The sequence below is a fragment of the Corapipo altera genome, unplaced genomic scaffold (assembly GCF_003945725.1).
Source record: "Corapipo altera isolate COAL_440 unplaced genomic scaffold, ASM394572v1 61411, whole genome shotgun sequence".
Lineage (NCBI taxonomy): Eukaryota > Metazoa > Chordata > Aves > Passeriformes > Pipridae > Corapipo > Corapipo altera.
In genome coordinates, this window is record NW_020884875.1 from 642025 (window position 1) to 786203 (window position 144179).

At 40.6% G+C, this 144179-nt stretch overlaps 2 protein-coding genes and 1 non-coding gene across 6 annotated transcripts; 1 reads left to right on the forward strand and 2 right to left on the reverse strand.

Moving 5' to 3' along the window:
• Positions 1–10922: 10922 nt before the first annotated feature.
• ZFR (zinc finger RNA binding protein) lies at positions 10923–53907 on the reverse strand. 3 transcript variants are annotated; one of them, XM_027634796.1, is made up of 20 exons: positions 53793–53907; positions 53483–53567; positions 38740–39022; positions 37191–37335; positions 36236–36454; positions 34840–35090; positions 33247–33438; positions 30863–31151; positions 29786–29979; positions 29011–29130; positions 28360–28505; positions 27807–27969; positions 26049–26254; positions 25680–25830; positions 24120–24261; positions 19102–19199; positions 18190–18285; positions 14192–14303; positions 13986–14083; positions 10923–13272 (listed from the first exon to the last, which is right to left on the reverse strand). In XM_027634796.1, the coding sequence occupies exons 1-20, from the start codon at positions 53827–53829 to the stop codon at positions 13093–13095; spliced, it is 3207 nt and encodes a 1068-aa protein (XP_027490597.1). In that variant the 5' UTR covers positions 53830–53907; the 3' UTR covers positions 10923–13092. The 3 variants fall into 3 exon arrangements, with proteins under 3 accessions (XP_027490597.1, XP_027490596.1, XP_027490598.1); XM_027634795.1 differs by having other exon boundaries at positions 30851–31151; XM_027634797.1 differs by lacking the exons at positions 10923–13272; positions 13986–14083; positions 14192–14303; positions 19102–19199 and having other exon boundaries at positions 30851–31151.
• LOC113943537 lies at positions 41829–41964 on the reverse strand. Its single transcript, XR_003526373.1, has one exon. It is a non-coding gene; the product is annotated as a small nucleolar RNA SNORA66 (small nucleolar RNA).
• Positions 53908–68494: 14587 nt separating the features above from the next.
• On the forward strand, positions 68495–83913 carry SUB1 (SUB1 homolog, transcriptional regulator). 2 transcript variants are annotated; one of them, XM_027634735.1, is made up of 6 exons: positions 68501–68560; positions 69319–69425; positions 70390–70462; positions 72094–72213; positions 77974–78082; positions 80824–83913. In XM_027634735.1, exons 3-6 carry the CDS (start codon positions 70391–70393, stop codon positions 80901–80903), a joined length of 381 nt encoding a protein of 126 aa, XP_027490536.1. In that variant the 5' UTR covers positions 68501–68560; positions 69319–69425; position 70390; the 3' UTR covers positions 80904–83913. The 2 variants fall into 2 exon arrangements, with proteins under 2 accessions (XP_027490535.1, XP_027490536.1); XM_027634734.1 differs by lacking the exon at positions 69319–69425 and having other exon boundaries at positions 68495–68560.
• The last annotated feature ends 60266 nt before the right edge of the window (positions 83914–144179 follow it).

The following is a 144179-nucleotide window of genomic DNA, read 5'->3' on the forward strand; positions in this document are numbered from 1 at the left end:
TAAAATCTAATCAAAGCACTGAGGCGTAGAGTTTTAGTTATGGCAGGAGAAGTGCAAGGAAAATGACATAAAATTAGCTCTCCATGAAATAATCCTCTAAATGCTCTAAACCCCGACTGCTAATAGACCCCGAGAAGTCCTCTGCCCAATGTCTGTTCGTGTGTTACAACCACAGCCTCCCTGGAATGTCGTCTTTGGACGCTGTGAACGAACATCAGGTTTACCTGGTATCTAGGTTACTTTTAAAAGCTCCACTTTTATACGGATACAGAACAATGCAAATATTGTAAGTGGCCTGTGGCAATGCAGCAAGACAACACAGCAATTCAAATGATGAATGGTAACCCAGGCGACAATTTGCACACAGAGTAGAGCTTATGGAAATATTTTTACAAAAATAAAACATACTTTACAAACTTCGGTAGACCATAAGATGTGAACATCAATAGCTACTTAAATAATAATAATAAGTACTTCTGATATCATTCTCTCCCTTTTTATTGCAATACTCTTTATTTACCTTGCTCCAAACCCAGACCTAGGAAAACTAAAAGAGGAAGAAAAAGGTTTACATGTGTAAGACAGCCTTTATAAAAATAAAATAGAGTGACTGTTTTAATTCAGAAATAGAACAATTTCCCTATTTTCAAATTCAAGGAAAAAGAAGTCTTTGGATTTAATCACCTTCAAGAAAATTGTCAGAAAAAAAAAGAAAATTCAGAGATTAGGTTTCACTAGCAGTTTCACAACAAAGGTTATTCTGGTATGGGATCCCACGCAGAAGAGCTCTCTTGTTTCACTCCACAGCTGCTTCCTTGTCATTCCTTACATTGCAGCTGACCTCAGCTGCATAGGTCAAAAGTACACCCCATGGGATTAAATTGGTGTAAGTCCAGGGAGAGGGGAAATGTAGGACTGCATTTCTGTGCTCTCTAGTGTATTAAAATACACAAAGAAAGAGAACAGCACTATAAAAAAAAAGTTTTAAAGTATCTGAATTTACAGTGGGAATAGCATGAATACCTTAGAATGCCATGAAGTTTATAGCATGCTAAGGCAAAAATCAGCTACTTACTGACATAACACATTTCAAAGAGGAAGGATGTTTTGACACTAGGCCAGAGTCTTAACTTGGATGGGAAGTGCAAAAGGAGGTTTAATTCCCACATAGCACATGGGAATTCATTCTTCAACATCTCATAAAAAAAAAAGCCCTACATCCAAAAAAATTGGAATGTAACTGCTAATATCCACAGCAAAAAATCTGTGTCCTGTCCCTGGTAATGAACAGGAAGTGTTCCTTCCTGGGGTTTGCTCTCCAGGCTGCCAAATGTGCAGGGCTCAACCAATCACAGAAGGAATTTGAAGTCTTTTGCCTGGAATTTAAGGGTGGGATTCAGATCCCCTTCATCAGTCAGTGTGTTCACCTTTTCTGGAATGAATGAAATAAACTATCACACATGCAGGTTAGCTGACCTCAGAAAATACACTGGCATCTGAAAGGGCCAGCTGCAACCCACAGTGACCCAAAAGATTACAGAGCCCTGAGGGCTTTGAGGATCTTCCCTTTCCTCAGAAAGGCCTCTGTCTTCTCCTTTTCTCTTCTAAAATCTGGAGTCTGTGGGGAGTACTCACAAAAGCCAACTTCAACCCAGCCACCTGATCTCTGTAGATTCCTCCTGCAGACGGAGAGAAATAGGCTCCTTGTGAAGGCACCCAAATATAGTCTTTGGTAAGAAACAGCCTCAAGAGAGTGCCCAGTGCTCTCTCAGAGTACCTCGGGAAATCAGCTTGGTCAGACTGAAGCTGGTCTTCTGAAGTGCCCTACTTCCCCTCCTTGTCTTTACACCATAGTAGTCTACTGCCTCTTATTTATGTATTTATTTATTTACTTTTCTGTCACTTTCATGTGCTCCCTCCCTGTACATTTTCACTCTGTAGTGTTGTTCCAGATTACCCTCTGTAATTTTCTCCCTGTGAGGAAATAAGGCAGTTCAATCCTGCATCATTTGGGATTATTCTCTTCACCAGTGAAGACTTTTTAAGACATAATTTTGCAACAAATTGAAATTCCTGGGATGGTGTATTAACAGGATATGTCTTCCCACGTTACTACTAAATGGGAAGTGTTGTTTCATTCTGCCAATGACTTCCAGTATATTAAAAAAAAAGTGTGTAAAATTATGTAATTTAGTTTTGTTCAGTTTTACATTTCTCAGTTATATCAATGACAGTCATAAAAATGTAGAAGAGTAAAGCTTTTTAAAAGTCAAGTTCTAGTTTATCTGTGGTGGGTGAGGAACATACGGCATTTTACTGCCCCTATTTTATCCTGATACTTTGAACTCTCTAAAAACATAATCACAGTATTCACCTTTAAAAGAGGGAAACTCACAGACCAGCTCTGCTCTTCCCCTGAACAGAGATTGCTTTGTTTAAAAAATTTACGTGCCATTACTTTGAGTAATTCTTTGGGCTGAATTCTCAGCTGTGCCCAGGCTGGGTGAGAACAGCTGACGGAGGGGAGACACAAAGGAGCCACTTGCAGCTTTTCTATCAATTTTTTTTCAAGGATCCTCTCAACTTCAAAGTTGTGTCTCCTATTTTCCTTCGTGGCAGTACTCCTCGTCAGCATTGCCTTGGCCATGGGGAGTGAGTAGCCTGGACAAGGCGTTATCCAAGGCCGTATCTGGAGCGCAGTTGGCAAAGATCACTGAACACAGCTTTGTACCGCATTCCAGCTTTTCTGAGCCTGGGACTTTGTAAATTGCGGTGCCTTGGGGAGTCCAAAGAGTGCTTGGATGCACTGTGGTGTACTCGGGTGGGATGCAGGTCAGTGTGTGTTGTTGTGGATGCTTTGGTATAGGTTGCACAGGTGTCACGAATTTTTAAAGCCATTTCTGGGTGTTCAGCAAACTTGTGTGACTACTGAATTTCTACTCCCGATTTCCTCTTGCTGAAGAAAATAGTAGGAGCCTTTGCCCTGCTATAGACCTGCAAAGTCACAGGTGGGCAGAGCTTCCATTCCAGAGGGGTGAATCACTGGCAGGACTCCGTGGCTGTGCACCGCTTTGACCTCCCATCATGGCTACATCCAGGTGTGGACACTACTTTTAGTAAGTGCATCTCCAGTGGTGGCATAGGTAAAGATTTTGATACAGCAGCTGGAAAGAGAATCTCACAAAGTTACCCTTTGTCAAGGTTTCACAATCCTCCTCTTCTATCCAGAAAAGCTACCTGGACAGAATTTGAAGATTTTTCTTTTTTTCACACTTATCTGAGCATTACCAGAAGAACTGCACAAACCTGGGTATTTCTGTCATACATGCAGAGTTACTCTTGACACTTCCCAGAGCATCACACATGGTCACACGTGCTAAGAAGGGAGGAGGTGTCCCCAAAGTGTTGGATTTACCCTGAGTATAAACAGATCTGCGTGCTGAGTCTGATACTCCCTATTTCTACTGTTCAATTAAGTGACTCACTTTAGAGCTTAATATATTAAGCACATTAAAGTGGCTGAGATCAGTATGCAAGAAATATAGGAGAATTAAGATGAAGATGGCAGTCAGATTACTGGGAACAATCAGAGAAAAAATCATAAATGAGGAATATACTGTGATGTCCCCTATGAAAAGGCCAGCAAATCAGTCTATAGCTATCTCTGCTTTACACAGGTTAAGATAATTTCCTATGAAAAGTCATGAATGTTAGCTTTATGCAAATTAAGACAATTCTAAAAAAAAGGAAAAAGAAAAGAAAAGCTCTACTCTAAGATGTTGCTTTTAGCACTGGATTCACACTGACATTTTCATCTGTCAGTACTTCCAGCGTCCTTTGGGAATTAGTTTCCAAACTTGGTTCAGATTACAGTCTGTCACCTTCGAGGTGAACTCCAAGGTAATACTGGAGCTGTGGAGTATAACCATTTGTTTCCATCCTCATTTATGAAGTATATGGTCAGAGATTGTGTAATGGTGTCTTACATGAACTCTTTATCTCTCATCTTTGTTACAGTGATCTTTCTCTACTGACTGTATTGTGTGTTTCAATTTTGTATGTAGCGTTTTCTATTCATTGTTGTGAGAACCTAATTTCTTTGGGGAGGTTTTGTGTGAGTCTCCCCTAGTAGAGGGAAAGTGGATCTATTCTAGCTTTCATCAGCTGAAAACTCTGGCTCTGACTCCTAATCCATCCCATGTCTCAATCTATGGACACCACATGCCCAGTTCCTCCCTGAAGGTGGTTGAAGAGATGCATTTTATTTCTTAAGTAAAGCCATCTGGGATGTCCCACATGGCCACATCATGACTCAGATGGCAAACAGCAGTTCCTTCAGCAGCAGCAATACAGACCATTGCAATTTTGTATCCATCCCCTAATTATTGGATATTTTTGTTCTACAAGGGCCTTCCAGAGCTAAAATTTGGAGTCTTGGTTAAGTAACAATCTAGATGGTAAAAGGCCATAGAGAGGGGCCATGGGAACATCTGACCAATGACCAGGAAGGTTCATCCACCATTTGGAGCATATAGGGCATATAGTGCCAAAACATGCATGTAGAAGAGTGCAGGTCCAAATTAACAACTATGCAATGAGACACAGGCATTAACTGCTGGGAACACACCCTGGAACAGAGTGTTTAGTCATAGAGACGGAGCTGGGAATTACACGTTTTAAACTTGAGGATGGAAAACAAGGTATTGCTATGAGACTTGTGAAAATTGAAGGAACACAGCACCTCACATCTAATAGCAAAATCACCTTCTTTTATTAGCTACAAGTGGGAGAAGAGGAAGTGAGTAACTACTAACTCTACTCACCCAGGAAAGCATGGGTGTCACAAACAAGAATACAAGAGCTAGAAAAGTTCCTCATTTTTTTTTGATCTCTTGAAAGCAAACACAATTCCTTTTTCATGGGCACACAGAGACTTCTTTGTTTGTGTAGTGAACCTCTTTCTTTCATTCTTCAAAAAGCTGTGAATCCAAATCACTTCAGGCTGGAGACTTCTTACCCTTAACAGTACCCAAAGAGTGAGCCAAAGCCCATCTGTATCAGGAGACAAGCCTATGCCATGTCTGGATGTCAGGAAAAGTTAAATCAGGGATCACCTCTCACCCTCGGTTCTTCTAAACCTGCAGACCAAAGGGACGTCTTAAGGATCTCTTAGAAAACAAGAATGATAAATAGCTATGTGGTCCTCATGATATCTAAGGGTGTGAATTGACTCTTCTGTCTTGGAATGAACCCAAGAAACCAAAGAGCAACATTCAGCTCCCAATTTGATGCTGGTCCTTGAGCTGAGTGGTAGAAAAATCTGCCAAGGTATCCTTGGCCAGCCCCGATTCTTTCTGCCCAAGTAACTTCTCCAAAATATGGTTGGAAAGTCCTTAGGAAAGATTTTCAGCTCTCCGTCACCAGCTAGGAATCTGGTCCATCTAGTTAAATAGCTCTTCCTGTGCAGGACTCTTCCTACCAGGCATGAGGACTTCTGCTATGGGAGAAGAGGAGCTATTGAGAACCATCCAGCATCCAAATCACAGGGTACTGGACAGGCAGGTTCCAGAGTATCCTTAGGGAGAAATACAAGGCCTATACAGTAGCCTCTTCTCTTTGTGAAGGGCACATACAGACTTAAAGCTTGCGGTAGCTTCACACGTTCTTTCCTTGTGTGACAACTGTATCTAGTGCATAACTGCAGTAAAAAAATGTGCTTGTTTTACTTTGCCTACCAGGCCCTCGACATACTCTTGGCTTTGATTTCTTAATGGAAAAGGCACTTGTGTGTCACTGATCATGGATGTTGGGTAAGAGAGAAGCCATCCAGCTAAATAAATGCTCACGCTGTCGTCCTCACCTCCCATACAGCTGCTGCAACTCAAAAATTTAGCCCAGCTAATTTAAGAAACAGGCACAAACCCACCCCTTCAGAAAAGCGACACACTCTTCAGTGGGAACTAAAACCACAAACTTAAGTCTAGAGGCTGGCTCTAACTTCCCATTTTTGTCCCTGACTCCAAAAAGGCCTTTGTGTAAGCAAGGTAAGCCTTTATTTGGCTAAGACAAACGAGTCTTTGAAGCAGCAAACTTTATAGAAGCAGCAAATCTTGTAAAAGATATCTCATAAACTCATATATTCTACCCTGTTAGCAACTGTCTTCGATTTGCTAGAATATTTTTCTCTGGAATTGCTGTGGTTTTCAGCTTCAGGCCTTTGGAAAGTTTTTTGATCAAACTTTCTACAATTAAGACATATTTGTGCTAGAATTAAAACATATTCATGCTGATGTCTATAGGGGAATTTGGCATGTCTGAACGCAGATGGGTATTTGGAAGTATCTTTCTTGATAACTCTAAAACTCACCTGCCCTTATAGAACTCCAGAATGTTTTTCCAAGGAAATAAGTTATTTTAATTCTTCTATTTTTTCTGATACGTGGGTGAAATTTGTAGAGGTACTTTTCCTCAGGGAGAATATATAAACCAGCAGAGGATTGGTAGAAGTTTATTGTGTGGACTTTGTCCCAAACCTTTGACCCAAACAGGTCTGTTTTCTCTGTATCACTGCTTCTTGGGAAACACTTCAGGCCTGGCTACTCCTGTAACTGGAGCTCTGAACTGGTCACACAGCTTGTAAACTGGCACATCTTATGCCTTTGGATATGCTGGAGAACGTGCTGGGGACATTAGTTACAGCATCCAGAACCTTCATTTATGATTTACAACTGACATATGAGGAATGCTTATCCTGAATATATTGCCCTGAAATCAACCCCGGTAGTAGCCTGCAAGAAACTTCTTAAGAAATGTATGTAAGAAAGCAAAACCACACAGCACCTCCTCACAGGAGAATTAGATCTGAAATGTCCCTCTCCTCCTGTTATCAGTGATTTGCCAGATACAGTGTTCTGACACACTTTTATGAAGTCTTCCTTTATAACCTTTCTCAGGTCATCTTCCTCAGTGGGAATCTATCCTTACCTTGCAGAACTTCCACAGTTCATTTCTTCTTTGCAGCTTCCCAGTGACTCTGGACAAATTGAATCTCTCTTCTCCCTTCTGCCTGCTCTGAATTGTTTAATTTCTTTATCTCCGTATTTATTTCTAATTTATTCACAAGATATTCCTGATTGTGTTTGTAACCACTGCTCTCTTCTAATGCACCAAGAGATTTTATTTCAGGTTTTGCTGCCATGGTGACTTAAAGAAAACTTATTTAAAATGCTTTTAAAATGCATTCCTCAGCAATAGAGAGGAACTGTAGTAGCTGAAACTGATCAGTTTTCCCTTCCTGCTTGTCACAGAAAGGTGAGAATGAACTTTGTCTTTCCAGTGGGAGCTGCTGCTGAGGACACAGCGCTCTCTGCTGCTGGGAGCACATAGGGACAAATACAGACCTGTTGATTTGCTGCATAAAAGTGCACTTTCTTTTTCGGCTGTTAAGCATTCACTTGGGTTTCCAAGTGTTTGGAGAAGCGTCTTCACACACTTTTTAACACCCTTCATTCACGTGTAAGGGAGCAGTGTGTGGACACTACATGTTCAGTTTTGTATGTGAGGTAGGACAGATGCATGAAAGGTCAGTATTCCAGTCGCTTCTGTTCAAATTTCCCTTCACCTTTTCCCCCAGCTCACTTGCAGTGACATGACATGTAACATTTATTAAAACCTTAACTCAGCTGGCCTATATTATTTTAATCTCAACTTCCTCAATCATCTGGAACTTCTTTTTTAGTTCTGTTTTTGTAGGGCACTCCAACTGATGCATGGGTGGCAAACCATGCACTAGTCTTCTTTCTGCATGAAACAAAGCCTTTCTTTTTAATTTTCCACACTATTTTTGGAGTTGACTATTGTACTACTTGATCTTTTTCCCCCCCTTTTTAATTTAGCTTTGATTTGTAGCTCTCTAATGGTGAAGGTTTGGAGTGTGTCCTGAGGAGGGAAACAAAGCTGCTGAGAGGGCTGGAAGAGACTTCCTGTGAGAAGCAGCTGAGGACTTTGGGTTTGTCCAGTTCAGAGAAAAGGATGCTGAGGTGTGACCTCGTTGCCCTCTGCAACTTCCTGAGGAGGGTAAGGGGAGAGGAGGTGCTGAGCTCTTTTCCCTGGTATCCAGGGACAGGACATGTAGGAATGGTTCACAGCTACACCTAGAGATTTAAACTGGACATTAGGAAGCATTTCTTTGCTGAGAGGGTGGTCAAACTAGAACAGGCTTCCTAGAGAAAGGGTCAATGCCCCCCCAGCCTGTCAGTGTTCAAAAGTATTTGGATAGTGCCCTTAAAAGCATCCTCGAACTTAGTCAGCCCTGTAGTGGTCAGGCAGTTGGACTGGACAGTGACTGCAGATCCTTTCCAACTGGAGTCTGTTCTATTGTATTCTACTTTAATCCATTTCCGCTACTTATATCCCTTTCCCTTTCCACTATTTACACATTAAGATAAACTATTTAAGTTATTGGTAGAAATCAGGATGACAATTATCACAGACACTTTCCTGTGACAAACACACTCTGCTGCTGGTACCACAATGCTTCCTTCATGGTTATCCCACCTTCCCGAGTCTGCAGTTTTGCATGACTACATTGGCAACATTCTGGACCACTCTGGCTCCCAGTTCTTAAACTTACTGCACTTTTCTCTCATGTGTGTAAATATAGGGTAGTTACCTAAGCCATGACATTCTTGACATCCTATGACAACAAGGTATCCATGTGGGACTGGCAGCCCTGGGCCTGAAACTCTGATAAACCCACCCTCTTTTGGAGCAGCACATATTCTAGGGAGTGTGTAAAACATGACAGTAAACTCCTGTATTCAGGCACCTTCATCTCTCCCATGTTGTCCCTTAACTTGGATAACTGGATAATTACTGGCAAATGTAAATGTGTGCCAGAAGTGAAGCCTGTGATAAGGCTGCTTTACATATTCTGGACAGAACTTCCTGATTAATAGTATGCATACTATTAATACAAGCACGATGCAGCATGCAGAAAAGGAAAGAAAAGAGCTTATGTAAGGAGCTAGGTTTGTGATTCTCTTGTAGAAATAAAAGGCTTTTTGTCACCTTTTTAATGTTAAAGTAACCTTTTTCTGTAGAAAAAGCCATTCATTCTCTCTTGGCCACCTATTCCACTCTGCAATCTTAGATTTTTATGTACAGGAAACTTAAAAAATCCACAGAGGTTTCTTGATGCCATTCCATGTTTCTTTCAATCTAGAAAATCAGCCTCAGGTGGGACTGATGCAGAGTATATGGGAAAGTATTTATAGAGGCTAAGCCTCTAAAAGGTGATAGGCTTCAAACTACCCTGCAATAAATAAATACTAACAGCCATGGCCTTGCAAAATAGTTGAAGAAAACACATGTATTAAAGAAGATGACTCTTAATGATGACCCTTACTAAGAGAAGTGTGTAAGGGCCATGTTATATGGGAAAGTGTGCTCTGTGCAGGGTGAAGATCCCCAGCAAGAGCTGCAAGTCATGTACCCCTGAGAAACAGTGACCTTTATTCTGGCAGGAACTCTACACTTGTAAAGTATTATTAGAGCAGCATTTCTTAAAATGCAAACTGTAAACGATCGGAAAGCAGTTCAATAAACAGCAAACTTCTCTCAGATTTTTGTAAGCCAAATGAAAAAGTGGAACAAAATGGGAGAATAACAATTAACAGATATTTACAGAATGAAGCCTGATTTTTATTTGCATATAAATAAAAATCATCACGATAAGTCTATAGACACACTCCTTGGATTTTTTTTCCTTCTCAAAAAGACCAAGTATCTGTTTCATTATTAAAAGCCTGAGAAATACCACACTGAAGGAAAAAAAGATCTTCTGAGAAGATCTATAAAAGAATCTCTCAAAAGAAATTTAATTTGCTAGTCTTTTTGGCTAGAAAACTCTCTGGCTTACAGCTGTCATTGAAAAAAAAACCCCAACAAACGGAAGAAAAACAGATGTTTTTGTTGAATCTGTCACTGTACTTTGTAAACTTACCATAAAAGTAGAAAAAAACATTGCCAACTGTGTCTACTCCCCCCCACTATTAATGCTGTGCTATTCAAATCCACTTGGACAGTCCTAATTGGACAGTCTTAATTGTTTCATAAAGAAAAGAATTAAGCATTGTGTGAATACTTAGACTAATGATCAGCAGATACTCAAACAGCAACTAGAATGTTAAATATGCATACAAATTGTCATAGGAATGTTTAAAGTTGATTCCAACTCTCAGAAATTTTCTAGGTAGAACAATTTTAAGTACTTCTTTAAATCACTTCTGCGTAGGGAAATAGGTCTAAAAACAGAAGTTGCAAATGAATACATTACATTCAATAGCTCTGGAACTTTAACTTTCATCTAGAATTTCATAGAAGGGCAAGAAGTTGATGGACTATGTCCAACAGACTTTAATTTCCAGCAATGCCTTTATGCAAGAATCCATGTGAAACCACACTGCTCACAGACAGGACATACTTATTAACTAGGCAGACAAGTCAAAGGCTGAAAAAGCTTCAAAAGAGAAGAGCTCACATTCTCACAAACTGTTCCTCTAAGGTGAGCATGGAGGGGAGTATCCTTCCTTCGTGCATTTCTCTTTTGTGTGTAAGGACTACAGTGTCTGTGATTCCGAGATTTAACGCCCAGTACTGCTGGATAAAAAAGGCAAATGCTACTTACTAGTCAACTGCCAGCATTGCCAAAATACAGGATATTAAAATGCTTACTTGGTTACAGTTCTGTCTTCCTAAGTGCACAGTGTAATATTTAAAGTAAAAGCTAGCTCTGTACTTTTTAAAACCTCATTTTTCCATTCTTCTTAGGCTTGTTAACCAGAGTCAGAAGTTATCCATTCAAACGGCCAGGAAAACCGAAAACAAACTGCAAATTCACCCTTCACCACACAGCACGAAAATAATGGTCACAGCTTCATATTTAATGTGGAATCACTTTAAGTATACAATATTTCAAAAGATCCAGAAACTGGTTAGGAGCTATAAGCCAGTAGAACAAAAATACAGAAAATCCAAAATACATCTTTGACCTTTTTAATCCTGTATTTTAGGGTCACATTCCTGAATAGACAAGTTTGTTTTATGAGGAAAGAAACTTTGGTATGGAGTTGAACTAGCCACATGAATAGCACCTGTAGCTTCCAAAATAAATAGTAATGGCTAACTAGACATGATGGCAGCAAGATATCCCCTAAGAACAAGCATATGCTTGGAGCTATGCATGAAGGCTGGACAACAGAACTAGTGTAATTTCTTTAAAGTAATATTAAAGCATTTCTGCTTTTTTGTATTTCTGACATGGAAATTATTTAGAAAGCTAGTCACTCCCTTGAAAATTGCACTATGGTGCTTGAAGAACACTATTATTACATGTTTTTCTTTTAAGTCTTTAGACTCCCCTCTGTTTTTTTAAAATATTGTATTTTTATTCCACAGGCCCAGGCTGTTTAGCAGTAAATGTTGTGAACAGAAACATCCCCTTTACTCCAAGAGTGACTTATTAAAAAGGTCAAAGATAAATTCGACCTTGAAATGGAACAAAAGCTGGGTTTTCCTTAATAAATAGTACCAGAATTAACAAATTATCTTTGTCATGTGTGATACTCTCATACAGCCATTGATAAAGTAGTTACTGGAATGTTAGTCTATGTTAACCTGTGTTTTATGGGTTTGCAACAAAGCATAATACACATTTAACAGAGTGAAATTTCACTTTCCAGTATATAATGAATTTTAGCCATTTAATACATTTTAATTTTTATTTGTGTATTCCACTGTAGTGCTGTGACAACATATCACACCGGTGTACCAGAGCATACATTAACAGTATGATGTAACTTTACTTACACCACTGCTATATTTAGATTTTCGAAAGAGACATAAGCATACACTATGGCCACAGCAAATAATTTTCTGGGTTTTTTCTTTGATAACCTTCACTTTTTCAGTAATACTTCACTTTTAAATTTTGAATTAATGAAAAAGTCACAGAAAGTTTATACAGGAACAGATATAAGGATAACCTCACAGGCACTGATATGACAAACATTTATTTTAAGGGCTGAAAGGCATTAATACCATATTGACAAAGTTGATTGAAAAGAATGACTAACTTTGTCTAAATGGGAAATGCCCACTTTTGCTTGTTAAGAAATTCAGAAAGTTATTTTTTGGCCTTGCTATGTCACAAAGTCAATCATACAAAGATCTACGCATTTAACCTAAGGTAATAGTTTTAAAAGCCCTTCTATAAAAAAAAAAACCATCATGCAAATCTTTGATCAATTATGCAGCGCTTTAAAACTGTTGCAAGACCATACTGTATATATTAGCTTTTATACTGCTAATGCACAACTAACAGCAAACTCGATTAGATTAACACAAATTTGTCTTAATTACACCGTTATATCACACTAAGGAGACAAATGCCACAAGATTGGCAAAAACATTGAATTCTGAGCACTCAAATGGCAGGACAATTATGTGTTGTAATCCCTTCACATTTAGAATAAAACATGATCCTGCAGTCTCACTTTACAAAAGAACCCAACCAACTTCTGCAAAATATTATTTGGGAGGGGAACAATTCTACTACCTAACACAAAGTAACTCATACAACTAGTGTCAAAGACAAATAAAAATACTTCTAAATAAAAAGTCAAAATACACAAAGCAACAGAAGCACAAATGCTGCATTAAATATAGTTAAGATAGGAAGACAATGCACTTGTTAATAAAAAAAAACATAATAAAAAGAAGTTACTAAAGTTAGCAAAACATTAAAAGAAAACAAAATGAAGAAAAACTATTTTTTCCTATGACAACAGAGTTTCCATTTGCAGTCTTTCCATCCATAATTTGTCTGGTACAGTACATCCAACTGAAATATTCAGAATCTCATAGAAGAGCTAGGTTGTTAAAAAACTAATCAAACTTCAAAATCTAATTCCCAAGTTGGAACCAGATCCATGTTTTGGATGTTTTAAGCAGACATTATTATGAATGAAGTAAAAGCAAGGCAACAAATGGACTTTTCATTACCTTCAATCTTACAAATGATGACAAACATTTTTAAAAGTTATCATAATCTTTTTTGTCTTTCTTTCCCTCTGCTTCAAATCCATCAACCCCATCACTGTCTCTTCTCCTTTTACGATTATTATGGATGTTGAAGCGTTGATTCATCTGTGGTAATGGATCCATTCCTAGAACTTTGTGTATTTGACGGAATGCAAGGAGTCTCAGTGCGAACTAGAAAAAGGGTAGAAAGAAGTTATTTCTGTTAGGAACAAATGTCAATTCTGATACTTCATCAAACAACTATGGAAGAACATTGGTGGTGCATGATATTATCCTTAGCTCTAATTATCCCTTCTTTATTTCCCTAAACAAAGTCAACATAAGAAAATGTGTATGTTGCATCTGCTGCTTCTGTAAGTACACCATCTTAGCTCAAAAATAATGTACATGTGTCTTACTGCTGGACTTGCACTGAAGCAGGGAAGGCTTGTCACGTGTCCCATTAAGCATTAGTAAACTTTAGCAAAAGGATCAAATGAAGAGGCAGTAACCTCTTAACCCGCAGGCATGAATGGTCACTACTGTCATATTAAAAATTAAAATTACACAGATTTATTTATAAAATATTAAATGTCATTGTAATGTCCAATCTAGTAGCATGCTGGTGCAGAGTGAGCCTATTTACAGAGAGATAGATATATGTATGAGAATGCTACTAACCTTTCAGGACAATACTTTAATTTTAGTGCAAAACTGAGCACTATTCTACATCTTCTAATGGGACATGTTTAATGCCTAACTTAGGACTGGTAAGATCCAACTACATTCTGAGGAAGAAAAATTCATGTCCAATATATAGCTCCATTGAAAAAAAACAAACCCAAAATTAAACCTAACCAAAAAGCATCCATCAATTTTAGTTACTTTACACATCCTTTCCTTACCTGCGCACTTGAAGTAATATCCTCTCGTTGCTGATCTGTCATTACAGCAAGTGTATCGAAAGGATCTTTTTCACAAGGGTCCAGAAGGCCAGGACCACCTACAATAATCAGGCTATTAGTAGCTCATCTTTTCCAGATTTCAACCAAAATTACAGATTTTACATTAGTTAAGCATAATACACATACGCTGATCAAATGCAACTTGCCTTTAAGGATGATTCCAGAAGATATACACTCAAAAACTCTTCTCAGGGCATCTCCAGGACTCTGTGGTCCAGTAGCACTGCTAATTGCTTTTTCCACAAGTAACTCCATAGCCTAGACCAAAAATAAGAGAATTCAGTCAAATCAGAATATGGATTAAGACAGAAAAAAGCTGCTCCTGTTGCTCAATATAGAACTTTTGAATCTGGAATTTTGAACACCACACATCATACAACACTTTCAGCTAAAAAGGAAAAAAAATTCCTGTTATTTTATAAAAATAAATAAAAAGAAAGGTGGTGCAAGATTAACACTGAGTACTGATAATGATAATGATACTGGTGGCCAATCACTATTCTCCAGAGCTCAGTATCAGGCCCACTCCTGTTTAATATCTTTACTGATGACCTGGACAAGGGGATCAAGTGCACCCTCAGTCAGTTCACAGATGACACCAAGCTGGGTGGAAGTGTTGATCTACTGGAGGGTAGGAACACTCTGCAGTCGGATCTGGACAGGCTGGATCGATGGGCTGAGGCCAATTCTGTGAGGTTCAGCAGGGCCAAGTGCTGGGTCCTGCCCTTGGGTCACAACAACCCCACGCAGACCTACAGGCCTGGGACACAGTGGCTGGAAAGTGTCCCAGTGCTGGTCAACCGTGGCTGAACATGAGCCAGAGTGTGGCCAGGTGACCAAGGCAGCCAATGGCACCTGGTCTGTGTCAGGAGCAGTGGTGTGGCCAGCAGGACCAGGGCAGGGATTGTCCCCCTGTACTGGGCAATGGTGAGGCCATGCCTCGAATCCTGTGATCAGTTTTGGGCTACTCACTCCAAGAAAGACACTGAGGTGCTGGAGCATATCCAGAGAAGGACAATGGAGTTGGGGAAGGGTGTGGGACCCAAGTCCTGTGAGGAGCAGCTGAGGGAGCTGGCTGGGCTCAGTCTGGAGAAAAGGATGCTCAGGGTGGACCTTATCACTCTCTATAACCACCCGAAAACGAGGTTGTAGCAAGGTGGGAGTCAGCCTCTTCTTCCAGAGAACAAAGTGACAGGACAAGGAAATGGCCTCAAGCTGAAGCAGGGAAGATTTATATTGTATATAAGCAGAAAATTTTTCACTGAATGGGTTGTAAGGCATTGGAACAGGCTGCTTATGGAGGTGGTGGAGTCACCATCCCTGGAAGTGTTCATGAAACAGGAATAGGGCACTTAAGGACACGGATTAGTGGTCATGGTCCTGGGTTAACAGTTGGACTTTAGGATCTTAAAGGTCTTTCCCAAGCTTAACAATTCTCTGATGCTATGACATCATTGTTCTCATCACAAGTTGCTCAATAATTTTGTAGAAATTTACAAACTTGTAGCCTACATATGCAGGTAGACAACTAGTGCAGCCTTTTTCTACAAGAGTATAGAAAACATAAAAAAATTAATGTTCTTAAAATGTGTAAGTGGTTAATAGATCTTCAGTTTAGCAAAACTGAAATTCATAGCAAGTTTTCTCCTGGTTGTTGCCTAACACTAACTCAGATGTTAAACAAGGGTAAAAGAACACCCTGTAATAAACATGTTTTCTAAATTTTACACATTATTTGATACTAGTTAAAATGGTTTAAATCATCAGCTGTATTTTAAACACTGGTGTTTTTACTGTGACTATTTCCACTGTTTACTTTTGTAAGACACTGGTTTTTTCCAGAAAAATCTATAAAAGATATTTGTAAAAGTAAAGACTAGATTTTCTTAGTTTTCTTTCCAAGCATTAAACGGATGTTTCATTACCACCTCTTTGGCAAGTTTAATTCTCAAACAATGTGTCTCTCTTAGGTAGGATTTTTGGACACATTTGTTGTTTGGTCCTTGTCCTTCTCACTGCCTTTACAGTGCTGCCTTTGATTTTTCCTTTCCACATGTAAATGCTTATTCTCAGGTATGCAAGTTAACTACAGGCAGTGCTGATCCCAATCCTTCACCAAGGGTGCCAATTCTTTTCTATTTTAGCTCCATTTAACTGACATATTTCAATTCTTGAGCATGTTATTTCCATACTCACACTGTATCACTTAGGATTTGGCAACAGTTATGTCGTGGTTTTTGAGTAGGAAGCAAAATGCATCAGTGAAGAACAAAGCAGAATAAATGGTTCTGCGTTTATTCAAGTCTAGTTCATTTGAATCCTCATACAATAAACTGAAGTCTAGAACTCAATTCTACGAAAATATGAATTATGATTGATGCCCTGGCATTTATGTCCACAAAAGGCTGGATTTGAAGTTTGAAACACCAAACTTGACTAATAGTTTCTTCTAACTTGTAGGAATCTGACAACACTTTTTAATTTTATTTTTACTTTTAGACACATAAAATGCTACTAATATCAATATTTTAGACTTCCTAATATCTTCTATTTTTACAACTAGTTATGCTGGTTTTTTTTTTAAACTCTGGCATCTCTTTTGTTTGTAAGAGGTTTCTGGTATATCAGTTAGACCTGTATTGAGAAAACTATGTTTCTCCAGTCTATGAAATTCCATCTGTGACTGGCAGAAATCACCAATTTCATTTAGCCATTGTTTTAATCAGTAAGATTTTTCCGATGGGACAAAAGAACTGCTGACTACACTTCAATGCTGATACATGTCACTGACAATGCATCAGGTGCCAGGAGCAAGTCAGGAATCACTTTTGGAGAGAATTGAGACACAGATAGGTCTGACATGCTGCTCCCTACCTCTCTTCCCTTTTGGATTGTATTAGAACAGGTAATGTGAGCGTTAAGGAACTACATTCCTTGTTCTTCACCCATGTGCAGCCTGCTGTGTGTTGCAGTAGTTCTAAGGAAGCTCTTCTAAAAGGATGCTCTTCTAAAAGGATGCCAGGGTTTATTCTTTGGCAACTCAGTTATCATCATTAGGAGGGCACTTACTTCTTAGTGTCTTTTAAGCCCTATTTGTTCAATGTACTTTTCATCAAATGTAGCACAGAAACAAACAGTACTTTTTTCCCTTTAGATATTTAAAAACCAGACGTAACCGCTCCACTTCTTTCCAGAAGCAGTAACTACTATTAGAAGTAATTTAATAAAATTGTCTGCAAACTTAGTAGAGTTGTAAAACATTTCTCATTGAAATAAAGCCAACTGCTGAAACTTCCTTGACAATGACTGCGCCCTTCCTGCCAAATCTGAATAGGAAGGAGCACATTGCAATTGGATTTGGTCTGTGAAACGAAACAGTCAGAGCTAAGTTTATTTCCTCACAATACAAGTTTCAGAGACTTGTTTCAGACAAACTTTGTCCGGTCCACAGATTAAACATCTGTTAATATCTGGAGCACATGCTGCACTCCTGGAGAGGTAATTTAATAGTCAATGCAAAAGGACACTTAGGTCAATGCTCCAAGAACACTCAGATGCAAGAATTTAGAGAGTTGACCCTATACAACCCAGAGATTTAAGTGAGACTGATTAAAATCGGACGGTGACACAACCACAGACTGTACTGAAGTACTGTGGCATTTCACCCTGTGGGAGGGCCATATTAATGATCACAGGAATTACTGTGATTTATTCTTTCAAGCAGCCTTTCTGTTATCATGGAACTCTCTGGGCACAGCTAACATTATTTTAAATAAGCTTCAGCCAACTCCAAGCATTTTAGAGTAGATGGTTAGAAAAAAATATATTCTTTTATACAGAGTAAAGGGAAAAAATGCTAAAACCTACAACAAGAATATACCCACAGAGGATACAAAAGAACCAGAAAATTCCTTTTGGAAAAAATAATTACTTCCAGCTTTAAATGACAAAACCTCAGAAAATTATACTTTAAGAGGGAATCTGGAGCATTTGTTAGCAAAAAATGCTCCAAAAAATGCTCCAAACAAACCCCTACATTACTTGTTGAAAAAATCTAAATTGAAAAATTATAGTAACACTTCCCTACACTTTACATGCAGTACCACATTTATTAAAAACACTCATTCAAAAGGACATTACTTACCCAGCTTGGAAAATCAGACCAAGTAGGGACCCGCTGACAGAGGTCACGAAGAATACGTATGATAATCACACAGGACTGCAGACCATTAGCTCTAGCCTTGAGAGCAATACAAAATCAAATTAATTAATCCCTGCACCTGCAGCAAATAGGACTTGCTGAACGACTAAAACACCGCTGTTCAATGGAAGCTCAGATACAAGATTGAAACAAATCATTCTACAACTTTATTCCATGAGCTGCCATTTACAGCAGTATTTTATGTAGGGTTAGTAATTTAAGGTGGTAGAAGTCAAAGTGCACAGGTTATACAAGAATAACATTTCTTGATCCCCTGTACACTTTGACCTATGTTCATTTGTAACAATAAATACAGTATCTTTCTATATTAGAAAAAAAGAATAAAGTAAAGATCTAAGAAATAGGTATAGAGACTGAAAGGTCAAGGGAATCTGTTTGGTTTCTTTATTGTGCCTTTGCCAGCAGGCAAAGTCACTAAACCAAACAGTTGCTTCTCACCTTTCATTCCCTACACTTAATGCACTTAAAGAAATAGAAAAAAAAAAGGTCTTAAAATCTAAACACAAAGCTTTAAACACATATTCCATTATTTAAAGCGAAGTTACTCTGCAGCCTTATGGAATATATAACAAATATACACCGTATGATCACCCCAAGCGAGTCAAGCTTTCAACATCGCCTTCTCCATGACCAGAAAAAAAAATGACGTCAAATGAGCAACCACTGCATAAAGCAGCTCCTCCATACTCAACCTTCTACAGTTAAATTTAGGGACCAGAAAAAGTATTATTAGCATGAACAACGCTGAGTTTTTTCACACAATTAAACATTTATATTGTAACTGAACTAATCTCTCATAAGGCTACAAGAAGAAAGTAAAATGATGTTCCGAACCTGGAACCACTTAGCGTGGCGTAGAGCAGCCAGAGCGTCAAGGCATTTTTGCCTGTCCAAGACGTCCGGTGGGTCTTTCACCATACCCGAGGTTACATCTAAAATGGATTGAATTGGCAAAATGCAGTGAGGAATGGGTGTTTGACCAGGTGAGCAAGACACTTCCTTAAACAGCTTCAATGTCACACATGCCATTTAAAGTTTAAAACCCTTGAGCAACAAATGTAAATGTTCAACGGAAGTCGTTCAATTCGGATGAGGGCATCAACCCAGTCGGAAGATCAAGAGCATGTTGTGCTTCAGCTCTGAGGTTATTTTCCAATGCATTGCAGATCATGCAATGCGCAGCATTTCTTTATTTAAGCTAACACTGGAAAAACACATATCCCCTAAAATTAAATTCCGAAGGAAGGATGGTTGGACACAGTGCACCAGCACAGAGAACACAAGACAGAAGGAACACAAAAATCCACTTTAACCAAGCAGAAACATTCAAACTTAGTTTCTTGTAAATTTTAATGGTCACGTGTTATTTGGGACCTATTCTTAAAAGAAAAACTAAATATAACAAATCTTAACAGCACTAGATGTTTAGTAATGATGTTATTTTTATCATACCTTAAACTTGAAATTATTTTGCTTTAAAAACCTGACTAAAGGAATGTGAAATGTTCTTCAATATTACAGAGTTCCATTGCTTTCTAGTATCCTCTCTTACTCATGTGAATAAAATTCCTCAGTGATAATACACATGATGTGTTCCAGCAACACTTGGATCTGAAAAGGGTCTGCTTTATGTAAGATTCAGCAGGAAAGAGAAAAGCAAGGAATAGTCTAAAAAACAAAGCAGAATGCCTGAAAGATAAAAAAATACAGTAGACCTTGTGTATTTAAATATTCAGAAAGGGACTTTATTACCAAACTGACTGCTTTGCTACCAAAAAGGAAGGGACCACAGAAGTGATTTCATCAGCGAAACTGGAACCACTGAACAATGTGAAAGGGTATCCACAGGCTGAAAATTATATTGGTATAATCAGATCAGTGATCACCTTTAGAAGTTTTTTTTTGGTAGTTGTGAAAATGGCTATTGGGACTACTAACAAAGTATATTGGCAGCATAACTGGTGATACACCAGTTAAAATGAACAAAAAGCCCTCACTCAATGGCACTCATTTCACAGGAGCTGGCTGTATGGAGCAATATAGTTTACTCAGAAAGATACAAATTTAGCTAAGCCAGAGAATAAAATTTAAAAACAGAGACTTATCAAACATGCCTGCAACAAGAAGTTTTTAGGGATGTTGCAGAAATAATACTCTGAAACCACAAATGTAAAATAAATAGTATCATGGCTAGGCTTCACGAACGAAGATTTGGGAATAAATAGTAGGATACTTTACTATACAGCAGTGAAAAGCCATGAATTAATAGGGTGGTATAGCTTTGCAATACAGTAATTAAATTTAATGTGAAGTACTACATTCAGATTTGAGCATTTTGATAAGGCAATCCCATTGCACAGGGATAAAAGGGGAAGGACTTCATAAGAACAAAGTTGAGAAGAACATAGGTATCTCCTCACACAGATATTCCAACTTACATACTGTATGTTGAAGTGGAAAGATGAAAATCTGCACTAACAAGGCAATTACAGAGAAAATGGTGACATCTAAAGTGGTGTTTCTTTTAAAAAAAACAAAACGAATTAAAAAAACCCCAGCAAAATAATCCCCTCAAAACCTAAACAAGAGGGTGCCAGGTAAGGTAACAGATGGAAGGAGTACAACCCAGATATAAGAGACAAGGAGAACATCTTGAGAAAACCCACACCAGGAAAAAGTGGGAAAGTAAGGCTGAGAATTAGAAATAAAAATATGTGTTGTTGGGCCTACTAGCCTAATCAGTCAATTATTTACTTTCTTCTAAAACTAATATGCAAATAGGTGACACTGTGCAAACTTTTAGCACAACAAATCATTCAATAATTTTAAACTTTACTTCTACCTCTGAAAAACTTTAATTTGGAAAATAATTTTATTTATAATTGCAGTTTAAATGCACAGTGCTGGAAACGCCCATCTAAAATGGACTACTAATAGCTATTGTAAGAACATTCTTGAAACTTAAGACTGAAAGTTAGAAGTTGCTGAGGCATGTATTGCACATTGACTGAAAAGATATATCAAGGGAACTCTTGTAATATTTAATCTGTGGATTTTTGCATATGTTTCACATTTCAGGATTAACCCCTTAAAGACTATTTAACTAAAATCAGATGCCTAACCTACCACCCTATTAAACTAAGACAAAACCTGAATTAATTTACAAAATATGGGCACGAATTCTTACCCTGTATAACTTATTACTAGGCTAAACATAAGGGGTTAATCTTCAGTTAGACATGCTGTGTCCACACTACCTCTTCATTAAAAGTTAACAGGTGTATCAATTTAGGTAAGTTTTATTAAGTGAAATACATTTTATCCAGTCAACTATTTCAAGACTAGTGTGAACACTGCTTAATTCTAGGAGAGAGACAAAGACGAAAAGAAAAAAAAAACAAAACAAACACAAAGTAACAGTAGATGCTAGGACTATGCATCCAAACCCCTCCTTTGTAAAGTATGGCAGGTGTGACACTGAGCTTTAGAAAACCTTGGTCAAAAATCCTTCCGATGTCTTGGCAGCCACCCCTGACAGGAATCAAGTCCCTCTGCTAGAAGGCTTTGGACCGGGGCTGTTAGCTAAGGATAAAAAAGACACACGCGCACACACAGATGTCTTTGTAAGTATGTACACTTTGTTTGCTGAAGGAAGACTCCACAGCAGGGGTTAGAGCTCTTGGAATATCAGATTCGGGAAACTGTCAAACGCACAATACTGTGAGAAACAGTAGCTATGCGGTTAACAATTTTATTTCACTGTTTTGGTGGGGTTTTTTTTTAGCCTTTCATCATGTAATTACACATCAAACATGATTCTACTCCACGTGCAAGACAGTCTCATCTTTACTCGAACTGGTTCTTCCGGTAAAGCCTTCCTTAACACCTGAACTAGCTCCCCAAGCGGGCTAAAAAAAAAATGAAAACTTCAAACCAATGTAAGACACAGAGCATGAGAAGCTGCAGTAAGAAAAACACAAACACATACTGTTACTCTGCAGCAAATAAGCAGCAGTCTTCGCAACAAGGAACTCCTTTGCTGCAATAATTGGCAATTCAGTCTTCTATTTGCTCCAGTTTCAAAAGTGAACTTTTCTGCACATCCATTTTATACTGCTCAGTGTCTTGAAGAGAAATTTAACTTGACTTTGTTTGCCTAGAGGCAGTACTGCATTCAGCAGTGAATAAACTCACAAAGATAATTTAACTCAAGTGTGGGTCAGACAAAAATACAGATTTGTTTCCTTTTGGTGGCATAAATTAAGGGACTGATGACAGTAATTTGAAAATTCTTTTATTTTTAGTCCACATCATGGAATTTTAGGCCAGAAATCACTTATTTGAAATTAAGTGTTGTAGCAGGAATCAATATTGCACTTTTGCACAGCACATTGAGAAATAAGCATGGTGTTTAAGGATAATTTCACTTAATAGTTAGTCTAATTTAAGAATAAAATCTTTTAAGTGAACATATTCTTTATAAACTTAAATAATATGGGAAGTCAGGTTCAGGCCAATCACGTTACCCTTAGATTGTTAAAAAACAAGTAAAATTGGTTGGGTGTGACAGTACATGTTACAAAGCCTTTATAGCTAGGAATAATATGCACAGCTTAAAAATTATGTACAAAGCACTCTAAGACTCTTTGGAAGTCATCCAAACCACAGAATGCATCTTGAAATTTTTCTTTCTGAGTATGCAGGATGACTGTGTTAACACAGCTTGCTTATAATGCACTAGGCACAGCTACAGGACATTTACTAATGCAATATAAAAACCTCAAGTATTTTAGAGGACATGTAATGATGAGATGAAATAAAAAAACCTCCGTGGCTTATATAAATACGTATATACACAAGCACATGTATACATACACACATACAGTTTCTTTCAACCTGCATATGAGATGTGTTAAGACCGCCTCAGATTTCCTATTAGTAGGTTCACTGTCAAACACCAGAACCCTGTCTGCTATGATCACTTTCAACTATGAAAATACAGGATTAAAAGGAAACAAAAGTTAATTTTATCTGACCCGTAAATAAAAGGAACCAATGTACTGCAGACATTAATCATGCTTGTTCGCTTAAAAGCTTTTGGAGCTCTGAAAGTGTTACAGAATAGACCCTAAAGCAACACTGCTGGCACCAGAGAAACTGTGGACTTCAGAAATGCAAATTGATTTACAAGCTCCACCTTCTGCTTCAGCTCAACGACAAAGCCATTTCTTATTGTATTAGTCTGGGTTTGCCAGTTGGATAGAAGACTGATAGTAATACCAGGAGCCTAAATATACTCAAAAAACACTTCAGACCAAAAAACAACCTCAGAGAGCTGGAAAAAATCGCATTGTCTTTTAAAGTTAGAAGCACTGTTACCATCAAAAGTATTATTGAAAGTGCATTTTAAATGTGCTGCTATTTGGAATGACTAAGTGATGGTAATACTGATCCAGTTTAAACCCAAAACCCTGTCATTTGATTTTCTAAAACCATAAAATCTTTCTCTTAAGGCAAGACTGATCTAGGAAGCTAGTTGATAGCCACTTGGTATAAAATACTTAGTTTTCCACATAATTTTAAAAGAGGGGAAAAAAGTCAAGTTTGTACCTTTTCCAGAAAGCTGAGGTTGGACATAAAGTTAAAAATTTTAAAAATTAAATAAAAGCATCATATACGCATTTATTTTAACCAACTGTTATCTATCAAGACTGGTTGTTCTAAAACAAGGTTTTGACCAAATATATGTGCCAGCATGTTGCCTTCCAGGACCTTAATGCCATCTTAAGCAGAATAGATAAACATTAAAAAAACGGGTGAGAAAAAAGTAACATCTTTAACAACTTCCCAACCTCCATCCCTCATGTTCTCTTCCCGAATGACTGGAGATGTCAGTGTGATTGTAACTTGCATTTTGGGTTCCACACATGAATTTAAAATTATTGCTGCTTCTGGGACTGCACACTTGATATCGTATTTCTCAGGACTTATTACCTAAATATCGAGAAACAGAAATTTCTGTTAGCATGTGGTCAATAAAAGTGTGGGGAAGAAAATGGACTCCAACATAGCGGTTTTTTTAACAGAAAGACAGAAATGCAACATAATTTTATGAAGCAGATACCTGTATAGTCATAGAAACCAAAATACACACTATAAAGACATAGATATCTGGACTTGCATACTGTTTCCAAATTGTTAATGAAAATACACAACAGTAATCAAGCACTCAAAAGAAAGAAAACTACCCAGAAAGGAAATTCAGATACAATTACATAACGAGAATCTTGACGGTGTTTGAGATAAAGAAAAGCCTCAGTGCCACTTAGAACGTCAGCAGGGTGTTTCTCACTGGAGCACAGAAGCCTTTAAAAAGCAAAGATGCAGTGGTTGGTTTTCAAGCTCACAGTTTCAGGATGGGTACTGCTAGGGACATCCTATGCTTGGCTGTCACAACATGCTAAGAACTAAGGGCAAGATAAACACCAGGGGAAAAAAAATGTAAGAGTAACTGAACAAGGCTGTTTTTAAAAATTGCTTCTTGCAAACTTTATTTAATAATTCTATATAGCCCCAAAAAGAAGCTGTCAGCACCTTTGTGACATTCTTCCACAAACTACATAGACAAGTGACATCTCCACAAAGACAGCCCAAGATGTGCATTTTTTTAAACTGACTTCTGTTCTGTTACTTCAAACAAGAGCAAACCTGAGACTATTTTCTAATTAATCTGATCCTGCTAAAGCTTCTACCATGCCAGTGATATTCTGTCAAGCAGTTTATACTAGACTGCAGTGAAATACTAATGCTGTGACTCTAGGGTGACACTGGACAGGCTTCATTCAGCAGAGAGAAGGGAGAGACTTTATTTTTAACTTTCCTTCCTTGTGGAAATACCACAAATGGTTTATATTAATTTCACTGAATGGTCTAAGACTGCATGTTTGTTTTTTTAAAGATCCAAATCACACAAAACACCCGACAAGACTAAGCTAACTGTGGACCAACAAAGCACTGACACAAATGGGAAACAAGATATAACTACAAAAAGACTGGCATTAATGGAGAACCTGACCTTCAGGCAGCAAGCTTTCTGTAACACCGCACAAATTACCCCTATTGCTGCTGATAACTGAATAACAGTCTTTCTTGTGCTCATTTCTATTTCCCATTTAAATAAAATCTATAAAACGATGACTGGTACTACACCGCTAGAGTGCACCCTTGTATGGACACAATACAGAGAAAGCAGAATTTGCAGCAGTCTCTGAATTCAGATGAAAATACTCAGAAAATGGAAAGAAACTGAACCAGAGCTATGAAATGTAGCACAGTGAGCCCTGCTGATATGTGACTTGACTTTTACAGCACTTCTACAAAAATTCCAATCCAAACCCCAAAATTCTACTTACTGCAAGTTGCTTAGGAAGACTTTCAGCAATACGACTGAGTAATGACTTAGAAGGTTTCTCAGCACATAACAAAACAAGATTGACGTTTCGGTCTCCACGGAGCAGCAATCCTTTAGCCAAAACGCCTACCCGTAAAACTCCCTTCAAAGCTCTGTGAATTACAGTTAAAAGTCGTATTTAAAACAACAATGTAAAAACCTTGAAAATAATCCTGAACATAGAGAAGTGAAACAAAATAGTATTCCATGTACTTCTAGGACCACAGTGGCATATACTGTATAAAAACCCAAAGAGAAGAGAATCCCTCAAGCACTGATAACTGGGTAAGGAAAAACAATGACATTCATAAAAACTAATTTAAAAAAATACCTGTCTTTACTGCCATCCTTTTTGTCATCTGCCTCTTTGTTCTTGCTTTTTTCCAGATCAGTCATGCTGTCAGAAACAAGTTTCAAAGCACGCTCAGTAATAGAAACAATTTTTTGGACTGCCTGAAGCTCCTCCTCCGTTGGATATATAGCAGCATGCTTGGTCATCACGTAGCGGTCGTCGGAGGAGTCAGGGCGGCGCAAAGGCTACGCAGACAAAAAAGTGTATTTCTGAAACTTGAGTGCACTTCCAAGTTGTGATCAAAGCCCAAACATGTGGCTAAACAACATATTCAACCCTGACATCACTGAAATGTAACAAAACATGAAGTGAAGTATCCTTAACAATCTACACTGGTCACATGTCTGAAAAGACATGAAATGTGTCAAAATTAAACAAATTACAAATCCCAGGATCAGAGGGACCTCTGCCAAAAAAATACCTCTTGTCTTTCTGTCAACTGGGAAATACTTGCATATTGATGCAAAATAAAGTATCCATGATTACATTCATACAATATGGGATCTCATAAAGTTGTACAGTCCAACGTCCTGTGCAAAACATGGTCAGCTGTTAGACCTCGTCATGTTGCTCAGGGCTTTAGCCTGTTGGTTTTTGAAAACCATCAAAGATGTAGGCTGCACGCCATTTGCATGAAAAAACATGATTTCCTGTTTTCAATCTGAACCTCTTTTGACTTGGTTCAAGTTGCATGTGTCTCACCCTCTCATGGCTGTAAAAGCCTGGCTCCATTGTCTTTATAATACACAGGTAACAGAAGGCTATTATGTCCCACAGAAGCTCTTGCTTCTCCAGACTGATTAAGCCCAGATCCCTGTCTCTCAGGGCATGCATTCCAGACCCCTGACCATCCTGGTAGCCCCACACTGAACCTGCTACAGTTTATTGTATCTTTCTTCTACTGGCAAGGCCCAAACTAAATGTACTATATCAGTTTGTTTCTCACTAAAGTGATCACTTCCTTTCACCTCTTCATTATGCTCCTGTTACCAAAGCCCAGGGTGCTGCTGGCCTGCTGCCAGGGCACACTGCTGACTTATACTCAGCTTGCTGTTTGCCAAGACCTCCAGATCCCTTTCAGCAAAGCTGCTACCCAGCCTGTACCAAGGCATGGGGTTATTCCTCTCTGAGTGCAGTATTAGATATCTGTCCTTGCACAATTCCATAAAGTTCCATTCCTCCAGCCTGCCTAAGTCCCTCAGGATGGCAGCCTTGCCCTCAAAGGTATCAGCCATCCTCCCCATCCCAGATTGGTTCAGTTTCATGCCAGTTGCAAACCACAGGAGTGTGCACTCACCCCATCACCTTTCAGATCATCCATAAGGTCCTTTTCAGACTACCCTCAGGATAAAACTATGTGGTACTGCACTCCACACAGGTAGAGTGTGATCCACCACTAAGCACTACCCTTTGAGACTGATGATCCAACCACTTTTTATCCAAGTATTTGTCCACAAATTGTGTAATGCAGTCAAATAAAATAAAAGCTACAGAAATGCAATGTGACTTGTATTTCAGAAGAAACAATATTTAAGGCATCCTCTTGTCATTTCAGTGGACTTATTTTGGAAGACAGGTCCACCTACACCATTTCATTGCCATAAAATTTTTCACTTTTCCAAATCCTTTATTAACAAACACTGGAGACAAATGAAATAGCACTGAATAATTCGTAATTCTTAACTGGGTCTCCTGGTAAGTATGATTTAATTTTTTTTCTCAATTTAAGAAACTCACAGCTGGTCCTTGAGGCTGAGGAGGCATTCCTGGTCTAACTCCCAGCAGGCCTAGAGGTCCTGGAGGACCATGAGGATATCCTCCATCTGGTATTCTGCGTCGGTCATCCCAGTGGTGCTGCTCTTCCTCCATTCTCCTCCAGTACATGTCCTCTTCATACCGCCTGAAGTGCATCAATCAAAGTGTTCTCTTTATATACCAGTTAATACCTGCAGCCATTCTAAAGAGATTCTCGTATGTCCTCACCAACCACTTTTTAGCGGTCATAAGCAAATACCAGTGAACTCCAGAGGGCAACTAAAATGAATTATTATTTTAAAAGGAGGTCTGAATTTACAGCAAAGTAATTCTAACAACTCTACATTCCTCAGAGGGAGTGAACAATAACAAACAAAAACCCCAGAGAGATAATGACAACCGAATTTAAAACAAGACAGTACAGAGTTCCTCAAAGAAGTATTCAAAATAAGTAACTACTGAATTTAGTTTCAGATAATCTGACTGCATCTTTGTCTCATTCATTCATTCATTCATTCATAAAACAATGCATTACCTCATTTCCATCCTCCAGCGTTCCTCCTCTTCTCGCCTTCTCCAGTATTCTTCTTTCTGCATCTGTTTCCTCATCTTCTCTTCTTGAATTTTTCTTGCTCGAATACTGGGCTTTACTTCTACTTGTAAGTCTGGGTTTACTTTTTTCTAGTTCAAAAACATAATTAATTAAATGTTGATTTCCTCTTCTCATCACAAGATTACAGAGCTGTTGTGACATATTTAACAAGCCCTAATCGTCTACAGTAAAATGAAGGGGAGTAAAATGCAGTTTTAGAGCTACATGAATGCACTTATCACTAAAAAGATCTGCTTACACTCGTTTCTTAAGCGTTCCACAAAAAGTGTACATGGTTTATCCTGACAAAAACATTGAGCAATACTATTTTACACTATTTGAAATTCATGGTAAACAACATAAAGAACCTATTGTGTTGCTTGCATACTACAAGCAATGTTAAAACGTCTTCAAAAACCCAAACCAAAATAGTTTCACAGCGTGCATTACTTTTTAAAGAGTATAAGCCCTAGGAAATGTATTTCTCTAACTTTTATTTCATATGTCTCCTTTCTTCTACTCTTTAAATGTAAGAACACGTGATCAGTGACATCTGGTTGATTTTCAGAGAGAAGCATTAGCATTTGTACCAACCTTATACTGAAGCCTGTGCCGTCTCCCTTTCAAGTGCATCTCCTTGGCATTGGGATCATTAAAACTGCATTCACAGAGTTTACAGTGAAAGCGGATCACCTTTCCTTCATCATTCCTTACCTGGAAAATAAAGTTGTAACACATTTTGGCCTTTTATTTTCTTTTTTTTACAAAGCTGATGTAAAAATTAATTATCCATTAGTCTAACTATCCAGTGACACTGGATAATGTCTACCTGTCTCAAAACATGCTAAGAAGTTCATACAATGACTGAAAGAAGGCAAAGGAGAACTTTCATTGCTGACAGACAACCACTGTCCATAGCTTTAAATTCAAACCTGAATGTACTGAGCTGAATAAATTACAAACCTATATACCACTGCATATAATACAAAATTTACATTAGACTTGGCCCACTTTCTCATGCCAGTCACCTGAAGAATGCCCCACTGAGCAAAAAAGACATATGTACAATACAAAAGTGTAAACATATGCACAAGCCTTTGCAGGTTCAGTGCCTTATCACTCATCTTCAAGGAGGACTGTGGCCAGAGTAGAGAGATTTCTGGCACAGTTTGCCCAAGAAAGTTACAGAGTCTCCATCCGTGAACATCCTCAAAAACTACCTGGACATGGTCCTGGGTGACTGGCTGTAGGAGGCCCTGCTTGAGCAGGGGGGCTGCACCAGATGACCTCAAGATGTCCCCGCCAACCTCAACCACTCTGCAATTATGCTTCAGCAAAACAATTAAAATACACATTTTCACATTAATACCTCCTCCACATAGTCATGGCCCACTGGTTGGACATCACTTTGCAAGGCTGCAAGAGTTGTGGGAGTCACTGGTTCAGCCGCTGTGTCTGCTTTTACTTCCTGTGTTTGTACTGTAGCAGCAGGAGTTGTTTTAACACTTTCAGCTGATTTCATTTCTTCCATTTTACTTCCTGTTGTCTGAAGCTTGTTGCCACCTAGAAATCAAAAAATGTTAAATTAACTTTCATAAAATGAGAATGTGATTAAACATGATGTGCACACTGAAAACTTTATTTGGAAATATCAATGGTCTGGCCGAAGCATTATCAGTCTTTTAAAATCAGTTAGAACTTAAACGTATTTTTAAATACAGAGTTTAAAAATGAGTTTAGCAACATTCAAGTGACTTAAACGCTAAAGTTTTTTGTTTTAACAAGAAAAAGTTTTGCTTTATAAAATTCCTGTTTTGAGGGTTTTTTCCCCCCACTTTTCCAAGAGACACGAGAGAATGGAACAAGTCAGCTGAATATATTTTAATTTTTTTTTTGACATTGTGTAAACGTATCCAAAAAAAGTACCTTAAAACGTTATAGTGTTTGTACTAGTAAAGGCAGTATAGCCGTAGAGTGTTGCAACTGTGTCTTTCCTTGAAGAGCAGGACAGCTTATTGTGGGACAGCTGCTTCCCATCTCATGCTCAGTTCAAAGTTTCCATGGTTACATTTCTACTCTTACAAGGATGTTTCAGTTGCCCAGTTACCAACTGCCAACCTACTGCAGGTGCCTTAACAGTCCAGGTTGTGAACTGAAATTAGGACCAGCTGGACCATAAACTGCAATACTCCAGCAGCAACTACATAAGAAACCATAAGCGTGAGATTTCTCATGAAGGTGGGAGACAACCAGGCAGAAAATACCACAAATTTTGAAAAAAACTTTAATATACATCCCTATTCTCACCTATCAGTAATTCCTTTAAACGCAACGGAGTTCCTCACGCCTGAAGTTAACTAAATACATTTGTATCTCTGTACTCATACGTAATAAAAAATTATAGAATAGGTTAGGTTTCAAAATAAAGACTGACTTCTGTACTTGCCAACAAAGTTAATTTTCGGTGTAGATATTTTCTTTACAGGTATATTAGCAGCGGTTGAAGATGTTTTGTTGTTGGACGCAGTGTTAAGTGGCGTATTTGCCGTGGGAGTAAGAATTTTCACTGCAGAGGATGCCACAGAAGAGTTCACAGTACTGCTGCTAGTTGCTATATTTGAAGCAGAGGCAGTTGGCTTGGAAGCAGATGTGGATGTTGAGGAAGTCGCCTGGGTAACCACATTTGGTTCAGTTGAAGGAATGGGTTTGCCCAGTTTTGTGTGCAACTTTACTACCTGTAAATATGAAGAAAAATTCATAATTCAAATTCATAATATGATCTCAACTATGCATCACAAAGATCAATATAACTAAAAAAGTTGGCTGTTGTTTTCTTACAAAAAGTAGTCCTAGCAAAAAAAAAAAGAAAAAGAAAAAAAAGGACATTTGAAAACTCTTGGCATTTGTATCACAAGGAAACTGTAAATATTTATGTCACATAGCTTACTTCCATGAGAAATTCAAGCTTTTACTCCCACAGCTGTGTAGAAGAGAACAGAAATGCAATAAACTTGTAAGTCAGCACAACTCAAGAAAACATTTTCCTCCCATTGTTTCAATGTGTCTGTTTTGTTGTCCGGTTTTATTTTTTATTCTCCCTCCAAAAGTGCAGCACATTGAACTATTTTGGTTCCAAACAGTATTTGTAACTAATGAAACTATTTAAGTAATTAATTAAATTGAACAACACTGCCTCTTTTAATTGTTACATTTTAAGAGTATTCATATTGAAAGAATTTCCAGTTCATCTAGCAAAACTGAAGAGTTTCCTTGGGCAAAAGTGTTTTGTTTTGTTTTATTTTAAGAAGAGAAAAAGGTACATGTACAGAAACAGTTAAAGAGGATGGAAGAGGTATTTCAGAGTTCTTTAATATCTCTTACATAGTAAAGAGGTACATGCTTATTCTTAGAAGTAATAAGCAGAGGCCTTTCCACAACATGCCTGACAGAATAAGACTTCTTTTTGGTGACTGCTGACCATCACCTGGAAAAGCAATCCATGTAGTCCATAAGCAGAAAACATGCAAAACCAAAACTAAAGACTGGGTTTTGAAAATAGGAGTAAAAACCATACAAATCTTTGAGACATGCCTTAAATGCAAACACACGTAAACAAGCATGATATGCTCACAACTGTATAAATTAATTTCTTAGGTTCTTAGTTTTTATGTTCCCTATCAGAATACAGACATATTAATGTCACACAATACTATAAATTTAAGTTCAAGCAACTCTTTAAAATTACTTTTTTTTCCAGTAGAATGCACACAGTTCTTCAGTTACCACAGAAACAGAGTCCTTTCAGACTTCATTTTTATACTGGTAAGAACCTAAAAGAGCAGTGGTTAGTGACTACCTATCAGAAAGAGAAAACTACATAAGGATAACATATACTATACTCCATATAACTATGGAGTTATTGGGTAGAACCCAAAAAAGTAATGGTCCAATTTATTAAAGAAAGAACAAAACACCAGACAAGTCTGTCTTGTGGGAAATTTATGTTAAATCTGCTATGAGATTTATTTCAATAGGAACAATGTTACTGATACCTGTGTTCTGAGATGCAAAGAGCTACAAAAGCTAAGTATTAATACTGTATTTGTTAGTGACATTAATCCTGCCAGAGCTATGAGGAAAATCTGTAATATGAACCACACATTCTACCCTACTACTGCATTTACTGTTGTATGGCCAAATTTAAAACACAGGTCACAATGTTTCACAGTGCAGCCCACAGACTTTATTCCAGAATGCCCACCTAAATGCACCCAAAACAGTAGCAAAAGCATGCATATCAGAAGTCTTCCAAGCATATGCATTGTAGAGTCTATTACAGTTCCTTGCTCCCATATGACAATTTACTTTGCAAGAATTACCAAGAAGTGATGCATAATACTCCTGTTTCTTGGCACTGTCTCAGCTTACAGTGTTTCAAAGAGCACTGAAAGCTTCACAGCACCAGACAAGCAGGATGAATCTCAAGAAGTCTTGAGAACAGTTATGGGGCACAAGTGTGGTACCCCATGTCCTCAATGACTCTTTTCCTCATCTTAATCCACATCTCTTCCTACAATTTACATACTTTTCCCAAGACATCCTCTTCTCATTAATGTCATGGCAATATTTTCCCCCCTTTCTTTCAACAAGGCCTTTCCAATAGTGAGCTTAAAGACAAGGTCGAAACGAAAAGAAGTAGTAAACACCTTTAAACAAAATAATTCAAGTTATATTGTTTCTGCCTATCTTCTCCTTTCTTAAGATGAGAAAAAATGATGGAAAGAAATATAGACACTGTCTTGCACAGTAAGAACAAGAGAAAACTCTTACTTTCTGATGTTTGGCTCCACGGATATGTGCAGCATAAGCATCTGCCCCTGTACAAGACACATCACAAAGCTCACAGCGCAACTGATTCTGAGTTCCACGAGCAGAAGTACTGTTGTTATTGGTGTTCTGGGAAGCTTTCAGTGCTGCTTCTTTCTTTTTGTGTTTCTGGCCTTCTAAGTGTTCTTTATAAGTCTGTTTAAATAAACAATACACACACAATCAGCTGTCTTTGTACTGCTCATTCATCATTCATGTGAATACGTGTAATATATAACATAGCATAAAAAACACACACTTTACATAGGAAACACTTCCTACTCTGAACATTTCCTCTGTATGACATGTTTTCAGGTATTAATAGGTCACTTCTAAGACCAGTAAATTTTCTTCTCTACCACCAGGATTCCACGGTTAGGTAAAACAATATAGGCTTTTCTTCTCTAAATTCTGCCTTCCCCAGTCAAGTAGTGGTCAACAGATACTACCACTGAAAACTTGGTATCATCAGAAAACCACAGCTTCCTGCACTGCATTCAATTACTCTTGATTTTGGTTTTACCTCTAACTTACAAGACCTCAGGGATCAAGTGTATCCAGATAACTAGAAAAATCAATTTAAAAGAAAGCAGTGCATAAATAAAGCTGTACTGAAAATGTAATGCATAAGTTGATCTGAGTTCCTACATTAACAGTGGCAATCTAGAGAGCATACAGGGTGGGAAATAATGACAAGTTTATGTAAAAAAAAAAAGGAACTTTTTAGCCAACACTTTGCATGACGTGGTATCTTATTTTCCATGCACTTGTACACACTGTGAAACTAAAGGGGGATGCTGGAATACAGTGAAGAGTAAATTTTCAGGCTTACCGCTCACATAATTTATGTAACTGAATAGCTTTCAAAAAAGTATTTTCTAAGAAGTTTGCTATACTAAAGAAGTAAATCAAATTCAAAGTTTCAAATAATTCTGAAGTCCAAAATACAGGTGAAGCTTCTCTGTACAAGCTCGGGGATCTATCCTTTTGTCTTCTCATAGGACCTCTTTCTATAATAGTGCCCATTTTCATTTAATTATTCCTTTAGCATAAGTATAGAATCAAATGTTCAAAAATTAACACATATTCCTGATTAGAGAGAATTCAGTTTGTTCAGCCTAGAAAAAAAAATGCTTTGGTGTGAACTAGTTGAGGTCTTCCAGTACCTGAAGGGAGCCTACAAGAAAGATGGAAAGATACTTTTTACAGGAGTATGCAGTGACATGATAATGGGGGATGGTTTCAAAAAGAGCGGTTTAGATATTAGAAAAAAATTCTTTACTGTGAGGGTGGGGAGGCACTGGAACAGTTTTTGCCCAGAGAAGCTGCAGATGCCCCATCCCTGGAAGTGTTCTAGGCCAGGGTGGATGGGGCTCTCAGTAACCTGGTCAGTTGGAAGGTGTCCCTGTCCATGGTAGGGGTGTTGGAACGAGATGATCTTTAAGGTCCCTTCCAACTCAGGCCTTTTAACGATTCTATGACTCTTAACAGGGTCAGATTTTTAGCTGAAGAAATTACAAATAACATGCATAGTAGAAAACTACGTAATACAGGTACCTGTGGTCCAGCACAGCTGATCTTGCAAACATCACAGTAGTGGATCTGGGGTGGTTTGGGAGGTTGTTTTGGTTTCAGTTGCTTATTTTGGAATGGTGCCTTTTTAGTAAAGGTGGTCCCTGTCCAAGCAGCTGTTGCAGCAGCAGCAGCAGCTGCCGCCGCCGCCTGTTTCTGTTGCTGCTGCTGTTGCTGTTGGTAATAGGACGATGCAGCTGAATACACTGCAGCTTCATAGCCAGAGTAAGAGGTACCTCACAAATCAAAATAAAACAAATGTTACATCACTGGGTATCACGGATCAACTACATAATACACTAATTCAAATCATGTTGCATAACAGAGGGGCAGGGCAAGATATAAATAATTTACTGAAATCTTGTCAGGCAGTCTGAATTTCGCTTCATGTTTTACAGTACACAAATACAGAGGTACCAATTGTACTGGAATATATTCAATTTTAGACATATCTTTGCAGACAAACAGTTATGTTAGATATATAAATGCATCCCTAAAGAACATCTGAAATTTCCTGGCACATCTGGTAAAATTGGGTATGATGGAAAAAGAATTTCAGTGAAAGGTTTATCAAAGGCCACCTGAAGAAAGCAATCTTCCAGAACCAGATTTGCTGTTCAAGTTTCCAAACAGCAAGGAGGACTGATAAAATGCAGAAGAAAGGGAAAAAAATGAAGATAAAAGACAGAATGCCTACTACTATTACATCCTATTACACTGATTTAAGTTCTTTTAGTGCAGAGAAGATGCTTGCTCACTAAAGCTTGGTTATGCAGTTCTTGATTTCTAGTATCAGTTGAATAAATGAAGAAAATTGGGCTCTGTCTCGAGGAAGTACTAAAATCCCTTTTTAAACAGAAAACAAAAAGTTCAAGGTAGCTGTAACATGCCAGCTGATTATCATCTGGCTACAAAGTTAACACATTTTCCTTAGTAACTACTTTCTGGATTCTTAACGGTTGAATGACAGTCTTTTTTTCAGCACCCACTGCCATCCCATTTTGGGTCAAGACAGCCCAATTTTAAAAGATTTATATTGAACTGTATCTGTAACTGCATGCTCCCTTCCCATTTCCCAAGGGTAACATTTGTGTGGATGCACTTCCTTATTTTTTCTATCCCTCACCTCTTCCTTTCAATTCTTACAGTAAGTCACCATTCGCATAGCAATACCACTTGTACACTCTCACACATAACCAAAGAAGCACATAAGACACCAAACCTCTTCTAAAGATGCAACAAAATTACAATGATTTAACTGGTTGATATTTCTCAGTAGACTACGATGTAACTGAACACAAACTGCTAAAATTCTGAGTATTGAAAGTCTCTCCTGTAACAACTGCAAAGATCCCAGTAACAAAACATGCAAAATCCTTACCAGAGTAAGTCACTGCCGTTGTACTGTATGTCGCACTTTGAGTGTAGGATGGAACAACAGTGGCTGCAGCTGCCACTGGCTGCACGGTCGAGGACACCGGATAAATGGAAAACGTAGTTGTTGCTGGACTTGGGGTTGCAGGTTTTATAGCTGTCACTTGTCGAGTTTGCTGGGCTTGGGTGTACTGAGTTGCCCCTTGGCTATATCCTGCTTTCGGAGCTAATTAGGATAGAAAATGTAAGTGCACAAAGATTGATGGGTTTTAGCTGAATGAAATGCAAACCATATTATGGGATAATTAAAAACATGGTGGTGAACAAATGTGTAAAAAGTGGGCCTTTATTTTGGTTTCTTTGCTTGTTTTGCTTGTTAGTGTTGTGCATTCGGTTGTCATGGTTATGCATTGCATACAATGTATCAAACAACGATTTAACCATGTCACAGCTCACACTAGTAAGCCTCACTTTTATTATTAATTTTTAACTGTGCTACTACGTTTTTAAAGAACCTTGTCATCCAATGGTTTTACTAAACCAAAGCACACACCTAAACTTTCCTCTTATTTCTAAGTGAAGTAAAAAAAATAAATAGGATTGATGATTTGTAGCAATCATGATGCGAATAATGAAAGAACTACACAAATGAAGTAAATAAAGACTTAAAAGAGTAATTCTAATCAAGTTATCATCTGAACCTACTTCAGCAAGTTTTCTAGACAAATCAATAAGACCTTTGCCTAGAGGTATATTTTGAGTCTACTTGGTAATAATCCAAACCTGAGAGGCAGCTACTTATGGCAATGTCACAATAACATTGAAGCTCTGGGAGCGGAAAATTTTTCAACACGTTGACAGAAACTACGCGACAAAACTAAAAAGTGAAATATTCAAACAACTGTTTTTAAGGAGTTGACAGGCTGTGAACAAGGGAGAGCAGTGTGAACCATGCCACCCACCTGTCTGGTAGTAGGACTCGGCCACTGAGGGCTGAGGTTGGGCAGCAGCAGCTACGGCTGCCGCGGTCGCTGTCGGCTGCTGATAATACTGCTTGCTGTCATAAGCTACAGCTGGAGCAGTAGATCGAACGTAGGAATAGGAATCCTAAGAATTCAAAACAGAGAAATCACCTTTAGGTATCTATCTAGGGTAATAAAAGTCGTTAGCATTTTCTTCTGGCCTACTAAAGTAGAATTAAAACTCCCCCATCTATCTGTAGAGTATATACAAATAAATGCATTAAAGAAATTAAATTTACATTTAAAGGTACTTCAGGCCTGAAACAACCCTACTGGTCTTTTATAGACTTAATACAGGAATTAACCTCATGCTATTACATCAATTTCCCTACCTAATTATTTTTGTTTTTGAAAAACATCTAATCTCACTAGTTTTTAATAATGACTGTATCAGATTCTATTTCTGTAAAATATGAAGAGAAAACCCACAACAGATCTCCACAAAATGTAAATTTCTACAACCCCCATAAATTCACAAGGTTAGAAACATAAGCCCATATTGGCTTTAAAAATCTTATCACTAACAACATTTTTCTTGGTTATGTTTTTTGGAGTGTGAAGGTGGTGCTTTTAAAGCCTTCTTCCCATTACCGAACCATAAGTAGTCTATAAAAGCAAGGCAAATAGCCCATGTGACACCTTTAAAACATTGGAGATGCCTAGTAAGCTTAGAAGGAAATGACCTGGAAGCCACTGTACATATATGTACATATATGTACATATATTCTTTCATTCTCACAGTGTTTGTGGTAAAGCACAAAGAGTTGATCAACTGAGGAGTAGCAAGGCATGAACTGTTAGAGCTGAAATACATTAACGTATAAAAATCTTTTGTAATTCCAAGATACATAACATAAAATCCTTTTTCAAACCACCCTATGTAAACAAATGATTTTATTTACTTTTGGGGTCCCTCTTTCTTGTCTATTGACTGACCCCATAATTACAATACGTAAAAAATTAGAGGAACTGTGCAAAAGAATTGAGAACATGCAGTAATAATATAGTCCTTTTAGACAAACTAAGCTGCTAATTAGAATCTAGCTAATGCCTTGATAAGTTTAGGACTAAACAGCTGAAATGATATACAGTATTTCACAATGAAAAGGGACAAAGCTCCCATTTGCAGAAGCCTGTATCCACAGCAGGTTAGGCAGGGATCTCACAGAGGGCACCCAAAAGCTATTTACAGAGTAGTTTATCTTCTAGAGCAATCTTCCATCCTCATAAGCTTGGTACTACAACTCCTACGGCACCCAGGAATCTTCCAGTAAAAATTTTCAGTGGAGGCAGAATAGTTCCTTTGTCACAGTCTTTTCAGCTACATCAGTTCCATGAGCCATTTTACTGCACACCACTTGAACATCACTTAGCTGAGACAAGTCAGTGCTATTCTTTACAGCAGCAGCTTCACAAAATCCCATTTTCTTTTCCAAACAGCCTTTCTCTTTTAAAATTATCGTTTAAATACCACACGACAGGAACCGACCTGGTAATTCTGAGTGGTGACAGGAGGCGGTGGTGGTGGGGCCTCTTGCTGGCGTTGTGTGTAGCCATAATCCGTGGCTGTGTGTGCCGTGGGATACCCTCCATAGGCAGCAGCTGTGGCAGCAGCTGCAACAGCCACAGGGGCTGGCCTGGCCACGGCCACTGTGGCTGCTGCCGGGGCATAGGCTGCGGTGACCGTGTGCGCAGCCACTGGCGCCTGGTGCACGGTGTAGCTGGCAACTGTGGTCGGATGGGAATAGGCTACACCCGAGGCTGGCTGCTGGCTGCATTGGGAAAAAGAACAGTAAGTAAATTATTCCAACATACAAAGCCATTGCCCACACATTTCAAAATCCCAGATTTGATTAATACTTGTCTGTTCTACGGACAGACTTGGAGCAGCTATCTGCCTGTGCATACTTTTATTACCCATCTGCCACCCTCATGAAAAAGACTGTATCATTCTGAAGGTTCTGTGGATGGACAGACAGAATAGAATCACAGAATGTTAAAGCATGGGAAAGGACCTTAAAGATCATCTAGTCCCCCCCCCTGCCATGGGCACGGACACCTCCCACTAGACCAGGTTGCTCAAGGCCTTATCAAACCTGGCTTTGAACACTGCCAGAGCTGTGGCTTCCACAGCCTTCCTGGGAAACTTGTGCCAGTGTCTCACCAGCCTCACAGTAAAGAATTTCTTCCTAATATCTAACCCAAATTTCCCCTCTTTCAGTTTTTACCCATTACTCCTTGTACTATCATTACAGTTTCTGACATATACAGGTGATGATTTTCTTAGCAAGGGGGGGGGGGGGCTGTGCTGGGTTTTTTCTAAGCAGTGGAACAAGTCTTGCATTCAAAATAATGTAATAGTCTTAAACTGTTATCTTTTCATGACTGGCAAGTTTTAAAATGCTTTAGTGGTTCTTCCACAAGATGGACACGTGTCAAATTAAGAAAGATGTCACTTTTCTGTCAGAGCTTTTTTATGACCTGTACTAGCATGAAGTCTTCCATGAAACCATATTCAAGTAATATGATTTATTGAAGACTTCCATGAAAATTAGCTCAGAACTGCTGCATTTACTTAAACAGACACCTCTGATAGAGGACTTTTCCCACAGAAGTTTAGAATTGTAAAAACTGGCCCCACTTGCTCGCGCAGAATTCCACTGACACAACATGAAGCATCAAAAGAACAGTCAGTCTTATTGAGCAAAAAGACTGCCACCAGAGCTCTGGCAACCTTCCAGGCACATGCTGCAACTAATCTGGCTCTCTAAAATTTGCAGGCAGGACACTAATATGTGGATATATACTAAGAATGAGCAAATACTAACAGCAGAAGTAAAAAATAATGGCTTCAAAGGTTTAATTACTTGAACAGAAACTAGTATCATTGTCCTGTACTGATGTGTAACTCTGTGTGATGTTGTCCTATACTGATGTACAACTGTGGATTATTTTTAGAAGCTCAGAATAGCTATTTTGATTTTTAAACAAATAAAGCAAAGCAGGCAAAATATCACCATCTGGAACAATGTCATCAAGTGAGGATTCAGTGATAATTCTAAATTTTTAATACACTCTCTGCACCGTTGTTCAATAACAGCTGAGAATCTCTGTAGGGTTTAAAATCGCCATAGCACTATCAGAAGGTATTTCAAAAACAACTCCATGCCTAGTACAGAGGTAGTATCCCCTGCTTTTCAAAAAATAGAAAAATAAAATCTCATTTGAAGTAAACATACTCAGCAGCACAGTGGAACTGAAATATGGTTATGCTCAAAACCAAAAGGAACAAGTTACACTATTTTTTTGTAATGTCTTCAGTATTCCCTCTGACAGAAACAAAGCACCTTTTAACCGTATCTGTTATTAGCTTTGCAAAAGACATTTCCACAACTCACTTGTGTTCAGTATGTTTTTTTAATTTAGTTTTAGAAAACCTTATCTTGTCATTTCAGTTACAATAGAACCCATCTACTTCAATTAAACAAAACAACTGCCCCTCCCCACCCATCAGCATTCTCACAGCAGAAACAGAGAAAATTTTACTGCTACTGGACTTACATGCCTGGACTCAACCTTTTGACTATCACAGGTCCCTGAGTGCTCAAAAGACCACTTGCATTCTACCCAATTTTAATCCACTTGTGACTTGTACTCACAATTATGTTTCATGTTATTTTCAATTTATTAGCTTAAGAGTAGAAGGAAAAGACTAAACCACTTTGATGTAACTCCCATCACTGCTTGAAACAATTCCTCCTACCTGATGTATATAGGAAGATTCTCTGTTTGTTTAAGGTGAGAATTGGACTCCACCACAGAATTCAGGAAAACTAGTTCATGATGGTAAAAGTGAATGACAGTCTATAAAATCAGGCTGCATTATCTCCATAGCTAACAGCACAGAAGCGTAAAATATTCACAAATTCTGAAGTAATTATCACTACCATATATATTTTCTAAAACCACATTAAACTGAGTAAACAGACAACAGACTGTTTAACTCAGACCGCAACTGAACACATCAACAGTCCACTACTGCCAAGAAGGTAAATCTTACTGCACACTATTCTTTCCCAAACCTAAGCCATTTTATTTCATCCCTGGTGCTAACTCTGCTACTTGTCAAGCCACTCAGTGCACTGATTTATTAACTCATTAATCTAGAAGAAAACAAAGAGAGGGTTTTTTGCTGGGGTCATCTTCTAACATGGTAGAAACATTAAGAAACATTGGAGCTTACAAAGTAAGTCAGCTGAGTGCCAGAGCCCATGTAAGTTATATATATAGAAAAATGAGAGGAGGAGAAAGAGCTGTGCAGAAGCACTAGCTTGGCTCTTCCAAGCTTCACTGAGTTTAAGTCACTATTATAAAATATGATACAGAGTTCACAACAAACTACAAAATAACAGTGCCTGTCTATTTATCAAAGAAAATGCTTTTGTTCTCAGAATATGTATGATTAAAGATACCTGATAGTTTTCCATATTTAATATTGTGAAGAAATTACAATCATTACTGGCAGAGCTATTAACAAGATCATGGTACAAACAGTTCCATTTCTTGTGCATCAAAATTCCTTATCATAGCATAGAACAACAGCCCAAATAATTTGATTTCTAAGGGTAATACAGTTCTATGTCCATGTTAATTTTAGCAAACCTGCTTCCCTTGCTTCTGCAACTTCATGCAGAGCTGGTGATTGAGTTTCCAAGACTGCAAGAAAAGTATTCTAGAACTGAGTGCTTCTTCCTTCCTAAAAGTTATGTTACGTTATGTTACAGAAACTCACAGTGACATCTCATCTAAATTTGTGACATTCTTCTCCCCATGGTCTTTTAACACTAAGATGAGCAGACATTTTCATGGAATTAATTTACATAAAAATAACTTTGTGCCAACTTCTTCATTTAACTTACAAGAGTTCTTGCCCTTGTTTGGTGATTAGTGCCTTATCACATTTGCTGAGATGAACTTACCTCCTCCTAGACTATTTTGCCAGACTCCCTATTTCACTCCATCTGTACACCTATTCTAGCATTATCTGTTTTTATGGGTCCAACCTGCTTTATTAAGTAGGTGGAGCTTAAAAATCACAGAATAATTTAGGTTTAACCAAAGATTTTGAAGTCATCTGTTCCTACGTGCTCAAAACACAGCTTATTTCAAAGTTAGATTTCTCAGGGCTTTGTCCGGTCAGGTTCTCATCATCACTAAAAATAGAAATTGCAAAACTTGTCTAGATAACCTGTTCCAGTGTGCCATGGTTTAAGCTCAGCTGCCAACTCAGCCCCAAAAAGCTGCCCACTTGCTCCACCACAGAGGATGGCATGCAGACAACTGGAAGAGTAGAAGTGAGAAAGCTTGTTAGTTGAGATAAAAACAGTTTCATAGGGAAAGCAAAAGTCTTGCAGACAAGCAAGGCAAAACAAGGACCTGGACAGGCTGGATCGATGGGCTGAGGCCAAAGGTACGAGGTTCAACAAGGCCAATTGCCAAGGCCTGTTCCTGGGTCACAATAACCTCAACCAGTGCTACAGGCTGGGGGCAGGCAGGCTGCCTGGAAAGCTGCCATGGAAAAGGAGCTGGTTGACAGCAGCTCAACATGAGCCAGCATGTGCCCAGGTGGTCAATAAGGCCAATGGCACCTGGTTTGGATCAGAAATGGTACGGCCAGCAGGACCAGGGAACTGATTGTCCCCTGTACTCAGCACTGGTAAGGCCACATCTCGACTCCTGTGTCCAGCTTTGGGCCCCTCCAAGAAAGACACTGAGGTGCTGGAGTGTGTCCAGAAAAGGGCAGTGGAGCGTGGAAGGGTCTGGAGACAAGTCCTATGAGAAGCAGCTGAGGGAGCTGAGGATATTTAGCCTGGAGAAGAGGAGGCTCAGGGGGGACCTTATCACTCTCTACAACAACCTGAAAGGAGGTTGTAGTCAGGTGGGAGTTGGTCTCTTCACCCAGAGAACAAGCAACAGAACATGAGAATGTGGCCTGAAGTTGTGCCAGGGAAGGTTCAGGCTGGATATCAGTGAGAATTTCTTCACTGAGAGAGTGGTTAAGCATTGGAATGGACTGCCCACAGAGGTGGTGGAGTCACTGTCCCTGGAAGTGTTCAAGAAATGACTGGACATGGCATTTGGTGCTATGGTTTAGCTGACATGGTGGTGTTTAGTCAAAGGATGGACTTGATGCCCTTGGAGGTCTTTTCCAGCCTTAATGATTCCATGATTCTGTGAGTCTGTAAATTCATCCACCACTTCCCATTGGCAGGCAGGTGCTCAGCCATCCCAGGAAAGCAGGGTTCCATCACGTGTAATGGTTACTTGGGAAGACAAACACCATCAGTCTGAACATCATCTCCTTCCTCCTTCTTCCTCCAGTTTTATTGCTGAGTTGGTGCCATATGGTATGGAAAGTCCCTTTAGTGAGCTGGGGTCAGCTGTCCTAGCTGCACCCCTTCACAATTTCTTGTGCTCCCCCAGTCTCCCTGTTTGTGTGGTGGGGTGGGGTGAGGAACAGAAAAGGCCTTGGTTCAGTGAGTCCTACTCAGCAGTAATGAACACATCTCTCTGCTATCAACACTCTTTTCAGAACAGATCCAAAACACAGTCTAATATCAGCTACCTTGAAGAAAATTAACTTTACCCCAGTCAAAATCAGCACACAATATTTGAGCACCCTGTTGAGAATTTTTTCCTTAGCTTATAGATGTTCCAGTTTCAAACACAGATGAGCTCTAGACCAACATTTATATAAGGCAAATCCAGTTTCTGACCATTCAATTCAATGTAACTTCATGTAACAATTCTTACAGTCCTTAAATTTACTTTCAAAATAAACATAATTCTTTAAGAATTCTTAAAGAATTCTTCAAATTGTACTCTGCTGTATTGCTACTATATTACCCTTTCCACCAGAAATTTTCACTCAAAAATAATACATTTTACTCATAACTACTTTAGCTTATAATAATAATAGCAGTGCTTTCCCACCACGCTGACTTAATTTCTATTTCCTAGGAAGAACACATTCTTCAACACTCATCTTCCAGTTCAGATATCCCCGTCACAGCATTTTCACTATCCCATCCAGAGCCAGGTTAAAGTGCACATGTTACACTCAATTTTCTGCTTCATGTTCTGTAGGTATGCTTCAGTCAACTACAAAAGGTCACCTGCAGGACCCTACCTAATGTGCTTTGCCTCTCCTTACCTTCTTTTCCACATGTATATCACTATTTACCCATGCTCTCTACTTGTTTTTCTTAAATAAGGTCACCTCTATTCAAAAGTTTCACACCTCAGTGCACACTTAACTTGCCCTCATCTTCCACATCCTAACTAAATAACCTCAAGAATGAGAGAATTCTTTATTCACAAATATTGTATTACAGTACACGAGAAAAGTATTTTTTGTAAAACACTTTGACTCAAATCTTTGAATAACTTCTAATTTTTACTGACACTAACAACAGGAAATACTAATCTTTCTGTGGTGTTAGTATCAGAACAAGTGCCATATTGTGAAAATATCACTACGAGATTAAACCTCCTCGATGAGACTGACTGCAGTGAGCTGTGACTGTGTATCTTTCTCCACAGCAATCTCTAATTCCACGACAATCTGATTTTCTGGGGGTGGGAGTCAGGGGCCACACTATCTCACAGTCCTGCAGAATTTATCCCAGAGTAAAGTCCACAGAAAAAACTGGCCTTGCCCATTATTGCTGTCTTGTGCACAGAACTCCCCGCACCAAGTGCAAGTACCTTTTCTCAAAGCAGGTGCACATTTTGCCCCAATACTCTCTAAGCTGGATATAAAAGTAATACAGCAGATGTTTACATGGTATTCGACCACCATTCGACCTGTTGTGTACACTCAGAACTATCACTCTGAAACAGTGTAATACATAAAGATATTTTTCTCATTTGCGAAGTCTCCATTCCAAAACAACGAGACACCAAAGAGTTATGAAGATCTCCCTGCTCAATTCTACACCACAAAATCGAGTAAGCTACAGCACGGCTTCAAAAAAAAAAAGTAAAATTCTAGATAGGTACTCAGCCAGGAAAATCCTACCCTGAACACTTACATTTGGCCAAGCTGTATTAAAACATCAGCAACAAAAAGTCCACACCCCGAGAACAAGCTCTCAGAAGGTGTCAGCCATCAATATTTGTTGTTAAAGTAACTAGATTAATTTCATAATTCTGTTGGTAACTTTTATTTTCCTTGTCAAAAATCAGAACACTCAAGTAGCAATTAACAACCTTTTCTGAGCTGCACAAAAATCCTTAGCAAGAAGACTATAGCACTGTTTTTGATACAGAAAAAGAAATATGGCCCTGAAAAGCAAAAAAAAAAAAAATCTGGGAGCACACTTAAAACAGTCAGAAGTTGCCTAGGAGGCAGAAATTGCTCATCAATGCCAATTAGTGAAGTACTGGTGTCCACTTGGCAAAACATTGTTCTCCAGTCCCAAAACCACATTTGTTTGTAAATGAGCAACATTATTCCACAAAAAAGCTGAGATTGAGAACTTGTTTTAACTATTAGACAGAATACAGTAGAACCCTTGTTAGTTACTTTCAAGTAACAACACTGAAAGTCTGAATTACCCGTGAATGACAGAAAATTAAGAGCAATTATGAAACAAATATTGAATTCTCTTCTTTAACACACTTGGCTCATGTTTTTTTTTCATTTCCAGCTATTGCCCTTTCCTAGAAAAAAAAATTGAGGTTTTTCTTTTTGTAAAACACTGAATTGAAAGTAGAAAGCTTTTTTTTTTTTGCATGTTAACAATAGAAGAAAATATCTATTTTTCCAGATAACTAAAGATTTTAAGATATTTTATTTTCTACATGAAGATATTTGTGGGGTAGGTCATGCATTAAGAAATTTGATGAGCTATCTGTAGCAACTACTGTCAGAGGAATAACACATTTTCAGGAAAATACTGTCTATTTCCAACTAAGATATACAGCACACATAAAAGGTTCCCTATAAGCCTTGCTTTTCGTCATACCGACTCATTTAATTAAAAAAAAAAGGAAATTAATTGTTACTCATGTGCACATAACCTGAAGAAAAAAAATGCTGATCTCCAGCACATCTCTGTACGAACAACCAACATGCACACACACACATGCAAATGCCGTTACTGTTCCAACTCTGTTTAGGTTGCTGGACACTGAAAACTCCTCTCCTAGAGGCAAAGAACATCTTCAGTTTTTTAGTTTCAGTTTTCTGAGGACTGGTATTTTGATAGAGAGTTAAGATTTGGCCTAAAACCAAGTCTGTCTCTTATCCAAATGACAATCTTCCTCAGAAATTACAACTTCTAAAACATATTTCTTGCAGGTGTTTTTCATTTAAAGAGGCGATTTCCACGCTAGTTTGGCACAACATTAAAGCAAGTCTTAAAATAAATTTTAAAATACAAGTATCTTGAATTAAACCCCTCACTAATTAAGATATATTTCTTAAATTCTAACTTTTAAGAATATTTGACCATTTTAGCATCAAGGAAACCATATCTGATGGCACCTAACTGCCAGACTTCTTGAAGTTTCATAGATTATTCTGTGAATAGCAAAAAATACAGATCTGAAGCTTTTTCAGGAATATGAGGATTGATACAAGTATGATCCAATTCTACAAAAATGTGGGAAACAACTGGATGGTAGGCCTTGAATTTGAGCAGTTGCAGCTCTGAAATTGTAAAGAATGTAAATGATACAGGATGGGAAAGTAGAAAAGGAGCAAAACTGCTGTCAATAACAGGCGAAGAACTGTCGAGCCCCTACCAAAAGACGAGTTTAGGCGTGTGAATAGAAGTACCTGACCAATGAAATATATTACGCTTGCACGTGGACAGAGGAGAGGAATATAAGTCTAAGCTTAAGGTAAATAAAGTAGCTGTGTGCCTTTCCCTGCTATCTGAGTGCATTCTTGGCCGTCGTCACAAAAACTGCTAGAAGCAGTGCAATCTGCTACTGCTAAAGAGTCTAACCCAGGGGGAGGCACTCCTGAATAACCAGATGTAGTTTCAGGTGTGCTAATGGAACATGGACAGAGCAAAGTAAAAACAAAATAATAATTGAAAAACAGAAAAAAGTGAGACTTTTTTTCCTCCTAAGCACACTTGACAACAAGCAGCATACAATGTTGAAGTAACAGACTATAGTAAGTGGTACTTTAGAAGTGACTTTGCTTCTGTTTTTCTAGAGCTTGTCACTCACTGCAGGCAAAAAAATTTTGATGAAGACTCAATATATATTTTTAGAACTTTAATTTTTTAAATTAAATTTTTAAATTTTCTCCCATTCTTACAGTTTTGTGAACAGAACACTGTAATTCAATTCAGTAGCAATACAAAGAGAGGCCTGAAGGCACGCAAATGTGCAATCCCCTCTTGAGTTCTGCTAAATTTCGGAAGTTCCTAGTAATGTGTTCTATGGTTTAACTACATAAAGCCTAAAAAAGACAGTTCTTTGTAGCTATTTTGAGTTTCCCTTCTTCTTCCTTGTTCTAAGAACTTGCTTGTATCATTCCAGTACAAACCAAAATTAATGACTGCTACTAGATGGCTAAACCATACATTATGAATAACTTACCTCAAAGGTGAACAGCCCCATGTTTTGAAAACACCCTTAGTGCATTGATAATCTTTACATTTAGCTTCACAGCCTGATTTAATTCCAATCAAATGCTGCAATGTTTTCCTCATGTACGTACTGCAAGTGACTGTAACAGTGACACAGTATACACTCTGTTATCTACCTCCCTTTGCTCACAACACATTGCCTACACTGCTTTCTTCAAAAAGTTGATTTTTTCAAGTCTAGTCAACAGCCATGTTCACAGTGGTAACACACATCACAAAAAGACCTGAGATTGAGATGGTACATCTGCCTGAAAAGGGCCAACTAACTAACATTATCTCTGTCAAAATCACAAGATCAAAGAATGGCTGATGCTGGGAAGGAACCTCTGGAAATCATCTGGAGGTTCAGTCCCACTCAAGCAGGACCACCTACAGCCAGACACCCAAGACTGTATCCAGATGGCTTTCAAGTATCTCCAAGGATGCAGACTCCGCAAATTCCCCGAGCAGCTTCTGCCAGGGCTCAGTCACTCTCACAATAAAAGTGTTTCCTGATGTTCAGAGGGAACCTCCTTTGTTTCAGTTTCTGGCCACTGCTTCTGACTCCAGCACTGGGCACCACTTGAAAGAGCCTGGCTCTGTCCTCTCTGCATCCTTCCTTCAAGTATTTATACACATTAAGAAGATCCCCCTCAGCCTCCTTTTCTCTACACTGAACAATCCCAGCTCTCCTTGTCTTTCTCTGTAAAAGCTACAGATCCTTCAGCATTTTTGTGGGCTTTTCACTGAACTCTCTCCAGTATGTCCATATCTCTCCTATACTGAAGCACAGAAATGGACACAGGATTCCAGGTGTGGCCTCACTGGTGCTGAATTAGAGGGGAAGGATCACCTCTCTCAACGTCCTGGCAATATTTGCACTAATGCAGCCCAGGATGCCAATCCCCTTCTTTGCTGCAAGGACCCATTGCTGTCTCACATTCAAGTCTGGTGTCCATTGGGATCCCCAGGTCCTTTTTCTGCCAAGCTGCTTTCCAGCTGGGTGGCCCACAGCATATATTGGCGCATAGGGTTGTTTTTTCATATAGAGCTTTGCACTTCCCCTTGTCCAACTTCCTGAGATTCCTGTCAGCCCATTTCTCCAGCTGTCTGAAGTTCCTCTGAATGTCACTGCAACTCCCTGGCATATCAGCCATTCCTCCCAGGTGTTTGTCATGAGCAAACTTGCTGAGGGTACACTCCGCCCCATCATATGGGCCATTAATAAAGATGTTAAATTGAAAAAAATGCTAAAATTGGCACATTCTCTGTAAAAGTAAAGAAACTTCACTAGTATGGAAAATTGTATTAAATTGTTAAAACATTCTGTATTTCCTATCTTAAGCTATTACTTTGCTTTTCTAGCATCAATAATGTAACAACACATTAACCTACCACTGTTTTGTTTTAGAAACAGATCAAATTTTACACATTATTTAACACCCTAGAGTTAAGCCTACAATCATCAACCCATTCTGAGGATACAACTTCAAAGGACATAACTATACCATTAACCATAACTATGCCATTAACAGAAATGCTTCCCCAAGTGCTCTGCTCCTAAAGACAAGAGCCTGCTGCAAATTTCAACTAGTTGGCAGACTCCTCTCCTTAAAATGACAAAGGCTTCTCTGACTCCTGAGGCACTTTTCTTCCTCTGTTACCACCACCTCCTCTTGTCTCCCCTTTACAGCCAACTGCAATACTGGCACAGCCCATGTTAACAAGCTCAGAGCCCTCCTTGCCTTTCCAATGTTGGTGTACCTCCTTTGAGAGCAGGACGTCATTGACTTGAAAAGAGGTCTACCAAAATCCTTTCATAAACACCAGTACTGGAGGCTTCTTGTGTACACTAAGTAAGCTAGAACAGCATGTTTAGGATAGCACTTAAGACTAAACAAAAAGCGAATCAGCTCCACACAGCTCTGTCATATTCACTGAGATCTCCTTGGCTGAAAATCTGTATGCTTCAAGACGTGATGCAACTCAAGACAGTATGGGCATAAAATTCACAGAGCAAGTATTTGGAGTTTTTACCTTCCTGCTATGGTAAAACTATGATTATTTTCACTGTCCATGCATTTTAGAATAAGGTGTATGTGCTATAAGATGAATAAATGTTTTTCTTCATGTATGTTTAAGTCTACTAGTACATACTCTCTTCAGAAGAAAGTCTACTCAGCATTGTTCTCATCTGTTTCTACCAGTACAACTCTGACTTATGTTCAGTGATACTTTATATGCCTGTGTGAATTACAGTCCTAATGCCTCTGAAAGACTGAATACTTTTCAAACCAGTATCTACTTGAAGAAGAGGTACCTAGGGAAGACACTGAAGGCAAAAGTAAAGTTAATTAGAAATACCAGCAAATGTGAAAAAAACACTCCACCCCCAATCAATTCTCAATAGCCACCTTGCCCAACCACAGCAATTCACCCTCCTTTGCTGTTCTGCACCAGACTCAAGTATGTTTTAACATCAAGCACTACAGCTGAATTCCAAACTAGCTCTAACTGCAGGAGTTCACTTCCATATGGCTGCTTTGAAGATTGCATCTGAACCTAAACTCACAGATACTGTGGTCTGCTCTGAACCTGAACTGCTAAAATTGCCTTTACCCGTGAAGGCTCAGCACGTTTAGCAATATTCACTCTGCTTCAAGGCAATTCAAAGTTAACAAATCACTCCTAACTACACGAGCATCTCCATCACTATCCTGTCTCACTAGAGCAGAGACATGGTATGAATATCACTAAGATGAAACTCAAGCACTTAAAGATCTTCATCTTTTTAACAGAAGGCAAAATCATAACACGAATTTAATTAAACAAGACTATCACATTCACACACTTTGTCCAAACATTACTCAATACCCCTATCTCTCCATCAGCATCCTCTCATTTCAACCAGCAAACTTCAGAATAAAAGCATATTATGCCTCTCTCCAGCACTGAACCAAGTATGCTAATATTTTTTACATGCTAAAGACAAGCCAATATTAGTATGGTAATTTCACACTGAATAGACACAAAGAAATGAGGTCTAGTATCACCAAATTCCACACTTATTTCAGGCTTCTAAATGGATGGATTAGTAGACACTAAAATAAATAACAAATGAAGTTTGCATTGAATGCAGGTTTATAATCTTGGGCCCTAATACCATCACTGGCAGAAAGCACAAATTGAAAGGTATTGCAATATTCAGAGACATTTCCTGCATTAGTATTTGCATAATCTAATGCTTCTCTCATTAAGTCATGATACTATTACACAAAGAATTTTAAATGAGTAGGATAGCAGGAAATTTTATGCAGCAACAACACTGAAAGGAACAAGAATGCTTCTAATACATTATTTACAGGTTTAAAGGGCACTTAGCTCTTTTGCTGCCTTTGATTAAACATGAAACAAGTTAAGATTTCAAGTGTGTTTTATGAAAATTAGTATTTATGAACTAATAAAGACAGTCATCTATTCCTTTTCTTATCTAGTCAATACCAATCACACTGTTACAAGGGTAAATATTATTAACTCCTGCATGCCTGTCCCAGTTTTTGGCTGGTGTGGAGTTAGTTTTTTTTAGTAGCTGGCTTAGTGCTGTTTTGGATTTAGAGAATAATGCTGATAACACACTGATGGTTTAGTTGCTCTGCAGGGCTCACTCTAAATCAAGGACTTTTCAGTGTCCTGTGCTATGCCAGAGAACAGTTGCAAAAAAAGTCAGGAGGGAGCATGGAGAGAGGTGACCAGAAATAACCAAAGAGATATTTCATATCATGGAATATCATGCCCAGTGTATAAACTACGGGGAATTGGCCAGGAGCTGCTGCTTGCTTCTGGACAGGTTGGGCATTGGTCAGTATACGATGAGCAATTGTGTTGTGCTTCACTTTCTTCTCTTGGGCTTTATTTCCCCCGCTCTCTTCATTACTACTATTATTTTTATTATTATTACTGCTATAACTCATACTACTGTATTCTATTTTGTTTCAACTATTAAAACTGTTCTTATCTCAACCCAGGAGTTTTGCTTTTCTGATTCTCCTCCCCACCAGTACCCGTGGGAAGCGAGTGAGAGCCTGTGTAGTACTTAGTTGCTGGCTGGGATTAAACAGCAACAACACAGTACTTCTGAATTTTCCAAATCCAAGATCTAACACCTGAGAACCTACCAATCTGGCCTTTAAAACTGCTTCAAATATCAGTAGCTAATGTTAAGACTTGGACAAATTTTAATTTCTCTTTCATGTGCAGCATGAGAGAGTATTTAAATGATCCACCAAGGCCACAGATAAACTGGAATCCCAGGAAGACACTGTAAATTCTATGCCAATAATAGCTCCATAGTCTTTTCAGTGTTGATTTAAACTCTGCATCTGGGACAGGGCAACCCTGGATGTACAGATAGACTGGGAAATGAGATGCTGCAAAGCAGTGCCACAGAAAGGGACCTAGAATATGAGCTAAGCTTAATCCTCTCCTTTAATATTCAACATTGAAGTAAATGAAATTTAATGTATTTCATTTCCATTTCCAGGAAAAAATAAGTGCAAAAAACCAGTCTGGGAGTCGTTACAAGACCTCCATAAAACTGTATGTTCCTGAAACTGTGTCAGGTATGCAACTTTTATTAGAGAGTGGCATACATCTGCACTTGTTTGTTAATAATCCTTGAGATATATGCTTTCTTCTTTTGTTTTTCCCATTAGTCAAGATGTAGGCATCATGGAAGGTCTTTATCACAGATTTACAGAATGAACGACATAAGACTGAAATGTGGACTTTAGGGTGCTACTCCCATACAAGCCAAAAATGTGAAGGCATTCCTGACTGTATGTAGCAAATTAAGCAACCTGACCTCAGAAAATTTGAGATAATAGATGCGACCAATTGCTTTTTAACACCCTGGTCACGATTCAGATGAACAAACCCAACAAATATCCAGAGACTCGTGGCAGTGTGTTCGTACGAGATCTGTACAGACCTATAAGATGCAGGTATCTGTACCTGCCTACCGTCACAGGTCCTCAAGTTCCACTACAGTACGTGCTCCTGGTCTTAGAAATCATAGTAGGCGATATTTCTAAAAGGTACCTGGCCCGGAAAGTACCTTCTCTACTTTCTCAGACACATCAATCGTAGCATTACTTCAACTGGATCAAGTCCCCTGTATTTTCCCGTGCTCCATCTCTCCCCTTATCCATCCCGTCTCCCTCAGGCTGGTTGGCGACCGACAGCAAAGCCCTGGGCAGCCCGGGCCCTGCAGGAGCAGACGGGCCCGGGGGCGGCACTCGGTGACTCGCCGGTGCTGCTGCCTGGAAGTGGCCATTTTAATTTGAGGGCCTGGGGACCCGATGCCGCCGCCGACTCTCCTCCCCCTCCTCCCGCGCTGTGCTCGGCCCCACGTTCCACCCCGGGGGACACCGGGAGCATGAGGAGCATGAGGAGCCTGAGGACACGCATCCCAGGGCGCGGCAGGAGGGTCCAGGCACGGCGCCCCGGGCGAGAGGCGAGGGGCGGGGGCTGCGCGGGGTCCCGGCCGGGGACAGGGGCCCGGGGGCGGGTCGCGGCGGTGGTTACCTGTACTGGGCAGCAGCCCCGCTGTGGGTGAATCCAAAGTAGTTGCCGGTGGCCATTTTGGCATCTTCCCCCAGCCGGCTGGGCACTGCGGCGGCGGCGGCGACCGAGGGGCGGCGGCGGCCGGGGCCATGACAGGAGGCCCGGCGGGAGGAGGCGGGTGGTGGGAGAGAAGGGGACACAAACAGAGGGACAAGGGACAGAGAAAGCGCGGGAGCGCCGGGTCAGAACTGGGGCCTCAGGACCGACCCCCCACCCCGATCCCACCGCCGCCCCCTCCCCCCGCACGGACACGCCGAGCGCCGCTACTCACCATAGGTGAACGAAACTACCGGGCATATGGGAATCATGAGTCCGGCCTGGCAGCGACGGCGGCGGGTGAACTCTCAACTCTCCCCCGCCTCCCTCCTCCTCCTCCTCCTCCTCCCGCTCGCTCCCTTCCCCCACCCACCGACCGCGACAACGGCGGAGTGCGGCCGGGCCCACTCCGCCTGCGCAAGCGCGGGATGTACGCGGGGGCCGCTGGGAGCTGTAGTCCGACCGCCGCGGCGCCCCCGCCCGCAGAACGGGGACCCGCGGGAGCCGCCGCCGCCGCGGGAGCCCCACGTGCGCAGGCGCGGGATGTGCGCCGGGGCCGCCGGGAATTGTAGTCCCGCTGTCCGGCCACGGGGAGCCGCGCTCAGGTCAGCACAGAGAGTATTTACACGCACACGTGTATATCTCTCATATGTAGAGCCCCATCTCACAACAGTTCTTATATGCTTACTGCACGTACAACACAGGTACAGCCTCACCCACACTTGGCCCATTCGTGCACCAGCAGCCCGTCAGATCGCTACTGAAATCCACTGGCCGGTGCAGTGACCTCCGGACCAAAGGGAATAAATTAGTGTCTATTCCTCAAGGCTCTGCCCCTCCTTCGCACCCTCCTCCTCTCTGAGCAGGAGGCGTTCCTCAAAGCTCTGAAGAGAGCAAAACTCAAGTGCTGAAATACTTCCATCTTTTTTTTTTTTTTTTTTTTTTTGGTCTGTGCTGCACTGTGCATTTTTCATAAACTAGTCAAGTTATAAAACACTTCTGGATTCAGTAAATCATTATCATTTTGGAAGTATTTGTTTTCTGTAAGCCAAACATACTCAAAACGCCCCTGCTTGGGATCTCCTACCACAGTCCTCACAAAAACAGGGGTTTCCCTTATCCTACAGTAGCTGTGGACATCTTAGGCACTAAGACTTCAAAGATACTGTTGTTCATAAAATGAGAGGAAGAAAGTAATTTCTCATCTAAAGCTTACATTATTGCAGCTGCATATGAAGTACTGCTACTTCAGATGCCAAACATCCTTGCCAGTCCACTGGACATAATTTGTCATTATTATGAATTTTGCATAGGGAGTATTACTGTACCTTTTCTTCATTCTTATCCTAATCAGGCACAATAGTAAAAGGAATCTGCGTGGTTCCACCCAAAGTGCTTTTCTGTGCAGAAAGTGGCTATTGGGTGCAGACATTTCAATAATTTAGTTTATAGATTACAGAAAGCAAAGCCTTAATCCCAAAGTTCTCTGTGACAGTATTTGAGGAGAGGGCTATACAGAAACCTTCTATAGAAGAACTCAGAGGGTATGACCTCTGCCATGAAAACTTTGATTGAGGTAGCATACACAAATGATATATATATACACACTCTCTCTTCCTTTTTTTTGTTAAAAATTGTTCATAATTAGACCACTGGATCATGATGCTTGGACAAGAAGACAACAGAAGTTTTCTTCCATTCCCTTTCAAGTTTCTTCGTTATAAACATTCAATATACTGATGAATAAACAATATTCAATACACATTTCTTTACAAATACAAGCATCCATATACAGACACAGACATTCACACACCTTTTAACACTGCATCACTAAAGATATATTTCACAAGTGTATAGGCCTGCAATTGCCTCTTCATTTATGAGGTAAACTTTGTTGAATGACAGAATATCATAGATTGCCTTGGGTTGGAAGGGACCTTCAAGGTCATCTCATTCCAACCCCACTGCCATGGACAGTTGTCACGTGCCACTAGACCAAGTTGCTTGGAGTCCCATCCAGCCTGCTCTTGAACACTTCCAGGGATGAGGCATCCACAGGTTCTCTGGGCAACCTGTTCCAGAGCCTCACCACCCTCACAGTAAAGATTTTTTTCTAATATCTAATCTAAACCTATTCTCTTTCAGTTTGAAGCCATTCTCTCTCATCCTGTCACTCCAGGCACTTGTAAATAAACTCTCTATATCTTTTTTATAGGCTTCCGTCAGATACTGGAAGGCTCCAGAGACAGCCTTTCTTTTCCAGGCTGAACAATCCCAATTCTCTCAGCCTTTCCTCATAGGAGAGGTGCTCCATTCCTCTGATCATCTTGGTGGCCTCATCTGGACTCTCCTAATGGATATCATACATATCTATATACATATATATATGTATTTAATATATACAACTACTAATATATATTGTATTATAATATTCCAGACAAACTTGGACTATTTACCTTCTTTTCAACTTTGTTTCCACAAAAAATCGCAAAACCCCTTCCTATTGAAAATAAAGAACTTTTTTTTAATCCAAGTAATTTCTAGTACTTCTAATTCAAATATTACACCCTCCATGTTGTGATTTCAGCCCCAGATATGTCTGAGCATTAACTCCCACTTGACAGTTTGATTCAGCTGCAATTTCATCAGAAGATTCAGACTACTATCCCTGGGTGAATTTTGCATTTTCAGTCTTCACTGCATATATCACTTAAAAAACTACAACACACTTTATGAGAAGTAACACTTACTAAATATGACCAAAAACACTCCCAAGGTTTCCCTTTTTTCTTGAAAAAAACCCAAATGACTAGTATTATACAAGTCTTTCCCTCAGCAGCTTCCTAATAAGAACCTGATGCTTCCTGGTGACTTTGTGAACCATTACATAACATCTATTTATGCTACTAGTTGCTTGCAGGATCAGATTCATAGTCTATACTTAAAAAACCTCAGTAGGTTATAAAACAAGATTGCATCTCCCTAAGACGTGTATCAGATTGCTTCAAAATGAAACAGTAGTAAATTCAGATTAGATCCTTCAGGGCATTTTGAGATTTACTGATTTCTATATCCTTAACTGGAAGGGAAATACATGGAGTGATAAAGTGCAAGTTGTGGCAGAGGGAGAAAGGCAGAAAAACTTTAGTGAAAGATTAAGAAGGTATTTTTTAAACAGGAAAATTAAACATCATCTTTCTTCCTATTAAGATTACAGAAGAACAGCCAAAAATTTGCAGAATAAAAATGTACACTGGAACACAATTCTTTAATTTGGAATCAAATACTACAGCTACTCTTTCTGCTCAACGTTCAGTGTGTTTAAAAATATCACAGACAAAACTGGTAAGCAAGGTAGCATTCAGAAAAACTAATTTTGACGTTCTTTTTAACTCCATGAAAGGAGATCTCCAAAATATGGGGAGAAGAAGAAAGTAACATATAACATGCAGTGCCATCAATCCCACTATTTTCACTTTAATGTTCCGAGATGCACGTCTCAGCTGCTACCACAGGACTGCAGAACTGTGCTTGAAACACAATGGGGAAACCCAAATCTTTTTAAATCTTGAGATCTGTTAAGTAAGATTAAGTAAGATTTCTTCCAGTTTATGTAAAAGCTGGCTCTCAGATGGCCTTTGAGTGCCCACCAGAGGGCAGGGCGATGCAGCAGAAGGTTAAAGGCTTCCAACACAGCACAGACCATGCTAACAAAAGCTGCTCTTCTATTTCCTGAAAAGGTAACTTAATACTTAGGGCTCTCTTTGTAAAAGATCTAGATGGAAAAAGGTTTACAATCAGCATACGGAATCCAATGCTGCCTTCTCACCTGGAAATTATTTCAGATAGCTACAGAGACAAGACATTCTTCATCTTATCAACTTTATTTTAAAGGGAAATTACATTTTTTAAGCAGTGAAGACAAAGACCCTGTGTTTTCGCCATGATTTTAAATTATTAAAGCAAAAAAATGTCACTTTTAACAACAGTGTTTAGACATTGAAGAGTGACCATAACAATAGACATATTAAAATAAATAAAAGTAATTTATTAAACTACAGATGGAAGTTATCAGTGTTTAAATACTAAATTCCAACATGAAAACCTCACTTCCCAAACATAACAGAAAGTTATGCAAGTATTAATGCAAACTCAAATTGCACATGATACACATACAAGAAACAAAACAGTTACAGTACACAGGCAAAAGAATACTCTCTGGCAGCACCTCTTACTTGTTCTTTCCTGACACTTTAATAAAACTACTGCCCATGTTATAGGCTAACCTTCTGTTCTACAGCACATTTCATCATCCACCTTCTAAACTAGTAAGTAGAGAACAAAAGAGCTTTAAAGAGCTGATCTCTCACTGGGCTTGCCCCAAAATGTGTATTTCTAAGTAGAGGAGTCAACCATTGCAGCCAGTAATTGCTATGAGATCAGAAGCCCGTGCATTTTTCAGCATTCCCATTCAAATCTGCATTCTAACATATGTTTTTGAAGAAAAAACTAGTGCTTGAACATTATTCTGTGCCAAAGACATGAGGGATATGAAATGAGGCAATCAGGCAGTAACTAGAAGAATTTAAGCCCTTTTAAGGCAGCTACAGAAGTGTCTGATGAGGTAACAAACCCATTACAAAAGTCTATTTTAAGATCTCAGAAAGTGAACTATACCCCTTAGGGGGATAGATGACTCAGTCAGAAGGTAATAGCAGAGAATTTACCTTGGAAAAATTACGGCTCTTTTCCCACTGTTCTAGAGACAGCATTTTTTCTTGGTAGCTTCTTTCTTCTTTTTTAAAAAGAGTAAAACATAGTAAGGGTAATTTACCAATAGCTCGAACAGCTCCTATACTCAACAACCAGAATAATTCTCAAAAAAACCTATTACTGAAAAGCAGAACATGAAATCTCCACTTGCAGCAAACACTCCCTTCCCCTCACTGACCTGTTATTTATGAATTCAGCTGTAAAAATAAACTTGGTACTTGCTTTGGAGGAAATGCTGCAGGTGGGAGAAATTAACTCATTAAGAGCCAGAAAAAAAATATTTTAGAAATTTTGATTTATGTCAAGGCTGAAAGACTTGATTAAAAATGCATTAAGAATTGATTTGAATCAACAGTTCCTTGATGGTTTGATTAAAACCTGAGCATTCTTTGTGTAGCAGGTGTTAACATCTAAGAAAGCAAAGCAGACATGGATTACAAAGACCTTTACTGCCATTAAACTTCTAACAAGAGAAGTTAGTGAAAATCTTGAAAAGAGAAACTATGGATTTTTACAGATTAACATTCCACATTTGGAGGTGATCTCGTGTGGAACAGTTGTTTTTTTTTCTTTGTTGGAGTTAAGCAATAAGTATTACAATATAATCTGTCCATCTTCCACAATTATATGGCTCGACAAGCCTGGTGTTTGCGCACTGGTGATAATTACCACATTGCCCACGTGTGATTTAATGTGCTTTAATTCTCTATAAACAACCACATTTTTATTTTCCAAAGGTCAGGCATGTAGTAAGAATGGTATATTTTTCTATTTTTCTTTTCATATTGCAAGCTATGTAACATCGTGAAACTGCAAGTTATCAAGGAATATTTAAAAGACTACACTTCTTATTTCTGGCATTTCCTTTCCATTTTCCTGCCATGAAAGTGAAAAAGTGAAAGGTGGTTCTCACGCTGAAAGCCAGTTTACTTTGAAACAAAAAATTGTCAACTTTATATTGTAATTGTAATTAGCATAAGCAGGTCTTGTTTAGCGTGACTTAGCAAATTAGAATATTTTAACGAATATTCAAAATTGGTAGCTGCAAATAGGGAACCACCCCTGTGAGAGAGACAGATAGTTAACTAATTGTTTCTTCAAAAACACATAAGTAGGCTTGGAGAAATAGATAGGTAACCAACTGTTGCTTTTAGGCACGTAGACAGGTGTTATCAAGAAAGCCAGAAGATATGTCTTAGGCCTAAGTAAGACAGAATGCTATTGTAACGTGTGCTTAACCGTTTAGTTTATCAGCTACTAACCAGAGAAATGTGAAGAGTGTATGGCATTTATGATAAAACTGCTATATAAACCCATGGAAAATGTGGAAAGGCAGAAGGCACATCTGTGTGGTTAACCCCGTGTCTTCTCCACCAAGGTGTTTAAAGGTACTTTGGGGGACAATCCGTTTGTCGGTGGATTCCTTTGAATCAAGTGGCGAGACAGCAGGAGAATCTCTGTTTGGCAGCGAGACCCTTGGGGCTGTGGCCCCTCCAATGCCACCCCGGAGCCCTTTTGCTCTGCAGGAGGTTCCATGGACCCTTGGATCGTCACGGGGATAGGCAAGATCCTGACGTGGATTCGTAAGCCACATTTAAAGTATCTGACGTAAAATTTGAAACCCTGGGGATATTTTAAAAAATTTAAAAAGGGTATTTTAAAAGTAATTTTAAAAGTATTTTACTAAAAAGTTATACTGGCTAAAATCCATAAGTCATGTGCAGGATAGCCTGAGGAAGTTGTAGAGGCGTAAATGTCCTCTCAGGATTGTGGGTTAGAGTCCCATAAAAGAAAAAACGCAGGAGGTGGGAGGGTTAGAGTCCTGCAGGAGCAGCCGAGAAACAGTTAAACAGGAGCTATACCTTCTGAGTGTGGATTATGTTCTCAACAGGGGGGTTGTAAGAGCTTTTGGATGTGGGTTAGAGTCCCGCCAAAGCTCTACCAGACTCCTTAGGCTAAAAGGGTCTGGAAAGAAAGGAATGGATGTTTTTGGATTTACCTTTGTCAATGGATTTTGGACTCGGATTTGGAATTGCGATTATTATAAGTTTGGCAATATACTGTCTTCTGGTCTGTTTTAAATGGTGTGTGGGGGGGAATCCCGTGTGAAAATCTGTGTTTTGTGTTGTCTGTATAAGTGTTAAGTGGGTGTTAACTAAGCACTGAATGTGCCTTTGGGAGGTTATAGTAAAGGTGTTTGTGAAAGCAGCTTGGAAACCCAGTGAGCAAAGGGCCGTAGTTGCTGTGGTCCTCAACATACAACAGGGTTGCAAATTTACCTTGGGACAAAGAATCACCATGTTGGTATCACATACTCTTGCTGCAGTGCTGGAACAAAAAGGTAATCATTGGCCACCTCCATCCAGATTTTTTAAATACCAGGCCCTACACGTTGAATAGGACGATGTTGAAATTATAACAACTTATCTAATCAATCCTGCAGCCTTTCTATCCGCTGAACAGATTGATCTTGCACCCCTGGAATGTGATTGCATTGAGATAAAAGAATCTACGCATTCTAGCAGACCAGATCTGAAGGAGGTGCTCCTTCCAGTGGTGGAAACCTGGTACACAGACAGAAGCAGTTTTGTGAAAAACAGACAGTGCAAGGCCAGGTATGCCATCACCACTATAGACTCTACTATAGAGTCAAAATCCCTGCCTCCAGGAACCTCAGCACAAAAGGCAGAGATAATAGGATTGACTAGAGCTCTCCAGCTGGCAAATGATAAAAGAATTAATGTATGGACAGACTCAAAGTAACCACAATGGACAGCCAAAAGAATTGGAGACACCAAGCTGAAATTCAATTTCTTCCTGATCAGTGTGTGAGCCTGATCTGTGCTCAAGACTGTAATACTCATGAGAACATCACTAGAATTTTAGACCCTGGAGACTGGATAAAGAAAGGGTACTCGGGACCTGCAATTTGAATATTTCCAATAATATTAAAATGGTGCACACCACTCTTCATATAAATGGACAAGTAAAAAAGGATTGGAAACAGGATACAATGATACAACATTTTAAAATCAGTGTTAATAGTAATATTGATATGGCTTGTAAGTTTGGAGTTAAGCAAACGTGTATTGATACTGTTTTGATGCTAACCTTTTACATATATGATACAAACCAGTGCATATACTCAGCATCTTGTGACCTCTGCCAGGATTTCTGTCAGTTGCAAATCAAAGTCTCAACTGATTTAGTATTGATCTGTTTAGGAACAATAGGAACAGGGAGTACATTTCAAAAATCATCCTGCACAATAGTAGCATCTTTAGATGTAAACTGCAGGACTGAAGGATCAGTTCGGTGGCTCTGTCAGAGACCAATGTCAGCAGCACATCAAGTAAATCAGGCACTTCCCCAGAAACTAGCAAAAGAGTTAGGCCAACTGTGAAACCCTCAGGAGATAAATTTTGAAACTTTATGGTGTATATAGTGGCAGGACAGATGAATATTTGATATACAGGAAATGAAACAAGCCTAGTTTCGCCTATCTCTTATATTTATACCCTCTCTGCTAGAGTAAAGAATTTTACTACAACCATAAGACATAAAACCTCAGGAAAACTAGATCTTTATGAAATAAAGGTACCAGGAACACTGTGGAAGAAAATAAGATCACACAAAGTGTTTCTTGTTCAAACAGGATGCTATGTAAACTTGTAGTTCAAGTGAACAAATTAGAACAATACTATTACATAAAGAGTGTATGGAAGATGTCTGAAAAATAATTTTTTTCTGAAGATTTAGTGTTACTATTTATCCTTTCTCCTTCACCACCCCCTTTCATACTGATGCCTTTGAATTTTTAGGATTTTTAGGGTTTTGTAGATTTTAATGCAGCTGTATAGTCTGTCACACTTTAGAATAGTAGTTAACACTTACCAAACCCTATTCCCCTATTTCATATCAAATTTTCTAAATTCTTTAGGCTTGTTTAGGCTCCTTTCAAGGCAGAACTATAGTGAACACATTCTGTTTGAGAACATTTGCACCCCAGGCCTGAACAAAAAGATACTGTCATAGTCAAAGCGACCTTCAAGCCTGCAACCTTGGAAAAGCTCCAAAGACAGCACATGCTGTGAAGAAGAAGATGAGGAACAAAGGGGTCTTGGGACCTCCAACTCAATTTCTAGTGGGGTGTGCTGGGAGGCAGATTTGGGGAGGATCTGAGGAATGGGTAGTTCTTGCATTGGACCAAAAGCTGTGGAACTCCTGGACACAGGGGCATGCAACTTTTCATACTTCTTGCACCAGAAAGCCTTCATTAAAGACCTGTTTTCTATCTAATCTCTACTAAATTTGCCCAATGAGCTTTTGCTCCAGATCTTTAGGCAACAGTATCCTCTGTGAGTATGGTAAGCTATCATAACTTTTCATTTGCAGGACTTTATGTGGTGAAACAAAGTAATGAACAGAAACTATTACTAGACCCAGTGCACTCACTAAAGAAATTAGAGGTTACGATTCAAGCAGATATTTCAAAGGTACAACAGAACTGTTCTCAATTTATAGCATAAAGTTTACAAGGATGAGAAGCATGGCTAAAATCACAGACACTAAACACCAAGGTCAAGCGAGATTTAGCAGGATGGTTCGGGTCAGGATTAGGAATACTTAACTCTATAGATCAGGATGTGCTGATTAATAAATTAAGTACCGTCACTACATACTTAGGCCAGTTCCAAGTATCATTAAGATCATCACTACTGACGCAAAACTTTCGGCAGATTTCGTGACCACCCTGTCCAGACACACCCAAAAAGACCAAAAATTTACTTCCAATGAATTGTATCCTTTGAAGGAGAACTACAAAGTAACGTATCCCTTGCCCTTCAGTGTTTATAGTCACAGTTATGGCTACAGACTGTAGTATCAGATACCATTAGGAAAAGAATATCTGGGAGACTGCCACAAGAAACAAAACAAATAAAAGCGAAAAATGATACTATCACTCAGTTTGAAAAAAACTTACCAGGTCTGGTGGCAGCTAGTAAGCTTCACCTACAATGAACAACAAGAACAAAGAGACACTTACGTGCTTACTATAAAAAGGGCCACTACTGGAAAGATATTTCCAGTATTAACCTTAGAAGCAATATATGAAGATGTTGTAGTAAGACCAATTAACCATAACGTATGGGCAAAATAAAATTATCAGTCAAATAGGTGGTAAACAGGAAGCACAGAGGTGAGCATCCCATGAGAACAATTAGGGTTCATCTGCAAGAACGCTGTAACTGAAAATGAGGATTTTATGCTTAGACACAGCAGACAGTACCTGTATCTTCAAAATTATCCCAGCTGCAAAGGTGCAATCTCAGGTATACTATGTAGGAAAAGGATGTGGATGTGTAAGAACTCATCATAACATCAGCATTGACACATGTGAAGAAGTAACTAATGGAACTAATTTTTGTGTATGCAGTTTTACTGCTATAATAGGATGTGATTCCAATTGTACTGTTCCAGTCACTACCACTCAGTTGATCACTGATGAATATGTGTTGTATAATGAGGTTCCTAAGTTACAGATTGGAATGGAGACTAGAATTTTGAAGCAGATGCTGTACCACCCAGATATTGCAGCTTTACTACAAAAGGTCCATAAAAACCTCACAACGAGCCCTTCGGACAGTGGAACATGACGTCTTCAAAATTAATGAGATCACAATCCAAATATAAAAACCAGGAGAACACCATTGGTGGGATGTCTTCCTAAGATGGGAGAAGCTAAAATCTCCAACAGCTGCTCAACTATTCAACTTCTTAGTGCATCAAGTACTAATACTGATTCTTGTGGCTTTGCTCCTGACCGTCATGAATCTTTGGATGTGGTGGAGGATCCGAACCGTGGCCCAGCAAATACATGTGTTGTGGACTGTAAACATGATCTTGCGAAAGAATTTGCAACAGGATGAGAAAAGGGAGGATTGAAACAAGGAATTGTCAAATTTATATTGTAATTGTAATTAGCGTAAGCAGGTCTTGTTTAGCGTGACTTAGCAAATTAGAATATTTTAACGAATATTCAAAATTGGTAGCTGCAAATAGGGAACCACCCCTGTGCGAGAGACAGATAACTAACTGTTGCTTCAAAAACACATAAACAGGCTTGGAGAAATAGATAGGTAACTAATTGTTGCTTTTAGGCACGTAGACAGGTGTTATCAAGAAAGCCAGAAGATATGTCTTAGGCCTAAGTAAAACAGAATGCTATTGTAACGTGTGCTTAACCGTTTAGTTTATCAGCTACTAACCAGAGAAATGTGAAGAGTGTATGGCATTTATGATAAAACTGCTATATAAACCCACAGAAAATGTGGAAAGGCAGAAGGCACATCTGTGTGGTTAACCCTGTGTCTTCTTCACGAAGGTGTTTAAAGGTACTTTGGGGGACAATCCGTTTGTCAGTCGATTCCTTTGAATCACTACATGGTGAGGGCTATAAGGACCTTGTGCATCCCTTCTAGAAACCTCCTTGCCCATGTCCTGTTAAGTACTTTTTCAGAAACATGCAGCTGCTCATGCTGAATCTGGGGGATTATCCCTTCTCGAAACATGATGTTTAGCTATGATGTAAGTTAAAAAAAGCCAAAGACTTTTTATTTTAAACACTTTATTAATAGGTGTTTGTTATTAAAACTACAGAGGCCTATCAGCCACCACCTCACTCTGCCTATACCATCTTTATCTGGAAGCTAAGACTGAAACCACAGGTCACTTCCTATTTCTTATATTTTGCTAGCACTTTTTACAAAAAGCTTGGCAGTATGTGGTAGCAAAACCACAGGTCTAGAGCTAGTAACAACGAGAAACGGACTAAAGTAAACTGGTAATTGGTGTCTGAAGCACTGTCATCCTGCCATGCTCACAACACAACTATATGACCCATTGTTGCAAACAGTCATCATCATCATCATCATCATCATGGCTGGGCTTCGCAAACAAAGATTTGGGAAGGGCTCTACCCACGTTTGTCACAAGCGCGCTGGTGGTTAAAAAGGCCAATATGAGATAGACATGTCCGATTGCAAAAGGCACAGCAGAAAGACTCCTTAGGTGGTATATTCTGCATGGCACGATTCTTTCTGCGTTGTCTTTTCTTCTGAAGAGTTATCCTGTGTGCGCTCTCGAAGGAAGCAGCAGCATTATAGATGGTGTGTCTCCAGACCTCCCGATCGGAGGCCAGAGTAGACCAGTTATAGTGGTTAAGATGGCCAAGGCTGAGATGTTGCTTCAGGGAGTCCTTGTATCTTCTCTTCAGGGCTCCTCTCATGTGGCAGCCAGTGGCAAGTTCACCATAAAGCAAGATCTTAGGGAGGCGGTGATCTTTCATCTCTGAGACGTGCCCTGCCCATCGCAGCTGTGTTCTCAGTAACATGGCCTCAATACTTGTGACTGCTGCTTGTTCAAGAACAGATGTATTGGTCACATAATCTGACCAGTGGATGTTTAGGATTGTACGGAGACAGCATTGATGGAAGCGTTCTAGGAGTCGCAGGTGGTGGCGGTAGATGACCCATGATTCAGATCCATATAGGAGAGTAGACAGCACTATGGCTCTGTAAACACTGATCTTTGTACTTTTCTTCAAGTGTTTATTTTGCCAAACCCTTTTATGAAGCTTTCCAAAAGCACTATATGCCTTAGCTAACCTGTTGTCTATCTCCCTGTCAATCTTACCGTCCGAGGAGATGAGGCTGCCTAGGTAATTAAACTGCTGGACTGATTTGAGCTCTGAATGGTGATATGGGGATGATGGAAGACTTCCTGAGGTGCAGGTTGATAGAGAACTTCTGTCTTCTTTAAGCTGACTTCCAGCCCAAAGAGCTCAGCAGCGTCTGCAAAGCAGGATGTTAAATGCTGCAGAGCTGCTTCTGTGTGGGCAACAAGTGCGGCGTCATCAGCATAAAGCAGCTCCCAGACAAGATGGTTTAAGGTCTTGGTGTGGGCCTTCAGTCACCTTAGGGTGAATAGGCTTCCATCAGTACAATATCGAATGTAGATACCATCCTGATCATTGAGGTCTGCCGTGGCCCTTTGGAGCATCATGCTGAAAAGGATTGTGAATAGAGCTGGTGCAAGAACGCAGCCTTGTTTCACAGCATTGGTTATTAGAAAGGGCTCAGAAAGTGCATTGCAATATCTGACTTGGCCGTGCTGATCCTCATGGAGTGAGATGATCATTTTAAGGAACTTGGGGGGACATCCTAAACGTTCCAAAATCTGCCATAAACCTTTTCTGCTCACAGTATGGAAAGCCTTGGTGAGGTCAACAGAGGTTACATAGAGACCCTTGTTCTGTTCCCTGTACTTCTCTTGCAGTTGTCTGAGAACAAATACCATGTCTGTGGTGCTCCCGTTGGCTCTGAAATCTCATTGGCTTTCAGGTAGAATTGCTTCTGCTATAGGGGGTATTAGTCTGTTCAAAAGCATTCTTGCCAGGATTTTGCCAGCAATGGAGAGCAGAGTAATACCACAGTAATTTGAGCAGTCTGATTTAACTCCTATCTTCTTATACAAGGTGATGATGACTGCATCACGAAGGCCTGATGGTAGTTTGCCTAGTTCCCAACAGCCCGGGGCCTGCCCGGCATGCCCAGCTGCTGGGGCCTGGGACCTGCCCCCTGCCCGGCATGCCCTTGCAAACAGTGATAAGCAAATAGTAACAGGCTGTGTTAGTTTAGTGTGAAGTTTCGTTACCCAAGGCCGTATTTTAATGTTACTAAATCTCTTCATAAACTGAAAGGCCCGAGTAGATAACAAAGAAGACACAACACGAAGACATTTCATGCTCTGACTGGCCTATTACAGTCTGCAAAGGCTGCTAAGTCTCCTCTCACAAAGCTTGAGGGCAGAGGGCCCCCTCCTCTCCTCCCTTCCATGTTGGTGTGTCTCAGAAGCAGAAGCTGTTTAGACGAACTCAGCCTACAGCCCCTCTTCAAGTCCTTGCAGGGCATGTGAGATGCATCACAGCACAAACACAGTACAGATACAAGCAAGATTGTCAATATGTTTTCATGTTCTTTTTTTGCTTGGAGGTCTTTTAAAAAGTAGGTGTTTAAATGAGGTGCTGAGACTATTTCGACCTTAGCCCCCAGTGCTTCAGACCCGACGTGAGTGGGGGGCTCTATGATGCTCCCTGGTCCCCACCGACACAGCCTTGCAGGGAGAGAAGGAAGGCCGAGTTGCAGGTGGCAGGAGGGGGATGTGGTGGCAGGAGGGGAAGCAGCAGAAGTGGTTCCTGAGGGCAGCCCAGGTGTGGCAGGGCCGCGGTTTCACTATGCAAAGCCACCGCAGCCACAGCGCCTCACGCCGCTGCCCGGGCGGCATCGAGGAACTGCTGTGGTGTGTGAAAAAACAGCCATTTATTAATTATTGTGGATTTTTTTCAGCCTGGAGGAGACTGAGGGGAGACTTCACAGAATCGTGCAATCAACTAGGTTGGAAAAGGCCTCTGAGATCATCGAGTCCAACCTATGACAGAACACAACCTTGTCAACTAGACCATAGCACTGAGTGCCACATCCAGTCTTTCCTTACGCTCCTCCAGGATGGTGAATCCACTGCCTCCCTGAGCAGCCTGTTCCATTGTCTAGTCACCCTTTCTGGGGAGAAATTATTCCTAAAGTCCATTGCAGTCTACAGCTTCCTCATGAAGGGAAGCAGAGGGGCAGAGACTGATGTCGTCCGTCTGGTGACCAGTGACAGGACCCAAGCGAAAGGCCTGAAGCCCTGTCAGGGGAGGGTTAGGTTTGCCATTGGGAAAAGGTTCTTCACCTAGAGGGTGGTTGAAGCACTGGAGCAGGCTCCCCAGGGAAGTGGTCACAGCACCAAGCCTGACAGAGCTCAAGAAGCGTTTGGACGATACTCTCAGACACACGGAGTGACTTCTGCGGTGTCCTGTGCAGGGCTCGATGATCCTGGTGGATCCTTTCCAACTCAGCATATCCTGTGATCTCTGTCATTCTTTCCCAGCGGAGGACGTTCTGTGACTCCGCAAAGGTTCCCTTCCCATCGCTGTGACCCCGCTCCCTCCCGCCGCCCCCTCGGCTGGGGCGCGAACGGGCGACAAAAGGGACAAAGGGCCGCGCGTCCCCTTTAAAGCCAGCCCCCTCCCCGCCCCGCCTCCCCACGTGAGCGGCCCGGGGCGGGCGTTCCGCGGCGCGTCAGTTCCGCCCGTGTCGCGGTGCAGACCGGCCACGCGCGGATCAGGACGTGAGTGCCCAGTCCCCACGCGCGCCCCCCGCGGCACCGCCCAGGGCAGCCCTGCCGGGAGGCCGCCCCGTGTTCCTCGAGTACCCGCGGTGCCCTGCGGGAGGGCTGCCCCGCTGGGGAGCGGCCGCCTCTGCCGAGGGAGAGCTGCCACGTTGGGGGGCGCGGAGGGTCTGAGGGAGGGAGAAGATGGCGCCTCTCCGCGCTACCCCCCCGCCCCCGCGCCGGGAGCGGACCCGGCCCGCCGGCGACCCCCGGCCCGCTTCTGCCCGTGCTGCCTTTCTGTCGCCCCGCCGCGGGTGACCCGCGGCCCCCTCGCTACCGCCCTGCCCTGGGAGCACTTGGGTGTCCTCCCCCCATTCCACCCCCATCCTTGTTCGGGTCTTGGGTGTCCTTTCCTCGGGGGGGGCGGCACGAGCCGTGGAAAATGAGGAATAGGGGAGGAAAATGGCGGCTGGGATCCGCCTACCTGGTCTTCCCGACTCGCCTTCCTTTCCTTACCTTTCCCCGCTCTCGCCTGGCCCGTCTCATCGCCCTCACCCCCCTCCTCGCCTGCCTCGCCGTGTCGCCTCACGCTCGGCCCCTCCGGGGGGCTCCCACCGCCCCGCATCCCTTTTTCCTCCGGTTTCCGCCCACACCTTCCTCCATGTTGTCCCTTCCTCGTCCGCGCGCGGACCCCTGGGGTCATCCCCGCGCACCATCGTTTGGCTTTTCAGACTCAGTGTCATCCCTGTGCTTATTTTCACATTGTCCCATTCCAGCGCTCCTCTGCCTCCATCTTACAGCGCGGCTTGTGTGTGCTTCCCCATTCCCTGTATCCTGTGCAGTGTTCCAGCTTCCATCGCAGTGCTCCAAGCTGTTACCACAGGTCTTGCTCTACTTTAGAACCACGTTGATCATTACCATTATTTGGACTCCGTGGTGGTTTTTTTTGTTGTTGTTTTTTTTTTTTTTTTTTTTTTTAATTTGCATATGTGGGTTTTATTTCACTGCCAGTTTAACAACGCTTCAAAATATCCCTTAGTATTATGTTAGCCTTTCCTAGCTGTGGTTCATATCACAGTTTCTCTCTAGGATGCCTGTTTTTATTCTGAAAGAACAAAAGAGCTGTGGATGTGTTACAAAGCAGTAGCAGGGAAGATGTGCAACCGCTACATCTAACCACATGTTTGCATACCAAAGTGATGTATGAGCACACCTGGCAGCATGCATTCCAGGAAAGCTGAATGTCCGCTTGTCTGGCAAATGAATAGACTCTAGTGACTGATGTGTTGAAGCTGCAGTGGAATTATTAACTGCAGTGCTGTGGTTCACTGTAACTGAGGCGTTTTTCAGACTGTTGTGTTGGTGGGATCTTCATCTTTATGTGTGATGATTATGCAGCACATTGCTTGTGAGTCCAACTGGGTGAAATGCCCACGTAAGAGTACAGGCAATGAAAGGACCTTAATGAACTATATATGTGAATGTCATATAAATGTCATATAATGTCATTTAACTGGAGGACGGCATTATATTTTATTTTTTACATCGTGGTTTTTGCCGTGTCTGGGGATGTATGACACTTGTGAAAAATTGTTCTGCTGTAAACAGTTCAGAAGCCAAACCATTTACTGCATTTAGTACAGTTGGAGTAAAAAGAGGAAGAGATACAAGAGGGAAGAGTGTTTGAGATTGCATCTGCAATGTGTATTAAAGCTTACATGAAATGGCAGGAAAGTCTTTAGGAGAGTTTTGAGTAAGATAAGCCAGTACAGATTTGAAGATGGCTTTCCAGCCATAATGAGATGTATTCTTTATGTAGTGTTCTCATATTATTTTTCTCTTCCCAGAATGCCTAAATCAAAGGAACTTGTATCTTCAAGCTCATCTGCCAGTGATTCAGATAGTGAAGTTGACAAAAAGGTGAACATTATATACAGTTTATTACTGTATTAACTCTTTTATTTCAGGCTGAGGTTAAGGAATTAGGTGAGCATTATGTCTCAACATGCCTGTTATTCCCTGTGATTTATGAGACACTTAAAAAGCTCTCTCCCTCCCCGCCCCCAAAGAAACCAACCCCTTTCCCAAGTTTGGGTGGATTCCATGTTTTTTGACTTGCGGAAAAGGTTTTTTTAAGTTGCATTTTGCTTTGTTCATACTATTCCATATGATAGATATAATCACAAGGTTCCTGTAAATCTTTACTGCTTTGTGGCAAGTGATGGAAGGCTTTCGTATAAGCTGCCCTGATGGCAAGAATTTAGACTTATTTTGAGAACATGCCCACACCCACCACTGCCAATTTGATATCTGGATTACTTCTCTGTAATAAAAATCTTATCTTACCCTGTGCTTCATCGTGTCATTTGCTTATCTTGTTTGCGTGTTTTTTTTCTATGCTTAATTTTCTTTTATTTGCTGTAATACCATCTGTTAGTTTCTCACTTAAAAGCTGAGCCAACCTGAGTGTATTTGAATTGATAAATTTTAACGTGACTGTTCTGAATGTATAAATTGAGTGTTCCTGTTTATTTTTAATAGTTATTTAATTTAGAATCTTGTATAGATGTATCAGTGATTACGAGCAAAACCAGAAAAAACTTGTGAATTTGTGTTTTTGAGAAGTGATATTTCGTAATGCAGACATCAGGTATTTTAGTGTAGTACTTTAAAAAGGCTTGGTCTGATTTACTGAATTGCTTCAATCATGGCTTGATTACACCTTGCAAATCAGATGTTCTGTCAGACCTTAAAAAAAGTTCATGGGGTGATTTTTTTGTTAGGGAACTGTATTCCTGAAAAGACAGTCTGGACAGCCTGCTTTAGTGGGCAGTAGGGTTGGGGGTTTTTTCAGAGATTACCCACAACGTGGTCTGAGCAGGTGAGACTAATTTGTGGTATGTTAGTATTCCTTTTTTTTTTTTTTTTTTTTTGAGGTGGGGAGCATGGTTACTTTATAACTGTGAGTAGAAACAGTAACTTTGTGAGTTATCTGAACAACGGGATTTACAGGTCATATTGTCTGAATGTTCTAAAAAGATGTTTAATTTATCATGCTGAGGGCAGAGATTGGATGCTGATTAAAAAATAAAAGTTGTGTGATGGAGGTGGTTTCCAGATCCTTTAATCATTATCTTCTGTAGGTTTTATTTCTTTTTTTGAAGAGGAGTCATAAACTGTTCTGCATTTTTTGTTGCATTCAGTAGAAGGGAAAGTGTCATTTCTCTCAGACTTAATTTTTTTATTAAAACTACTGAGCTGACAGTGTTACTGTGCAAAAAGAGAAGGGTTTTTGAAATGTATTTTTATCTGATTAAATTCTCTTTAAAGCCAAAGTATTATGGTAAACTTCACTGGGAACAGAATTAGGCTCATTTGAAGGGTTTTATTTCTTTGATTCCAGTCTAAATGTACAGTATTGGAGTCCTGCCTTCACAGCAGGAAGGTGATAGTGTGCATTACTTAGTAATGGTTTGTGACATAAAATGTAAGCTTTTCTGTAGCATATAGAGTGAGTTGTGGCTCATGCTTTTTTTTTTCCTTGCTCCAAGGCAAAGCGGAAAAAGCAAGCAGCTCCAGAAAAACCTGTAAAGAAACAAAAGACTGGTGAAAGTTCAAAGGGTGCAGCTTCTTCTAAGCAAAGCAGTAACAGAGATGAGAATATGTTTCAGGTAAAATTGATGACTCATAAAGCCTGGTAAAGGTAACATGTTACATCATATTCAGTATAAATTTTATGAGGTGATCTGAGTTTCTTGGCAGCACAGTCTTGGTCTCCTGAATCCTTGGCTGGAAGGGATTACGGTGCTCGCATGCAGATGAGATGCTCAGAAGAGCATGGTCAAGTTTCAGCTGAGTAAAAGAATCTGAGTTGCAGCAATTGATCTAATCCTCTTGACTTTGCCTGTGCAAGCTCTGGGTGCTCATTTTGTCGGTAAATACAGCACTTACCAAGAGTATACTGTAAATATTAGATTAGGTTTGTCTCTACATGGAAATGTTTTTTAATCAGGGCTCTTGGAAAAAAAGCTTCTTGGAAACCAATGCATGGACTCTTCATTCCTGTTTAACTAGGTCAAGGACAACTTGGCTCCTGTATGATAAGACAGCATCTTGGAATAAGTTTTGGTTCTTACTATATTTTATGATGGAGAATTTTATCGCTGAACATCCATAATAATAGTAATTTTTGACATTGTCCCTGTTTTTAAGATGGAATGAATGTACATTTTTCAGTAGAAAGGTACATTTGTGAATTCAGGGTATTGCAGTTTCCACGGTTGGCTGAGACAGTGACAGCGTGTGCTGAGACCTGTGCAAGAATATACATAGCTCAGAATTACGTGTTTTACAGGCATGGATCAGAAACTATTAAAGGTCTCTGATTAGCTGGCTGAAAAGGAATATAAATTTGTGAGACTTTGATTCTCAACTTCGTGAAAGGGTATAGGAAGTGTGTCTCGTGAGGTGGCCCGAACACAGAGTAAGCTAAATTAAATGATTCTGGGCTGTGTAAAGTAATATGGGGAAAGAAAAAGTTTTCTAGAGAGACCTTCCCTGTGATACAAGGCAGTTATTTTTAGTGTCTTAATTCTCACTTTCCTCTACTCGTGTTGAGGAGAGGAACTTTAGGGCAATGCCTGAACTTCCTTATTGAAGGGAGTGTATAATATTTTTAGTTCTGCTTGGGCATGCTTTGAACTCTGTAGGAAAAATGAGATAGTGAGTTCTATACCTTATGAGGTGAGCTGCAGTTAGAACTCTAAAGAACTATGTATAAACTTTGTGTTATGTTTATAACAAGTTCAGAAATTCCAGCCTTGAAGAAAACTGTTCCCCTGATGCAAAACCAGCCAGGCACTTTCAAATAAAAATGAAAGTATTTGTGTGCTCTGGTTTCTTGAAACCTTTTTGACCTAAGATATTAAAAAGTTACTAAAAACAGACAGTAGAGGACTCTTATTAGTCTGAAAAGAACAAGGTTCTTCTGGTGTTGAGTATAATACAGATATTTGAATATCACCTTGACCTAAAACATCAGTGTTGCTCAGTCTGCCTGCCTTTCAGGTAATCAACAACAAAAAAATTTTTGGATTGCTCCTTGTATTATGTGAAGCTTTGTTGTTTTTTTCAAGCTACATCGACTTCTGCCCAGGTCCTAAGAGGTAAATGTTGCAGTGGATAAATAGAGCTGTAGTAGCTCTGAGAATACTGCCCCTCCCTCCCCCCTACTTAGAAGAACATGCTATAAGATGCTGTTACATGGTAATTTTTTAGATACAGTTTTGTTTGTTCTAGGACTTTTAGTAATATTAGAAACTCTTTTTTCTGGAGGGTTTCTCTCCCACGGCAGTAAAATGATCTCCTGATGTGGAAGTGACTTTGCAGTAAAACTTACAGGTGTAGCTTCAGTTGGTGGAAATGAGGCTGTAAAGCATTCCTAGGATAGTCACAAGTTCTGTGGTGTCCATATTGTGTGTGGGAGTGGCTTCAAATGATGTGATACTTAGAGGATTGTTGTTCTGCACTCTCAGGCTGGGCTCTTAAGGCATACAGCTTCCCTTAATATAGAGCTCATTGTGACTGCTGCATTCTGAAGATTTATCATTTTCATAAATTTTTACATTTTATATTTTTGTTTGAGATTATTGCTGTAATGATTTTTTTTTCAACTACTTATGAAGAATGGTATGAATGTAAGTAGAAGAGAATTAATTCAATATAAGAGACCAAGTGTATTTTATGTATTTATAGGTCTTCGCCTTTTTAGGTTTTATAGATAGCCTGGTATACTTTGCAGTTTGTTGTACAGTTAGCATGCAGAAATTTATCTTGCTCCCCTGTGTGATGTATTACTAGAGGCCCTAAGGACTAGAGTTATTCATGTCGGTGTGGAAGGGTTTAGTGTTGATACATTAGATTCCTGTCTGTGGCTTCAAGCCAACCTGAGCTCTGCACCATGTGCTTTGGTTAGTTTGACTAATCCTATCATCTACCTATGCCTGATTTGGATAAGGTTTGTCAGGATGCATTAATGACTACCCAGAGTGGAACCACATTGCATGATCATGCATTTAACTGACATTGTTACTTAAAAGTTGTCTGTGTGTTGTCCTGTCCACTCCCCACCTTTTTTTTTTTTTTTTGAGTTTTGGTCTTTTGCTTTTTGACTTGAGATAGGTAAGTTCTTTGATTTCCCACTGTAAAGTTCTCTAATTTCCCAGTGTAATGACTTTATCGTAGGCTCCTGAAAGAAGGTAAATATATAAGTGTATGATGCTCTGAAACTGTTTGGTTTAGCACATTAATTATGAAACTTAGGTGGTCACCGATGCATTTCATGAACAACTTGCTGTGTGACAGATCTCACTGTTTACAGGAGTCTTCATTGTGCTCCTTGTAGTGCTGTCCATACACGAAAGGAGCTTTTTTTGCCGTTTCTACTTCCACAGTGTGTGTACCATTTAATCCAGAAAATCTGGAAATAGGAAAAGTAATGAAGAAGGTGCTTGCTGAAGCTCATAGAGGAAGTCAGTTGCGTAGCTGTGAAGGGAACTGAGACACAATTTCAGTACTTTTTCTTCTGAGAAACAAACTTGGTGGTTTTAATTCGTATAATTCAGTAGAGCAGTATAATCTTAGGATCTGTAGTATTTAATGAAAAGTATATGAACTTGTCTGTGAAGGTTGAACTGCAGTAACTGGACTGCTGTAAGTCAATATTACTGTTGTGGTTTAACCCCAGCCAGCAGCTGCTCACTCACTCCACCACCAGCAGGACTGGGAAGAGAACTGGAAGTGAGAAGACTTGTGGGTTGAGATAAAGCATTTAATAGGGAAAGCAAAAGTGCTGCACTCAAACAGAGCAAAACAAGGAATTAATTCACTACTTCCCATGGGCAGGCAGGTTTTCAGCCATCTGCAGGACAACAGGGCTCCATCACGTGTAACAGTTACCTGGGGAAACCCCAAGCATGTACCTCCCTTCTTCCTTCTTCCCCCTGCTTTATATACTGAGCATGATGCCCTGTGGTATGGAATATCCCTGTGTCAGTTGGGGTCACCTGTCCTGGCTGTGTCTCCTCCCGTGCACTCGCAGGCATGGCAGTAGGAAAAGCAGAAAAGGCCTTGACCCTGTGTAAGCCCTGCTCAGAACAAGAACATCTTTATATTGTCATCACTGTGTTCAGCACAAATCCAATCCATAGCCCAGTACCAACCACTGTGAAAAAACTAAGTCTACCCCAGCCAAAACTGGCACAGCAACCCTTGAAACATGGCTGTGGTTATGGAGATCTAAATATACGTTTGTCAGTGAAATTACTCCAGGACTATCAACTGCTGCATGACAAAAGAATTGTTCAGAAATGAACCTGTACCAGAATTGCAGCTAGCTAAGTATCGAGAAACATCAGTTTACTTATATCTAGACTTTGGTTGTGGTTTTAAACCTTAGATGTTTGTAGAGCTGTACTTCAGAAGCATATTTAAAAGTTTTGGTGATGACAGCTTTTACATAGAACAATTTTGCATAAATTGTTCAAAATTTATTGTGATCATCTGAAATCTAGACAGTGATGTGAAATCTAACTTAATTTCAGCATTTTCATATAGAACTACTTCCATCTAAGGTAGACTGACTGATTGAGTAAATGTGAACTTTGCATTATTGCCACTCACCTTACTGTAGTTGAATTGAGACATACAGTCTTTGCAAATAATGTTCTAAACACTTTAACTGTATTTGCAGCTTTAAGCTGCTATGTTATGTTAGATTTTATTATTTAGGACAAACCTGGAAGTACTTGGCAATACACTAAGATTCTTCCACAGCCATGGAAAAAGAGGTGCTGCTGAGTGCTACTACTTGAAGCTGTTCTTAGAGGTGACCTTAAAAGTTAGCGAAGCGTTAAAGGGTGAAACCAAGAAATGTTGTTCCTGTAGGCTGTTTAGGATGTTCTTTGCCAGCAGTGCTGAGGGGCTTGGGCATGGTGCCAAGTTTGGTCTGAAAGACCTAGCGTGCCATGAAATTATACTTTATTTTTGAATGTTAAATTTGTAGTGCTGTGAAAGTGTTTAATTGGTCAAAAAATACTGTCTTATAAACTGTAATGTCTTGTTCATTTTAATAAACTAGATGCTTTGAAGTAGGAAAAGTGCTTCAGACTTACGTTATCTAGGTATGTCATAATTGTTTTATTACCAGTTTTAGAATCATGTGGCATGATCTGCGTAAGAAGAAAAATTTCTTTAGGCAAACGTAAAAGTGTTCATGTTTGTATTAATTTTGTGAAATAAGAGCATATGACTTAAACATCTGTGAATCATTGTACTTCATGGGAGAGTTTTTCAATCTGTCTGGTCAGACTTAATGCTAGAGTGTTTGGATCCCCCTTAGGTTGTATCAAAATGCAAGATGCACAGATAAAAGAAGTTGAAATATTTTATCAGGAAGGAGTATTTTATTTTAAAATTGTTTACTTTAGAATGTGTTCTTTCTTCATAAAATGTATCCAGAAGGTGCATGCAAAATTTGGAGGATTTCTTACAGGAATTGTGAGAAATTTTATTTCATTGTGATTTTGTTATCTAATTTCTGGTTCTCCAATTCACCATGTACTTTGAATTTATGTGAATAAATAGTTTTTTATCATATTTGGGAAGATCTTTAATAAGCCTAAATGTGTGGTGTATTGTCCAGTTGTTGGTTTGATTCTTCCTCCCACTTCCTCCCACTCACTCTTCCCCTCACCTGAAAAAAAAAAAAAGGTGCCCATGTAATTCAGTTAAGACATTGGTGCAGAAATTATGGAACTCAGGAGTCATTTCATAATATGCTACATGCCGGTAAACTTAAAAGATTTAATTTTTGGAACACCTGGTACAGTGAGGTACCTGTGAGGATTTGGGAGTGGGCATGGGACAGTAGGTGGCTAACTTTCATTTCCATCTGTATTTACTATGTTAAAAAAAAAAAAAGCCCCACAATTACCTGAGGGTTTTTTTTTGGGAGGCATTGCACGTGAATATCTAATTTGCTTTCTGTACGTGTGAAATGGACTAAAATTTACACTTGGGGGTAGAGGTCCCTTTTTCCTGTCTTCTTTTACAGCTGCTGGAAACAAAGGCAAAATTTTATTTCAGAAAACAGTAAATCCATGACTTTTATAAGAAGCAAGCATGTAAAGAATACAGAGTTTTTTATTCTGGGAGGGCTACTTCTGCACTGAGCATTGCCTGCTCAACTAGTTTTAAGTCATTGCTTATTAGCCTACTGACTACTCTGAGTTAAGCTTTTAATGCAGTTGTTTCTCTGGTGTCTAAAATAAGCCGCAGTGTGCAGTGTCACATGTCAGAGTCTAATGCTGCTGGGGAAAGTGATTGCTGTAATATGTAAAATACCTAAAAGACCTTTATGTGTGTTTTGACAGATTGGCAAAATGAGGTATGTCAGTGTTCGGGATTTTAAAGGAAAAGTCTTAATTGATATTAGAGAATACTGGATGGATCAAGAAGGTGAAATGAAGCCTGGCAGAAAAGGTATTGTTCTGCTTGATGTTACTTCATATTAAAACATTGGGTTTGCAGTAGAATTTTGTGTATCATCTTTTGGTACTACGTGATATTTTTAGAGTAATATTTTTACTTTCTTATAATTTGTATTTTAACAAAGAATTAGTTTAATCTGTAGATTATAAATAAGAACAAAGTGGGTTTGTTGGCCTGAGTCCATTTTCCTAAATAGATCTTCCATGTTTTATGGCAAGGCATCAAAACAAGCAAATTTGGTAGAGAACTTATAAAAATGACCATAAGACAGCCATACTTTTTCCCCCCAATTGATTAACTTAGTTAACACAATTTATTTTATTACAATTGGATTTCTTATTTCAAAATTCACTGAAAAGATTTAATCATTTTTATAAGATGTTAATTTTGTTAAAACAACCAGGTCCTTCAGTTTCTATTAAATTTTTGATTAAAAAAATCAGAACATTTAATGTGACTAATTTTGGAGGAAAAAAGTGAAGATTTTATCAGAGGGAGAAGTATCTCAAGTGATCAAGCTTTGGTACCAAGTTTCTAATCTGCAGTACAGCACAAGCCCTTATACCTTTAATTGCTGCTTGGATAGTTGCTTGTCATGGCAAGCCTTCACTGTGAACCACTTTCAGAACTTTTCCATTTCAAGATGAGGATGTGAGGACAGTTGCAGGAATAGTGCTGTGCTTAAGGTTATGTTGCTTCTCTTAGAAAAGTCTACTTTTTATCAGTTTTCGTACTGCAGCAATGAAAGAGGTAAGTATGAAACATTGTGGCCTGGGGATTCATAGAGTCATTGAATGATTTGAGTTGGAAGGGACTTTACAGATCTTGTTCCAACACCGTGCCATGGACAAGGACACTTTCCACTAGACCAGGTTGCTCAAAGCCTCATCCAACCTGGCCTTGAACGCTTCCAGGCATGGGGCATCCACAGCTTCTCTGGGCAACCTGTGCCAGGGCCTCACCACCCTCACAGGCAAGAACTTCTTCTAAATATCCAGTCTAAATATACCCTCTTCCATTTTGAAGCCACTCTCCCTTGCCCCATCACTTCTTGCCATTGCAAAAAGTCCCCTCCCGGCCTTCCTGTACTGGGAGGCTGCAAAGTTTGAAGACATAAAATCAGCATAATGTTCTTATGGTGTGTTCAGGAACAACTCAGTGAACAGTAATTTGAAAAGTTTGAGAAGCATTTTCAACATTTCTTGAATAACCACTGAGAGTAGGTTTGCATGAACAGGTGTACTGGTGTTGTACAGGAACATTCTTTGTTTTGGATTTGTTGTTAGTTAATAAAAAAGATGAATTTCTAAGGACTGTGTTTTGAGGTGAAATTCAATAGTATATGCACTTTGAGTGGCAAACTACAATGAGATTTGGTGGGTGGGCCTAGTGACAAAAGTTACATGATGTAGATAGAAATGTTTATCAGTGCAGCAAAAGGGGCTGAATTTTACTAGGATAAAATTTAATAGTAGTCTGATACAGTATGTGAGCCAAATATTCCATTAATGCACTCGTAAGCCACCTATTTAGCTATCCTAAAACCAGTATAAGTAGTTGAAATACTGTAATAAGATGGAAAAATAAATCCAGCATTTTAAATTAGTCAGAGTGTCTCAAACAGCAGATCTGAACTTTGTGCAGTTCGTCTGGTGTGTAGTTGAGGGACATTTTGATGATGCTTAGTCCCCTATTAATGGTTAGCACACCTGACCTGTGTTCAAAAAGAAATCTTCACGCTATAGGCTGGTGGAAAACTGCTTAGAGAAGCTCCATGCACACTAGTTGCTGCTTTAAATTATAATGGTGCCCTCATAAGACACTGATGGGGATATAAGGAAAAAAAAAATTACTGTGAGCTCAAAAAGTGGAATTCTAAGATTCGACTGTTTTGAGGCCCTGCTCCACCTACAGGGAGAAAGCAATGAAGGACACCTGATCACTGACGGAGGAGAGTGGGGGTAAATAGTAGAAGAGCTTGGTGGGAGAAAGTATGAGAGGTAGCCCTGTGAGCCTGCACTCTTCACGGAGTTGGCATAGAGATTGTAGGGGAAGAATGAGGAGACTAAAGCACAAATGAAACATGCACCTGGACTCAAGCTTGAGGAAGATGAGGGCAGATGTAGAACTGAGGAGATGGTTTATGGGGTACTTATTGAATGATTAATGTTTGAATATTACTGGAAACTATAGTGAACTTGAAGAAGAAATAACTTACATTGGTTTGTGTAAGCGAGTGTAATAGAGTCTCTCCAAAAGGTTACTTATAGTATGTGTTATTTACAGTGCTTTGAGAAACAAAATGGGGGGGGGGGGAAACCCAGAATTATAGTACCTGAAAAGTGCATAGAAAATCAGTCCACATAGGTGTGGCTTTTAGGAGCCAGCAGGAATATGAATGATTTCCTGCTTCTCACTCAGGGCTTTTGTACTGCCTTCTGTTAAGGCCAGAGTTGTATTTCCCTTCTTGTGTTTAGCCTAATACTTGCAAAATTTTTTATTACATGCATTCTCTTCGCAATGTAAACTTGTCTAGAGGTAACCTAAAGTTAAATTGAAGTGTTCAAAGTGAGCAGTTTCACTTTGTAACTATGACGGTTGTTGAAATAGCTCAGGCATTAATAGTTATGACATAGACTTTGTGTATGAAACTACCCTTTATAGTAATTACACAAGAATACTGCACCACAATTTTCTTTTTGTCCTAAGTGTTTATTTTTAATGCATTTCAGGTATTTCTTTAAATCCAGAACAGTGGAATCAGCTGAAGGAACAGATTTCTGATATTGATGATGCAGTAAGAAAACTCTAAAGAGAGAGCCATACAAAAACTTATATCATGTAGTTGTATTAAGCAGTCTTTTTACATTGGCTTTAGTTTTCTAAAATATTGTTTTCCAAGCTATTGTATATTTGGATTGCAAAACAATTTGTAAGATGAATACTTTTTTTATGTGCATTAAAAGTGTATTCTGAGTGAGGCTATTTGTGTATACTTTACTAAAAGGAATTGTGTTGCTTTCACCCCATGGTGTAAAATAAACAAATCAAGTAATATGTAAAACATACTTGTTTATGGCCTTTTGATTGAAGGTGTTTGCTGATAAGGCCACCTAATAGCTTTAGTCATTGCTTTAGTTTCAGTTTAGTTTATAGTTAATACAAATTTATTTTCTGAGATTTCTTAAAATGTCTCAATTTAATTTTTTCTTTTATTACATTCTCTTTGGTATTGCCCTGCAGCTTTCTGCTTTAAGACTTGATACAAACAGTGAATACTGGGGAAAACACATTTTTGTAGATAGTTTTCAATACTGTATTTGCTAATTTACCCTATTTATTCAGATGTAAACAGTCTTGAGTATATAGCTTTTTTTGCATTACTTGCATGAAGTATTAAGCTAAACAATAACACTTGAACACAAAACACATGCTAATTTTCTCATTTTTCTGTAGTTTGCTTGACCTAGAAAATACAAATAGCCTTTTTTCTTGAATTCTAGATGTGATGCATAAACTTTTACAGTAATAGACATATACCTCAGAGTAAGACAGTATTTAAAAGATCCACATGTGGTTATTAGTTAGTACCTTTTTCAAGGTTTGCATTAAATTCATTCTGGAACACATTCTAACCAGTTATTCTATAGAAAAGGAACAGTTGACCTGTCTTTGTAGGGCTTTTGTTCAATTGAGAGTATTGCATAAACAATGATGCTTAAATTAGACTGTAGCACAGGTTAAGCAGTCAAACAGGGTTAAAACTGCTGCAGCCAAAATGTCTGTCTGTCATGTTCCTGCCCCATCCACGCTGCCTGCCTTGATAATGCTCTGGTAAGAAAAGCCTCTGCCCCGTGGAAGCTCTGCTAGACCAGAAGCTGCCCCAGTGGAAGGGCTTCTTGATGGCACCGAATCACAAGTACGATGTAGAACTCGGAGAGATAAGGGGCACACGAGAATGGAAGTCACTGGTGAAAGACCAAAGTTAGCTGGCACATAATAACTACAGGGAATAAATGGAAGCAAAATTGGAGAAGAATCGATTTTCTCACTTAATTCAGTTAATCGAAGCAAGAAGATAAAACAACGTCATGAAAACGGACATTTCAAGATGTAGTATGTAGTGAATGTCCAACCTAATTAGTTTGGCTGTAATTTTCCTATTTGTTGATAAAGTAATTGTAGTTTCTAAACTTTGTATAGATAAACATTTTTTAATTATGGAACATCTCAGTACAGTTGTTATTGCATACATGATTGTAAGTGCCATACACAGGCTGTTCCTGTGCTGCAGAGTTCATTATTCAATGCAAATAGGTATTAAATGGCTGAGTTCACAAGTATATATTACAAATATTACATATTTGTACAAATATGACATCTTACAAATAAATTAAGATCTGGATTTTTTATAGCTCAGGAAATCTTAAATTTTTAAGAATTGCTGGAGGATGAATAAAAGGTTGAAGAGATGTTTGTGGTAGCAGATGTGTTTTTGGGCACAACATTGTTTTCTGAGTGACTGCTAACATCATGTAGGGCTATTTGGACCAAATAGAATAAATACAAAATAGCTGCTAAAATATCACAAGTGAGTGAATGAAATGTTTCATATCACTGTAGACAAGTTCTAGATATTTGTTATTGCAGTATGTATATATGATTTTGTTCCTTTAAATCCAAAATTTTGCAACCAGATTTCATTCACTTTACTTTAAAACTCTCGTGTAGCTACTTTAAAGTGCATGATTACATTAGAGGGAATACTGTCCTCACTTAGATTACTGTGGTAATAGGTCATTGGGTGGCAGTTGTGTATCAGAGTACAATATAATTGTGTTCAGGAAGGTGGGAAATTAAAATTATTCATTTGGGGAGAGTGAAGTGAAAAATTTATTACAATGGTTAGTTCTCTTGTGGAAATTGATGGTAGAAGTGTTCAAAGAAATTTGTATTTGTTAAGCACGAACTATTAGTTATTAGTAGGTATCCAAATAAACCAGACAGTTTCAGAAATGAACTCAAAAGGGGATGAATTGATCAGGTGACTGATGTGCTTGGAAGACAATAATATACAAGTAACCTTGATAAAAATTTGGCACATTCAGTATTATTTTGAAATAAACAGTAGTGATTTGTCATGTAATCATCCATGGCTGTAGTCTTCCTAATTTGAGAAGAAAATTCTGATTTTTTTTTTTTGAATAAAGATTATTTTCTTGCAGAAAAAATATTAGTTAGGATACATTTGGAAGTGTTCATGGAAGAAAATTGTGCATGTATGACAAGGCTGTGTAATATGGGGTAAGAGCACTGCTCCCTTCCCCACTGAAGTGACAAAAGAAAGATGCATTTTATTCTTCGTGTTTATGCAGGGCATATTAGCAATATGTTTTATAAAATAAACCTACTGTGGAGCTTAGGGGGAAAAACGTCACAGTTAGAGCTGCCAAAGTACTGTATGTGTGATAATCAAACTGTCATGTACCATGTTACTCGTATGTGGAGATGTTAATATTGAAAATAAACAAGTGCAGTACTAATTTTGATATTTCTGTTAAAGGAAATGCCCCAGTTACGTACTTATGTGATCTGTTAGCAGAAAAAAAAATATGATGATTGTAATTTTGGTAACTCAAATGTCATATTGTTAGCCATGTGGAATGTTTCATGTTTTGCTCTGGTAGTATCTTCTGCAGAGAGGCCACTGGAAATATGAGCCCTGCAACTGTAATTACCTTAATGTTCAAATAAAAAATAGTTGAATGGCGTATGTGTAGTAACAATTTGAAGACTTGGAAATAAATTAAGACTTCTGTTGACGTAGTGTTATTTTTATAGAAAATTAGCTGCACTAAGAAGTTCAGCTGCACTGACAAGTTATGGAACCTGCTGTTTGTTTATTACAACTGCTGTAATTTGGAAATTTGAAAACTTAATCATCTTATACTTGGTCCATGTCTGCGGATGGGGGATTGATTTGTGTAGCCCATGGGGATAGAAATTTTTCACTAAGATAGAAGAACAAGTGTCATGTAAATATGGAAGCAGCAGATATAAACACACATTCAAACATCAAACAGAAGAGTGCCTGATAAGTTATGGCTGTCAAGAGAATGGCTGATTGTAATTTTTCAGTGGAGTTTCTCTTTGATCCGACTTTAAAGGTAACCACAGATTAGGTAGGAAAATTATCATTGGTCACTTATGTCAGCATAGGCTTTTTTTAGGAAGGACAGTTGTTTTTTACATTCTTGTGGTGACTGACCTGTAGGGAGTGGGTTAACTGATTGTAGCATTGAACCTAAGAGACTTTACTCCAAGTGATTTTGAGTAGTTTAGTAATTTATAGCCACAGAAAGAGAAATTACTGTGGCTCGAAGGGAAGAAATGGAGTCAGGGGTTCATGCAGGGTCCTTGTGTCCTACGTAGTCCTCATTTACTTTCACCCTCTAGCTGATAGGGTTCCTCTTTGACTGTGGCCCTGGTGCCTGTGTATGGAAGAGCATTCCAACAGGCAGTGCTTTTCCTGAATCAAACCTGTGTGTCTCCTGCTCACATAGCATAGTTACGTAGTTTCATACTTACATAGAAGTATGAAGACCTGTGCCGAGGAACTGCAGTAAATAGTCCTTAGTTTAGTGATGGTTTATCAGGGAAGCTTACATTGTGCTATTGTGTGAGCAGAGGGACGTGCCACAAGTCATGGGCATACTTAAAAGCTGAGAACCTTATAGCTGTTCCCTTGGTATTGTATTTTATTTTAAAAAAATTACAATTTTTTGTAAGATCTACTTAATTCTATTTTCATTTTGTTTTCAGTGATTCCATGTACTCAACACTGATCAGATGTCAGATGGGGTAGAGACCGAGGTTGGGTTGAGGACTCAAGTTTTTGAAAGCACTGTTATCCTTTGGAAGGAGGTGGGCTCATAATCTTAGGGTGAATAGAGCTTGCCGTAGAACTGCAAAAGCTGGTGCAATTAACATACTATTCTAGGGAATCTTTAGGTGTATTTGATAAGGCTAAATAAGAAAAACATTTTATGCCGCCTTGGCCAGCATGCCTAGTAGGCAGCTGTTACTTATCACTGCCCTTGGGCAGCAATTGATGAGATGAAAGCTGCTGAAGTAAAGAAATGTTAAGATTTTACATAACCATGTTACTTTTGTTTTTGAAAAAAAGAACTGTTTCACACCTTAGGATTTTAAATTCTTTATGCTTTCAGTGATAGGCTAATGTGCCAGAATAATTTATGGGCTGTTAAAAACACAGTTCATTTCGTCTTAGTGAATAGACCTGAGTTGTTCTGTTCGTTAAAACATCACACAATATATCTGAGGGAGAGGTGGATGACATTGCTATATGAAGAGCAAACTTGAGATTGACTTGAACCTAACAATAAACTACTTGAAATTAAAAGTATTAGACAGTATGTAGCAATAAAACTTGGCACTGTATTTGTGGTGTTGATTTATGTAACCTTTGAAGGTTTTTGCTAGCTGTCTCAATGTGAAATGGCTCTGCTGTTTCCTCTGCTTTACATATGCCATCCCTTACTGAGATCTGCACTCCCTCTTATTTCCTCTGTTTTTTGTATTCTCACTGGAAGCATCCATCTGTCTCTTGGAACACAAGCATCTCTGGCTAAACTTGTGCAACCACAAGACAAGAAATAACTCAAAGATTGGTTCCTTGTGGTAGTTGGCAGATAGAGCTGCTATTGCTAATACAGGCCAATTAATGGTCATATGTGTATGTGTATATATTTTAGCATTGTGATAAAGTGCACTTAAAATGGATTACTCTTGCCAACATGCATACTTCTTTAAGGAAGTAATTCTGTTCATACTAGCTTGGATTATTGTCTGCAGTGAAAGTAGTGAACAAATGCTTTTCCCCCCTGAAGTGATTATTAACAACTTGGAGAACACCCCAGTGAGAGAGTTCCTGGGGTGAACGTAAACAGAGCTGTCATGTGGATGGACATCAGCTTGCCATAAGCAAAGGTGTTTGTAATTGCAATGGTTTGGTCAGTGGAAAGAGAACTCAGTTGCATGGGTAGCCTGAAAAGTTCCTGAAGTGCCCTGTAGGTATCATTTATGATGATATCAAGACTGCCCTCCTGTCCAAAGAAACCTCAGAACAATATTAGTGCACCTGTCTCTACGTAACTCTTGATTTTTATCTTTGTTTTTTTTTCTTCAGAGATTTGTCAGTGTATGTGGTGTAGCCCCCTTTCAGTAGGAGAACGTTCCTGTGAAACTGTTGGGAAAGTGCATTATCTTAGTTTCACACAGCATCTACTCCATTACTATTTAATAGTAATGTGCCTTTCATCTATCAAAACAATTTGTAGTAACATGCAGAGAATATTTGTGACTAATCTGTTAAAATGCTTGCAAATGAAGATTTTGTGTTTTGGGGACAATTTTTTTGTAAATAAATCATCTAGGTGTTTCCCTCCACTTCTGTAAATTTGTTCTTGCCTTGGTATTTTAATTTTGTGGAACTTCCTTGCAGGAAATTGAATTATATTTTTTTCTTGTAATGATTAAGGAGCTTTGCAACTCATTATTTTTAACATGCTCCAGTTTCGGATTTTGAAAATGAACTTGCAAAGGTCATGCTTGGATGCATTTTTTACTAGATTTTGCTACATTACCAGATTGTTATCTGGCTGAGACTGTTTGCTTTGTAGTCTGAGCAACTGCTGAAAAGAGAAGTGTCTGTCAGTACTATTAAATTGCAAGCTTGTGATAATGCTGTGTGAAAAGGTGAGGAGAGGGAAATGTGCAGCTAAATAAATGAGTTATTTTTCCAAACTTTTTCAATACATGTTCCAAAAATGGTATTTTCTCACGTTGAAGGCAAAAACTGAACCCAAAACTGTTAAAAACGCTACTTTAATTTGGAACTGGTGCTGTTCAAATACAAGTTCATCAGACGTGCCCTTTTTTATGAGCTATTTTTGAAAAAAATGGGATTTGTATTTGGTTGAAAGAAATCTTCATAGACAAACACTGTGTTTAGCATCACAAAATTTTTACACCTAAGTGAATTTATACCAGTGTGTAGTTTTGAACTGGTTTTCTGTTCTTGACACTTTGAAATAATCATCTTAATTGAATAGGTAAATTCCTATGAAGCTTTTTGAGGACTTGGAAGCCTTCCATAGGTTCAGGTCGAATCCTTGGCTCAGGGAATAGACCTGTTAACTTCTTGTGCTGAAGTTTCAGGGCAAAGGACTGTCGTGTACTCTGGGCAAAAAGTTTAATCTGCTTCTTGTCAGTATCACCTCAAAACCTTTGTATCATAATTGTGCTGTGTTAATGAAGGGCACGACGGACTTTTTTTAGAGCTTTTTGGTGTATTTATCCTACTGAAGTAAAATTTGGATGGATATTTAGCTTTATTAATTGAACATTCTTTTTTGTGTGGTTTTGTCTTCAAGAGGATTGACATTAGCACCTACTCAAGAAATTTATAAATTTATAGCTTAGATAATTTTCAGGTTTATTTTATATTTGGTTACGTTTCTGCTTGAGTCATTGCTAAGGTACTGCCGTAGACGTGATTGATTGGTACAGCATTTAGGATGGGAGTCCTTGTGCAAGGTAGAATAATACTGTTGTGTTTCCAAACAGATCTTTTTTTCATTATGGATCTTTTGAATGCTCTATGTATGGAAAGTGTAAAGAAATGGAATAAAATAAATCACTGCTTTTCATATTAAAAGTATACAAGATCTGAATGGAAAACCTTCCCCTTTAAAAGAGTGTAACAGCCTGTTGGCAAATCTTCAGCAGTGTATGTAGTATTTTAGATCAGTGAGTTTGTTTTTTTTTCTGGATAAACCTCAATAATGACTTTTTAATAACTGTTATATTTACTCTAACAAATATTCGGGCAAATATTTATGTAAGGAGCTACTAAATGTAAGTTCTGTGCTGCCAGCAGTACTGAAGTAATAATTAAGTTTAGGTTGATGTAGCAAGTGTGTACTGGTAAATTTGGCGATGGTTCCGTGGTGGATGCCCACACTCTGATGGCGTGAGCAGAACTTTGGCTCAGGCGAGCCGGCCAGGCTGATCCTGGCCCAACTGATCCTGGCCCAGCCATGCCCTCTGTGACAGCCATGCCAGGCTGCATCTTCTCAGGGACCGAGGCACCTGGGCTGTGTCTGATCCAGAGATAACAGCAGCAGCCTGAGCTGGGACCAGACAGCTGAAGTTGCTGCAGCCGCACACGTGCACAGACACCAAGGCAGGGTTTGACTGCAAGTCCATCGTTCTGTCTTGTCAGCTTCTGTGGCTCCCTGAGCCCCCTGAGCTCTGCTGCTGATCTCCCTGTGAGCAGGGACACCTCTCCAAATCAGTCCTCAGGGCTGAGAGACCCTTCATCAGCCTCTGATCTCTTCAGCAAGGTAAGGAGCGTTTTACTTTGAGCCTTAAAAGTATATTGTGTGCTAGTGATGTTTATATGTATCCAACTATAGCTTAATTATTGCAAGTATGTTAAATAGTGGAGTGTTTGACAGCTGCCTGAATTACTAAATCGTCATTACTAAACCATCATTTAAATCTTTGTCAAATCACTCATTGTTCAATGAGTGATATATTCAAGGATCACTTAATCACCAGTTGATTACCATTTAATTTCTGTTTAATCATCTGTTACTTATCATTTGATTGTAATATCATCATTAATAGTTGTTTTTGTTAATGCCTCGACAATGTCTTCTCTTAGTAAATCACCAGGGACAGCTAAGTCTCAATGCACATGCTTGAATTTCTTGGCTGTTGTAGAGTAGAAAGGGTCGTTTTAAGTATTTCTTGTGGAAGAACTGGACGTCTACTTGTGTGTGGCCTATAATAACACTGCATTATCTGTTGGAATCCCTCACTCTGATAGTGTTTCTAAAGATTCCAGATACTTTCTTGGTCTTTTAGAGGTCACTCTCCTCCATGTTTATGGAGGACTCTGTTGTGAAAAGGTTGAAGTCGTTTCAGAGGGAGTATTGGGTAATGATGGCAAATAGTTGCAAATGAAGCTTTTGAGTTCTCTATGCTGGTGGCTGCCAGTACTGCTGAGGCATTTGCAGCACTGAGGAATGAAACATCTGTTGGATGTTTCTCCATTTCTTTGTACTTGAATCTTCAGTAAATACTTTGAATTTGGTGGGACAGGGATTTGAGTAATTGTTCTCAAAGTAATGAGAATTGAATTGAAAACATTGTCTTATGTTGCTGGGGCTGGGTGTACTAGAGAGAAGTTGTCTTTAGTCCTCAGGAAAAGTGTTCCTTTGTCAATCCGTTGTAATGATTTAATTGGCCACTGTTTTGCAGATATATTTTTGTCTTGGTATGAGCAATATGTTAAAACAAGACAATGTTCATTGTTCAAGGTATTAAGAATAACATGTTTACTGTTGCTAAGAATTTTGTTTAAGCCTGTAGGAAAGTTGCCAGAGTAATGAGATGAAAACCAGCACAGATCACATGGGCCACATAGTGCCTCTATTGCCTCAGGACTTTGCTATTTCATGCAACACTCTATTGCTTCAGGATTTTGGTATTTCATACATGCTTTTAGATATATGAAAATTTGCAAAATTAGTGAAGATGGATTGCTGCATCTGGACTTCTTGGCTTGTCCTTTGATGAGATGGGCTCAACTGATATTTGTTTTTCTGGTACTGAAGTATGGTATTTTTTGTGTCTTGAAGTGTGAATTCATCCCCTTATTACATGCAGGTTTTCCTGAATGATCTGTAATCTCAGTATGGTCCTACCTTTTGTGATTCTCCCTAAACTATCTTTTGCTCCTGTCAGATTTTCAGCCAGTCTACATACTTTCTTGATGCTGGCACCTATGAGATCTTGTTGTCTGCTTTGTCACCTGTTCTCTCCAACACTCCTTGGCACTAGGAAAAGTGGACCAGCCTTCCTCCACCAAACTCTGATCTGAGAGGAGGCAAGGTGCTGTTGTGAAGTACAGCAACAGTTGCTTCGGACTGGGAAAAAAAGTGATGGAATAGTAGCTGTATGAAGTGTGTTTCATAGAATCATTGAATGGTTTGGGTTGGAAGGAACCTTACAGATCACCCAATTCCAACTCCCCTGCCATAGGCAGGGACACCTTCTACTAGACCAAGTTGCTCAGAGCCCCATCCAACCTGGCTTTGAACACTTACAGGCATGGGGCATCCACAGGTTCTTTGGGCAACCTGTGCCAGTGCCTCACCACCCTCACAGTAAAGACTTTCTTGCTAATAAATCCTAATAATCCTTCAGATTAAAGCCATTACAGCCTTGTCCTGTCACTGCATGCCCTTGTAAAAAGTCCATCTCCAGCTCTCTTGTAGCCCCTTTAGATACTGGAAAGTGCTATAAAGTCTCCCTGGATCCACCCCAACTCTCTGTCTGTCTTCGTAGGAGAGGTGTTCCAGCTCTCTGATTATCTTTGTGACCCTCCTTTGGAACCACTCTAACACGTCCAAGACCTTCTTATGTTGGGGGCCTCTGAGCCAGGTGCAGTACTCCAGGTGGGAGTCCAATTTCTACTCCAGTAACTTGTTCCCAGATGAACATGCACCTCCTGTCACAAGAAAATGGCACAACTGCATTTTGAGCATGAGGTAGGCTGGCTTGCTCATCTCGGGGTTATCTGTTTTGCTCCCGTGCCAGGTCAGAGGCAGGATCATGCTCTTCTAACAACCAGTATCTTGAGAAAATTTCAGACCTGCTTTGCATAGGAAGAGAGGGAACTGTCTGATGGTTCAGTCAGCATGTGGATATATACAAAGCTTTCCAGTCTTATCTTCAAGGACCTGATGTTTAAGTTATCCTGGAAAATCTGAATGTGCTGCATGAGGAAGGGGTCTACTCTTGCTTTCTAATACATCTGGAAGCAAATGCAGTGAGGGAGGGGTGTATAGCAGTGATCATCATTTATTGGAGATGTGTCTCTCTGATTTTTCCAGTTTTCTGGCAGTTAAGTTGAGCAGAGCTGCAGTATAGGGCCAAAATGAGATCTGTACAATTTTTGTTTGCCGAATTTCCTTATGGAGAGCTCCAACCTCATGTAACTTTATTTGATTTGTAGCTTGTAGGTCTCTCTCACTGTCCAGATAAGACAGGACAAAGACACTGTTAATCTTTGCTCTGGCCATGTTTCAGGCTCCTCTTGGCTGTCTTTGGGGTCTCTCAATGTCCAGCTGCTTCTTCTGGGTGTGTTCTCTTTGCATATGGGTCATTACAGACAATTCAACCCAGAAAGTCTCCTCCCTGGTTGGACCAGGAGTAGCAGTGCTCTGCTAGGGCAGAGCCAGCCAGCAACCATGTGCTCCGAGAGGGCTCTGGGCTGACAGTGAGGAGGAGTTGGATACACCTTGCTGTAGATCAAATATCACTATTTTCAAGCATCTGATATTTCTGAGGAAGTCTGGACTCTTCAGTTTTCTTCAGCTTCAGTTGGCAGCAGTCTTGACCTCATCAGCTTTTAACCACCTGGCTTGTAATTTCTTTTATCTCATGGTAATTCCCATCTGTAAAAGAGGAATAATATTTTTTTGTAAATTTTTTTTTTTTATTTATCTTACCATCTCTGCGGAACTAGGATGCATTTTCTTTTTTTGAATAATGCACAACTAGGAGAGGTGTGACATTTCCATCTGGAGCCTCTTGCCTCCAAAGGGTGTGGAATGACACTGGACACACACAAAGAGCTTTCAGCCCTGCACAGACGTGTGCGAGCGCAGCCAGCCACTAGATGTCAGCATTATTTTAAATATTAGCAGCTGAGGTACCAATTGGCCATTCCTGCTTAAAATGTGCTGATGTGAAGTTCGTTTCTGACAACGTGAGACTTGGTAATCAGTACCAAAAGGCTACAGGCGTTCATATTTATGAAATGCTCAGTGACACTTGTGCTGTTAGCAGCATACCAAGGTCAGTTTTCCTAATAATTTCCCACATTTTAAGACCTCACAAAACCCCTGGATACCTGCTAAAACAGCTGAGAATAGAGTGGGATTTCATAATATGACTTCTGAAGTTTAATTGTGCTTGCTTTCAAGCATGAATCTGTCAAAGAGGTGAGGGAGGCAGGTCCCTGCCAGCAAAAATGCTTTTACGTCTGGGAGCCCCTCAGCAAAGCTGAAGAACTTCCATGTGCAGATTAGGGCTGCATTTAGGGGGAAAGTCAGCTAAATCAATTTAGTGACCCACTGATGCAGACAAGATACAGTCTTATTCCTCTCCCCATTGCTTTTCAAGTGGCTTATTTGGTAGAAAATAACAACAGGGAAATAATTTTCTTTTAGGAAGAAAATGATCCCTCTCTCATCAGATGAGACTGCACAGGGTGAGACTGTGCAGCTGGGGGCAGGAAAAAAGAAAGGCAGAGGGACAACTCTTTTACAAATGTGAGTCATTAGGTTTTTCCTAATTTCTATTTGCATTCTTTGCCCAGGAGGCACAATATCTACCTGTCCTGTACAAGACTCGATTTCCATCCCCTCTTACTCCCTTTCCTTTTGACAGCTATTCCTTCCTATTTCCTGGGTAGAACTCAAGTGTTGTCTGCAGTTCTCTGTGCCAATTTTCTTGTCCTCAAGAGAGGACTAATCCATTGTTTCACTAATCCATCTCTTCCCATTCACATCACTCTTAAACATTTCCTTTTTCTCTATTTCCCACAGTAAGCAATTTGTAAAAGTGCGGTTAACTCTTTCTCTATTTCAAGCCTTGTGTCATTGCTTCAATGTGGGTTTTTTGTGCAGTCATTGGGTTTGTCTTGGCAGATCTCTTTATCCGTCTTGACATTAGGAGTTTGAGAGGAGTTAAGAGTTGGCTGGAACAAATGGCAGAGGGCCTGCAACTGTAAATCCAATAGGACAAGGGCTCTCTGGTGAAGAACTAAGTAAAATGTCAGTGCTGAACAACTAATAAAGAATAACATGATAATAGCTCATTTTAGGCTCTGCTTCATGTCGGCATTGAAACTACCTCTGCTGACTCACAAAGGACATATAAACTCCCATCCTCTTCCTTTTTGGTATATTGTTATGGTTCCCATGTTGCATAGTTACTACACAGTTCATCATTTTAGGTGGTTTATAATATTTTTGATTTTCTGTGGGCTTTCAGATGCTTCTGCTAGGCAGATCTTTTGCTGAACTCTTATTTTATCTATTATTATGATTCACTTGGGGTGAATCCCACTTGACTTTCTGGAGGAGGGAAAGAAGTTAGCCCCTGTGGCTCGTGAATTGCTTTGTCTCAAATGTATCCAAGATGAAGAGGTTTTGAATTGTGATTGAATCTTATACTCCCTGAAGCCCTTGCATGTTTGGCAAAATTGTTATGTTTGGTAGAATCCAGTAAATACCAGACGTATACTTTATTCTGAGTTGGGAATTTCATATCCTTCTGGAACAAAATACTTTATTTCCCACATGTTTTGACTACATTATATTGGCGCCATTCTTGTCACTCCACTTAAAATTGTGTCAGCATTCTCATTATGAGTTGTTTTTCAGAGATTATAACTTGGACATAAAAATTTGCTTCCACTTAGAAACTTGGTCTCAGCCCAGAAGCAATTAAAAAAAAAGAAATACAGTTTTTCAATATAATTTATGTTGTTGTTTTGGGAGGAGAAGAGAAAATAAAAAAATTAGCAATGAAAAATGGCAGAGCATGCATTACGATTTGTTCTACTTTGTCAAATTAAATGATGGAAAAATTCAGAATTTGTCAGTCTTGGTAAGCTGTAATACATTTCAGTATCTTCTTTTAGTTTTATCTGTTAGTTGGAAGGATGGAGAGAAGTAGATCTGAATGTGTACGATACAACAAGATGAATCTAATTCCTTCCCCCACAGGTAGCACCTGCAGATAGAATCCCTTCAGCATTTTTCGAAAGCTGAGACACCTTGAGTCCCCATCCTACTCTGAATTTCCAATCCCATCAGTTTGAAAGTACCTCAGCCCCTGACTTTATTACGCCTCCTGTGTGTCTCAAAAGTTATGATGTGTAACACCTTTCCATGGGGTTTCAGGAAGACATTATATAGAACCAAGGCATGGTAAAACTAAGCAACTCCATTATTTGTGGTAGGTGCATGTGGACTGTGTGCCTGAGAGGAGCAGATTGTCAGAAGGGAGTTGGGATGCCCCAGGTGGGGCCTCTCTCTGGGTGAATTATAGTCAGGAGGTACTATTTGTGGGGCCTCAAAGTACATCTATTTTGTGAGGAATAGCTGGTTGTCATGGTATAACCCCAACCAGCAACTTTCTCCCAAACTCCCAAGCCCCCCCAGCTTCCTCACCAGTGTGGCAGCACGAGAAGCAGAAAAGGCCTTGGCTCTGTGTGAGCGCTGCTCAGCAACAACAAAAACATCTCTATTATCATCACTGTGTTCAGCACAAATCCAAAACACAGCCCCATACCAGTCACTGCAAGGAAAATTAACTCTACCCCAGCCAAAGGCAGCACACTGGTTTCCTAGACTTACAGTGATTCTTGGGGTTTGTAGGATTGAAGACAGAAAAAAAGAGCAAAAGAGTTGTCACCTTGAATATTGTGTGCAGTTTTGGGCACTACAATGTAGGAAAGATGTATATAAAGCTATTAGAGAGTGTCCAAAGGAGAGTAACGAAGATGGTGAACAGCCTTGAGGGGAAGCTGTATGAGGAGCAGCTGAGGGCACTTGGTCTGTTCAGTCTGGAGAAGAGAAGACTGAGGGGAGACCTCACTGCAGTTACAACTTCCTCGTGAGGGGAAGAGGAGGGGCAGGCACTGATCTCTTCTCTGTGGTGACCGGTGACAGGACCTGAGGGAATGGCCTGAGGTTGTGTCAGGGGAGGTTGAGGTTGGATATTATTCTTCACCTCCCGGGGTGGTTGGGTGCTGGAACAGGTTCCTCTGGGAAGTGGTCACAGCACCAAGGCTGACAGAGTTCAAGAAGCATTTGGATGGTACTCTCAGGCACATGATGTGACTCTTGGGGATGGTTCTGTGCAGGGCTAAGGGTTGAACTTGGTGATCCTTGTGGGTCCCTTCCAACTCTGCATGTTCCATGGTTCTGTTTTGTTGTTTGAAGTTGTTGAAAAAGTCCTGTAAGAGTCCAGCTAAATCAAGGTACCTCTCACAATTTACACTTACAGAAAACTTCAGGGAAAAGGTTAGTTATAAAATACAATGAGGAATCCAGGTGATACGATTCTTATGATAGTAGTGGGAAGGCATGTTTCATTAATAAATATAGATTTATTTTTTACTAAGGGGGGAATCTAGTAGCAAACTTTAAATGCTTATTAAGTTATTCAGGATTATGTCAAAGATGCATTTCAGCAAGCAAATATTCTGTGTAGTTAAAAGTTTCAACTGTGATAATTGCTGAGGATAACTGCAAATATCTTTACTGGCCAATAGAGACTTTAAGCTCAAAAAAGATGTCTATCTTACTACAGTGAAATGTGAAGAAATAAAGTAGACTCTCCATGGGTTTAAAATCCAGTGGTTGTGGAGTATTTTATGCTTTCTGCCCTTTCCAGAATTTAAGGAGACAAAGGGAGACCTTGCATCCAGTGTGAGATCTTGGACAATATTGGGTCTTTCCAGTTTTCTAAACTTAAGGAAGTGCAAAAAAACCCATCTAAAATTGCCAATGCACTGATGCACTATAAAATGCACCATAAAAAAAAAGGTTAAGCTTAATTTTGAAGGAAATTCAGATGATATCTGTGAAACAAATGTCTGTGAGAGGGAGAAACCAGTGTGGAAACATGCCTCCCTTCCCCTCAATCAAGTTCTGAATTTGCTGTGCACACTTGGGTAAACTGTTATGCCAGGGTGATTTCTTTGTACTGAAGCAAGGTCTGGTAAATACATCATGAGTTGCCCATGAGTCCAGTAAATACATTGTCAAATAACTGCCGATAACAGAACCAGTCATCTGAGTTTTCAGGGTCTCCATGGGAAGATGTGAGGAACCAAGATCAGAGGAAGGGAGAGTTAAGTGGCTCTGCTCCTGATGACAAGAGACTTTAGTTCTGATGGCAAATGGTCAACGAAAGTGGTCCTTCCCCTTTGCTTAGCACTGGAGAGGCTCAGCTGAAGTGCTGGGTCCAAAGTATGCCAGAGATAGGCTTACTGAAGTGAGTCCAACAAAGGGCCACAAAGATGATGAAGGGAATGGAGCATCTGTCCTGCAAGGAGAGGCTAGGAGGTGTGGACCTGCTCGTCCTGGAGCAGAGAAGGCTTAAGGTGGGTTTGTTGATGGGTGAAGTTCCTGATGAAGGAGACTAAAGAACACCGAGACAGATTCCTCTTTGATAAAGGACAATAGACAATGGGCATAAACTTAAAATACTGAAAATTTTATTTAAATGTATGAAAACTTTGTATTCCAAGGATGATCCGATATTGGAATAGGTTCTCGAAAATGGTTGTGGAGTTTTTGTCCTTGGAGATATTCAAAACCCAGCTGGGCATGACCCTGATCAGCCTCCTGTATTTGCCCCCTTAGAGGCAGATGAGACTGGGCAATCTCCAAAGGTCCCTTCCAACCTCATCCTCTCGTTGGGAATTAGATCACAGAGCTCGGGCCAGACAAGGCCCTTAGGAAAGATTTAACAAATACAAATTTCTGCTTAATATATAGTTTCCAGCAGCAATCCTTTTGAATCAGGACAACAAACCAGCCTGAATCTTGCCATCACAGCAACAAAAAGAGTGAAAACCAGGCTCAGAAACCATGGAGAGTCAAACCTCCTCAGTGTCATGGTGTCCATAATTTTTGCAAGATTGATTTTGGGATAAAATGTTCAAAGTGAAGTCTATTATGTTGGCTTTTAAAGGACAGAAAACCGAATAGCTTTTCCTTACAAATGCATTTTACAAGGGTTAGTACAAACAAGATTTTTATTTAAGTTGAAAAACAAACTGAAAATAAGTTTATTCTGGAATGGAATTTCACCATATGTCCCCCTCTTATAAATAAGAGTCAAATCCTTACCTGGGTAATCAGTTTTCATGACTCTGTTCTAGTTTATGGAAATGTCAGCTATGATTCATGCTTGTCTTTGTGAGTGAAGGTTAACATGGGCTGAGGCTGACCTGCTGGGGAGCAGAATGAGCTTTTAATGGGGTGTAAAGAGCTGGCTGGTGATGAGGAAGAGGAAAAACTGGTAAGTGAAGCATAGTGCCTTTGGAGTAAAAAGATGGAGAGCATGAAAGTCTGGACTTGAGTGCAGAGAAATTTGGGATATGAGCCTTGACTAACTGACTTGAAGAGGAGGGATGTCTTAGGAAGAGAGATAACTAAGGACCAGCTGCAGGGAGGAGAGAGAGATGAAAATGAGCTGAAGTTCAGTCTCTTAGGCTTTGATTTTGCAAACTGATCTGTTCAGGCAAACCCTTACACCCACGCAAAGCCCTGTTGAGGATAATGGGAGTCTGTACAGGCTCACAAGCATCAGCTTGCAGGAATGGGGCCCTGAGTCCTCAGGAGGAGTTTACTCCGAGTGCAAGGAACACAAGAAATAGTTGGAAATGACACATCTCAGCAGTCCCTGATTTTGAACCAAGAACTGAGAGAGCGAGCTGGTCTTATGGAGCGTCCAAGATGATTGAGTTACATTTATGTTGTTGTGTTGTCAGTGCTTCTGTTATAACCTCCAGTGGAATTTGCATTTGGTATCATTCCCCTGCCCCCAGATATCTTTCAGGCTAAAATCTGGCAGATGAGCACTCAGCCTGGGAGGCTGATGTCTTCTGAAATGTGAGTGCAATTGATTTAGACACTTGACTTTTCTGGGAATCTGGAAGGAGAAAAAATATCAGCTGCTTTCTCATCTGTTTTACAAAAAAGTATTTTATACTACAAAAGCTAGGTGATGTGGAGAATGTTGTTAAGGTTTGTCCTTAAGATAAACTTGATTTTTCCTTGCCACCGAGCCTGTCAGGACATTTTTGACTTAATTTATGAATACTGTGGACTTCATTACTTGGCAACCCTTTACTGTATATTTGAATTCACTGACAGTCTCTAACCAGTAATTGCAGTTAGAGGACCTTTATACATTACATTTCACTGTTATTGCTTTACCTAGCAGAGTCTGGCTGTTCCAAGTGCCTTGTTAGATCCAGCTGCAAAGGCCTAATATGGCAAGGTGATCACCGAGAGATCTTTATTACAATTTGATTGCTCCCAGGGCAAGGATATTATTTGAGTACCATCCTCTTTGACAGCATAACTCAGCTCCAGATAGGCAGTTTAGTCCTGAAGGATGTGCAGGGGACTGCCACTCCTACTGAATGTTTTGTGATCGCAGATTTCAGAGAGTTTCTGTGGAAGGTGCTTTAACTTTGTATTTTAGCAAAATCCATCTTGTTTGTGCCTAAGAGCAGAAACAATTAGTTCAATATTGGTAGACTTAATGCAACACCATAATTATGAGTGACGAATTCCTTTGCATGCTAGTAAGAAAATATTTCAAAGACTAAATGAAATCTTAAATATTTACCTTTCAAACGTTATGCCTGTCTACTATCTACCTGGGTTTCATCCTAAATATATGTTTATTGTAATGAACAGCAATTCCTGCCCATTTCTTTTTGCCATAAACTAAGGAGTTAATTAGTTTAATATAAAGGCAGATATTCTTGGACAACTAGATAGATCCATACCTCTGTGAGGCCCCTGCAAAGACTGGGACTCCCCAGTCTGTTGGGAGATGGCTGAGGAAGTTTATGATTAAGTTTGGGAAATACAGAAAGTGGTGGATAAATGAAACAGAGGATTGCTGTTCTCACAAGTCCCACAACACAAGAACTAGATGGCACTGGAGGAAGCTGGTTAGAGACAGTTTCAGGAAGAGGAAAGCACTTTGGGAACCTACTGTCACAGAGCATGGTGGAGGAAGGTTCAAAAAGGATGTGAAAAAGGCATGTGTGTAAAGGGAATCTGGAAGACACCAAGGAAAAATGTATTCACTAGCATCCCTAATTCTGGATACCGGGGAAGAATAGGGCAACAGACAGCAGAAAGTAGCACTCTTTTGAGGCCATGTGTCTCATTTACCTCTGCTAAATATATAATATTGGACTAAATGAATCATTGGTCCAGTTTTGTAACAGAGTCAGAGCTGTTAAAGATCCTGTCTCATATCTTCACTCATTAATGAAGCAGAGAGACAAGGTGTAAGAATCACAGAATCATTAAGTCTGGAAAAGACTTCTAAGATTGAGTCCAACCATTAAGCCACCACTAAACCATGTCCTTGAGTGTCACATCTGTATGTCTTTTAAATACCTCCAGGACTTTAAATACTTCCAATTCCCTGGGCAGCCTGTTCCAGTGCTTAGCAATTTGTCCTTTCTGTGGACAAATTGTTCCTAATATCCAGTCTAAACCTCCCCTGTAAGGACTTGAGGCCATTTCCTCTTGTCCTGTCACTTGCTACCTGGGAGAAAAGGCTGATTGACCCCAGCCAGCTACACCCTCCTTTCAGATTGCTGTAGAGAACAATAAGGTTTCCTGTGACCCTCCTTTTCTTCAGGCTAAACACCCCCAGCCCCCTCATATCCTCCTCATCAAACTCCAGACCCTTCCCCAGCTCTGTTGCTTTTGTGAGAACTGGCTGGCCAGACCTATGCAGTGGCAGAACTGAGGTGCAAAGTTTCCCTCTGAGTGACTGTGACAGAAAATGAACTTGCAGGACAGTAGATAGCACAAGAAATGTGGCTCATTAGATTAGTTTCTAATTTTGCAAGATGTAGATACGTGGCTGGCAAGGCTGATGCAAAAGTTTCCAAATGCAATTCTGTTGTGGTCGGTGTGATGGCAACAGAGATTAATTTGGCCCTGAGTATCTTTTCTTAGCTTATTGAAATATAATTCTAAAATATTTTATTTCAGCTTTTAATAATATTATTCTTATTTTTGGAAGATCTGCAAATTAAGCAACATTTGATTGATATAAAGTGTCTGTAGCCAGAGAGCAATTTCTTAGTTCATTCTTAAAAAAATATTATCAAACAAGCATCAAAATCTATCCTAAACACATAGGTGGAATAATGTTTAGATGTACATTTGCCTTTTTGTGGCTTTCCTTGAAGTCAATTTCAGATTAAATCTCACTATCATTTGTCCAAAGCTGACTCCTTTTCCATCTGCTTCCTGTGCAGAGCTGATCCACAGATCCTATGGGATTTGATCATTGCTAATTTCTGTGATTTTTCTTATTTAACTGCGTAGTAAGCTGATCCATCTGGATCTTTTGTATCCATTTTTAATATTGACTATAGAGCAATGACTTCCTCTCTACAGCTACACAAAACACCTCATTAAATAATTCCTCTGGTGCCACAGCGAAAAGCAGGGTTTTAAGTATAAAGTTCTAAACTGTTATGTCTCTAATCCATTATGATTTTCTATGGTCCAGCTTGAAATCCTACAGACTGCGTTTGCATTGCTGTTAATGAAATTTCTTGACATAGAAAGAAAAAAAAAAAGGAAGAAAGAAATATTTTCTGGTGAAGAAAAAGAGAGGAAGAATGCCTTTCAAGGTATAATGAGTGGGAAATTGCCATGGTCTCTTGGAGCAACTTAATCTACTCTGTATTTTCACATGTATCATAAAAGTCCCCATATTTCATGCTGCGTCAAAACCTGTGGACACAAATATTTTCCCCAGTCATGACAGAGTGACAGAGCAAAGCTGCTGTCAGGTGGTACCTAAACCTCTCTGCTTTTGGGAGAGGTAATGGAACTGGGGAAGGGTCTGGAGCACAAATCCTGTGAGAAGCAGCTGAGGGAGATAGATGTGTTCAGCCTGGAAAAGAGGAGGCTCAGGGGAGACCTTGTCACTCTCTACAACTACCTGAAAGGAGGTTGTAACCAGGTAGGGATCAATCTCTTCTCGCACATAACAAGTGACAGGACAAGGGGAAATAGCCTCAAGCTGTCCTGTTTGACGTTTAGGTTGGACATCACTAATTTCTTCACAGAAAGGGTGATTAGACATTGGAATGGGATGCCCATGGAGGTGGTGGAGTCACCATCCCTGGAGGTGTTCAAGAAACAATTGGACGGGACACTTGGTGCCATGGTCTAGTTGACGTAGTGTTGTTTGGTCAAAGGTGGGACTTGATGGTCTTGGAGGTCTTTTCCAACATAATTGATTCTATGATTAGGGGTCAAGATGCTGACCCAGGCTGGGAATTTCCTGGCACCAGAAATAAACACCAGCTGCAAGCCTGTCCAAACTGAAAAGGCAAAGACTAATTATGTGGTTAGAATGAAATAATATATTGTGATTCAGGAATAAGTGATTACATTAATGAAAGTGATAAGGAGGGCTTGTGACATCATCAAAAATGATTGATTTTTTTTTTTTTTCAGAAAAGGCGAACTTAGTGTGACAATGACACAGTCAATTCTCTTCCAGGTTTGTGTGTTACTGAACATACACTGTGTGCCCTTTCATCACAACATCACACAGAATGATGGAGTACAAACAAGGCTGCCCATAGGGGAAATAAACTCAAAAAAAAAAATCTTTCTTCCAAGACCTAGCTGAGATCTCTTTGACTTTTCTTCAGCCCTTCTAACAACTGTTCTGCTACCTCTGTTTCCCAGAGGAGGTACAATTTGCCAACATCTTTCACTCTCGAGTGTGCTGGTTCAGAGAACTTCTTTCTTGCCTATGAAGTCCCAAATGGTGGGCTTGAAGTTAAGGGAAAAGGAGAAATAATTTAGTCGTAAGTGGTAGTATCTTTATTATCTCTTAATAATACAAATTATTTTCTCTTCTTCACTAAAATCAATCAAACTGAAGATGAAACCCCTTCTTCCAGCATAGCTTTATTTATAGTCCTGTATTTCTTAAATAGCTTTTGTTGACCATCAGTCTTCAAAGGCAGGGTCAAAGAATGAGGACTATTCAAAGGCAAACATTATGTTGACTTCAATCTTATTGCGTTGGTCAGACTATATTCTTAGTTGTCAAGATACCCAGCACCTTCTCTTCATGACAAAACTGAAAATTTAAGCACTAATCTGTGCATAGTCTGGGTCAGTGTATTCTTTCAAGGGAGTACAGAGAATATAATTCTCTGTCTATAAGTAATTTTAACAGGTATAAAGTCCATTAGTCTAGCTGAGCAATGTTTAACATATTCTCATTTCTTTTATTGACTGCTAAAATATATCTGCTGCAAATGGCTTTCTCTGGCTCTTCTCACCTGTTCTGAGGAGCTTCAGTGACTGCTTGTCTTCATTTCTGTTTCTCATGCATTCAACAAACTGTGTTTCTGTGTGTGCAGTGCATAGCTCTGTCTCCTTCCTTATGGCAAATTTTTTCCCTTTATCATTGTGTTCCTACCCTCACCTATTCTCACTCTCTCTTGCTCTGCTTTCACTTTATATCTTGGTCTCTCATTCTTTCCTCTTCTTAGGTCAGTGGGTCTGGTGTGAGAAATATTCTTGCTCACCTTCCCTTCTTCTCTGACCTTGTCTCTGCCTGTTTGGGAGTTCTGGTCCCAAAGCACTATGTGCCTGCTGTTGCAGGATCAATAGTGGGCTCCCAAGCTGCGTGAGTGACCCAGAGACAAGAAAAGGACGATGGGTTGAGGTCAGCATCAGCTGACTTTTTCAGATTATTAATACTCAGATTATTTCTGTCTTATCCTCCCAGCTGTGGAGGTTGAACCCAGGGGAGGAAAGAGCAGGAGCTTGGACCTGGGCATTGGGTAGAGAGTGAAGTCACTCCTTGTTTGTGATGGTGTAGTCATAGCTCAGCTATATCTGATAATGAAATTACACCCTTAAGTTCAACCAGTTTAAATAATAGAAAGGAGGGGTAAAATCTGATTTTATCATAGCATATTTTGGATATTTAAGGGACTAAAAGCCTTTAGAAGAAACAGGGTAACCTGAAAAGTAAAATCTTTTGACTGTTTATATTTGACAGAAGTTCTGTTGTCCATCTGATATCTCACAATCTTTTGTCATGTATTTATGCTTGTGAAATACAAAATAACCCAGAGAAATAATAGAATGCTTTCTTTTGTTGCCTCTTCCACATGGTAGGTGACCTCCAACACACCTTGGACGGTGGGAACTTGCTTGTGGGCTCAAGTGGAGATGAGAAAGAAAACAACTGTTCTTTCAGGAAAATTACTTTGGTGTAATATAAGCCACATAACACCATCTACCCTATTTTAAAATGATGGTCTTGGGTCAATGAGATATTTCACAGAGGCTAAAATGCTTATTTTCATTTGTCTTATCACAGGATCCTTTTTACCCAAATCCTTCTGGCTCTCACTGGGAAACCGGCTTCCAATTCATAGCCTGGTTTGAAAATCACAACCATCATTACTGTTGCATTTGATGAAGTAACTGACTCATGTAGGATTATTTTAAACTTTTTTTGCCTGCTAAATATAGGCTACTCAAGTCTGGTTCATTGCAAACAGGAATCAGGAATAGTCTTCGTCAGCTTTTTATGTCTAGAGTGTGTGTCCCAGTGAAAGGATTTATCCTACTTATTGCTCTGCAAAGAAAGGTGATTATTTTTCTTAATTTATTCAAAAGTAAAATTAGTGGGATTGGAGCTGCTTTTCCCATTGCTAAAAATGAATTTCCAGTTGCTTGATTTCCTGTTGATGCTCATAATATTATTCCTCAATAAACTCAGCACACAGGAGTACTGCATTTAACACACTCAATTCCTCACCACCTAAATGACTCACAGTGCATTGCTGCAATAGCTCCTCAGTGATCAGAGCTGTTTGTTCATCTTCTGGCAACAAGTGTTATGTTACTTACTTTGAAAATAGGTCTTATTTCAACCCGTTGCTTTACATAAGCAAAGAAACCAAAAATCTGCTGTAGTTCCAGGAGAAAAGGCCAAAGCCAGTGTCTGATGAGATATTCTGGTCAAGCACTCTTGAAACAAGACCTTGTTTTCTCAGTTGCAGCAGTTTTTTTGGTAATCTCTATGGGCTACATGAATCTTCTGGGGTCAGTGACTGATGGTGTCTCATGTGGATTATTACTTTATTTTCTCTGGACTTCAGTGCTGCTTTGGGTTCAGTAAACCAGGCTCTTTGGAAAAATGTTTGCAAGGGTACAAGGTTGTCTGAAACATTGTTCTAGTGGCTTTCAGTTTTCTTTAGCCAAGGTTACACTGAACTTTGCGTCCAGACTATGTTAATTTTTTTTTTCCCCCTAGCTGAAAAGACTCAAGATGGATTTTTATTTTGGAATCTGAGACGTAATCAGAAGTTAAATTTATGCAAACATCTTTCTTTGGTTCATATTTATATGATAAAACTGTATCCTTCCTGAAACAGTGGCTGTATTGTGCCTGTCTGATATGGAGATAATTAGCTACGTGGCACATGTCTTATCGTTTAGAGAACCCTAGTGCTAGAAAGTATGACAGAATAACTCCTCACTGACAGGGGGCCTGAATGCTGTTTTTCCTTTGTAATGACCTACCAGGCTGCCTCCAAAGCTTGCTTTTCTCCTTCCTATTGAACATATACTTCTGAAAGACAATAGCTTTCTGGTGCTTGATACTGTGCTTAGTCTAACTTTGAGGCCCAGCATATTGTTGCTGTGGGATTTTGGTGCTGAAAAAATCTCCAGAGCAGTAAATTAGGGGTGAGATAAGAAAGGGTTTATTTGCCAAGGCTAAGATGTTACAAGACACGCGCCCCTGTGCCCGAGAGGTTACATTTTATAATACCATCCATCCAATCCCAGATGTGTCCACCCTGTGGCCTTTACTCTGGACCGCCCCGGGGTCCACCCCCTGAAAATGAGTCTGGGGTGCATTTCGGGACCACCTACTTCATCACCTTCATCATCATCAGAGCACAAAGGGTACATAATTACCTAATTCTTGACCGTATTCTGTGGTTTAGGCCCAGATATGCTGTTCTGTCAACTGTCTAGGCCTTGCCTTGACAAAAGACTAAACATTTCTATTAGATTTGGGGCTATGAGTGATATAGGGAGGATAGAATGGGGTAAGAGGGTTAAGGAATGTATAAACAAGGGTACTGGAGAAAGGGAAAGGGACGAGGGACAAAGAAGGGAGGGTTTCTGCTTTTAAAACCTACTTATAAAACTTACAAGTCTTACAAATATCAGAAAAATAAAAAACCATTAGGGGCTTAAGGCATCAATATGAATGTACTCTGTTCCCATATGTGTGCTAACACTGCTAAGAGAGGAAAGTCATCATTAGACCGTGGCTACCGTAATTGAAATACTAACCTGATTAGTCTGAATTGTCAGAAAAATGTTGATACTAAACTTCAGGCTCTTATTACAGTGGCTGAGAGCATTTTCTTGGCTTTCTTTAGTCTGTAGCATTGCCTTGTAGATGGCACTAGAGCTGATGCATTGGAATTGCACTACATTCCCATGAAAGAAACGCAGACAGGTTTAATTTGCAAGCTTCTTCCTTTTATTCTGAAGCCCATGCTTCAGTATCTTTCTTGGTTCTTCTTGGGAGACCAGGCTCTCAGGTTAGGTTTGGCCCAGGGAATACAGCTGCACTTCTGACATTCAGGTGTGTGCCTTTTGTCACATCTCAACTCTGCACTGGTGCAAGACCCAGAGTTTGTGGCCAAAACCTAAATGCTCCATCCAGATCTTCAGTCTTGGGGACCAAGAAACTAAAAAAAACAAAGACATGTTTCAATACATTCACTCCTGCATGGGTTGCTACACTTGGAGAGGCGGAGATGAGTTAGATGAGATTAGCAATGCATGCACAGCAATCCTGGGTGAGCCTTCCAGCTGCAGAGACACGGTGAAACCATTGCCAACAACTGACGTGAGTTTGCAGACACCCTTGCAGACACCCTTGCAGGTGCCCTGACAGGTGCAGTTGATGCAGCAGTGGCACTGTGCCCTGAGCAGGGAGGGCTGCCCTGGGGTGGTGGCTGTGATCCCAGAGCATGCAGAGGTACAGAGACTGGTGGCCTTGCAATCCCCCAACGCTCTAAACCATGCAAATAAATTTCACAGTCAAGATTGCACATGCAGTGTTCAGCTTGCTTTGCTTTCCCTTCCCGTCCCTTCCCTTTCCTGCTGAATGATGGTGAGTGGAGAAAGGTCCTCCTTCATGTCTTCAAATTCAGCAAAAGGAGAAACTGAAGCAGTTGATGAAACATCATGTTGGTGGGACACCTTCCTGTAGGAAAGGTCAGGCAGCAGCTCTCCCACCAACTCCTCCTGCTGTTCCCGCTTTAGTGCCTCCTGATAGTAAAGAGGTGGAAGGAGGGAGTGCAAAAAAGGCAGAGACAAAGGAATGGTGTTTGGGAGGAGAATTTAGAAGCATAAAAAGCTTACCTGGAAAACTGCAACTTCACAAGTCTTTTTCTTGTCCTCTCCATCTGCCAGGCGTCTCCCACAACATACCCAGTCTATGGGCAGCTGAAGCCTGGCTTGAGTCACATCAGGAAAAGTCAGTTTTAGGAATGGGGTGAACTTCTTCCCCAGATTTATGGCTGCAGTGGAAGCTTCTGTCATCCCTCACTCTGTACCTGTGTTTCCAGCTGCTTCTCCGTTGTTGTTATTTCCACGTGACGACTGATTGAACCTTTGCTAATGCGGTGAGCAGGCTGGGGCTCCTCCATGTGCATGCTCCAACTCTCCAAGATGTCCACTAGCCGTGGAGGGCCCACTGCCTGCAGACCCAGACATGTTTGGTTAAGAAGGATCTGCCAAAAAATATGTTGTTCTGTGTTGTTGGAGTGTTTATGTTCTACTTTTTTCCAATAGTTCCTGCCAGAGCGCAAGATAGCTCAGATGCAGAGCTGAGTCCTGAATTCCAGCTACTGCGCAGGTCGTGAAGGGGGAAGTTGTTTCTTAGCTACAGCTGAAGGTGGGAGCCTTATAGACAGTTCTCTTGTTCTGGCGTCTCCCTCAATCCAAACTCAGTTAGATAGTGTGAATTTTATTGGTTCTGTGATGTTGCACAACTCTTGTGTATCTGGTTATAGTTAAAACTACCTGCAGTTTTGGATCAATGCAGTGCTCACCTAACCCTTGAAGGTTGTACATCTGTCCTATAATTTGCCAGCTAAAGCAGTTTGAACTGGCAGTGAAAACCAACCTGCCGTGATTCCTTTCCTCAGTTCTGACACAGTGTAATTGTTTGCTCCAATATTATTAATCATCACCATACGAGCAAGGTACCTTTGTTCTTTGTTAGTTTTTCAAGCCCCAGAGCTCTGTCCTGTTCTTTGTCACTGAAGGGCCACCGACACAGCTCACACAGCTAAGTGGTCAACCTGAACTTGTTTGAGGGAGGTCAGAGCCAGACTGAGTGCCTTGTAACTCAGATCAGATCTGAGGAGACATTGCGAGAAAGTCCCCTGAAAGGCAATTTAGTAGAAATCTCATGGCAAATCCCTTGCTGCTCATTTTTGTGGTTAATGCAAGGGCTACAGCTCCTTAGGTATTTTAATAAATCTGCTACTCTCTACACAGTCCATCTGAGTTTATAATTACCTTTTACTTTATAATACTATTTCTACATTGATTTGTCATCCCACCCTCCAAGTGAAGATTTGCCCCAACACTCCAGGACAGCCCAGGTGAAAAGCAGGCTGAACTTAAGCATGCTGCTGAATCCCTTCAGTACATGGGCCTCTGTCATGCAGCAAAGAACATATAAAAACAGGAAATGAGGGAATTCTACAGAATTCAATGAACTGTTAAGAACCTATTAACAAAATATGGCAGAAGTGCATCATGCAAAGCAAAGCTCTTTTCCTTGCAGCCTGTGCCAAATGATTAATACATAGATACAAGAGGGCAAAGCTGAGATTTAGGAGATGATAACACATTGCCCTGTATTTTGTGTAGCATTTAACATCTTATATGTTCACTGCAGTATGCTGCAAAACCCTGGAGAATGGTTCTGCTTTTGTTGTTTGGGAGATCAAATAAAAAATAAACTAACCAATCTAGATCCATCTAAGGTTCCTGAAAGAGAAGGTGCTTAATGTATCAAAAGATGAAGCACATCAGCTCCAGAGTTAGCCTTTTAACTGTCCTTAAAAATAAAACCAAAATGTCTGATTATTTGGACTGTTTTGGGGCATGGCCTCACTGGAAGTCAGAGTCATACTAGTAAGAATTTCTAATTTATGTGTGTATTTCTATACTGTCACATGTAGAGATGTGTAATTGAACCAGGACTGGCCAAGGAGAGAGGACTGAGCTGTGTAACCAGGGCATTATAACATCAGAACCTGAAAAATCAAAACCTACTGGTTTCCCTCTGGTTGCAATGGGAGACAAAGACTCCTCTGTGCTTACTTGTGGCAATCTGGAAGCTACCATCCCACTGATAACACCAGTTTTCCTCCTGGATGAATGGTCTCTGATCCAAGCAGGTCTGTGTCAGGTGCACATGGCCACTGGAAAATGGGACTTCGTGCTGGCAGGCAGACACAGGCTCTTTTTCTCAAGCACAAGGGCATTTCAGAGGAAATTAGTATACACAGTATAGGACAAAATATTTTCCCATCGTGCTGGAATGTATCTAGAGCAGGGAAACTACACTTAGGATGTGAAAAAAGGGGAAATGACAACATGGAGTTGTCTGCAGTGCAGTAAGGGAAACAAAACACCAGGAGAGGCATCCTGAAGTATGCTTCCTGCATGTATTGAATGCTTTAAAACGTGATGTTTTTCCTTTCAAAAACAGTGAACACACTGCTGTTAAAATCTCTTATTTTTTTGAGTTGAGTGATACATTCCAATCTTTGTAGGACACTTTGCTTCAGCTGAGATGGCATTTGGCTGTTATGACAGAGAAAAATTGGCATGTGGTGTGCTTCCATGAATATGCAACCATGTTCTGTGAGAAAAATATCTATAAAAATGAATCAGACACTGCATTGTCATCTATTGCATGTTCAGAGGTCCATGGTACTGAAAATAAACAATATTTATAAGCATTTAATGGGCCATTATGAAAACACACTGCATGTTACTTTGTAACTTTATAGGATGTTTTTCAGGTTGTGTTCCTTTACAGAAAAGCTTTCTTCATTAATTATTTATTTTCTTTTACTGTGGAAAAATAGTTTCAGGCTCACCAAACATGAGAACACAATACAGTATTTGATTAATATTCTTTATTATTATATCTTGTTTCTCCAAGATGAAAAATGTACTGTTATTCCCAGAACTTGGTTAGAATAGCAAACCAGTCTCTGCAGGGTAACCCTGAATCAAACATCTTCTTTCATATGCCCTGTCATTGGTCAAAAGGAAGGAACAAAAACAGGACACACAGTGGGGCATATGGAATTAATGAGGTTTCTAAGGATAACTCATTATTCTATTATTCTTAGGAATAATATTTTTATTTCTTTATGTCTAGAGGCCTCAAGCTGGAGGATTAAGGGCACAGTAGGTACATTCCTTATGTGAAAAAAAAAAAGACAGTCTCTGTCTGAAGAATTTTGGAGTGCATAAAGGAGAAAATAAGCAGGGAGAAGAGTTAAGGATCCAGAAAAAGGCCTGAAACAGGTTGACAGGGAGATGTTACAGCTCTAACTCTTCACAGGTATGTGACTGGATGACATGGAGTAAAAACAGAGTGGTGAGCATTTCAGACAGTTACTTACCTGGCAATTTTGTGTATAATGCGTAATCTCAGCACCAGAAAACACTGCAGAAATGTTATATAGCATTTTTACAGAGAGAAGAGCTAAAGGAAAACTATAGGCACTTAGTTCCCCTGATATTTTCGGCATGACATTAGTTACATTGAGAATTGTCTAATAAAGCTGGTGGATTGTCTGGCCCAACAGTTTATAGCATAACATAATGTTTTTTACCATGATTTAATATTACAGACAGAAAAGGAGAGGAAAGTATCTCTGAGAAAATACACAAGGTAATAGAGCAGTTGGCAGAGGAAAAACAATTGCTGAAATAAGCAGAAACATGGACAACTTCAAGCAGAAATCTGGAAAAAAACTGGGAAAAGTGAGCATAATAAAGAATCTATGAAGACTTCGTATGCAGGAACTCAAAGAGTTGAAACTGCAGCAAGCCTGCAGTCTCCAGTTTCCCAAGACCTGCTCAGGTTCTGAGCTTGGACCTCAATGCTTAGTTTTGCATAGCTGTGTGTATATCCCTGGCAGCTGGCTTGTTACATCGTCTGTTTTAATCTTGGCTGCTGAATGCTCCTCAATCATGCCCTGCCTGGACTCACCACTTTGGCAATCACTTGCCCACATTTTGAAGGTTCCTGGTCCAGGCATTTGTGATATTGCCAATGTCTGAAATCACTGTGGTTGCTCAGAAGTAGATGCAGTAGTAGTGGGCAATAGCTAAAGACTTGTTTTCACTTGCAAAACCTGCATGTGATCCCAGCCTGCAAAATTATTATTCATTTATGTCAGCATCTGGCACATGCCAAGCATTTTATAGAAAAACAAGAAGTGATAAAATTTTGGTTAGACAGAGAAAGCAGACAGATGCAAGGGCGGGGCAATAACAACAGATTATTTCAGTATAAAGTTACCACATGTCTCTTGAAGCAAAAAGATTGGAGGGCATTTCTAAAACAACTTGGAAAGAGTTGAAGAGACAGATAAAGGAACCCGGAAAGATGGGGAGGCTTATGGACAGACAGTGTTTGCTTCAAATGCTATGTATGTAATACAAATATGTTCAGAAAGTAGATCATCAGGTTTTTTGCATTTGATTCTGTAAACCTGGGAGATAAGAACCTTATCTAAACATGGACAAATTTTGGTGCTGCCGGCTACACTAACAGGATAGACCATTCAGAGTTTTCACTCTTCATCCATTTGGGAGTCACATCTAGTGGGACTTTTGATCAGATCTGAACCTAGACTAAGCTAAATTAGAATTGTAAATACAGATAAATATGGTTTGGAACACAAACTCATCCACAGCCCTTCTCTAATGGAAACACAATATCTTAGGTGAAACAGTGGTCTTACGTGATTCCCTTACTTATCCCCACCCTTAGAAAAAATATATTTTGGATGCCTCTCTTTTAACCTGACTTTAATTTTCATGAAAACATGTCTGATAGCTTTGGAGACAATATTGGTATGCTCTGTACAGAATTTTTACTAGCTACTTTTTTTTTCCTTTGGCATCAACTTGAAAGAATTGTTGGAAGATGATGCCTGCTGGAAACATTTATCCATTTCATTTTAAGAATGTGAGTAATTGTGCAGTGTATATCATGCATATTAAATGTTTCACTATGAAAACAAATTTTACTCATTATTGCTTCTTATGACATTCCAATGCTTTCTCTTAGAATATACTTTGCTCTCTGCCATCTGCCCACTTCTGGAATTAGGATGCAGGACTGATCCAATACTCTGTACAAAGTGGTTTTAAGATTAGGCTTTGCAAGAATGCATTCCACTGGCTCTCCAGCATGTAACCAACAACAAAATACCTATGTGGTGGCAGGGAAGGAGGCAGCCTGTTGGAAGTTTTGAATCGCGTGACCTAGTGATGGAGGAGTGTTGTTAAATCTATTCCTGGGCAGACAGGTTGTCAGTGTAAGGGGTGGCTGAATTTTTATAGAACTTCTTTAACTCATTGAAAATCTAACATTATTTTAGTTCCTGTGAAGATCTTTTTCTGAGCATGAACAAGTACACCTAATACAGCAGAGAGGCTACACAAAGTTGTAATTCGAAGACTATACAATGTAATAGTTCACAGGTCCCAAATACAGGGTGACAGGAAGCATCCTTACAGGTGCTGTGTCATGAAGGAATCATAGAAATAGTGGTGTAGAGACTTATATGTAACCCAAAGATCTAGTCCAGCCTCCTGCTTAGATGGGAGCTATTGCCAAGACTAAGGCTTATTTCTATGCATCTGCCTAAACCTCTGTGGATGGAGAATCCACTGGAGGGTAACTAACAGGGTAGCAGTGAGAGAAACTGCTGGACTTGAGGAAAAGCATATAACCAACCTAACCTAGGATTAAACTAATTAAAAATAGTGGGTGAAACCTACAGACAAAAGATGTGAAAGGAATCACTGGGAGTTTACTTAGTTGAATGGTGTAGAAATATGATAAATGCAGACTGGAGGTTCTGACCAAGGCCAAAATGAAAAACCAGGGTATACAAAAGCAAAGCTAAGACCACAGGTGAAAGTTTAAGGCAGGATGGGTTGTTTATTTGGGAGTGAGAGAAAGTAATATAGGCAAAGCAAATCAGCAGATGAGGGCTGTGTAGGGACATCCGTGTAATTCAGATCTATGCAGGACAGTCAGCCAGTTGTCCTGATGCTGCATCTACCCTTCTTGAGCAGTCAAAGGACCTGGGGTGATGACTCAGAGATGATTTGAGATAGACCTATGGTGTTGTTCAGAGAGGAGGAACATGAGAAATAGAGCCACAGTGGTGAAGGTGCTTTCAACAGTGTTATCAGGAGGGGAAACTGCAGGACGCAGAGATTTTTCCTGAGTTGTGACAAATGCAATTTCTGTCATAAAATATATGGCATGTTTTGATCTGGCTGTAGCTTTGGGAAAGGAGGAAAGTACCTCACTTCCATGCTCTTTCTCACCCTACTTCCTCACATTTTGTGACCTGAATGCAGTGAAATGCCCTTGAAGAAAATAACAAAGAAATAGGAAGCTCAATTAGGAGCTTTTAATGAAGTCTCAGTTCCTTGTAATCCTATGAAAGCAATGGAAAACACACTGGGTCACAAGGTATTACAGTATGCATAATCCTGGTTCCCTGTATGCAAGGCTTTGGAAGGACTGGGATGCTTTGTGCCAGGCCTTTGGGGTGGACTGACATGGTAAGTCTTGTTTTATGTTCCCTGAAACCATTTCTGGAAAGGCTGGTGGGATGTTAGTAGGCAAGGCACAAGTGCTGTCAAGGTACAACCCAGAAGACTAACCCAGAGTCTAGATAACTGAGTACTATAATAGGTGAGACCTGTAGGAAAACATGTCAGCTGAACTTCCACAAAGCTAGCTCTGCTAATGACCGAATAGGTGTCCAACAGTGAAGAGGTACTTGATTTCAGAGCACCATTCCCAGTTTATGCAGCTTGATGTAATAAAATAACTGAAGAAACCAGCCCATTGTATGGCTTTTCTGGGAAGGTGAAGGTCCAGAATTAATTTCAAGCATAACACTGTCTCAGTTAATATATAGTGTGATTACACTGGAGGAAAATTGGGTATCTAAAACCTGGATGTGAAATGGGGAAGCAGAACAGATTTGTCAGCTGTCACAACTAGATCTCAAAAGCATGAAAAATATAAATTAATGATACAATAAATCAACCAGATTCAGAGTCATCAGGTTTCAAATACCATTCCCAAATCTCACCAGACATCAGCTGTGTGTGAAAAACCCCGATTTCAACTAATGGCAGATCTTCCTTTTGCTTCAATAGTAGCTGAACATAGTGGTATGAATGTGCAATCCTGGCTCTGTGCCTGCTCATTCCAACAAGACTTTGGTGAATGTTGATTTTGGAAAGTAACTTGAAGTTAAAGGTCTGATGTCCCTGTCTCCATCCAAGTTTAGATGAATTAATATAGCTGTCAGTGCAGATGGTTGCTGCTTGGAATTGTTGTTTGTAGAGTCACAGAATCATTTAGGTTTGAAAAGAGCTTTAACATCATCAAGTCCAACCACTGACCCAGTACTGCCAACTCCACCACTAAACCATGTTCCCAGGTGCCACATGTACACATCTTTTAAATACCTCCAGGGATGGTGACTTCCCTGGGCAGTTCCAATGCTTGACAACCATTTTGGTGAAGAAATTTTTCCTAATATCCCAACTAAACAACTCTTGACATAACTTAAGGCTGTTTCGTCTTGTTCTTTTGCTTGTTATCTGGGAGAAGAGACTGACCCCTACCTCACTATAACCTTCTTTCAGGCAGATGGAGATAAGGTCCCTCCCTGAGCCAGCTTTTCTCCAGGCTAAACAACCCCAACTCTCTTAGCCACCCCTGTTCAGACTTGTGGTCCAGACCCTTCCCCAGCTCCATTCGCCTTCTCCGGACTCACTTCAGCATCTCAATGTCTTTCCTGTAGTGTGAGGCCCAAAACTGAACCAGGATTTGAGGTGAGGCCTCACCAGTGCCAAGTACCAGGGGATGGTCACTGCCCTGGTCCTGCTGGCCACACAGGCCAGGTGCCATTGGCCTTCTTGGCCACCTGGCCACACTCTGGCTCATTTTCATCCACTGTCGACCAGCACACCCAGGTCCTTTTCCACTGTGCATTTTTCCAGCCACTCTGTCCCAGGTCTGGAGCACTGCAGGGGTTTGTTGTGACTCAAGTGCAGGACCTGGCACTTGGCCCTGCTGAACCTCACACAATGGACCTCAGCCCATCAATCCAGCCTGTACAGATTCCTCTGCGGAGTGTTCCTACCTTCCAGCAGATCAACACTTCCAGACAGCTTGGTGTCATCTGTGAACTGACTGAGGGTGAACTTGATCCCCTCGTCCAGATCATCAACATAGATATTAAACAGGACTGACCCTAATACTTATCCCTGGGGAACACCACTTGTAACTGGCCCAGCTGGATTTAACTCCATCTACCAACATTCTCCAGGCATGGCCATCAGCCAGTTTTCTTACCCAGTGAAGAGTATACCCATCCACACCATGGAAGGCCAATTTCTCCAGGAGATTGCTGTGGGAAGTGGTGTCAAAGGCTTTACTAAAGTCCGGGTAGACAACGTTCCCAGCCTTTCCCTCATCCACCAAGCAGGTCACCTTGTCACAGAAGGAGATCAGGTCAGTCAAGCAGGACCTGCCTTTCATAAAGCCCTGCTGGCTGGGCCTGATCCCCTGTTTGTCCTGCACATGCTGCTTTTTAGCACTCAGTATGCTCTGCTCCATGACCTTCCATGGCACTGAGCTCAGGCTGCCAGGCTTGGAGTTCCCTGGATCCTTCTTCCAGCCCTACTTGTAGACGGGCATCATGTTTGCCAGCCTCCAATCAGCTGGGACCTCCCCAGTGAGCCAGGGGAAATGGTAAATGATGGAAAGTGGTTTGTTGAGCACTTCTACCACTCCCACCACTCCCTCAGTGCCCTTGGGTGGATCCCACCCAGCCCCATAGACCTGTGGGTCTCTAAGTGCTGTAGCAGGTCATTGACCATTTCCCCTTGGATCATGGGGGCTTCATTCTGCACCCTGTCCCTGTTGTCCAGCTCAGGGGCCTGTGTACCCTGAGAAAAACTGGTCTTGCTCTTACAGACTGAGGCAAAGAAGGAGTGAAGTACCTCAGCCTTTTCCTCCTCCCTTGTCACTATGATTCCTCTATGACCAGTAATGAATGGAAGTTCTCCTTAGCTCTCTTTTTGTTGCTGTTGTATTTACAGAAACTTTTGGAAAACTCCATAAAAGAGTTTGGTGAAATAAACACTTGAAGAAAAGTACAAAGATCAGTGTTTAAAGAGCCATAGTGCTGTCTACTCTCTTATATGGATCTGAATCATGGGTCATCTACCGCCACCACCTGTGACTCCTAGAATGCTTCCATCAACGCTGTCTCCGTTCAATCCTAAACATCCACTGGTCAGATTATGTGACCAATACATCTGTACTAGAGCAAGCAGCAGTCAGAAGTATTGAGGCCATGTTGCTGAGAACACAGCTGCGATGGGCAGGGCACGTCTCAAGGATGAAGGACCACCGCCTCCCTAAGATCTTGCTTTATGGTGAACTTGCCACTGGCTGCCACAAGAGAGGAGCCCTGAAGAGAAGATACAAGGACTCCCTGAAGCAACATCTGAGCCTTGGCCATCTTGACCACCATAACTGGTCTACTCTGGCCTCCAATTGGGAGGCCTGGAGACACACCATCTATAACACTGCTGCTTCCTTCGAGAACGCGCGCAGGATCACCCTTGAGGAGAAAAGACAACACAGAAAGAATTGTGTCTTGCCGATACCACCTAAGGAGTCTTTCTGCTGTGCCTTTTGCAACCGGACTTGTCTATCTCTCATTGGCCTTTTTAGCCACCAGTGCACTTGCAGCAAATGTGGGTAGAGTCCTTCCCAAATCTTCATTCGCTAAGCCCAGCCATGATGATTTACAGAAACATTTTATTGCCTTTTACAGCCGTAGCCAGGTTAAGTTCTAGTTGAGTTCTGGCCCTTCTAATTTTCTCCCTGCATAACCTTACCAACATCCTTCTAGTCCTTCTGAGTTGTCTGCCTCTTCCTCCACAGGTTATGAACTCTCCTTTTTTCCCTGATTTCCAGCCAAAACTCTCTGTTCAGACAGGTCAGTCTTCCCTGTCAGCTCATCTCTTGGCACATGGGGATGGCCTGCTCCTGTGCCTTTAGGTTTTCCTTCTTGAAAGTTATCCAGTCTTCCTGGGCTTCCATCTACTCCTGTTTGTTGCCCATACTGGGTGCACAGGTGTCAATATGTTCAGTGGGTGCATTGATTCCACTGCCTTTTTCTGAGGAGAAGCTCTAATTCCTGTACAACCATTCTCAGGTGCTTGTGTGGTTTCTAATACGTCAATAACCGTCATGTTTTGCTGCTGTGTGGCTCTCCATCCCCTACCTTCACTTAGATGGTAGATTGAAGGATCATGCTAGTATACTGTCCCATAAACATGAAATCACCTTTTTCTATATAATAATTGTCACAAGGTATATGTGTTAGTTATTCTGTTCTTTGGTTTACTGATTGTTAAGTTTCTTCCTTTGTTACCTCTTTGCCAAGATTCTGCTTAGTATCCAACATTAACAAGTGGATTTAAAGGCTTATGAAAAGGATCATAAATACGATTTGCATTTGTGGAATTAGGTCTTGTTTGAAAGAAAACAAAAAACCTTCACATAAAATCTCCCTATGTCCTGTGCCCAACTGGCCCTGTGAGTGTAACTCTGCACTCTTCCAGCTGCTGCCTATGTGTTGGTAAATTCTTCTGTAAATCTTTATTTTCTTAATGAAATCACTCATGGGATCTGCACCCTGTATTCATCCAAAAATAGCATGAACCTTACCTGACCATATAATGTAAGTAATATTTCTTTCTCTTCTGGACTTGGTAATGGTAGACCTGGGTTTGTACTTACTAAGTAAAGTGAGCAAAGACCTTTAGTCTCTGCTGGTCAAAATATGAAAGGATTAGGTCAACTATATTTAAATCCTTATTCTTACCTGTCTAATTTTCCCATGTGCGGATGGGGTAGACTGTGCTCTGTTTAATACATATTGACTTCTTCCTTCTCCATGAATCTGCTGTTTTGCATTCCTTCAAGAAGAGCAGAGAAGTCCCTGATCTTTACAAATACAGTTTTAAATCTGTAAGCCCATACTGATGATGTAAACTACCCTTACTAAAGCTAAAGTTTTATATTTCTTTTCCCAAATCCTGCCTGCATTTATGCTGGGTGATTTCTTCAAATTGCTTTATCAGCTTCCTGCCTGGCACTGATGGGCTCTGTGCGGGCCATCAGACACATCTTAGGTTGTCCTCATCCTTCGGCACCAAAAGGATCACTAAAGCTTTCTGATGTGATTTCATTACCCAGTTCTGCTTTTTGGGCTTCATGGCCTCTCCTCTGCTGCACGTTCAACCCCATCCTTGATCATTCACTTTGTTTTACTGCTAGTCTTGGATCTTTGTTTCAGGTACTACAATTATAGAGTGATTTAGGTTTGAAGGCCCCTCTAAAGGCCATCTAGTCCAACCTGCACTCTACATAGATCTAATTATGTCAGGTTGCTTAGGGACTTGGGAAGGGACAATGTTGTAACCTCTCTAGTTGGAAAATGAAATGCTCAGACCAAGCAGCCAAGAACAAGAGCCTTGAGTAGATGCTGCCTGAGCAGCCAGACATAGATGGTGAGACTGGCAAGGCTTCAAGTGCCAAGGAGACAAACATTACTCAGATGCAGGTACTGTATCATGGGGTAGCATGGGGCTGTGTATTGAAGTCATGTATTTGTCATCTCCACATACACTGAATGCTGTGTCTGCTTTTACATAGTTGTATCTGAGAGAGAATAGGATGTGTAAGAGGATGTCAAGGACCAGAATGGCATGGTGAAAGACAGTGAATTCCACTTTGGAAGTGGGAAGAAATCTCTTTCCAGTTCTTCCAGTGCGGGATGCAAATTTGGCTTTAAGGGAAGTGGGAAAAGGAGTTTGACTGTTACTCAATCACCACTTGGAAATGGCCTTAGTGGTACACATCATGGCAATTCCATGTCTCTGAAGCCAAAAGTGACTTTACAGGAGAGGTGGCTTGGCCACCAGGTGGAGAGATGTGATGGTGCAGGGCTGCTGTGCACTGACACAACCCTCCTGCAGGAGGCAGGGAAGCAGCAAGTCTCCCCATGTTCCCAGCAGCAGGTCACTTCTAGAGCCAAGTACACAGCCGTGCAGAACTCAGACCTTGTCCTCAGGGTTTCCCTAAAGGTGGCCTTCATGGGACTATCTCAGTTCTGTGACCACTGTGCTGTGTAGTGCTCAGGCAGACTGGCTCCTTTTGACATTTGTGAATGGAGGGAATGAAAGGGCTGATGTTTGAGGATGGGGCCCCACTAGCCTGAAATGTGTTTGTGGTCAGGAAACCAATCACCAGTACATGTAACTGTGCTTGTGAAATAGTTGTCCTGAAATACAGAAGCTCCTGGAGGGTCCTGATGGTGAGGGAAACCCATCTGAAGCCTTGCACTTACATCTTACTCCTTTTCAGTTCTATTCTCCATAGGTAATTTTTTTTAATTAAAGACTTGACATTATTGTGAGTGCCAACACAGGTTCTTATTAGTGAGTACATAAGTGATGTCCTTTCTGGCTCCAGATCATTAAAATCTGCTGTGGCTGTTCCTACAATACCTGCAAGATTTTGGACACTGAGATCCAAAGTAAGAGAGCTGTGTCAGTATTACTACCTACCTAGGTTGTTGCAGGTGATAAGCATAGATTAAAGATGAGCAGAACTGGACAGTCTGCACATTGAAGATGACGATAAGATGATACTCTGAAGAGACTCACTGCATGTAGGCTTTTTCTGCAGAGCTCAACCACCCTCCTTTGTAGGCTGCAACTGCACAGAGCAGTTCTGCCCTGCGGTCTTACATCAGAGGGAGTAGCACTGAGTCTCCAGAAAAGAAAACCATCTTGAAATCCTGTGGAGTAATGTTCTCCCTCTGCTGCATTAAGGCTTAAGTCCCTTCACATTCTGAATGCCTCTTATCTGTGTCTCAAGTCTGCAAGGTCAATACCAGTATTTGTTTCTTGCACCGACTTTTGGGAAAATATTTGAATGTTATTAATCTCCTTGGTACCCTGCATGCCTAGGAGATGTCCACAAAACAGCACACAAGTAGTGTTTGGAATGAACATAATGAGGCTGGTTTGATCCAAATAACAACGGAAACCTGTCACACCTAAATAAACAGGCAAGGATGCCAATGAACACAGCAGTTTGCAGGATGATGGGGTAGGAGTAGCCCATTGCTGACTGGATAGTCAGGCTGGAGGCTCTTCAACACACAAACAATAAGTTGTTCTGCTGGGGTCAGCTGCCAGACACTGGTTTTATTCAGAGCACCACGGAAAACTGTGGCATTACTCTCAGTCCTCTTCCGTCTCTCCACGCACTCTCCAAACAGTGACCTCTGTCCCCTTAGCCGTGAGATACTGGATGTATTTACTGTTCTGCAAGTGTGCTAAGGATGCACAGCTATGCTGTAAATGGAGCAAAACAAACCAAAAGAATCCCAACAGCTCCAAGACTGACATGGGGAAAAGTAGTCAGCAGTGAGCCAGCAGCTCTGCCACAGCAGGGCACAGGCTGTGGAACCTTAAGCACAGGTTATGTGTGGCTGGTAATGCTCTCTGTGTTGTGTTGGAGACTTCACAAACAGAAAGCACCAGAGGAAACATGACCCAAGGTTATTAGTACATGAGGTGCATCTGCAATTCAGCTGAGGAGCAGGGAGCTGACTCCTATTTTTGTCAGAACTTAGCTGGGAGAGTTTGGAAGTAAGATGCCAACTTGAATTGAAAGAGGAGAAATGGGTAAAGATGAGGGAAGGGTTTGGGTGCCTGGTTGTACACAACTAGTGGAATAGAGAAGCATGAAGCTGGTGGGACATCAAGCCTGCTAATCTCCAGTACATCTGGTTTCTTGACAAAGCGAGGCAAAGCCTGGGAAAATCTGGTGGCATAGTAAAACCAACAGCACTCTGCATTGCTCTTGGGCCATGGGCAGAAAACATATGTGTGTACCTTAAATGATCCATGTGCGTTTGCTTTTGCCCCTGTAGCCACTCCAGAGAAGATGAGGGTCTGCTGTGAACCATCCCTTTCTATCTTGTTATGGTAAATTTTGCCTGCCTGTGTCTAGATAGCTCTGTGAGCTGCCATGACAAAGCCACAGGTGGATCTGAAAAAAGCCAGGAGATTGTCATGGTGGACCTTGGGAGACTGTCTTGGATGACCGGCAATTCCATTTGAGGTGTATAAATAAAGAAGCCAACTATAGTGGGAAAGCACTGGGAAAGCAGAATTCAAAGAATTGTTATGTTTGGAAGGGGTCTCTGGAGACCGTTTAGTCCAACCACCCTGCCAAGGCAGGGTCACCTAGAGCAGGTTACAAAGGAATGCCTCCAGGTGGGTTTTGAATGTCTCCAGAGGAGACTCCATGACTTCCCTGGGCAGCCTGTTCCAGTGCTCTGCCACGCTCCATGGAAATACATCCTTCCTCATGTTGAGGTGGAACTTCTTGTGTTTTAGTTTGTGGCTGTTGCTCCTCATCCTGTTGCTGGGCACCACTGGAAAGATTCTGTCAGCATCCTCAATGGATCCACTCTTAATAGCACATTTTAAATTGAAAACCTGTCTCTCTAAACCTGTCTCTTTAAGTTTAAGTGTAGTATGTTTGGTATCAGCTCAAAAGGAGCAGCTTGTCTGCAGCTGTACATTGAGTTAAGGACTTTGTAACAGCTCCATCTATGTTCCTGGTCAATCAGATACAGCACCTGTATTTTAAACATATATTTCCTGTTGTCACTTTTTTGCTTCCAGCCTTATTGTCCCCCAGTACTCTCTTCTGGACTATGTTTGATAGCTGCTTGTTCCAAATACTTGGATAGACTTTTATATCCTTTTGTATCTGAGTAGAGTTTTGCCGAGTGCAAAGAGCAAACCTGCAAACATTGCTTTTACATTTGTGCTATTTAGTTACACAAATCAAGAAGCCAAGACTTCCTAGTGGTTCTGTGCTGTCCTTTGCTATTTCATCTCCACATCCTCTCTGTTAATCTCTGTAATTCAACCAGCTTCAACCTTCACTCTTGAAAGGTGTCAGACAACCTTACTTGTGTGACAGCTGCACATCTCCAGGTTGGCATTTCAACCAGATATCCTGAAATGCCCTTAGAAATTTTCAGGTTTGGACGGCTGAGGCAGTACAGATAAAAGAGATATGCTTTGAAAAACAGCCTATCTACATGGCCTAAGCCCTTAGCACAGTTTATAAGTGTTCTGTCACAAGCAAAATCAAACTAATCCTTTTACTTCCCGCTACATTCATGCCACTGCGAAAATGAGTTTGTTTATCTAGTTTTTAACAACTTTTACAGGGACCATGAAATCTGGAATTTATACGATTTCTGTGTTCCTTCAGCACCTTCCTTTTCAGGATCATGATGTGTCCCCTGGCTGGGTTAAGGAAACTTCCTGTATTACTTGCATTAAATTAAATTACTTGCTCACTGTGTGCAAGTAAGAAGGCAGACCCCGCCACTCTGTTCCAGTGCACTTTTCACATTGGATTCAGCAACTTCGAAAAGCTTTCCAGAGCAAATTAATTTGGAAACTGGTTGCATACTCCTTTAATTAGTTAATAAACATTCAATATTAAGCTTTCCTCTATTACTTTAGCAACTTAAAAAGAGCCTTCTTTTCCCTGTTGCTTGTAAGCACACAAAATCAATACTCCAGAATTCAAGCTCTCAGCACCTTGACTTGTTATTTTACATGCTCTCTGCCCATGGCCCTCTGAAGCTGTGACTCAGTTTCCCAGTGTGAAAGCAGCAGGGGAATTAGTTTAATACCCTCTTTCATTTACTGTCATTTTTACTGGGTTCTTTCTGTCTGCAAGAGGTTCCTGCATGTCCCGTTCCCAGCTGTGCTGATCCCAGCCTGTGTGCTGATCTGCTGCAACTAATGATCCCTTTGAGCTTTAGACCCCAGGAGTCAGGATTTCCTGGTGCTGGCTTCGGACAAGGATTCCTGATGCTGCAGCACTTTGTGTGAGAATAGGGGAAATCGATGACTTTTGAGGGCTAAGTTATTGCTTTTTGTTTACTTTGGCTTTTGTTTGTAAGCCACGCAATGCAATATGCATTTCTTTAAGTCTCCCATGCAAGCTTTCTGGGCAACGTGAAAGGTGCTCACATTCCCTTAAGTGCCTGTTTGACTTCCCGATGGGATGCTTGCTCCAGTGCCCGCAGGTTAACAGCTTTGCCGAGAGCCTCTCAGTCCTGAATTTGGACATGCACGTGAGACCAAACCTTTTCAGTCTTTTACTCAGTCCATCTCCCCGGTATCTCAAGCAAGACAAAGCCCCTCCGAGAGGACCAAGGCTGTGTGGTGCCATCAAACCCAGCCCTCTTTACAGTCCCCACCATGCTCGTTGTCCCTTTGAGCCCCAGAACAACTGAAATCCCGCACGAATCAGTCTCTTTACCCCCCACCCCTCCTCTCTCTGCAAACCTCTTATCTCTATAAACACTTCCTGGACTGCCTGAGTTCTCATACAGCCCCAGCGCTCGAACACAATTCGACTTTACAGATTACTGAACTGGGAGATTTATGCTTTTTGAGAGTGAAGCTGCAGGTTGTTTTTGTTCCAATTAAACAATGGAAATAAGGAAAAACAAGTGTTGCTGTTAAAATAATCACAGAATTCATGTGATGTGGGGGACAAAAATGAAGTTCACTGCTACTTTGCATATGTGGGCATACTACATATCCTTGTATACTAGATACGTTAACAATGACAAAAAATTAAATGTACTGCTTAATTATCAAGTACCTGGAGTTGCACTACTTGTCTAGACCTTAATCTAGGTTCTAAATCTCAGCTCTTAAAAGCGAACCTGAAAACGCTGATTGATTTTAGTTCTAAGTTTTACTGCAGTGCTCAAAAGCTCATGGAACCATCCTAGGTTTTGAGAAAATAAAATTTAAAGCCATCATGTGTGGTATTGCAATAATGGCTTTCACTTTTAACTAAATGAATGTTGGGCCAAGCTTTGAATGTTCATTTAATATTTGTATTTCCCCTCATTTTGTTGCCTTGTCTGTATGTGGCTGTGAGTGCCTGCTTGTGCTATTGCTTTTTTCCAGCTGTTCTGCAGACACCTTCTGATGTCTTCTGGCTGACTGGGTGCAGACAGCTCGAGCTGGGACATGGTGTGCTTGGCCACTTGTAGACAGATTTTTAATTGTTTGGAGTTTTGTTTTGCCTGTCCCTAATGAAGTTTGTTTATTTGGGCAGAGGTAAATGAGGTACCTGTCTTTTCAGGCAAAGCAGTAAAAGAAACTGCAAAAAGGACATTGTGATCATTCACAGGACCATGCCTGTTTAGAACTTACCTGTCATATGCAGGAGGTAACGTAATGTATATCTATAGCATAGAAAAATACCTCTGCAACAAAACTCTGATCTGACCAGATTAGTTATGCAAGAAAATAGAACATTTGTCTATATAAATCATAACTTAGTTACATACCCAACGATTGTTCTTATGAAGGATATCATTAGATGTGTGCTCAGAAAAGCTTTTTACAATACTGTATCATTTACAATACTTTATCATTTACAATACTATCAAATATTATCAAATTAGTTGTCCAGTTTTGCAATTATTTGAGAAAATAAAGTATTTAAACTTTCATCTGTAATTCTCAAAGGGACAAAGAGTTTGAAAATTATTTTTTTATTGTCTTATGTTGGTGGTAAGATTGAAAAGAACATTAAGACCAAGATTCATCCTACATTCATCCTAGGATTCAGGGGGAATGGTCTTTGCATTCTGAAGGGAAGAAGATGAGTTTTGGCTGAGTCTTTCACTGAGGACCATCTCTATCTAGTAATTATGTAGGGAGTCTGAATCACTCCTGATCTAAAAGGGATGAAATTGATCCTTCAGTGGCACTAGGGTATTCATCAAAGCAGCTGCCCTGGGTCAGACCAAGGTCTCCTCCAGCTCAGTATCCTGTCTCTAGCAGTGGCTGTGAGAAAAGCAGAGTCAGGAAAGAAAATAAGATGCTTCCCTGGAGCATCCTCCTAACCTCTGTCTTCAGCTCAGGAATTTCTTCAGCTGTTTGTGTTTTCTGTGTATCTAACAACCCTCAATAGGTTTATACTCTGAGTACTAGCCTGATCTCCCCTTGAGCTGAGCTATGTTTCACATATGTCACAGCATCTGCTGGCAGGGATTTCTGTGGGGACACCAAGTGCCACCTGCATGTGGGCATTTCAAACCCTACTGACAGGAGATTCTTCTGAGGCCTTTAAATCTAATTATCCAAAGAGATGTATGTGAACATAGCCAATACCTCTCTACTCCTTCCATCTCAGGAAGAAGCTGGAAAGGTGTCAAGTCATACGTGTTGCCCATGCCCTGTGCACACCAAGGGGTTCTGTAGCCATGTCCCCCATCTCCTGAGGTTTGGGCTGCCCAGGCTCATAGTCAGCATTCACCTGATCCAAATGGGCAACTTGGGATCAGAATGCTGAGAAAACAGTCAGTGTGAAAGAGCAGTGGGAATCCTGGCTTAGGTCTCTTCTGCTTTGCCTGTCAAGCTCCAGTCAAGATCAGGCCCTTGGTGCCATTCCACGCTGTGCTGTGGGAATGCCCGTGTCCAGACTTACATCTTGCTCATCCTCACCCCAACCCAGTGACTTTCCTTCTTAGCATAGCCTCAGCTCTGCCTCATCACTGTAGACCTGTCTGGGAAAAACAGAGTCATAGGATGGTTTGGATTGGAAAGGAACTTGAAGGTCTTCTCATTCCAATCCCCATGCCATGACCAGGGACACCTTCCGCTAGACCAGGTTCCTCAAAGTCCCATCCAACCTGGTCCTGAACACTAGTAGGCATGGGGCATGCACAGCTTCTTTGGGCAGCCTGTTCCAGTGCCTTGTCACTGGAAGTAAAAAACTTCTCCAAATATCTAATCCAAACCCACTCTCTTTCAGTTTAAAGCCATTCCTCCTTGTCTTATCACTACCTGCCCTTGTAAAAAGTGCTGTGGCTGACCCTGGCTACCATCCATGGGCTTAAGAAATGGAGTTATTATTGTTACCTCCCTAGTGGCCTTGTTGCCACTCTTGGCTCTGACTTGCTGTTCCTTGTAGAGCATTCAGCCCCTGCTATTCCCTGGTATGCTTTCTGGTCTCACCAGTGCATGATCAAATCATTGGGTCATTCTGGACTGACAAACAAATCTATGCATATTACAACAATGTCCTCCTTTCTCCTCCCCAGCTCTACTGCACATACATGATCTGCAAGTCAGTGCCTGGTCAAGCTGACAGTTTTAATCCTTGACCAGCCTCTTTCTTTTGTCCCACTGCACCCTTTATGTGAAGGACAAAGCCTGACTCATAAGACTTGGCTGTAAACAAGCCTAATCACTACAAGGCATAAAATAAGGAAGTTTTAAAGCACATATATACTTTCCTCATATCAGAGACATAAAGAGAATGATAACTATGAAGAAGTGTGAGAAATGCCAGAGAATTATGGATCTGTTAATGTTTACAGTAACATTATTATTATTTGTTACTATTGTTATTATTATTTCTATTACTATTATTACAATTGTTATTATCGTTACATTATTAATTTACTTTATTGTATCAGTTCTCCATGGTGGAAATTTACAGCACGATGAGGTGATGATCTTACTGTCTGCATGGAAATATATATAAAGCAATTAGTAATTCAAAAAATGTATTTTGAAATAGTGTTGGAAGTAGTATTTTCTTACAGATCTGATGAACTGGTAAGCATCTGAGTTTGTGGAGTTATTTTACAGTTATTGGATTAAGAGAGCCATGCTTTTTTTATGCTCTAGCAAGTTCTTGCCTAAGCTCTAAAGTGCAACGAAGGCATGAGATCTATTTGCTAGCTTGAACTGCTCCGTCCTGCTCACTGTCTCTAGCTCCCTGTTACAAATCCTCTGGCCCTGTTACGGGTTGCTAGGCAGAAAGGAAATAATGTCATTTGTTAAACAAAGCAGACAATGTCTTTCTTTGTGGGCTTCGAACATTCTTTCAGGGGTGTGAAATCCGTGTTAGCAATCAGCTCGAAGTGAAAAGGTCCCAGTTAAACATTAACACAAAAGCCGTGAGGGCACAAAAAATGCCATTTCCCAAAATTTTACCTGGATCCTCCAACTGGTCAAGGAGCTGGTTGCCAAGATTTTCTGACAAGAAGCAGAAACGTGAACCATGCTGTGTGCAGGACTGCAGGACAAAGGACAGACATCTGGCAGTGAGGGTGACACAGGTCCAGCCTTCTACTGGGTTAATTTCTGATTCCCTTGCCCTCTGTTTGAGTTTCTCTGATATGTTTTCTGGTCATTTTAGTTTTTTTTTTGTTGTACTATAGTTTGGGATAAGGAGAAATCATCTTATCTGCCCTATGATAGCTCCCCTGTGCCCTCTAAACTCCACTCACTGCTGGGGTGCCCTGTGCACTCCCAGCTCACAGATGGGCTTTATGCTTTGCTGGAAGAAGTCTTCTGGGACTGATGGAGAAGAAGACTGTATGAAATGCCTTCTTATAAAGATATGTATTTTGAGTGGTCTTCTTGCAGAAGCTTTGCCTTTTCCCTGTCTACATTTCACTGGAGGGAGGCAGTTCTTTGACTTTGAAGGAGATGGTTGCAGATAAACCTAGCTGTTTAAAGCACTCATATCTCAGCTTTCAGAAGGGAAAGAATGCAGATCTTTTACTGAGACTCCAGAGCCAGACACACCTGACCGAAGGCTCTGTTGTGGTCAGCAAGTATTTGCTATGTGATGACACCACCACATACAGGGAATGTTGGATCTCTCTAACAGCTTAAGCCATACCAGGGTGTGACAGTAGAAAGGAATTTGAATATATCTTCAGTTTCCACCTGTATGACCTCTTAACACCTTCAGCTTCAAGAATTAGGGGTTAACTAAGCCACTTAAACCCAAGACCAGGCTCTGTTGCTGCATTTTTGTTGCAGATTTGCAAGACCAGAAAGTCTGGTCTTTTAGACATAATGTAGTTTGATCTGTTTAAAATTCCCTGTAATAGTAATGGGTTTGAGAAGGTGTTCCTAAGTTAAAGGATATTTTTAACGAAAAGTAAATTTTGATTTGCATTTCCAGGAACACAGTAACTACCTCACAAATACACTGCTTTGGTGAATAGCTGTGTTTGTCATCAAATCTTCATTTCAATTTCGAGTTAAAGCTGATTTAATACCTGTTTTGAGTAAGCGGAATTAGATTAATATGATGCTATTGTTCTAGTTTATATATCCAACAACTGAGTCAGCCTCATTTGTCTCAGATTTGCACTGGGAGAAGTGATTGGTCTAGCGGCTACAGGGAGCCTCCCTTTTTGTTTTAAGAAGTTTCTTGTCAGAAGAGTTTATATATTCATAGAAATACAGATATATGTATATATACATCATTATCTACCTCTGATGTCCTGAAAGAAAAACTTACATATGTTGGGGTGAAATTTAATCCAGAGCAACTTGTTCACCTTAAATCACCAGGCCAAACACCATCCCCACCAAAGTGTTTTCCCAAGGGCTTACTGTTGTGGCATCTTTTGGGTTTTGATGTATCACTGTTGGGAAGCCAGGCAGTACAAATCAAATCACTGGAAGAAGCATTGCAGACCACCTGCAATGCTGTTGTATAATTATTCTCTACTGTAGCCATTAAAGTGGCGAGTCAACTGTTGGTGACTGCGAGACTCCCCCTCTCAAATTCTTTAATCTCTGCAAGTTTTGAAATTGAGCAGGTTTTATAAAATAAAAAGCTGTAGTTCAGAGCAGGATGTTGAAAGCACTGATCCCACTTGTTCTGTGGGATCAGTGATTGCTTATTCTCATCATGGCAGGGTGTGCTGCAGCTTCTCTAGCTGTGATGTGTGGATACAGGCCAGGCCTGGCCAGATCTCTGTTCTCTGAGCTAGTCACAGCCACTGTGTTTTCTTCTTCGAAGTTACTGTGAAAAAAGCCCTAATACTGCTGCTACTGCCTCCCGGAAGAGGCACATGCATCCGTGTTTCTCCCTTGCATAAGTCCCAGTTGTCAGGGCAGGAGCAGAAGCAGCCCCATTCTGATCACCTTTGTCATTCCCCACTGTCACAGATGAGGAAGTGTGACAGTCTGTGTACAAAGCAGATGACCTTCAGGGCCTGACCATCTTCTGGATCATTAAAGGGGCAATTCAGTTATCAAAGTCTACTTACCAGAGGAGAAAGAAATAATAAAATCAATGTGAAAATAGAAAGACAGAGCAGGTATAAGCAGCCACTGCAGACTTCCTGGCCCCATCCCATGGGTCACAGCGAGGTTGAGCTCCACTGCACTTGGCATCTACATTTCATGTGTTTGCAGTTACCAGAGTGGCTGTTCCTTCTTACAGGCAACAACAGGAAAACAGACTGTTCTGGGGAAAATTTATAGGAACTGCAAGTAACCTTTCCTGTTGAAAGGTTCCCCAGGAGACTGGGTGGTGTGTGCCAGGTAAAGATGTAATGAGTGGTGTGATGTAGCTGCTGTGCCTGCTCTCCAGCAAAACAGTACCAATCATGTCTCTCAGCACAGATTCATCCGGGCTGTGCTGGGAGAGGGCATTTCACTTTTTGCTGCAGAGGAAAAGCCAGCTCAGTTGTGAACACAGCGAACAGGCCACCCTAATGAGCACGAATGTTAAAGACCTGACGTATGTGTTCAAAAGACCAGACACACCACCAGTCCCGTAGGAAAAACCCTTCAAGATATCTGACTGCCCACCCTCAGCCTCAAAACCAAAGAGTGGCCTTTGAAACCTGGGATGTAGGATTGGAATGAGGATCAGACACTGCAGTGCTTTCATCTCATTTTTGATGGAGGAGCTTTGAGCTGATGTGGAAGTCATTTGATCTGCCTGACCTTTTGGAGAATAATTGCTGGCTTAGAATTTACAAGTTGTTAATAATTTATTTCAAGAGAAGGTGCTGCAGCAGCAAGGCAACATTGGAGCAAGGGTAGGGTTGGGTTTGAAATGGGAAAGACATCTGCCAAGGGTAGAGTTATTTTGGATGCCATTGGAGAAGAACAAATTCTATTAGGGAGGGCAAAATAAAAGGAGTCATCCTCCTCCACTTTCAGTTGATTTCTGCAAGTCAATTCACTGTGAATCTTTTTAGGATCTGGAAACATTATGATCCATTTTTAATCAAAACAAATTATTCTGGTTTCCAAACTGATTTCATGGTATTTTCTAGTTACCAGAGGAAATACTGAAAATCTTGTAAGACATCCTGTTCTCATAAAATGCCCAGCCCAATTTTGTAAATTCAAGAGGTTTTGGCTAGGCCAGATAAGCTTTGGAGAAGCAACTGAATATTCACTCAAGCTGAACCCACACTCCAGACTGTGGTGTGAGCAGTTTCCTGTATTTCTGAGTTTCTGATGCTTTGAAAAAATTTTACTGACTCTAGAAGAATGAGGGCAGTGAGAAAAAAATCCCAAACAAACAACATGTCACTCCTTGGTAGTTAATATACTGGATAAAGAGATGCACATATGGTTGCCCAAAGGCTGATGGGTGGGATAAATTCAGCATGGCAAGTGTCCTCTCCCCAGTGGCATGTAAATAAGTGACCATGAAAACCTCACATGTCCAGAGACCTCTTGGGAAATAATAGCTACAAAGGCTGTTTTGGTGGCGATGGCTTAAGGTAAAAATTACCTAGTAATTACTTCCACTATTGCATATATAAGATGTATCTGCCACAAGAAAAAATGTGTCCCCATTCAGCCTCAGTGCTTGTGTAATTCTGATCACATAATATTTGAGCACCTCCCAAGCAGTCAAAAATAACCCAAAAATAAATGTAAGAAAAACGTGTTGTTTCCTCAGCCCAGTAAGAACAGTAGCCTTCTACGTTGGCTCTGGCCTTGTGTTGGAATGGCTGAGGGCAGGACTGCGTATTTCTGTGCATCTTTGAATCTGTATTTTGGCAAATTGCTGATTATCCCTCTGGGCTACCCAGTTTGCTGACATGGTGATAGGCTTTCTAATGAGGGATGTGTGTCGAGCTGCTCAGTGACACTCCCTCACCTATTTGGGACCCACTAATGCAGGGCAACATTTTCCATCTGGGAACTATTAGCATATGTTAAACACTCATTCATGTATGCTAATGATGCCTGGAGGTTTTCAGAGGAACCTTGAGCAACCAAATTGTGCAGAATGACTGCATAGCAACTTCTCAGTCAGCCTATAGATCTTGGCAATAGATTTGAGACAGCAAAACAGACTTCTCAGTGGCTTCACAGAGGCACTGGTTCCCTTAAATGAAGTCCATAAGGGCAGAAAGTGACGGCTTCAGAGGGACCAACTCCAGATCTGGACCATGATTGAGGCTGTTGATGCAGGCAGGCACTGCAAGAGACCTGAAGGCAAACAGAGGGACTTTTTTTCAGAAGCAGCAAGGGACTGAGAGTATTATTTTTCATGGGAAGCTGCTGGAGGAAGCAGTGCTTGGTGGACAGCACGCTTCAAAACAGGAGTTTTTTGCCCAGTCGTTAAGGTAGGACACTCAAATATCCCATGAACAATCAAGCAATGAAGAAATACCCTTCATGTGACTTCAACAATACTAAAACTCCAGGTTTTCCTTTTGTCGTAAAATCATTCTTCTAGTATCAAAAATTAACTGTGCTATCAGCATTCTTATATTAAAAAGTTCTTACCATCAGCCCACTCTCACAAGTTTGAGGCATGTGGTTCTCCTCAGCATCCCCAGTCCCTCTTTTAGGAAACAGTGTGTATGCCTGTGGCAGAGCCATAAGCATTCAGCAAATACAGTACAAAGAATGTCAGGCAAACACATGCTGAGGACTGTCATGCTCCTTTGTGTCAGCACAAACAGGTAGATGGGTCAAAAGTTCTTTTCCAAAAGTGCTGCTCAGGGTTTAAACGTTTTTTTTTAGTTTGTGAGAGTGTGGAAATTTTCTGATTGAAATGAAAACTCCTATGAGGCGAACTTAAATCTAGTGATACAATGATTGATGTGCAACTTTTATGTACCTTTCTAAGTATCATTGAATAAAATATTTGAAGAAAATACAATAGAGAGAAGGAGAGTTTCCCAGGATTGCTTCCTTTTCTGGAGTAATCATATCTTCTCTTCAGTCCAAATCAGCCTTCCAGAAGATATGGAAGTAAGTATGCTTACTTTTCTAAATGGCTTGTGCTACAGATTTTTCATCTTTGAATAACCAATCCCAACAACAGATCCTAAACTATATGGCTGTCCATGCTTGTTGTTTTTCTGCATTTTGAAGCAGAAGCTGTCAGTCAGTGCCTATGGAAAATGGCACACTGACAAGACAATTAAACAGTAAAAAAAAGGTAACACTACAAACATAATACCTGACTTTGTCATCTCAATAGCAAACAGCTAAGGAAACACTAGAATTATAGTTAGCTGTGGAATTTCAACTCTGTCCTCTGCTATAAAATACCTTTTTATTATGTCCCGCTATTCATGCCTTGCCCTAAATAGAGTTATTGATTTTCTAATGGACCTTTCTTCCCATGACACTCTGTCTTTATGGTCAAGCTCTCAGATATAAGTAATTTTTACAGCATCATTCAGAGGTGAAAGAAATGAGTCCTTTTTCATTTGCTAGTTGTGAAGATTAATGGAAAGAGTACATATTCATTTTGGTGTCTGGGTTAAGGCTGCATTTCACATATTGGATGTGGTAGGAAAAAATTCTGACTCCAGACTCTGCAGCTCATTCCAGGGAACCAAGTTCTCAGGTGAGAAAAGAGTTCTCTGGCCTTTTCCTCTTTTCTCTTTCTTCATTTCATCCCCTCTCTACAGCCACCACATCCTTCTGCCTCCCACCACTGTCCTGCCTTCCACCCCACACTGCTGTTCCACATCCATGTGCCATCCCTGTTCTTGTCTTTCTGCTTGTCTTGATGGGAGGATTCCTGAGTCTTCCCTTCCTCAACACCACCCACACATCTGGCTCTTTGAATCCAGGAATTTTTCTCCTCCACATTGTCTCACCCCAATGAATATCACTAAGAGTGCAAGAGACAGAGTCCTGGCTCTCCTTTCAGGTGCTTGGCCTTGTCGTGGGCTGTGGAAGTCTGCAGCTGAAACCGAAAGTCCTGCTTGAACTGTAGTTGGAACCTGCTCAGGGAGGATGAAAACGTCAGGAATTCAATTGCTACAATGAAAGGAATGTCTTCATTACCCCCTGAGCATGTGCAAATTCAGCTTCCTAAGGGCATATAGTGCAGTCAAATTTGGGCAAATTTTCAGGAGGGCGAAAGAGACATCTCTGATGAAAGGCAACACTCTCCAAGGAAGAGAGATGCCAGAGCTTTTCAAAGGAAAGGTCACAATTGCTTTCTAACTTGGACAAAACAATGAATTTTTCCTTACCCTCATTATTGGAAACGGCTGCGTTTGTGGACATCTTCCAAAAACTTCAGCCTGAGGCAGATACCTGGCATGGAAAATTTCATTCCAAATGGTTATAGTTTGGCAAAGTTGCAAGTCCTTGAAAATAGGGTCTTGCAGTGCCAGGGATCAAGATCAAGCTTTCACTGCGATGTGAAAGGCCCTACCTGCAGTCACAGCCCAACACTTTGCTTCGTCACCTGTACTGCAAACCAAGCAGGGATGTGCACTGGAAATTACGGTGAGTGATACCGAAGAAATTGGTTAGGATGAATACTCTACAGAGTGCTCCTAGCACAGAAGGACTTTGGACAGCACAGGTTACAGAGCTCCTTTCTGAGTTCTGCTGGTCTGCAGAACTTGTCTACATGAATTCATCCGCTTCAAATAAATGAGGTTTTCAGTTTTCTGACAAATGTGTTAGCAACAGCTTATCCACCTAGTCTTCATTTCCAACTAACTCTAGTTAGTCTGTCATTTTCATTAAGTCTGCCATCCATTTCCTTCTTTTATCACACTACCACCACGACATCTGCCTTGTCATGCTCTGGAGGAATGAATGCATAGACACAATTTTTCTCCAAGAAAAACTGGAGCAGTTGGCTGCTGATGCTGCATAGCATGGGCTTTTTCAGGGAGAGCCTATCAGCCCCTTCCTGGTGGATCCTTTCCTGAGTGTCAGTCATAGTCCCTGGTTTTTTGGCTGCATTTCACACATCATGGCACATGCATGGGCCACATTCTGCAGGCATAGACCAATTCCTGGAACAAGCAGAGGAATAATGAGTGGCTAATAAGCACCAACAGAGTTACATGTATTTCTGTACAAGTATATCTTACATATATGACTCAGAACACAGTATCTTCCCCCATGGCCAGATGGTTGGCAGCTCAGAGTACCTCAGGACGAATGAGCCATGGGAGAAACTTGATCATCCTTTGCTGCTGCTTTGAGACCCAAGATCAATTCATGATAGTTTTTCACCACATAGGTACATTGTCTTCACTGAAAATCACTGCCTTGGCTCCCCTTGGAAAGATGCGTGTCCTTTGCACGGAGCCCAGCACAGTGGATGTTACGGCAGGGTACACTGCCTGTGTAATACTAGCTCTGTTTGCACAGGTGTTGGATGGCTTTAGAGCCTGGATCCATAGATGATGTGAGAATCCAGGAGGTCTTCTGTGGCTTGTGGAGTCTACTGGGAGGCGAACACTTTCACAATGAAATCCTCTGCTCGAACCTTTGTAAGTAACAGTCCTCATCTTCATGAAAAGGTTTTCTTATTGTATAAGTGATTTCAGATATTTTTTTTTCTGAATAGTGGTAGATAAATACAAAAATTTGCATAGATAATGTCTTCTTTATTGTTAGTACATTAGGACATCAGAGAGGGGATGAAGGCAATGGGTACAGTTGTGCTGTTGATGAAATCCAGGGCTTCCTAGACTGCCTGAGGAATGGGCCTGGCCATTTATCTTTTCTAAAGTTGCTGGAACCTACCACACAGGAGCCCGTGTTTCTTTTGTGAAAGTAATACTTATATTTATTACCAGGAAGGTCAAAGGGAGGGCAAAGCTGGCTGATAATATGCAGGTGGTGAGAGGCGAGGGAGGAATATTTCCATCACTGGTAGAAGGAGGATTAGAGGCAATCACAGCAGCATCTGACTGAAATCAGAACTGATTAAAATCTGAAGAAAGGCGAGAAGCAAGATGAAAAAAACAAGAACGAGTTGAAAGTACAGTAAAACACAACTTGCCCAGAAACACCGGCCTTTTATCTTATGTCTTGAGCGAAAACAAACCTGTTTTTCAGCAAAAGGGATAACAGCCAGACGTTGTTTTGGGAAGGTCGGCGCAGGCTGACGGGCTCACGAGCATCCCCCCTGGCAGCCAGGTGGCACCACCGGCCACGCTATCGCCGCTGCTCCGAGGGAATGCTTTTGGACTGGCTTCCCAGGTACTTTCTCTGCTACGGCGGCTTGGGAATGAAAAATGAAGAAGATAAACTTTGCTCAGAACAGTTATCAAAAATAAAATCCCAAACAACCTGGTGATACCTGAGAGCTCACTGACTGGTCTGTGCTGTGTTTCAGTCTTTACTGAGTAAACTATCACAGTGCTTTCTGGACAACAGGTGTTTTCTCTAAGAGGTGTAAACATTTAAAAAGAGACAACACTGTTGTGAAAAATGTGTGTGGCTTTTTTTGCTAAAAATTTGGTTTTGTCCATCAGCATGAGGGAGGTTCAGTGCTCCTCACTCATCTTTTTACATCTCTCCTTAGGTATTACTTGCATCATTAGGTGTTACTGCATCATTAGCAGAGTAACAGCAACACCTCACGACTCAACAGCTGACCCTTCCAGCCACGCTAAATTCCTGCCTTGGAATCCTGTCTTCCCCAGTCGTACCACTGAAGTAGGTGCAGTCACATTCCTCAGACTGTGTGGAGCTTGTTGCTGGTGAACATTTTAACACGGTGAACATTTTAACACTGCTTTCCATCTGGGCACCATTTTAATCCCCAGGAGTTACAGACCCGAGACTGAGCTTTCCCAGGGTTGGCCTGCAGGGCAAGACCATGCCCCTGTCCACGACAGCAGAATTTAACAAACTACCTCTCTAACAGTAAGTTCTGTTGCTGGAATGAGAAGCAAAGAGAGGATTTCTGTTATATGTTGCACTTGTAATAATCAGAACAAGCAGCTTGCCATGTTTTTACATTCTCTACAAATACCTTCTGCTATTTCTTTTGGTTACTTTCCCCCTGGCTCCCACTCATCCCCTGCATGAATTTTCTGTAAGGAGCTACTTCAGCAGGAGCCAGTTTTAGAGATCCATGAAGAACCTGGTGAGTAAGAACACATGCCCAAGTGCCCTATGTCTCATGCGTGATGTGCCTCCAGGCCATCCTCTGCTCCATCACATATGCAGCCTGTCTCTGTTCTCCTGGGTGCCAAGCCCATAGGGCTGCTCCTGCTTCCTGGTCCTCTGAAGCAGGACGATATCAGAGAAACGGCTCCATCCTTGTCTCCATCCCCTGACTTCTCTCAAGACACTGTGGGTGTCAGGAGGGTCCTGTGGGATATTGGTCAGGGTCAGTAAGGCTTACTGGTGCCCCCAGGGCCCTGACAGTTGCCTTAAAGAGTCCACTGCTGTCTACAGACCTTGCAGCAGCTTCAGAGTGAGGGAATGATTATTTTTCTTAACTGTGGGACAGCAACAGAAAGTACACATATGGAGAAATGACCAGCAAAAAACCCCCCACCAAACCCCACAAACCACAAAACCAAATCACAGATCCGCAACACTTAGCTTTTCTTTTGGGATCTATTGTGTTAAATTCTGGCTTGACAAATTCCAGCCACAGCCCAAGTATGAGACGCCCTTGCAGAGCCAACTAATGTGTCACCCACCCATGACTTTTAGAGAACGGGGCAAAAACTTAAATATGTGATGATTTAGGGCAAAATGAGACCCCAGTGGTCTCCAAATCACAAAGTATTAAGCACTGTGAAAAAATGTAAGATTTTCCCACTCCCTCAATTGAAAAAAGCCTTGTGGTACAAGCTACATGCACTGCATGGTGAAGAGCTGAGGCATCCCATTCCACCAGTTATCAGGCAATTATCCGAAACGCAAACTCACCCTTTCAAAATAGGTGGAATAAAATACAACTGAGCTCCAACAGAGGAAGAATCTGTATGTAACCTGATCCAACACCAAACAAATAATGATTTCTTATTATATTGGGTTTGCATGGCAAGATTTTGGTAATGGAGGGACTACAGAGGTGGCTTCTGTGAGAAGATGCCAGAAGCTTCCCCCATATCCAGTGGAGCCAATGCCAGACAGATCCAAGATGGTCCTGCTGCTAGCCAAGGCTGAGCCCACCACCAATGGTGGCAGCACCTCTGCGATAATAGATTTAAGAAGGGGGAAAAAACCTGGGCACAGAGAGGAATAGCTCTGCAGGTACAAAGCTCAATGAAGTAGAGGGAGGAGGTGCTCCATGTGCTGAAGCAGAGATTCCTGTGCACCCCTTGGTGCAGACTGTGGTGAGGCAGCTGTGCCCCTAAGGACATGGAGGTCTACCCTGGAGCAGGGATCCACCTGCAACTCATGGAGGACCCCAAACTGGAGTAGGCGAATGCCCAAAGGAGTCTGTCACCCCATGGGAAGCCTGTGCTGTAGTAGGCTCCTGACAGGGACCTGTGCCCCATGAAGAGAGCAGCTCACACTGGAGCAGGTTCGCTGGCAGGACTTGTGACCCCATGCTGAAGCAGCCTGTTCCTGAAGGACTGCACCACATGGAAAGGGACCCACACTGGAGAAATGCAGTCTGTGAGAAGGAGTCTCATAGGAGAAATTTGTGAAGGACTCACTTCCTTGGGAGGAACCCCACACTGGAGCAGGGGTAGAGTGTGAGGAATCCTCCCTGTGAGGAGGAAGGAATGGCAGAGACAACATGTGATGAACTGACCACAGCCCCCATTCCCTGCACCACTGGGGTGGAGGAGGTAGAGAAACTGGGAGTGAGTTTAAGTCCAGAAGAAGGAGGGGCAGATGGGAGGAAGATGTTTTTAGATTTTTGTTTCATTCCTCATTACCTTACTCTGGTTTGATTGGTAATAAATTAAACTAATCTCTCTGAGCTGAGTCTGTTTTGCACATGACGGTAATCGGTGAGTGATCTCTCCCTGTCCTTACCTCCACCCACGAGCCTTTCACTGTATTTTCTCTCCCTGACCAGCTGAGGAGGGGAAGAAAAGAGTGGCTTCGTTGGGCACCTGGTGTCCAGCTAGGATTATCCCACTACATTCAGCTATTTAAAGATTTTCTTAATGATGATCAAGAGACTGGACTATCCTTTCTCCCATGTGCCCCCAAACCCCTCGTGAACAGGCCCAAACCCATCAGACTGCAGAAGAGCAACTGGGGCAGTGCATCTGGAGGAGCACAGCTCTGCACAGGGAGCTTGTGGAAGAAGCTTTGCAACTGTGCCATCCCTTGCCAAGACTCTCTTGCTTTTCCCCGTGGTTTCCAGGCAAAGTTTCAGCAGGTTCATGACCAGTTGTGAGCCAGCTAATAACGTCAAATTAAAAGAAAAAGAGCAGAGCAAGCAGGTCATCTCAGCTGGAGATGCTAAAATATCTCTGCAGTGGGATGTGCTCCTTATATTTTGCTTGCTGTGGCTACTTCACCTTTGGAGGGAGCTGTGAAATCCAACGAGCAGACAGTGTTTTCACATGCACATTATATGTCCTCTTGCTGCACATGTGAGCAGTTCCCCCTCACCAACTTGGTCTGTCTTTCATCCTCGCTCTTCTCTCTTAAATCATTTCCCTTTTGTCTCAGAAACATTTCCATTAACGCCTCTGCAGTTTGCTGCAGCCCATCTTCCTTCCCCTGATCTGCCCACCAACTCAACTATTCTTCACAGAAGGACAAGAAACCCTCCTGTACAGGCTAAAAATAAAATCCTCTAATCTAGGCTAAAATCCTTTCTTGATCATGGCTACATACAAACTCAAACCCTTGGTTCAGCAGACCATCCTGCAGGGCTTCTATATCCCTGCCCATGGTTGCAACCCCAGCAGGAGCAACCCCACAACCTCTTGTCCTACCAGCCCCAGTTGGTGACACCTGCCATGCAGTGACGTCCTTAGCCCAGAATGAGATCCTGTGGTTTGAGCTGGAAACCAAAACACAGCTTCTTACCAGAAACCCTCTGTGTCATGCTCTTATTACATACTTAAATAATAGGAAACTTTTGTCACCGTCAGTCGGTAGAGGGAAAAAATTGCTCATTTTAAAATACCCGAGAGATGTGGTACGGGCAGTATTTCATGAGGATATGAATAAGCAATTTTTGTAACGATGCAAGAAACAGCTCTTTCCTCATCCTGCACCTTGCCTCGGTACTTAAAACTGCTGTTTGAAAATTCTGTTTCTGCAAACCAATTTCTTGTGGTGATAATCTCTTACATGGAGATACTTAAACCCTGGACTCCTTGCTCACTCTGTTAACTGGACCAGAGAGACACTGAATGATTCCCACTGAAGAGGGGAACTCCCTGCTGCTGGCGGTGGCTCAAACATTTACTACAGGGGGGAAAAAGGTGCACATCTGTGGCGTGGTGGGGGCAGCAAGGACTGTAGCCAAACCCAGCTCTGCTTGCTCAGCCCTCCAACGTCGCAGCTGTGCCTCACACTGATGACACAACGCGCTCCAAGCACAGCAATGGGATGGTGCAAACTTGCCACAGCAGCCCTTGAGCACTCTGAGCTCCAAGGCTTGCTGTTTTCCTCCAACAATTGCTGAAATAGATCCAAATATAATATGAGAAGCGATGTTGTGTCAGTTTAAACAAATTGCTTTTAGGGTAAATGTTCTCTTTTGCATTTAGGCTGGTTTGGAAAACATGTTTGTGTTGTTTTTTTCTTTTTAAAGTGTGGTCCAGGGTGAAAAATAGCTTTTCTTGGTTATTGAGTGAAAAAGCTCTTAGTATCAAGGGATGATTGTTTCCAATCCATGTAGGTCAGGGTTAACACTGAGTAATTCTTAGCTAGGCTAGTTAATGACTATGATATGCAAAGAATTTCTGTTTCCAAACCAATCCAAGCCAAAGGTTCTCCTTAGCAGCATCATAAAATCACTATGACGTCCCTCAGAGAAGAAAAAGGATAAACGTGCATGTAGACTTTATTAGTTATAAATCTTTGCTTCTTATTTTCTTCTTTTTTTTCATATTGACTTGGAAGAAAGGCAATATCCCTCTTTGTCCAATTAGCCTGTGCAGAGATTACCCCACTTTGAAAAAGTGGCAACAAAACATTGTGAAGTTGTTATTCAGTATTGCCCAAACGTTTTTTAGTGCTTTCAACTATGACCAGCCTGAGAAAGAACCCACAGATGATGTTTGACTTACAGTTCTCCTTTGCTGTACCATTCTGACAGCTCCATGAAATGTCATAACCCTTTTTTTTTTTTTTTTTTTTTTTTTTTGGCTAGAAAAGTCATTTGTCATTTGCTCAAATCACATTTTTCCTCTCAGTCCTTTTCCAGTTGCCACTAGTGCTGATCATGCTAAAAAAAAAAAAACCTCAACAGAATAAGAATTCTCCTCACCTGAGCAGTAATCCATCATCTTCACTGAGATGCTCACCTTTTCCTTCATCTCCTTCATCCTCACCAAAGAGCTAAAAGGAAGAGCATGGAGGAAAAATGTCTATCAATCTGCTGTGCTTGTCCCAGGATCTGTAGGATCTGTAGGTGTAGGAGCTGTGTGTTTGCTCATGGTGAGGTGACCAGAACCACAGAGGGTGGAGCTGTGATGAGGAAAGACTCAAGCACGGCTGGACATGGGCACTAAAATACCAGAACTGCCTTTGGAGGTCTCAGCACTCATGGATGGAACCACAAGATGCAGAATGACTGGACAGCATGTTTTCGTGGAAAAGTCATCAGTGAAAACTTGCAGTGAGGCGTCCTGTGGGTTGTTTTTTTTTTTTTCTTTTCTCTGCATAGATTATGCAAATGTGTATTTCACAGTTGTTTTGTACAATAGCCAAGAAAACCTTGCCATGGGACTATAGAGGAAAGTGGATAGACTGGGACCAACAAGAATTATGTGAGCCTGCTGAAGAGATGTTGGCCTGATCCAAAAGTAGTTGATAAGGAACTGTGGGGAAGGGAAGCAAAACATTCACTGCTTTTTTCGTGTTTCTACTGTACATGCTGATTGAACAGCAACATTTAGTAATATTTCTAAGCAATTGTTTAAAGCTCCAACAGGAATGTGGAGTGGAATGTCCTTTTATGTTGTACTTTTCCTCATTTTGAACTGGAATGTTTGTGTGGAGGTAATCACTGCCACCCTTAATTTCCTTGGGAGAGAAGAAGAATGTGTAAACCTATGTCTCCAGTTAGTGCTAGGGATGAACAGGCTGAGAAAGGAATGGGAATATGGAAGGATATTGGCTCTAGCCCCATGGGTGAATGTCCACTGGGTGCAGAGATTGCTCTTGCCAACACTTCAGTCATTTGTTCCAGAGCAGTTTGTACAACTGAATTTGATGCTAAAGAAACAGTATGAGTCAGAGAGGACTTTACATTTCCCACTTTAAGAGAACTGAAGTTGTCCCTTATTTTCACTGTGGAACTTTTTCATGCCATTTCATAGAGGGTCGTGCTGTTGGGGTACATCAGTACAGTTCTGGACAGGCTGCACAGCATCTGTGGCTGCAAGAGGAGGAAAGCAGGGAAAGGAAGTGTGAGTGCAGAGACAGGGCTTAAATGTTTTCAAGCTGGATGGTTAAGGCAGATGTGCTGCACCTGGAAATGAGTAACTCCTGGTGAAGCAAAGTGCAGGCAGCTTTCTAGGAGATTTCTAGGAATCACACAGAGACATCGAAGTTCATGCATAAGGAAATGGTATCAGGACTGTCCATGGAGGAAAGAGGGGCTTTTCCATTCAAATCACCGAGGTATTTCAGAAGGAAAGGAGGGTTAGTCATACAGTTTGCACATTCCATGCTAAAAAAGAGCAAATTCCCTGGGTCAGGGCCTCTTTCTCTACTCCTCTCCTCTGTTAAAGCATAATGAGATCCTTTTTCTTCCCTTCAGGATGGAGAGTTTCAGAGTTCCTAATTAAAGCAAAGCTTACTGCAATGTTTAAATTATATCACTGTACATTGTGAAAGTTTTCTCTTTAAAATAACAGCAGCCCAAGACTGTTATGGAAATAGACACAGGATTATTGGCAAAAGTTTACTTTGTGCCCTCAAAATATATTTTGAATGCTTAGGTTTGTAGTTTTGTTTACTTGCAGTGAAATGCATTTGGGGCTGTTTTGTTGGTTTACCGTGGTCAGTCAGAGTTCTGCCCAAAGGCTGTAGGAGGGTCTTCTTTTAAGGCTTCAAAATGTTTGTGAAGCAAATTGTTTTCCTTTAAAGACCATACCTTTGTTTACCTTCCCCCTAGAAAGTCAGTCTCTTTTGAAGAATGTTGTGTATTGGGCACTGTGGATAAATAAAAAGTATAATTGTGTAATGGTGCAGTCTGTGACCCTTCCTACCTCCCTGGACCTGCTGTGGCATTGCAGGGTCTTGCTCTCCTCCCACTGTGCCTGCAGACAGTGGTCACCAAGAGTTTGAAATGCCAAAACCTAATGCAATGACTAAAATGAAAGGCAGAAGTGTGAAAGTGGTGTAAATAATTGTCATGAACTTATTTTTTACATAGAGAACCCCAAAAGAGACGTACTGAGATCACCTGTTGCTTGCTGGAAGATGCTGGCTTCACAAGTAAAGAGAAGTGCTGCTTCAGAAAACACTCCCTACTGGATGGAAGGGATAAATCAATATGTAGTAAATAAACTGCCTGCCTATTGCTGATCCCCACCTCTCCCTGGTGCATAAAGAAAAATGTACTGGAAATAATTTTTCTGCATATCTAGGTCTTGGGCTTTGATTTTCCAGTGGGGTGAGAGAAGCAAAATCTACAAGGAACAGAAAACTTAATGAGGTGCCTTGGGGTCATTCAGTCTCCCCCTGCTACATTATTGGTACTTGCGTGGATTAGGACAGAGACTAGAAGGTGAGAGCCTTCCAGGAATGGTAGCCTCAGGAGAACAGTGGATGTACTTGTTGGGAGAGGTTGACTCTCATCTTTAGGCATGACGTGTGGATCAGCAGTGAGCCTTTGAAGACAATGTCCTGTTTGTTCACACTTACTGTGCTTTAGTTTGTATCATGGAGCAGTCTTAATGTGTATGAACTGGGCTCTTTTTTTGGGGATACTAAGATGGAAGAGCTTCAAGTGAGCTGCAGGTAAAAGTGGGCATTTGTTCCCTGTGACCAGACCAGAGCTAGTCCTAAGTGAGGACACCCTGAAGGGTGTACAGTGCACAAGTTGGGTCATCAGTCCCAACTCCTTTGCTCCCTAGCACAGGCATGGCCAGTGTAAACTTCTCTGCTTGTCTATTATTATTCCCTGTACCCAGTGTCAAGGCTGTCCCAGGGACCTGCCTTCTGGAGGGTGATTCAGAGTTTACTCTGCCAGAGTACCACTCTTGGAAGCTGCTGACCCTGTGGGAGAGATGTGGTTAGGGTAGAAACTCAGAGAAGGGAAGAGAGAGCCTGGTATGTGGTTATGGCTTGACTGCTTACCAAAGATTTTACTGGTGTGTGCTAACTAAGCTCATCGCTTTGGTAACCCCACTTGCAGAGGGCAGTGGCTAATTAAAAGGTCTTTTCCTTGTCCTTGACCATTTTTGCTCTATCCAGCCATGACCTGGAGAAGGTCAAACAGGGAAGAACACGGAAACAAGGTGTAGAAGGTCTTTAAATAGCCACTGGTTGGTCAGACTGATAGGCCTCAATCTCAATAATGAACAGGTTTGTACTCTCTTTTTTTGTTTTTGTTTGGTTGGTTTTGACCTGAAAAGTGTCAGAAACCTTTGTTGTTCTTTTTTATCTTTCTCTTTTTTCCCCTCCCCCCCTTTTTTTTTTTTTGCCTGGCATATTTTTAATGTTAAGAAAAAAAAACTCATGAACTTTTAACCTTCTGAATAATCATGAACTTAGATGGATGATCTTAATCTATTTCACATCTTCAAAGACTTAATTTAGCAGGAGATAACAAACAAATTTGAGAGAAGGGAGCTGTATGAACTACATGAATTCCTATTTGTTCTGCCAAAAGTGGAGAAACTTCACTAAGTATCCAACTTTTTAAGTTTCAAGAACTTCTACGTTTTTCCTTCACAACATGGAAATCAGTTTTTCCACAAAGCCACTATTTACCCTTATTAAGATTCTTAAAAATTATACACAGTGCTCAAGAGGGTCCCATTTACACATGAAGAAAGGGCTCTTTTTATGTATAAATGGGGGAAAGTGTCTGCTGTATTTCTACAAAACTCATGCTTTCACGAAGGGCACTGATCTTCATGGTACTTAGAAAATACTTTCAAGAGTTTAGATTATCTCCAATACACTTAACAAAGACTTATTATAAGGTCTCAAAAAAGGATCATAAAACTTTATGTGACAGCTTCCCGTATGGTTAGAAAGCCACAAATGCACTCAACTTTTCTGCTTGGATATTCTTTCACTGAAGACTCCCCTAGGAAGTTTCATTGCTTAATTTTGGCAAAGAGGATTAATTTTATGTCTTTCAGTTTGTGTTCTGAGAAAAAAAGGATAGAGAAGCAAGATTTTCATTAAAATTATTATTAATTATTAGTTCTCACACTTGATTGCACATTTCTGGTCTTCTT

Excerpts from the sequence above, each read along its gene's own strand:
- ZFR (XM_027634795.1), bottom strand. The coding sequence starts at position 53,829 with ATGATTCCCATATGCCCGGTAGTTTCGTTCACCTATG. Across the intron at positions 53,568-53,792 it reads GGTAGTTTCGTTCACCTATG|TGCCCAGCCGGCTGGGGGAA; the intron begins GTGAGTAGCGGC and ends CCGCCGCCGCAG. Across the intron at positions 24,262-25,679 it reads GTCTTCCTAAGCAACTTGCA|GTAATAAGTCCTGAGAAATA; the intron begins GTAAGTAGAATT and ends CTCGATATTTAG.
- SUB1 (XM_027634734.1), top strand. The coding sequence starts at position 70,391 with ATGCCTAAATCAAAGGAACTTGTATCTTCAAGCTCATCTGCCAGTGAT. Across the intron at positions 70,463-72,093 it reads ATAGTGAAGTTGACAAAAAG|GCAAAGCGGAAAAAGCAAGC; the intron begins GTGAACATTATA and ends CCTTGCTCCAAG. Across the intron at positions 72,214-77,973 it reads GAGATGAGAATATGTTTCAG|ATTGGCAAAATGAGGTATGT; the intron begins GTAAAATTGATG and ends GTGTTTTGACAG.